The sequence below is a fragment of the Oryx dammah genome, unplaced genomic scaffold (genome assembly GCF_014754425.2).
Source record: "Oryx dammah isolate SB20612 unplaced genomic scaffold, SCBI_Odam_1.1 HiC_scaffold_29, whole genome shotgun sequence".
In the NCBI taxonomy this organism is placed as follows: Eukaryota; Metazoa; Chordata; class Mammalia; order Artiodactyla; family Bovidae; genus Oryx; species Oryx dammah.
The window spans coordinates 89,274,446-89,384,798 of record NW_024070213.1 but is presented as its reverse complement, the minus strand read 5'-3'; the positions used below and the strand labels follow the sequence as shown (position 1 = coordinate 89,384,798).

The 110,353-nt window shown below is 50.6% G+C and overlaps 3 protein-coding genes and 1 long non-coding RNA gene across 6 annotated transcripts; 1 reads left to right on the top strand and 3 right to left on the bottom strand.

The window, feature by feature from the left end:
• Positions 1–17,467: 17,467 nt before the first annotated feature.
• TAMALIN (trafficking regulator and scaffold protein tamalin) lies at positions 17,468–25,195 on the bottom strand. Its single transcript, XM_040234180.1, has 8 exons — positions 24,892–25,195; positions 22,772–22,821; positions 21,123–21,177; positions 20,916–21,018; positions 19,699–19,792; positions 19,534–19,600; positions 19,118–19,184; positions 17,468–18,676 (listed from the first exon to the last, which is right to left on the bottom strand). Exons 1-8 carry the CDS (start codon positions 25,141–25,143, stop codon positions 18,183–18,185), a joined length of 1,182 nt encoding a protein of 393 aa, XP_040090114.1. The 5' UTR covers positions 25,144–25,195; the 3' UTR covers positions 17,468–18,182.
• Positions 25,196–33,574: 8,379 nt separating this feature from the next.
• Positions 33,575–67,576, bottom strand: ACVR1B (activin A receptor type 1B). Its single transcript, XM_040234179.1, has 9 exons — positions 67,402–67,576; positions 50,280–50,519; positions 49,277–49,525; positions 46,270–46,500; positions 43,556–43,723; positions 42,207–42,363; positions 41,091–41,215; positions 38,059–38,189; positions 33,575–36,658 (listed from the first exon to the last, which is right to left on the bottom strand). Exons 1-9 carry the CDS (start codon positions 67,490–67,492, stop codon positions 36,533–36,535), a joined length of 1,518 nt encoding a protein of 505 aa, XP_040090113.1. The 5' UTR covers positions 67,493–67,576; the 3' UTR covers positions 33,575–36,532.
• A 25,646-nt stretch (positions 67,577–93,222) lies between these two features.
• On the bottom strand, positions 93,223–108,817 carry ACVRL1 (activin A receptor like type 1). Of its 3 annotated transcripts, XM_040234177.1 has the most exons (10): positions 108,432–108,807; positions 103,659–103,727; positions 102,881–103,129; positions 102,484–102,695; positions 102,135–102,234; positions 101,630–101,776; positions 101,081–101,356; positions 100,139–100,336; positions 97,264–97,394; positions 93,223–95,920 (listed from the first exon to the last, which is right to left on the bottom strand). In XM_040234177.1, exons 2-10 carry the CDS (start codon positions 103,720–103,722, stop codon positions 95,786–95,788), a joined length of 1,512 nt encoding a protein of 503 aa, XP_040090111.1. In that variant the 5' UTR covers positions 103,723–103,727; positions 108,432–108,807; the 3' UTR covers positions 93,223–95,785. The 3 variants fall into 3 exon arrangements, 2 of the variants coding, with proteins under 2 accessions (XP_040090111.1, XP_040090110.1); XR_005719815.1 differs by having other exon boundaries at positions 100,139–101,356; positions 108,432–108,817; XM_040234176.1 differs by lacking the exon at positions 108,432–108,807 and having other exon boundaries at positions 103,659–104,065.
• Positions 93,273–103,652, top strand: LOC120858242. Its single transcript, XR_005719816.1, has 3 exons — positions 93,273–93,283; positions 103,245–103,250; positions 103,532–103,652. It is a non-coding gene; the product is annotated as an uncharacterized LOC120858242 (long non-coding RNA).
• Positions 108,818–110,353: the final 1,536 nt, after the last annotated feature.

Below are 110,353 nucleotides of genomic sequence, written 5' to 3'. Positions count from 1 at the left end.
GCCCCATTGATGAGGCTGCGTCGTCGGGGCGGCCCGGGCCCCGCAGTTCCGGCCGCAGCCGCGCCCCCCGCCCCCGCAGCCCGCGGCCGCCCGCGCCGCAGTCCCAGCCCTGGGCGCGCCTCCCCCGGCGGGCGGGCAGGCGGGGGACCGTGACGCGCGCCCATTGACGTCTCCGGAATCCCGGCGGCGCGGCCGACGCAGCCTCATCAATGGGGCTAAAAATAGCGGCGCCCGGAATAGCCGCGAGCGCCCCGCCCCGCGGGCCCCCCTCCCCAACCCTCGCTGCACACCCCGTTACATAATCCGCCCGGCTGTGGCCGGGGTGGGGGAGCTGTTTTTCAGGTGAAGCGTCTGTGGCCTTGCTAACACCTTCCGACAGAGGCTGCAAACCTAGAGCTGACTTCTAAGTAAATTTACCCGGGGCTTCCCCGAGGAAGAGGTGGAAAAAATGAGGCCCAGAGAGGCTCGGCAGTGGTCCAAAGTCACACAGCAATTAGACTGCTTCGATAGGACAGGACCCCGGCCCTCTGAACCGCGGACACCGCCACCAGCCTCGTTTGGCCTACATGCCACCACAAGGGCAAGCGGCCCGGCCAGCAGGGTGTCCAGCATTCACACAAGAAAGGCGGCTTAGAGAAAGAGCACTTGCTGGAAAGATGAAATTTCTCTTGGAGAGAAGCATTTCCGGAGGCAGCTCCTCCCATACTGCTGTGTGACCTAGGGCAGGTCACTTCACCTCTCAGCCTGTTTCTTTACCTATAAAACGAGGATGATACTATTATCATCCTTTTCTGGGTGTCAGGAGGACTGAACAACTGTGGGACTGCCTTGTACACAGCAGGTTCTTATAGTGACTTTCTCCTTGCTTTCCTCTAGGAACTTGACTTTCCCATTCCACAGAATTGCTTAGTGCAAGAGGTGCTTAGCGCAAGAGATACTTATGCAGAGGCCCCTGCAGTGGCCAGGAGGCCCTGAGTGGCCCACTCTCTTCTGCCCAGTAAGAACCTTCCTGGGGATGAGAGTCTTGGAAGGTTTCTCTTTCCCACGTGACCGGTACACTCTTTGGAAACGGGAGAACTATACTTGTCTGGAGCAAATCAGTCCTTGTCTCCCAACAGCAGCACACTTCGGAGGGGCTGGTTCAGGGAGACAGGTCAAGGCCGATGCAGTGGGGCTGGGGTTATGGTGTCTGCTCCAGTGCTGCTAGGCAGGCAAGGCCCTGGGAGACACTTATCAGGCAGAACCAGTCCTGGGCTCGGTGGTCACAGCCACCAGCCCATACTCATGTTTGGAGCCCACTTAAATTATCAGCATGCTAATCAACCCAGCATCCAGGCCGGCCCCACGCAGCAAAGAATCTCTTCTGCATTCAAAACTCTCCAGAAGAGGCCCCACGCGCCCCCCACCTCCCCCCGCCCTCATTCCGGGGCCACATTCCTCTCCCCACCTCCTGCCCACCCCCAGAAATCCTTTCCTGGACCTGTCCTAAACTCCTGCTGCAACTCACAAGTCTCTTTCTCTCCTTTTGAAAATGATCCCAAGGATCTCTGGTTTGTCGCAAAATCACTTTCTCAGAACCTTTATGTTTCTTTCCCAGATTCAAATACTAGGCCAAGATGGAGATAAAGAAACCAATTCTTCAAAAATGCAAGGTCGGGGTGGGGGGGCTATCAGTCTATTTTTTTCCTTCCCCCTTCCACCCTCCTCTCCTTCCTACCCCAGGAGTTCCTTCCAAATGGGCTTTTTAAAGAAGCCACTACCCCCCACCTCCTCTTTTTCTTTTTCCAGAATTCTAACTTTTGAAATACATTTTAAAAATATTTGCCTGTGTAGGAGAAATACATTTATTTGGACAGGAAGAATAAAATTTTTTAAAAGTCTGAGTTACCACTTTTTCCATGAAGAATTCCAGCCCACAGAGGTCTCTCCCTTCTATAAATACTTTAGCACAACTTGGCTTTATTATATACTCTCCTGTTTTATAATGAAATAAAAATATATTAAAATATGTAATGCTAAAACACACATGCCCATGTCGCTTGTGGTGGCTGACTGAGGTGGCCGAAGGAACATAGGTTCAAGAGGCCTGGGACTGACCCTGGTCCCCACTATTACCAACTATGTGACTTCAGGGCAATTACTTACCTTCTCTGGCCTTCCGTTTCTTCATTGGAAACACAAGGATGACAACATACCAATCTCACAGAGTTGTCATGAACAGTGCATCTTTAATAGTACAGATAGAAAAATGCAGCAACAAGTCTGGGACTCAGTAGCAAACCTGCCATTTCCACACAAAAGAACTTGGGTTAAGGCAGGGTAGGGGACTTCATCTTCAAGCTGCACATCCAAAGTACTCACCCTGACTTTTCCAGATAGTATGTTTATCTGGAGGCTTGAGCTGCACAGATGAGGGTGATGTCACCTCATGATGTCACGACAGATGTCCAGCAAATTTCAATCCTCTTGTCTCCTTGACCCAGTTAGCCAGTGGCCAAGCCAGGGCGACAGCCCCCATCTTCCATCTCCCAGACCAGTACTCGAATTTGTATGCACCATCTTGTTCCTTTTCTTCGTAACTTAGGCTCTCCTCTTTCTACATAAGTTTCAGGAACTACCACAGACCATGCACTGCAGACGGGAAAACTGAGGGGAGAGAAGGGCAATTCCTTGCACGGCTCAGGAGATAGGACTAGAGGGGAGAACAGACCCCATCCAGTGCTGTCCCACATTATGGGAAATTCCTAAGAGAGAAGGACAAGCTCTTGCCACAGAGAGCTGGGGAGGCAGGACACAAGACTCCTCCCTGCAAGAAGAGAATATGGGCACAGCGTGAAGGGTCAGACAGGACCAGGTAAGGTAGAGAGAAGGAAGAGTATTCCACGGAGGACAAAGATTGATCACAAAGTTCACAGGTATGGGTGGGGATAGGGTAGAGATTTGGGGGGCATAAAGCCCCAGGACTCAGGACAGTCAAACCCTTAGTGGTGTTCCCCATATGCCCTTCCATCTCAAAGTAGCAGAACCCGATAACCCAACTCTGCCCAGTCAGAGAGACACCATTCCACTTTACCTCCACCTTGACCCACTGGGGACGGGGGTAAAAGGATGTCCAGGGGCTGCCCCAGACCATTTGGGCCCTGAAGGGGCTCCCCTGTCCAGGTCCCAGCCCTCAATGAGGAGAGGGGCTGTGGAGGGGATTCCCTTTGTGGTTCCCTTCCTCACTCTGAGGATGGAGAAATACCAGGCTGGGGTCCCCCCACCCCTTCCCCACGTTTAGGAGCAATTAAAGGGCAAAAAATGGGGACACAAAGACCAGGCCTTTCAGGGTCTGTCCCAGGGATCATGGCTTTCCACGGGTGACCTAGATGGGAGTACATGCTCTGACTGACATAAGGAGGAGGAGGTGCCCTGCTGGGTGCTTTTAAAAGTGTCTCCACATTTGCTCTTCCCTAGTTGCCATGGAAGGCCGTCAGGGCCAACAGGAAACAGTGGCCAAAGTCACCAGGCTGGAAGTGACAGAGCTGGAATTAATACCAAGATTTCCCCTAAATCCAAGCCAGGCTCTTTATTATTAAAAACAAACAGAAATCCTCTGTAACTTATTTTTTAAATTACAAAATCAAACAAGCTCGTTGTAAACAAATGCAAAACGTTACAAAACTGCGTGATGATTTACGAACTGAGAGACCGGTAATCTATTCCCAGAGGAGTCGAGTTTGGTAATCCTCTGCTGTCTGCTTCCAGATTTCTCTCCGCGTTGCCAGAGATCAGATCTGGCCCAGCGGGCCCTCCCAGAGGGGCCGGGACCCGAACGCCGGGCCGGGACCGGAACGCCAGGCCCGAAGGATAGGGCCGGGCTCCGCTGCAGCGTTGCGGCCTCGGCTGTGCCCCACGCCGTGTTCCCGGGGGCGGCCGTAATGCCCCGCGCCAGGCCGGGTTGGGTCGGGTGGGGCCCGGGGAAGCCGCTACGTCACCAAGCGGACCGGAGGGAGTCCGCGCGGGGTCCAGCCAGGATTCCATTACATCACCCGGCAGCGCGGACCCGCCGCTGGGTAAACACCGCTGCAAACCATTGGCTACCGTGCCGCCTTCCAACCAATAGCACGAGCGCATGCAAATCAGCCATTGGGCGTTCACTGCCTTTGGGTCTGATGTATGCAAATAGACTTCTTTGCCAGGATGGCACAGGGCGGCGGGCGTTGGGGGCGGGTGCCTCCAGGCTGAGAAAAAAGAGTGGCCCCGAAATCCGAAGTCCGTAGCGGAACTGGTTGGGGACTTTCCATCTCAAATATGGTCCGGCCATTCCTGTGGGGACTAGAGGGTAATTAAGGATAAACGCCTATAATTCTTGAGCTATCTTTCCAGTTAGTCCGTGCTTCTCGGAGATCAGTGAACCTAAGCAATGATGCAAACGTTAGTTAGGTCAAGTTGGAAAGAGAGGGAAGAAATAAATACAGAGATACACAGAAAGCTGAACCGTACTTTGGTGAACATCGGGGACAACTCTCCCGCTGGGGACACAAAGCAAAGAACAAAACAGACACAGTCCCTTTCTCTGCGCCTTCTTACAATCTAGGCTGCCATTAAAGCATCTTGCCAATAAGTAATAAGCGCCCTAAAGAGAAAACGAGCTGCAGGATGTCAATGACACATTTAATGAAAAGCTGCAATTTAGAAGTGGGATGGTGGATAAGGAAAGTAATTTTTTTCCTTCCTCAGGAAGTTAAGTTTTCAGCTGAGGAGTATTTATGAGGTGAAGAGGCAGGGGAAGGGCCAAGTGTTCCACGGAGAGGAAACAGTACGTGGTAAAGCTCGGAGGTGTGAGCAAAAGCATTGTGGAGGGCCACGTGCCAAACACTTTCCTTGTTTTGTCTCTTCCTGCCGTTCAACAGCACTCTTAGTTGGGTCCTGTTTAGTATTGAGGGAACTGAGGCTCCAAGAAGCTAAATAACTTGCCTAATGGCACACAGCTGAGAAATCACAGAACATGGTTTGTATCCAGGTTGGTGTGGCCTAAAGTCTCTGCAGTGAACCGCTGATTGTGCCCTCCTGGTTTAGAATCTGAAAGTTCAGGGAGGTGAAGTGATTTGGTCTGCACTTCATGGCTGACAACAGAGCTACGATCCCCAGAGAGGTCTGCAGATTTTTCACTGTGCTGTGAAGGAAGATGGGGTTCCAGAATGAGGAGTTGGGTGGGAGGGAGGGAGGGAGGGTGGGGAGAGAAAAGATCTTCCCTGCCCAGACCTTGGCCTAGAACTTCTAGTTTGCTGAAGTGGAAATAGGTAGAAGTTTTAAAGCATCTTCCTCTGCAAGGGAGGGGAACAGGGTCTGCTGCTAGCCAGCAGGCAGCTGCCCTGGCGACGGAGGGGTCTGCCAGAGCAGCCCAGATTAGCTGGATCTTGTGTGCTCTCCGGGTTGCCAAGCGACGCTGCTCCTCCAGCTCTCACCAGATGATCCAGCTCTGGTTACCAGTGACAACTCCCGGGGGAGGGCCTGGAGACACAGGGAGGCCGGCAGGAGAACAGTGGAGGCCAAGCCTTCCCTACACAGGTTTACCTGGCAGTGGGGTGGGTGTCCCTTAGCTCTCTGGTGGTCTTTGGGCCTGTCTCCCATATTCCTCTGCCATGAGCTCAGAGATCCAGGCACACAGGAGGCCCTTCTATAGAGTGCTACCATAGGAGTTTGGGGAGGGGGTCCTGCCCCCACGCCTGAGCACTGAGAAGAGCAGCTCTGTGTGTGTGTGTGTGTGTGTGTGTGTGTGTGTGTGTGTGGTATGTGTGTATCTGATCATGGAGCAGCCAATCTGTCATCAAGAAAGTAAAGCAACTCACCAGCGCTCCACTGCTCCTTTGTAAAATTTCCCACCCTTCTCTAGTTGGAGGGTTCCTATCCGTCAGAAGGGCTACTCTGGTGGGTTAGAAGGTAAAGAATCTGTCTGTAATGTAGGAGACCTGGGTTCGATCCCTGGGTTGGGAAGATCCCCTGGAGAAGGGAATGGCTACCCACTCCAGTATTCTTGCCTGGAAAATTCCATGGACAGAGGAGCCTGGTGGGTTATAGTCCATGGGGTCACACTAACACTTTCACTTTTCACTCTCTGTCAGGGAGTTCTGAGATCATGAAATAAAGAAGTCCTAATTCCCTAAGAATGCCTGTTCCACTGAAGGATGTGTGCGGGGAGCGACGGGGGGGAAATAATTAGGCGATTTAACTGTTAGGTAATTTAAAGCATTTTCCTATTTTTAGGGAGAGGATTTTGTTTTTAGAGGAGTAGGTGTCTTAAAGGCACAGAATTGGAATAGCCACACGAATAAGTCTTACCCCATGATCACCCTACCCTGGGAGAACACCCTGGGGGATCTTCAAAATTCTACCCAAGGTGCTCTGAGGAGTAGGAGCGTGTGTGCCTTGTCTCTGGAGGGGGCATGTGACTCTGTCCTTTCTCGCGGGCACCCGAGTGTGTGGACATCTCCTTGGGCCCAGGGGCCATGAGTGTGGTGACAGAGTGAGCGTGACATAGAGGTGTGGGGATGGGAGTGAAGCATAGCCCTGGAATAATGGAGCCTGCAGCCACAGCATCCTCTTTCCCACCGCCAATTTCTCTGACTCCTCTTGCTCTCCTCTTGGGGCCCGGAGCGGAAGACCCCAAGGGGCAGAGATCGCAGCCCTCCTTGGAGTTGGCGGCTGAAATCCCCAAACACTTACTCTGAGTGAGGCTCTGGCCCCCAACACCTAGGGAGGCCCCAGTGGGCGCGGTGTATCTGTGAGCTGCCTCAGCCACTCAGGCTTGAGAGTGGGACGATCCCTCAGACACACCATAAATGTCCAGACACGGAGTCACGGAGGACAGGCAGGGCCTCCTCTAGGGAGGGCAGGGTAACATGAGCCACCCACAGTCCCTCAGGTCACTTCAGGAGAGGTCAGCTGATGTTCCTGAAGACCATTCATCATGCCCCCAGCCCAGCCTGGGCCCTGCCATGGCTATTTCCAGCCCCTGGGTATGTAGCAGCTTATGTAACAGGCTAGAAGCCAGGGGCTGGGCTGGGGGCACTTGTGGCAAGGGATAGGGCTGCTCCCTCCTCCCACAGCCAGGCCAGCCCCTCAGAGCCCCTGTTCCCCGTGTGGATGTGTGGGGCGAGGCTCACAGGCCCAGGTGGAATCGCTGTGGATAGCCTGATGGATCCTAGCACACTTTCACTTCCTCCCTCCCGTCCTGGCCCATAAAATGACCCAGCCTCCTTCCTCCTGTGGACTTGAGGCCACCGAGCAGCCTCTCCTCCAGCTCTCTGCCCTGCACGACCTCTGTTCTCTCACCCTCCCTGATGCTCAGAGCCAGAGCTAGGTGTGTCTGCTGCTGGCCCCTCTAACAGAAGTCTGTACCCATCCCTGAAGCCCCTTCCCTGACTCCAGTGAGGACTGGGAAATATCACTTGGAGGTTAAGCAGGGTTCAAATACGCATATTCACATCATGACTTTGGGCAGGATTTGTCAGCTTTCTGAGCCTCAGGTTCCTGTATGGACAATGCAAAGATCTTATCTCCTTTTCCGTGTGGTTGTGACCATGAGGACTTAAGAACCCATTCTGCCAGAAGGCAGATTGTTCAGGTTTGAATCCTACATTGTCTGTGTGACCTTGGGCAGTTTACTTAAGCTCTCCATGCCTCCGTGTCCTCTTATAGAGTGTGATACAACCCAGCTCCCTGAATTGTAAAGATCTCAGGAGTTTCTACACATAAAGCATTTAGTGCCTGGCACAGGGTAGCCCTATCTAAGTGTTGGCTATAATTAGACAATGTTTGGAGATCACTTTCCTAAGCCTTGGCTCCTAATAAGCTCTTGGTGAAAGGTAGTTGTTATTTTTAACTTCTTTCTCCTTCACTATTTTAATCCCCTTCATAAACCCACCTTCACTTAGCCTTGCAAGTGCCCTTTAATCTCTCCTCTTTTGTTGCTAATTTGCTGCCACTACCAATAAAGGCGTGTGTAAATTATATTCCCCTGGTGTTTACATTCACAAAACATTTCACACACATTCCTGTCTGGTCTTCACAGCAAAGCCAGGAGCCAGCCGCCCAACTCCTGTCATTGCCCTCATTTTGCAGAGCTTGGGACAGGGTGTGATCTGTCCCGAAGCCTCAGCTGCTAAGGGGTGTGTCCAGGACAGCGGTCAAGTCAGGGTATTCCGACCTCGGGCACCAGAGCCCGCCGGATGAAGCGGCCAGTGCATGCCAGCTCCCCGCTGCCAGGGTAGATTAGCACAGGGGGCCCTCCTGCTTCCGGTTCCAGCCCGACCGAGCGGCCCACAGAGTGGGAGGAGAGAGACTTTCAGGCTTTATAAATATCTCCATTCCTAGCACTAACTCCTAGAGACCCCAAAATGCTATGTAGTGGTGCCCTCTACTGGACAGAAGTGGCTTCTACTGGCCTGCTGCCTCCGAAGGGAAGGCAAGTGGTAGATTTATTCATATTCACACAAAAATCTGTCCAGGGCCTACTATGTGCCAGACAGTTTCCTAGGAGTCACAGAGGTGGAGGAAAAGCTCAAAAAGTCCCTATGTTCCAAGGAGATACATTGGGTGGGAAGATACAGATAAAAAACACATGCAAACTTACAAGCTTTTACACAGCAGCTGCTGCTGCTGCTGCTGCTGCTCCCTAAGTCACTTCAATGTGTCCGACTCTGTGCGATCCCATAGAAGGCAACCCACCAGGCTCCCCCGTCCCTGGGATTCTCCAGGCAAGAACACTGGAATGGGTCGCCATTTCCTTCTTCAATGCATGAAAGTGAAAAGTGAAAGTGAAGTCGCTCAGAGGAAACCATAAACAAACAAAAAGACAACCTACAGAATTGGAGGGGGGGGCGGGGGGGATATTTGCAAATGATACAACCAACAAGGGGTTAATTTTCAAAAGTATATAAACATCTCATATAACTCAATAGCAAAAAAGCAAACAACTCATTTGAAAAATGGGCAGAAGACATAAACAGACGTTTCTCCAAAGAAGACCTACCGAGGGACAACAGACACATGGAAAGATGCTCAACCTCAGTAATTATTAGAGAAACTCAAATTAAAGCTACAATGAGGGACCACCTCACACCAGTCAGAATGGCCATCATGAAGAAGTCTACAAATAGAGAGATTATCCTTCAATTAAAAATAAAAAAAAAATTTTCCAAGTCTACAAATAACAAATGCTGGAAAGGCTATGGAGAGAAGGGACCCTTCCTACACAGTTGGTGGGAATGTAAATTGGTTCAGCCATTATGAAGGACAGTATGGAGGTTCCTTAAAAAACTAAAAATAGAGTTTCCATGTAATCCAGCACTCCTAGGAATATATCCAGGCAAAAGTATAATTCAAAAAGATACATGAACTCCTATGTTCATAGCAGCACTATTCACAATAGCCAAGATGTGAAAGCAACCTTAATGTCCATCAACAGATGAGTCGATAAGGAAGAAGTGATGCATACATACAATGGAATACTATTCAGCCATAAAAATGAAGCAGTGCCATTTGCAGCAACATGGACGGACCTGGAGATTATCATACTAAGTGAAGTAAGTCAGAAAGAGAAAGACAGATACTACCTGACATCACTTATATGTGGGATCGAAATCATTGCACAAGTGAACTTATCTATGAAACAGACTCACACACACAGAGAGCAGACTTTCGGTTGCCAGGAAAGGAGATAGGGAGGGATGTAACGGGAGTGTGGGATTAGCAGATGCTATTATTAAGCTTCTCCTTCCAGATGCTATTATATGCAGAATGGATAAGCAACAATAGAATGGGAATGACTAGAGATCTCGTCAAGAAAATTAGAGATTCCAAGGGAAGATTTTATGCAAAGATGGGCTCAATAAAGGACAGAAATGGTAAGGACCTAATAGAAGCAGAAGATATTAAGAAGAGGTGGCAAGAATACACAGAAGAACTGTACAAAAAAGATCTTCACGACCCAGATAATCACGATGGTGTGATCACTCACCTAGAGCCAGACATCCTGGAATGTGAAGTCAAGTGGGCCTTAGGAAGTATCACTATGAACAAAGCTAGTGGAGGTGATGGAATTCCAGCTGAGCTATTTCAAATCCTGAAAGATGATGCCATGAAAGTGCTGCACTCAATATGCCGGCAAATTTGGAAAACTCAGCAGTGGCCACAGGACTGGAAAAGGTCAGTTTTCATCCCAATCCCAAAGAAAGGCAATGTCAAAGAATGCTCACACTACCACACAATTGCACTCATCTCACATGCTAGTAAAGTAATGTTCAAAATTCTCCAAGCCAGGTTTCAGCAATACATGAACCGTGAACTTCCAGATGTTCAAGCTGGTTTAGAAAAGGCAGAGGAACCAGAGATCAAATTGCCAACATCCACTGGATCATGGAAAAAGCAAGAGAGTTCCAGAAAAACATCTATTTCTGCTTTACTGACTATGCCAAAGCCTTTGACTGTGTGGATCACAATAAGCTGTGGAAAATTCTGAAAGAGATGGGAATACCAGACCACCTGACCTGCCTCTTGAGAAATCTGTGTGCAGGTCAGGAAGCAACAGTTAGAACTGGACATGGAACAACAGACTGGTTCCAAATAGGAAAAGGAGTATGTCAAGGCTGTATATTGTCACCCTGCTTATTGAACTTATATGCAGAGTACATCATGAGAAACACTGGGCTGGAGGAAGCACAAGCTGGAATCAAGATTGCCGGGAGAAATATCAATCACCTCAGATATGCAGATGACACCACCCTTATGGCAGAAAGTGAAGAAGAACTAAAGAGCCTCTTGATGAAAGTGAAAAAGGAGAGTGAAAAAGTTGGCTTAAAGCTCAACATTCAGAAAACTAAGATCATGGCATCCGGTCCCATCACTTATGGGAAACAGATGAGGAAAAAGTGGAAACAGTGGCTGACTTTATTTTTCTGGGCTCCAAAATCACTGCAGATGGTGACTGCAGCCATGAAATTAAAAGACGCTTACTCCTTGGAAGGAAAGTTATGACCAACCTGGATAGCATATTCAAAAGCAGAGACATTATTTTGCCAACAAAGGTCCGTCTAGTCAAAGCCATGGTTTTTCCAGTGGTCATGAATGGATGTGAGAGTTGGACTGTGAAGAAAGCTGAGCGCCGAAGAATTGATGCTTTTGAACTGTGGTGTTGGAGAAGACTCTTGAGAGTCCCTTGGACTGCAAGGAGATCCAACCAGTCCATCCTAAAGGAGATCAGTCCTAGATGTTCATTAGAAGGACTGATGTTGAAGCTGAAACTCCAATACTTTGGCCACCTGATGCGAAGAATTGACTCATTGGAACAGACCCTGATGCTGGGAAAGACTGAGGAAAGGAGAAGAACGGGACGACAGAGGATGAGATGGTTAGATGGCATCACCAACTAGATGGACGTGAGTCTGAGTGAACTCCGGGAGTTGGTGATGGACAGGGAGGCCTGGAGTGCTGCAATTCATGGGGTCGCAAAGAGTCGGACATGACTGAGCAACTGAACTGAACTGAACTATTTGTTATGTACAGTATGCGTGCATGCATGCTAAGTCACTTCAGTCGTATTTGACTCTTTGTGACCCTGTGGACTGCAGCCCTCCAGGCTCCTCTGTCCATGGAATTTTCCAGGCAAGAGTACTGGAGTGGGTTGCCATGACTTGCTCCAGGGAATCTTCCCCACCCAGAGAGCCAACCTTCATCTCCTGCGGCTACTGCATTGCAGACGGATTCTTTCCCCCTGAGCCACCAGGGAAGTCCAAAATATACAATATATAATAAATATATTTAATGCAAATGTGACCATATATATATCATTTTTTGAAAAGACTGAAAAGCAATGCATCAAAATTTGGTGACCCCAAGGGATGAACTAAGCCTTCCTTCCAGAAGGCGGGAGAGGACACCCTTAGCTTTAACAACAACCACACCTCATCTTCAGATGCTCGCTTTCAGTTTACAAAGTGTCTTCTTTCACAGTCCCACGTTTGGACTTCACGACTGCTATTTCACAGGGAAGGAAGCCAAGTCCCAGGGAGGCCGCGACTCTGCCTCAGACAGAATGTAACAGAGCTGGATCCAGGACCGACATCTGCATAGTCGGAGTCCTGCAAGGGTCAGGTCAAGGAAAGGAGAGAGATGGCAGAGAAGTCAAGGAAGGTCCAAAACCAGGTGGGCTAACGGGCAATGGAAGGACGCGGCGACGGAGGCGAAGCAATTCCCGGATCTGCCCAGCAGAGGGCAACGCCGCCCCAAACTCCCCAAACCTCCCAGGCCACGCCCCCTCCCGGACAGCCCCTCCCCAGATCCAGGGAGCCGGGAGGTGCGCATGGGGCGCCTTCCCTCGATTCTAAAGGGTCCGCGGGCCTTGGGGTTGGAGAGGCGGCGGGTGCCAGTGGGGCAAGGAATGAGGGGAGGACACGCAGGAGAGGTTGTCGGGGAGAGGGGGATGGTGTGGGCGTCCGCGATGAGGTCAAAGGTGCTGGGGAGCCACGCGCCGCGGCGGAGCGAGGGTGGGCGTGGGCGGGTGACAGGGTGCAGCGTGTCTGTGGGACTTCCTGAGGCGGCAAGGTTTGCTGCTCCGGGGAGGCGGTTACTCACTCAGGCTTGGCCACCTGCTTCCCTCCCAGCTCCCAGCCAAACGCAAACCAGAATCCCCATCTCCACCCCCACTTCAGCTAATGGCGGCTGCACCCCCAAGGCTGGGACCTGCCTCCGCAACTCAGCCCTCAGCCTCTCAGCTTCAGGGTGGAAGTGCTCGGCTGACTCCAGTTCGGCACCGAAAGTGGCACTCCAGCCCCACCCATTGCAACCAAGGCCAGAACTTGAAGGTCGGCTTTCCTGTGCTCCCCAGCACCACCGCTAATCTCACCTCCCGCTACTGACCCCGTATTCTGGTCTAGACATGAACCCCAGCTCGGTCCCCCACCTCCTGTCCGCTCCCCTGCCCCCAGAGCATTAGCTACACCCAGTCAGCCAGCAGGTCCTGGATACCTGTGTTGTGTCCCTATGCCCCACTCCAGCCAAGGTGGGGACATAGATGTGTCCAACGGGTTCCCCTTGCTCTCCAAGCAAGGGGAGCAGCTACCTTACACCCCCAAACTTACACCATGAAGTGGAAGGTGGGAGGCCCAGGTCCTCAGCTCCCGGAGGATGGATGACACAGATGACAGGACCTCAGGGGGGCCTGAGTTCAGTGTTTGGAGTGCCCTGCAGAGAGGGTAAATTGGTTGAAATCAGTGGAGTTGGATGACATAGATTCTGAATTCATCGTTCATTCGTTCAGACATACCTGCCTCCAGTGTTTGAATGCCTGCTCAGTGCTAGGCCCAGCAAGGGTGTCGGAGAGCTTCAAATGGTTTGTAAGGTTCAAGGAGGATCCTCTTTGTAAGCGCATGAGGGCAAAGCTGAGCAGGTGGGCTCTAAGGTGGAGAGCTGCCTTCAGGGCATCCTAACTGGGAGGAGAACCCTACCTCTGCCCCATTGCCTTTGGGGAGCTCTGGGCTGAGAGGTGCAGTGTTCTGAGGTCACCACCAGGGGTCAGGCACACTTGCTCTGTTCTCCAGCATCTGTCTCATCTATTTTCTTCTATGAGGAACCTTCCTGGTCCCTTGTCTTTTCTCTCTCACTTCTCTTGATCCATCACTCCCTCCTTTAGGTCATCCCCTCCAGCCTTCAGTGCAGGACCAGGCAGCCTCCCAGCGTGACAGCCTGACATTTTTCTCAACACTCGAAGAGTCCCACAGCCTCTCTCACTTCCCCAGGTTCATGAGTGAGTAATGAACTGGTGAGAAGGTGTCATCTACTGTCTCACCTTTCCCCTCCTGCTCAAGTTCTCTGGTTTTGTCCAGAAAACAGGAGTGTTTATGGGTTCCCTCCTTCTGACAGTTTTTCTTATGTCTGTCCACAAAGCTCTTCTCTAAGCCCCAGTTCCTTTTGTGACTCCTAGAACCCAGTCCCTAGAGCCCCTCTGCCCCCCTTACTCTAGGACAGCACCCAAATCCACGGAACCTTGATCCTGTGGTCCTGATCTCCTCTGCCCTCTGCTGTCTGGCACACCTCAGCTCCTGCTCTCTCGGATTCCACCTTTCGTTTGCCCTCCATGTTCCCACCTTGCTCCCCACAAGTGAGTCCCACAGCTCTGGAGGTTCAAGTCCTCAAAACGGTTCCTTGCCACCTTGACCCCGCCCTCACACTCCTTCCTCCAGAAAACATCCCTCTCCCCAGTCTAGACTCGAGAGACAGATGGATTTGAGAGAATGCCGGCTCAGGCAGGTACCAGCTGGGCTATGTTACCCTTTCTAATCCTCAGTTTTCTTCATCTGGAGAATGGGCTGTCACATATGCTGTGAGGCCTGAGTAAGGTGATGGATGTGGACATGTTTAGCATCCCTAGGCGATGCTCTGGGAGACAGAGTCCTGGCCTTTCCTTCAGGACCGCTGACACCCCCACTGTCCCCAGCTCCAGCCTGTTGGCAGGGACCTGCCCTTGTCTCTGTGCACTGGATGCTTCTGCTCCCCCTACCACCCCTGGGCAGAGCTCCAGCCTGGGAAGAAGGGGATGAACCAGGAGACTTGGGGCACACAGCCCCCATACTGAGGGGGTGGGGCAGATGAAGGCTCTATGAGGACCTCAGATCAGAACTCCATCTGCAAGGCTGTGTCCTCAGGCTACCATGCAGGAGGCCTGGAGTGGCATCCACTCTCTTCTTCCTTGGAATTATTAGGGGCCCTCCTGGCCTGGGGAGGAGGGGCTCCTGCAGAGTCCCCTGAGGCTTTGAGAGGACCAGAAGGCTGGTGGGAGGTAAAGGAGGGGAGGCAGGGCAGGGGGGATACCGGCCACACAGTATTCCTAGTCTCTTCTCCTTTCCCATCCACCCCCACCCCTCCACCAAACACGATCCCTGGGTTAATTTTTAGCATCGCAGCTCGCACATTAGTCACTCCCTGTCACCCACCTACACGGCAGGAGGCTGCTGTGCTGGCGCCGTCATGCCATCAGCTGAGAGGTGGGATCCAGCCCCGCCCTGGGCACCTCCTCAGCCTCCTCCGGGTACACACGGCCAGCCAGGAGCCCCCTTTGGCCTGAGTGAGGGGGACTGACATCACTGCCAACACTAGCTGCCGGGTGGGGCAGGGGGGAGCAGGCTGGTAGGAGAGGGGCTGGGAATCTGTTCTGGGAGGAGAAAGTCAGGGAGGCCCTGGCAGCCCCCCAACACCAGGAAGGTGCTAGGCGATGCCCAGGCAGCTGGGCTCCTGGCAGCCTGGGGCTCTGGGAACAAAGGTGTGAGAGGGCCCCTCCCCTAGACCCGAGCCCCTGGGAGCGGCTGTTTGTCATCACAGCAGAGCAGCTGTTCAAACAGGGAGCTTGGGGAAGCTCCATTTTCTTAATCAAATGTCCTCCCTCCCCAGGACCAGGGAGAGCAGGGTGGCCAGGAGCAGGTGCCCCTGGCTGGAGCCAACACCCAGCCCCAAAAGGATTTGGTTAAAGGGGTCCAGAGATGCCAGCTACAGATGGAGTAGGGGAGTGGCCTCCCCACCCCACCCTCCAGGACTGACAGGTGCAGAGGTGGTGGTCACCCCTGTGCAGGGTTGGTCCCGAGGGGACGTTCTCGTGTACTGAGCAGCTGCTGTGTGCCAGGCTGTGTTAGGCCCTGAAGGTACAGTGTAACACAGTTGAGTTTTCCTGCCTTAGAAAGTCAAAAGGCAGATACAATGGACGTCAGTATAATTACCAATTGAGAGTAGGTGCTATAAAGAAAAAAAATAGAGGTCTCAAGATAAATAATAATGGGGACAGGGAACTACTTTCGATCAGATCAGGGAAATCTCTTCTCCTCAAGGAGGTGATATTTAAGAGATCTGAAGTTGGAGGCATCAATCCTGCAAAGACTCTTCCAGGCAGAGGGAATAGTATGGGCAAAGGCCAGAGGCAGGAAAGAGCTTGGCATATTTGAGAATAGAACCAGAAAGAGCAGTGTGGCTTAAATATGATAAGTGACATAGAGGGAGAAACAATTTGAGCTTGAAAAGGGCCCAGTTCCAAGACAGCCTCATGCAGGGCATCCCAGTACAGTTGCAGAGGTTGTGCACTGCACAGAGGCTCACAGTTGCCAAACTGTTTGGCCTGTGTGGCTGCTGTCAACCCACAGGAAGGGATGCCTTTTCCTAATTTGTCTTCCCAGAGGGACAACATGTTATGGAGTTTGGGTTTTGGACAACATGATAAAGAGTTTGGATTTTTTTTTTTTTTAATTCCAGGGAAAGCCATAACGGGTTTTAAGCAGAGAAGGGTTGTGACCCAATTTCCTTTTGGAAAGATCACCCCAACTGCTGTGTAAAGCAATGGTCCAAGGGTGAGAGGGGAAGCAGGGAGCCCCTTCAGGAAGCAAGTGCCACAGTGCAGGAAGGAGAGTCTAGGAGGTGGCCTGCTGGGGGAGGGTGCCACTCAGACCTCTCAAGGGCACCCCTTGTATGATAGTTGCTGCCAGGGAGGAACACTAGCACAGGAGCCGCGAGTCTTGGGCCCTACTCTGCCACTTACTTGTGACCCCTAGACAGCTCACTTGTTCGGGGTCACCTCAAAGAAGGTGGTGACCACCTTTTGCAGACGCTTTGAGCACACACTGTGTTTACTGAGGTTCTATTATGTGCTCGTGTTGTTCATGAAATAAAGCAGTGAGTAAGACAGGAGAGGCCCGAGTCCTGCTCTCAAGAGTGTTCATCCCGTGGGAAAGGGAGCCAGGCAAAAAGCCAACCCATCCAAGTCAAGACAGTTTCAGAAGGGGATGAGTAATATGATGCAAATCAAACAAGGCTCGGCCATATTTTAGACCTGGGGAGGCCATGCTGAATACCAAAAGGAGCCAACTGTGGACAGAGCAAGTGCAGAAACACTGAGGGCAGGACACCTGAAGTGCACCATGGGCAAGGTGGCGAGAGCAGGGAGCAAGAGGGAAGGAAGAAGAGGAGGCAGCCAGGGGCTAGATGCGCCTGCGGAGGGATTAGACTCTTATCCTGGGAGTGACGGGACACCTTTGAGGAGTTCTAGAACGAGTGACCCGTGATTTGGCCTGTCACAGGCTGGGTGGATGATGGCTAGGGACTCCTATGCAGGAGGCCCCAGATTCCTAGGAGAGAGCATGCCAAAAAGTTGTTTACGCAAGGCTAGGTTTAGAGGAACCTCGACCCCACTTGCTGTGGAATTTGGGGAGGGGGGGTTCCAGGTGCATTAAACAAGAGGCCCAAGTTCTGAAGCAGTGTGGGTACTCTAGTTCAGGCCCATACATGTAAGTCAGAATCCCCTAGTCTATTTCCCTGGCCGCAGGCTCCAAGCAAATAAGATGTAAAATATAGTGTGTGTGTCTGTGTGTGTGTTGAGGGGCGGAGTGGTGGAGTCAGAGCTTGCCGGAGCCCAATCCTCCCCCTCAGGCAGTCACCACACTGACACAGATGCAAAAAACCGTCCATTTTATACAGTTTGTGGTTCAGAAGCAACAATATGCAAAACGGCGGAAGAGGCTGCACTACCCTCACCCCACCCGGGGGGGTGCCCATTCCTATCTCCCAAGGGCAGAGGACCCAAGACCCCTGCCCAGTAGGACCCCACTTAGTTAAGGGCCCCTAGGGGGCCAAGCCCTTAAGGGTCAAGGCTGAGAGGGAGGGAGACCAGCACCTTGGGCCCCCTCAGGCGCCCACTGGATAACTGGAACTGTGTCTGTGTGGGGTGGGTAGGGGAATGACCCGGCGGAGGCCACTTCTCCCCATGGCCAAGGGTGGGGAGCAAGTAAAGCTGAGGAGAGGGCTTCGTGGGACAGGGTCCCCCCACCTAGAGGAGGAGTTTTCCTGGACACCCCACAAGGCACTGCTGACCCAGATGCAGGATGGCACGTCCCATTTTTGGCCCCCGAACCTCTCCCAACCCCAAACTCTCTGGTTCTCCTGTGCCCATCTCCCACTGTGATTTGGGGGAGCACGAGTCAAGAGGCCTAGGGCTGGGTTCACCACTCTGCAGAGACTAGCCAGGACCAGCTGGGGTTGCCAAGGACCCTCTCCTGCTACTCCGGGCTCTTGGGGTCCCCGTGGCGGCCGAGCGACCGCCCCCGCCCCCTTTTTGCACTGCTGGAAAGAATAAATAAATAAATACGTTCCCCCGCCCGCCCCCGCCCCTACAGCTGGCTCTCCTCCTCCTCCAGGGAGCGATTGAGTCCGGGGATGAACTTGAGCAGCCGCCGGCGGAAGCTGCGGTACTTGGTTTTGCGCAGGCCGGGGCCGCACAGGGTCTGCTCGCGAGCCTCAGTCCAGAGCGCGCCCGGCGCGCCGCCGCCGCCGCCCCCGGGGCCCGCGCACCGCACGCTGGCGCTGCGGCTCAGCATCGCCCGGGACCCCGGGGCCGGAGCGTCGGCCGCGCCCGGTCCCGGCAGGCGCGCGAGTGGCGGCGGCGGCGGCGGGGGCGCAGGCGGCTCAGCGCCCCCGAAGAAGCACGTGTGGTACACCGCATCTTCCGAGTCGCCCCCGGTGCGCCGCGCTCCCCCGCGGGAGCCTCCCGGGGCGGCCAGCAGAGGCCCGAAGGGCAGCGAGCCCGGGAGCAGGCCCGCGCCGTACAGGCAGGAGCGCACCGACTCCAGCGTGTCATAGATACTCGGGTCCTTCACCACGAGACCTGGGGGCAGAAGACACGGGGCGGGCGGGCAGGCGTCAGAAGGCACGGGTAGGGGACCTTTGCTCCTTCCTGATGACCATCAGTGTGGCCCTTGGGCAAGTCAAAACTTTGAACCCTACTTCCCCAGTATGTAAAACACAAACTATACACTCGGATCCTTCTGGTGGTCCTTATGACACAAGAATCACAAAAGGGGCCGGAAACAAGCTCTTGGAGCCTTGGTGTTCCCACCTGTAAAGTGGAGATGGTTCTGTGTACTGCTTTCCTTCAGGGCACTACTGTGAGAATGAAAATTTGTGGGCATCAGCCCAGGGCCCCACTGTACCCAGAGGAGTAGTTCAGCAAAACTTGAAGGGGGAAGTAAGTAGTTCCTAGGGGGAAGCAGGTGTGGGGGTATAGGTAGGGGGCACAAGAGACCCTTCCCAACACTGATCTACTCACCATGCACCAGCCGCTGCTCCTGCACCATCAGGGACCTGTATTCTCCCCACTTCTCATACAGGGTTTGCTGCAAGAGACACACCCACCTCACTGTCAGGAATCAGCAAGAAACTAACCAGGGTGGCTACAGACTGAGGGATCGGGGAGTACAGAAGAAACCTTAAGGTTAAAAGGAGGTTCAGGCAGATAAACGACCCCCAAAAAAGAGTAGGAGGACTTCTCTGGTGGCTCAGTGATTAAGACTTTGTGTTCTCAGAGAGGGAACTAAGCCTCCCATGCTGTAACTAAAGATCCTGCATGCCACAGTGAATATCCCACGTGCCACAACTAAGACCCAGCACAACCCCCCCCCAAAAAAAAACCAGTGGGGCCTGCAGGGGCAGGGGTTTGGCTGGACGGTTTCCAGGCTGCTTTACCTTCAGGTACTGCAGACGAGCCTCCAGTTCCGCCTTCCTAATTGATGTCCCGTACAGAGTTTCCAGTCTGAGGAGATAGGGGAATCAAAGGATGAGTGGGCCCACAGGGTAGGGAAGAAAGGCTGTGCTCAGGAATCTCCTAGGGACCACAGCACCTGGATGTACCTGAGAACGTTGCCAGATGCCTTAATGATGTCGACAATCTCCCGATGTCGGATGCCTTCCACGTTCAGGCCGTTGACGCTGGCAATGGTATCCCCTGCCAGGCAGAGAGGGAATCAGCGTTTGCTCCACGGGGCATGCAGAAGAATTTCAGTCCCCTACCTTCACCACAAAGGGCAGGGGTAATAACCCCACAGAACTCTCCTGAGCTCCCTACCCCCACTCATGGTTCTGGGGCGATCTTGTGCAGACCTGGCACCCTAGCATAGGGGTCAGGGCCCTCAAACATCCACATCCTCGTCCTCATCTCACTCTCAGGAAGCTCTGTCCCCAAAGGCTGAGCCCTCCCAGCAAGCCTGGGCTTCCCCCAGAGCTGGTTATTTTGGTCCGGTCCACAGGCTGTCACCAGCGAACCCCAGCTGAGACAGGAAGGCAGGAGGGTGAGGAGTACCACACGGCGAACTTTATAACACTGGCCCCCAAGCTTGAGGCCTCAGCCTCTGACACCCTAGGCTGCTGCAGAGCCTCCTGACCTCCAGCAGAGCAGACCACCCTCTCTTAGGACCCACTGCCCAACTGGAAAAGGAGATGTGGACCCCTGTGGTGGCTACCATGGGGATGTGAAACTACCCTGCAAAGTTGCAGTATACCACTTAGCTACCAGAGGCTGCTGGTGAATGGGCAAGGAGATGAGGACTTCAGGAAGAAAACAGGGATAGAACTGGGGGGTCCAGTTCGTGCAGTCTCAGGCTACCCCTTCCTGGGACTTGGGGCTCTAGATTTGGCCAGTCCCAAAGGTCTCCTGGCAGCACCATGTCCTTGTTAGAGGAAGTATCACAGGTACCCCAGTATTGGGCCAGGTTGGGAACACGATGGACTTGCTCTCTCGCCGACTCCTGCCCATGCTGGGTTGCCAGATCGCCAGGAGGAGGCAGAATAACCATGGCAACATCTGCCACTTACCAGGCAGGCCCTGGCTCTGTGCCCAGGAAAGCCCCTCACCACACTGATATGAGGACATGTTACTGCCCCCAGTATGCAGATGGGAATATTCAAGATCATATAGTAAATGGTAAATTTGCCTTGATCCAACTCATTCTTCTTTCTGGCCTTCTCAAAATAGGAGGAGGAAGGGGAACTGATTGGATTTCTTGCCCCCTCTGCTTGGGAGGAAGGTCATACTCCCTTCCCAGAGCCCGTGTCCTGGGCTCAGGCCCCACCTGGTGTGAGCCCCGCGAGCTGGGCAGGGCTGGATTCATGAACCCGGCAGACAAAGGTCACCATCTCCACGCGCTGTTCCTCTCGGTGGTGAAGGCCATAAGTCTGTAACAGGCAAGGGGACCCTCAGCCCAGGAGTGGAGCAGGATCCATCCGTCCCTCAGACCGCCTCCCAACCCTTCCCTCCCTCTGCACCCGGCTTCTCCCACCTGGAGCTCAAAGCCAAAGGTCTGGTTCTCCTCCTTCTCCAAAGTCACCACTTTCCTGCAGGAGACACAGGGGCCATCTCATCAAGTCCGTCAGGATTAAAGAGGAGCCTGGCGGGCCCATAGTGTGGCCCTCTGCTAATGCCGGAGTCTGCTCTGGAACATCCAGGCAGGGCTCACTGTCTCCAGTGGCAAGCCATACTCATCCCCCGGCTGTCGGAATGTCCTTCCCCATACTGAAATCAGCTTCATCAAGCCACACAAAATCAATCCCCTCGAGTGGGGGACACACTGCAATGGCTAGCCCCCAGAGCCAGTTGAACTAGCTGAGTTTTTCGGCCACACTCCCAGCTTCCTAGTGAGCCCCAGAATACTACTGACTGACTAGCTGAGGCCCCCAGTTCGGCCCCAGCCTGGAGCGCTGTCTGCTCCAGAGCCTTGGGGAGAGGGCTGGCCCCACCCCCAGAGGCCAGTCACGAGGCTCAGCCCGGACCCCAGCCGCCCCTCCCAGCTGCGGTGAGGCCAGCCCACCAGATGTGAGGGCTGGGGGGAGGGGAGACTCGAGGCCGCCCCTTCCCGCACTGAAGGCCTGCCCACTGGACACAATGGTCTGGAGCTGCTCCAGATCTTCGCCTGCTGGGGGAGCCCAGAGTTTCCTCTGCCCACTCCCACCCCCTTCCTTCCCGCTCGCTCCGCCAGAAGCCGAGCTGAAGCAGCCTCAAAGTCCCCTTCAAGCCTCTCGGCCTCAGCAAGGCCCTGGAGACCCAGGCCTCTCAGTGCCCAGCCTTACCCACATACCACCCCGCCAAATGCTGATCGGCAACTCCCTACCCCAGTGCGAGCTCCTCCCTGCTTTGCAGGCTGGCCTTTCCCCCTCTGTGTGTATTTGGGCCGGAGAGGGGGTGGGGGCAGGGTGACTATGATTACTCCAGTACTCTCTGGTTTTCTACAAGGGTTGGCAAAGTTTTTCTGCAAAGGGTCAGATGGTAAATATTTCAGCCTTTCTTTTCGAGACCCGAATTATTTGACAGTCTCTGTCTTATATTGTTCTTTGTCTTTATTTTTACAACCCTTGAGAAATATCAAAACAACTCTCAGCTCAAGGCCAGTCTGGCCAGCAGGCCATAGTCTGCTGATCCATTTTAGAAACCAGGCTCACATCAGGATGGGACACAGGCAGAGTAGGGCTAGTCCTTCTGCCCTCACCCAAGGCCCTTCCTTAGAGGGCACCACCGATGGGGCTAGCAGAGCACTGAGGTTTTGGGTGCAGGGCCAGACAATTGAGTAGCCGGATGCAGCTTGCCATGGTTTGGGCCTTCAAGGTTTGCTGGGCTGGGAAAGCCCAGGGGCCCTCCCCAAACTCCTCCTGCTTCCCCCTTCCCAGATCCAGATTTCTCCAGGGAGGGGTAACTGGCAGGGACTGGGGGTGGTTTAAGGAGCACCTGATGACTCAAAAGTCCCTCCCTCCTTCCTCTGCCACCCCCTTCACACAGCCCACACCCCCACCTGCCCCTCATTCCTGGTGAGGGCACCGTGCTGAAAGGGTAGGAGCACAACTCCCCCTGGGTGGGCTGAGATGCTGTGTCGTGCTGCCCCCTCCCCAGCACCTCATCCTTTGGACCAGGGCAGAGGCGGGGGTAATGGTGACTCACCGCTGCTGTTCAGGACTCTGGCTGAGGTTCTTCCAGCGGAATCCTGAGCCCTGGGTGGGAAGGAGAGTCAGGAAGAAGCAGGTGAGAGGGAGGTATCCTGGAGCAGATGCTGAGAGCCCTCCTTTGGGGGGTTCCTCACCTGGGCTCAAGTCCTAGACCCAGCATCTAACTTCCTGTTGCCTATCTGTGCGGTTCCAGCTCCACACCTGCTCCTCTGATGCTGGGGTAACTAACCCTAGAGTGCCGCCATCAGTATCCCTCCACTGCTTTCTCCCTAAGCTTTATCCCCACAACTGGGACCTCGGGAACACAATTTCCTGGGCTCCAGATGCATGAACCTGTAAGTCCTGTCCTGGTTCCTAGTCTGGAGGGGGTGGGGGTTTTTATGACTCTAGGTAGAATAGCCTCTGTCCCCAGGGTGCATGTTTGAAGGGGCTCGGCACCCTAGACCCTAAAAGGGGAAGCAGGGGCTCTTCCTAGATATTATTCAGAGAAGGGCAGGGGCCCCTGGGCTTGCCTATCAAGACATTTCAGAGCCCCCAAGGCCAGTCACATCTCTCCTAATTTCTCAGTCACAGAGAGTGGCTTGCAGGAGCTGGAGTCAGGGGCCCTGGTCAAGAGGGCTGGAATATCAGCTTAAGCATGGAAAGGCAGGGGATAGAGGGGCCAAGCCCCCTCCCTCAAACTATGGAGCCCCGCTGCAGGTGGCCAGCTGTGCCCAGCTCCACCTGGGTCTCAGCATTGGGATACATGTTGCTGCTTTCTGGGACAAAACAAAAACTTAGATCTCAGACTTGTTAAGTCTCATACACTAAAGGAGAGAGATGGGGAGGTTTTGTTATTGTTGTTTGGTTGATTTCATTTGCTTTTTGGTACGAGGGATGACAGAGCTGAGGGACCCCTTACCTCTTTTGGGTCCTTGAGAAACTAAAGCAGTGTCTCTCCCTCCCTAAATGACTGATGCTTGGAAGAAGCCCAGTTCCAGACCAGCCCTTGTCCCGTGTGCCCCAAACAACCCAGGAGCTTCCTGGTCAGTGCGCTAGTTAACTCTCTCCCCAGGCTACACCGAGGACAGGAAGAGAAGGAAGTCCTCCTTCTCTAGAACCTTACAGACGGGCCTCAAGAGTGGGGACAGTTCCCAAACCGGCCAGGGAGGAAAGACTGGGCAGCATAGAGAGACCCCTTTGTCTTTCCAACCGATTTTCATAAAATGCAAATTCTCAACAAGCTGTTCATTGTGTTGGGGGGGAGCCAGGGGGCAGAGGAAGAGGAGGTGGGGGGTTGAGCTGGGAAAGGCCACCAGTCCCCTCTCCTTAACCTAGGTCTTAAGTTTCCTTTCTGAGCGCTTGGGTCCCCCTCGGGCCAGAGGAAAAGCCCGGCGGAGGGGGAGACTCCGAGGGCGGGCGCGGCCCGCATCCTTCCTGCCCAGCGGGCGCCCTGCGACGCCTCCCACCGCGTCCGGTCGCGGCTGACGTCCAGGGAGCCGTGGCCTCGCGCCCCGCACCTCAGACGCAGGGTGAGGCGGCCGAACCCAGGAATCCCGGCGCCCCCTCGGAAGGGTGAGCTCTCGGAGTCCGCGGCGCCGCAGGCACTTCCTCGGCGAGAGTCCCACCCCGGGCCCGCCGACTCTCAACTTGACTGGACTAGCGGCCGGACCCCAGCTCGAGGCCTCTTGCTCCCACGGGAGAAGCCGGGGCGGGGGGATCCTGGGGACCTCAGTACTCCTGGACCCGGGGAGGCGGGGCTGGGGCGGGGTGCCGATGGCCAGTTGGGGCGAGGGGAAGGGAACTTGGGGAAGCAGCAGGAAGGAGAGCAGCGACACGGGGCAGCGGCGCGTGGGGAGTGGAGAGCCGCCCAGCTCGCGAGCGGCGTGGAGCCGGGGATGGGGGAATTTGCGCCTTCTGAGCAAAGGGTCGAGGGGACCCAGCAGGATCTGAAGGTGTCCGTGGGGGTCAGAGGGCGGGAGAGGAACTGGGGGACTCGGGGACCCCAGGAGTATGGTGTGGGTGGGGGTCGGCAGGCATCCATGGGGACCGTGGCGGGTAGCGCGGGTCTTGAGGAAGGGACACCACAGGGTACCGGCGGCCGAAGGGGTCCGCGGGAGTTGGGGAGGTACGCACCTTTCGGCGGGGTAGGGTGCCCCCGGACACCGCGAGCGCGCGATACAGCTCGGCGGGGTGGTAGTCCTCCAGGGCTGCGTACAGCTCGTCCCCGGGGGTCCCAGGGCCGGCGGCTGCAGCAGGGGGGCCCGAGGCCGGGGTCGGGGTCGGAGCGGCGGGAGCGGCTTCCGAGTCAGGAGCCCGAGCGGCGGGGTCTGGGGCGGCCGCCGCCTCCTCTTTCTGCTGCAGCTTCCTGAGTCGGCGAAGGGTCATGGCTCCGGCGCCCCTCTCTGGCAGCGCTTTCTCCGCGCGGCGGGGCTGGCGGTGGCTCTAGGATGCCAGCCTGGAGGGTGGTGGGTCGCCTCCCTTTATAGGCTCGGGAAGAGGGGCGGGCTGAAGGGGCGGTCGGGGAGCGGCCTCGCAGGGCCTCGCCCCCTGCGCGGTTGGCTCCGCCTCTGGGGCGGAGCCCGCTGCTCCGGAGCTCCGCCCACTACTCCTGAGACTTGCCTAGACCAGGGAAACACTTGGGGACCTCGAGCGCCTGGCCTGTAGGGGGAAAAGCTAGCCGCGGAAAGAAGCGGGGGTGGGGGGTGGGGGCGTGCAGGGCATCCCGGGGCAGAGTATGGGTCTCTATGATACCTGAGGGACGGGGAGTCTGTGAAGGGGCTTGTGCACGAGATTTAGCAGTGGAGTAACAGTAAGGAGTCTTTAGAAGGAGTTTTGGAGGCCCAGAGTAAGATTTGAGGAGATCCAGGGCGCTGCAGGAGACTTTAGGCTAGGAGAAGGAGGGGTGAGGTCTCCGGGGGGAGGAAAAAGATGGCCCTGAAGTAACTGTGCAGAAGCCACTAGGGGGTGAAAGGGTCCAGAGTCTCCTCTTTACGGAGCTCCCGGAACAGTTGAAAAGAGCTGCCTCTGCTCCCCAGGTCAAGAGAAAAGGGAAGAGAGGGAAACCCAGAAAGTAGTAGACTTAATTCTGGCCGGTCAGCCTCACCTCCTGATGTTGGGGCTCAGGTAACCTTTCTCCAGCAGACAGATGCTTACTGTAGGGCTGACTCATGGCAGGGCATATGGTGCGCTGAGGGGGTGCTCAGGATTGGGGGTTGGTGTGCAACAATTCTCTGACCCTTCTTGGGGACACCCCCCTACCCTCGGCTTCGTTGTCTGTGGCAGCCAGCCTATGATAGAGGTGGGAATGGCCCAGCCAAAGTCTCTGTCGTCAGTGGTACCTGAATAAGAAGTGAGAGGAGGAAGTGGTAGGTCAGGCCTGGCGTCTGAAGAGTGGCCAGCCACCACTCGGCGTCAGCACCGCGAGCTGAGGGCTCCACGTCTCGTCTGCCACTAAACAGAAGCCAGGAATGCACTGTCCTCATCTGTCCCCTCCTCCAGTGTTCCCGAGTCTGTGTTATGCCTTTATATTAATAGCTGACATTTATGAGCCATTTACCATGTGCTCTGCACACTGTTCTGTGTGTTACATCCATGAATGAACTTGTTTGGTCTTCATAACAACCCTATGAAACAGATACCATTATCATCTCTTATGGAGAAGGAAACTGAGGCCCAGAGAGGTTAAGTAACTTGCTCTAGGCCACTCTGTGGCAGAGCTGGTTCGAACCTGGGCAGCCTGCAGAGCCTGCCATCTGCCCACTGTGTGATGCAGCCTTCTGCTGTTCTTCATTCACCTTGGGTTGAAGCCCTGCTCCGGGCCAGGTTACAGAGGCTCTTGGTCAGGTAGGGAGTGATGCCCGCGCCAGTGCTGGGTTAGACGCATGGCGTGCGGAGCACAGAGGGGCTAGTGACCCAGCAACCCGGGAAGGTTAGGACAGGCTTTCTGTCTCCTGTGCCTCTCAGTCCATGGGTCTGTCTCCGTCTTCTTGCTTCCTAGTCTCCTGACTCTGTTTGTTCCCCCCACCCCCAGGCCCCTGGGGCCCCAGCCCCTATAAGAGGTGTGGGTGGGAGGGGGTGTTTCTCCACCCTGCAGTGATTACACAAGTCCAGATGGCAGGGTGCTTGTTGGGTGGGGGGCAGGGGTGGATTGGGGACGGCCAGGAGCCAAGTATAAGCTCCCTTAGAGCCTTCCTCTGCCTCCTCCCACCTTCCCCGTTGGCACCACCAAGTGGCCATCAGCTGAGGGACCGAGGGGGAGTTGGTGGGGAAACACGGGACTCTATTGTGAAGCAGTAGGACAGATGGACCCCTGGACCGTCTGCTGCCTGCTCCCAACAGACAGCATCTGTGGTGGGGGTGGGGACGGAGAGCCAAGCGAAGGCAAGAGAGGCGATGCTTTCTATTCTCTGCACTCCTTGCCTATCTGAAGGGACTCTCAAAAGGGCGTCTTATGAGCGCTTCTGAACCACCACCCCACCGATCCCACAGTGGTACCTAAGGGACACCTCCTTCCCTAAAACCCGGGGGAGCAGATGCCATGGTATCCGTGTCTGCAAGCCCTGTTGAGACAGTCCTTCTTCAGACTGACGTGGAGACAGAGCCTTCCCATCGGCATCCAGGCCAGTCTGCCTCTCCGCGACCAAGTGAGAGAACAGCCCCAGAGAGGTGAAACTCAAGTTTCTGCCTCTTGCCAGGCAGGGCACTCTGGAGAATCCCAGAGTAAAGGTGGGCCCAGAAGATGCAATTTCTGTCACATTCATTGCATGATTTCCTCAAATCCTAGAAGTTCAGAGCTGAAAAGGGCCTTGTGATCCGGAGTGGACACCAAGTGAACCAAGCCCTCATTCCATGGAGGTGGCAACCTGAAGCAGGGAGGGAAAGATGGTGGCAGAACAAGCATTCGAACCCACAAGAGCCCAGCCCCCCTGGCTCTGGAGACTATTTAATTCAGCTGCTGGTATCTCCGCCTGAGATCTCAGAGATCCATGCCCGCCTCCTCCTCCCAATATTCCCAATTCCTCCAGGGAGGCAATGGGGAGCCCGGGATGCCATATCGTGGGGTGGTGGTGCCCTCTGCTGGCCATGAACCTCTTGGAGAATCTTCAAATCAATCTGGGAAGGGCTGTCCAGCAGGCGCTAGAGCCCCACTTTAAGGACCCCAGCCCAGAGGTCCTCTTCCACCTGAGGACTGTGTTCAGCTGAGACGCCAAGCTCTGCTTTGGTCACGAAGTTCTGGAGTTTCACACCTGTTAGGAAGCTGTATTTGTGATCTAAGCCTGGCTGCAGGTGACATTCCTCAGGGAGAAGGCAGACAGCCGGTGGGCTTCTTCTGTGCAGGAATCTGCACGCGCCAGACAGTACACCGGGCCCACAAAACTTTGCCTTTTCCAATCCTCCACCACTTCCTTCTGAGCCTGAGTCTCTAGTGTAGCATCTGCTCGCCTCATCCCATCTTCGGCAGCTCCTTAAGGCTGGGGATGGGGGTGGGGGACACACTGCACTCTGTCTGCAGCTCATACTACGACACCTCCCCACTCCACTCTCCTCCCCAAGGAAGCCTCCTGGTAAAAGCAAAGCCCTGTTGCTCTGGCTCCGCAGACATCTGCACTCAATCTGTACCTTATTCCCGAGCAAGTCCCAGGCTTTCAGAAGAATTTCCCAGGCTTTGCATCCTTTTGTTCCAGCTGTCCTGGCTCCTAGCGCTCAGGGTACACAGGACTTGGTCTGTGTTGGGGGCACAGATGCGGGGGCTTGGCTAATGGACGAGGCCTAGGTGAGACCCCTTCTTTGAGACAAGCCCTTTCCCAGACACCTAACCATCAACGGTCCCGAGTCCTGTCCTCACCCACCTGCTTAAGCTCTCGGCTGCCATTAGCAGATCCAGGCACTCAGGGCAAGAGCTGCAGAAGCCCAGCCCTCTGGTGTCCGAGTCAATGTCAGGGCTCTCTCATGGTCGTTTCATCCCAGGACTGGGGGCCCTCTCTGGGTGTTGCCACTGCTTCTGAGTGGGAGGTGGGAGGGCGAGGGCTGGGGACTCAGCTGGCTGTCTGGGAAGGAATGGGGCTGGGCCCCGGGTGCAGGACGCTGAGGGAGGCCTGGGCAGCTGGTGGGCAGCTGACTGGGCAGGGAGCGGTTGTTTTCCTTAATGGCTCCTATTTCCCAACTGTTTCCACAGGCTAGTGTCTGTGTGTGGCACTGGGGTTCAGGGAGGCCCAGCAGCAGGGGCGGGGGGTTGGGGGCAGGTCTGGGAACTGGAGCAAGGCGGATATGGCAGTTTGTTTGTGTTGGATACAGTGGCCTCTGAGTCTAGTCCCAGTCAGAGGCCAGGAACCATCTTGCCTCCTAGGTGGGATGGCAAGATATTAGTATCTCAGGCTTAGACAGGTTAGACTGGCAGAAGGGAGAAAGGGTCAGCTCTCTAGTTTTCTTTACAGCATCCACTTACCACTTTTAGGACAGAGGGCATGTATTATTTTATCCTGCCTCATTTCAGACAGGTACAGATAGCTAGGAAAGAAAATGACACCTTTCAGGGCCCCAGACTCCCCACATCTCCTCCCTCTTGGTAAACACAGCTGCTCTGGTGGTCCACCCCTGGCTCCTTCTCCCGGGGACAGCGCTGTACACAAGGCTAAGATTCGCCTGTCTCCGAACTAAAGTTGGCTCCTCCTCACTGTCCGCATCTGACCATGCTCCGAGCCTGTGCGTCCTACCCACTGTCCCTGTCCTCCAGCGTTTCTTGCCCTACCACTCCAGTAATTGCCTTCTCAAGTCAGCACCACCTTCTTCCGCAAACACATCACGTGATTCCACTGCTCAGAACGCACCGAGGGCTTGGTCCTACATGCAGAACAACAAAGAGGTGTTCACTTATGGGACAACTCCACATAAATATGCTACTGAAAAGAATTTGGAGACCTTGTCGGGACTCAAGAGGGAAAGTGATGGAGACTAGCAGTCTGAGGTGGCTGTCACAGGGAGATGGCGGCATTGGTGGCCCTCGGGATGCAGTCCTGACTTCTTAGCATATGATAGCTCTAAGAGATTTCCTCTGTGCACCCTGGCTCCCTTGCTCTAGGATATTGAACATTGTTTTTTTTTTTTTTTTAATGAATTACTTTTGGCTGTGCTGGGTTTTCCTTGCTCTGCCTGGCCTTTCTCTAGTTGCAGCCAGCAGGGGTTACTCTTCCTTGAGGTGTGCAGGCTTCTCTTGGTGGGCTTTGTTGCAGAGCACAGGGGCTAGAGCATGGGTTCAGTAGTTGTGGCACATAGGCTTAGATGCCCCATGGCATGTGGAATCTTCTTGGACTAGGGATTGAACCTGTGTCCCCTGGACTGGCAGGTGGATTCTTAACCGCTGGAGCACCAGGGAGGTCCCACCTATAGTTCTTGAATGGTGGTGACACACTCTTTTTGACCAAATCTCCTGTCCCCAGTCAGTAGGTCAATGCCAAACCCAAAAGAGATAAGACATCACCTCTCTTGACCTCATCTTCCTGTGTTCCCAGAGTATTATGTGTCTGCCCTTATCATAGCACTTACCTCGCTCCATTGTAATTACCTATTAACTAGTCCATCCCATCTGGTGGGGAGCCCCTGGAAAGCTGACTTTCCGTAGGCACCTCACCTGTGCTTCCATGACACGTTATACACGGCTCTGTAATGGGACTTGCTAAAACCTGCCCTCCTGTTCTCTGTGTAGATCCTCTCCATCTCGAAGGGCAGGGCCCACAGGTTGTTCGCCCTTCTGTTCTGCCTACTGCTTTACACACTAAGGTTGTTGGACAAATGCTTTTACTTAGTAATAATGAATTTAGAGCCCAGTCCATCCTGTTGTCCCTTAAACTATCCCATTATCCTCCACCCTTGACCTCCAAGGACCATTCCCAGGTGGATCCAGAGCTATCTGCCATATTCCTTAAATCTGATCCTGTCTGGCCATGGGATGCCCAACTCCTCTTGGGATGTGATGCCAGGGGTTTGGTCAAAGACCAGTCTGGATGTTACTCTGAAGTTATGTTTTAGGTGTGACTGACTCATTGGAAAAGACTTTGATGCTGGGAGGGATCGGGGGCAGGAGGAGAAGGGGACGACAGAGGATGAGATGGCTGGATGGCATCACTGACTCGATGGACATGAATCTGAGTGAACTCCTGGAGTTGGTGATGGACAGGGAGGCCTGGCATGCTGCGATTCATGGGGTCGCAAAGAGTCGGACATGACTGAGCGACTGAACTGAACTGAACATTTAAATTAATAGACTTGCAATAAAGCAGGTAACCCTCCATAGGGTGGATGGGCTTTACCTAATCAGTCGAAGGGCTTAAAAGATTGCGGTCCCTTGAGGAAGAAGAAATTTTGCCCCCGACTGTCTTCTTTCCTGGCTCTCTAGCCTGTCACCCTGCCCTGTAGATTTCAGACTTGCCAGCCCCACAATTGTGTGAATCAATTCCTTTAAATATCTATCCATCCATGCTATTAGTTTCATTTCTCTGTTTAACCCTAACAAACCATTCCTGTCTTGATCCAAAGCTTTCCCCAGGCCTTCATTACATGTCCCTCACATGCTCCTGTGTGTCTCTTAAACTTTTCCTATTCTATACCTCATTTTGTTTTGGTTGTATTTAGCATTTTCTCCAGACTGTAGATCAGAAGACATGGTCTGGTGGGAGGATGGCAGGAACAGAAATTTTAAATGTGGGCCACAAAACCCCCAGTCATACACCATTCAAATGAATTCCGGTCTCCTGTGTCATGGGCCTTACAAAGGTGAAATGTTAGTAACCTTCAAGGGCACATGAAGAGGTCCCAGCGTGGTTGCGTTTCTGATTTTCAACATGATGCAAGTTGAACCTGCAGTTCTTAGCCTAGTGGATTTGGTGTCCATAGTTGGCAAGATGACTCACTGCTGATTAGCTTTTGAACTGGGATGAGGTCCACTATAGGCCACTTCACCTTTCCTTTCGACAAACACAAGAATACCTTGCTACTTCCACAAGGCGCTTGTGCCTTTGCTGTTATTTTGTCCATTAAATTCTGGCCGGGATGCAAGGAAAATTTAGTTAGTGGCTGATTTGGGTTACTGGGATGCATGCCAAACTTAAAAGCCAACTTCTATAGGATAGTTGCTTGATTTTCTCCAGCCCAACAGTCTCAGATGACAGGACAATAGAAAACTCTGGGTAACCAATCAGAATTTTAAAATATTTAGAGGCTGGAGCTATCGGCAGATTCTATGGTAAAATTTATGGGGTATACACATAACATCCTGCACTTGAGTTCAAAAATACCTATTTCTCACATACAGGATGGAGGAAAGGGGCTGGATTTTACTCAATCCGCGACATGAGGTGCAGTCCTGGGATGTGACCTGAAGGTGTCAGGCAGTCTGGGATTCTCATCCCAGTCTGTGCTGTCAGTCAATGTCCGGGTGGAGTGCTACGTGCCCTCCACGGCCCCAGGCTCCAGCCAGGTTCTCAGCAAGCAGCCAGCGTGGGGGAAGGACGTGGCGTCATGGAGACAGGATGTGCTGAGGCTGAGGGCCTGCAGGCTCTGGCCAGACACCGTGGACCTGAGGTCTTTTCCACCCCTATGAGCTACGTGCATGGGCAATTAGTCTTCTCTAACCATCAGTTCCCTAATCCACAGAGGATAATAACGGCCACCTCATGCTGTTTGAGGATGAAAGCAGTTCATGTATGTAAGGCCAATTTTGGCACACTGCCTAGCACACAGTAACTTTTAAATAAGTATTTGCTGAATACTAATGGGAGAAGCTCTAAGCTTTGCAAGATTCATGATAACATAACAGCTGCCTTCAAGTATTTTAAGGGACCTTAAACGGAAAGAATTAGTGCTCTGAACCATCTGTGGAGGGAACTCACAGGGAGGCTGCCCAGTCCTAAGGAAGGAAGAGCTGTCCACTGAGCAGATGGCCAGCAGGTGGAGGCTGCGGTCCTGAATGTCACGGCATGAGGCTACGGCCACTTGGCAGGGATGCTGTGCGGGAGTCAAGCACGCAATGGGTGGTGGACCTCTGGAGTCCCGTCTAAACTTGAGATTCTATGATTCTAGACTTTTTCTCTTGGGTGCCTTGGCCTAGAGATTTTTAAAGACATTCACAGCCACCCACACACTGAAGATCCCAGAGTAACCACTGTACATTCCCATTTCAAGTCCCCTAACCCATCCCCAAATTCACATTTCTACTCCAAGTCAGGAGTTCAGTTCAGTTCAGTCGCTCAGTCGTGTCCGACTCTTTGCGACCCCATGAATTGCAGCACGCCAGGCCTCTCTGTCCATCACCAACTCCTGGAGTTCACTCAGGCTCACATCCATCGAGTCGGTCATGCCATCCAGCCATCTCATTTTCTGTCATCCCCTTTCCCTCCTGCCCCCAATCCCTCCCAGCATCAGAGTCTTTTCCAATGAGTGAAGTGGGGAAGCGAAAACTGAGGAGGGCTGAGGCTGCTGTTGAGACTAGGTGGCTTGTGACTTACCAGGATCAAGACCCTCTTTTATATAAAGAGAAAACTGCTAAAAGACAAATACAGACAAAGCCCAAGAGGTGTTGAGTTTGTCCTCCACTCCCTCTCCAGGCCAGGCCCTCCCTCTGTGAAATGCAGAGCAACAGCCTCAGGAAGACCCTCTGATGCTCCAATCAGGTCCTCTTCTGACGTGCGCTGCTGTAGCAGATGTTAATGAACATCATACCCTGGCAAGTGGGAGGGGATGCCTGAAACATCTGCCCAACTCTCCTGACAAAGGTTGGGCAGCCAGTCGGTCTACAGATGTAAAACAGATGGCACCAGAGAGGCTCTGTGAATAAAACTTTAATAATGTACAGCAGAAATTGGACAGGCTCATTCTTATATTAAAACAAAAGATTTCCTATATTACAACTTATTTACATTTGCATACTGAAGAGGTAAAGTGTCTAAGTGGCTATTTTACAGTCCATTCTAATAAAATGTACAAAAACAAACAGAAGTACCGAGAATGCCGTTCGGGGGCCTTGATGGCAACGTAAGAACGGGCTTGGACTTGGTCTGTGAATCCAAAATCCAGAGGTGCAGGTAGCCCTATGGATCAGGGTTAGCCTCAGGGAGCCAAAACCACAGCTTTAGTTTCTCCCCAACTCTCTAACTCCTAACTCTTGGGTTAAGAGTGGCGGCAGTGGGGCTGGGAGCGTCCCCCCAGAACTGCTCAGTCTTCCCCGGAGATGGAGGAGGAGTGTGTGGTGAGGACAGCTGGGCCACCTGGGGAGTGGGCTAGTGGCTTAGGAGTCCCTGGGTCGAGGAGTGTCGGCAGATCCCAGAGGCTGGTTGAGGCAGGGAGTGAGGAGTCTGAGTTCCATCAGCTCCCATAACCCGCCAAGCTCTGCCAGAGGGCAGACAACAAGGGGGAAGTGCATCAGCAGGGGTAGGGAGAGAAGACCCCCCTAATGACACAATTGGTATTTAAGGGAAATTAGTCAGTAGCCAGTAAATTGGCCCAAAGGGTGAGGGGAAGATCTCCTTTAACACAAGGAAAGCACTACACCAGGAAAATAAATAGGAAGGCCAGGGCACTGGGGAGACGGATGGAAGTGGGGGGAGGGCTCCCCCCCTCCTCCACAAGCTTTGGCAGAGAATCGCTGGGCTAGAGGCAGGGATGCGCTGAGGCTGCACACACACTGTGCCTCCCCTGGGGGGCAGGAAGGGGGCTCTGGATGAATGCAGTGAAGGGGGTTTCACTGCCCACCACCGGCCTCTTTGGTGGAGGACAGGGGGGCATCCTCGCCTCCTTAGTGGTCTTGTATAAGAGCAGTCGCTCCAGGCTCAAAAGGCTCAGAACCAACTATGGAAACTTCTGGTCTCAAGATAGGCACCCCCTGACTTGACTGAGTCCCACTGTCAGTGCTCCAAGAGCAGGACCCAAGCCTATCTTGTTCACAGCTGCATTTCCCAGCACCCAGCATGGGGCCTGGCACCCAGCTGGCACTCAGCGAGTGTCTGCTGAGTGAGTGCCTGGATGAGAAGGTGCAACCTGTGGGCGACGCACAAAAAGCTAGAGTCCCAGTGCAAAACCCACTTTGGGTGGGACTGGGCAGGGAGGCAGGATGCCAGCGAGACCAACCCCCAGGGCAGAGGAACTCTCGCAGCTGAGTCGGAGGGGGCGGGGAGCAGGCTCAGGTACAAGAACAGAGATTTCCAGTGTGATTGAGCTGTGTGCGTCTGATTGAAGCATTTTTTGTGTGTGTGGTTGTTTTTATATGGATTTCCTTAAAAACAAATGGATTGAGAGGTAATTATCACATAGAGATGGTTTTCCTTTTATAAAAACTTAAACAGTATTTAAAAAAAGTTAAAATCCAGACCCTCCCAATAAAATTAAAAAAAAAAAAAAAGAAAGAAAGAAAACCAAACCACTCCAGTTAAGTTATGGCTTCAAAGTTATTATATACCTAAGATATGCTGACCGAACCACCACCCACAACCGTGCTTCTAGACGTCGTTAAATACTACACTCAGGTTAAATAACAGGTTCAGCTCAGGCTGTTCCCTTTAGTAAAGCCCCTGAAGTGGATGCAAGTCTCACATCTTCCCTCCACCATGATCGGATAACCCAGTAAAAGACCCATGCAGATGCCTCCCGCCCCCCCAGCCTCCCCCAACAGGCCTCATCCCCACTTCCCTTCCCCGCCCTAAACCCACCACCACCGAAAATACACACTGCTGTCTCCAGAATCTGGGATATGAAAGACAGATGTGACATTCCAGTCTGAGTCTCCCCAGGTCTGGGCTGCAAATTCCTCGGCCCCTCCTTGACGCCGCCGAGGATGATGCCCTTAGGCTGGCTCATTTCCCACGGTGGCCGCTGACCACAACACCCCAGGTTTCCGCCGAGATTCCTGCCCTGCCCATCCCACCCTCTTCCCTCACATTTGGACCCAAAAGCCTCGCCTGCCACGGACAACTGGGCCAGCTTTGGTTCCACAGTCTGAAGTGGAGAAGGAGGGCAGGCGACACAGGCAGGCGGCACAGCCTGCTGGGGAGGGGGTACCACTGTGGACTGGGGGCTCTGGAAGGAGGGTTGGGGAGGGAGCCCCCTGGGAGAGGCGCCAGGGAAACTAGACACGGCTCACTACTGAACAGAGGCGCCGGCACGCAGAGACGGCATGACGACCACAGCCCCGACCTGCACATGCACGAGAAGCTCAAGCAGGCAAGTGCGCACCCACAGACACACACGTACACACACACGTGTAAGGGCGTGGCACAGACCAGGCACAACAGGGACGCGCCTCGGCACATGCACACACGGCTGGACAGACAGGCACCAGCAGTCCCTCCACCTGGAGCTGCCAGGAGGGGCCATCCTTCTGGTTCCCGGGGCCGCTCGCTGCACTGGGTTGGTCCCGGGGTAAAGCCCTCAGTGCTGCTCAGCACGGGGCCACGCTCAGCTCCTCCCGGGCCGCTTGTCGCCACACCAGGCTCCTCGCCGGGGGCACCGGGCTTTGTGGGACATCCCATGACAGCCGGTCCAGGTCGCGGCATTGAGTTCTCCATGCCATTCGCTCTCAGAGGCTTCATGCCACTAGGAGGTAAATATCAAAGGTGTCTGTGTCTCAAACCCATCGTGGGAGTGAGTGAGTCTCCCGGGCTCTGTCCCTCTGTGGGCCAAACTCTTGGCCACAGAGGGCTGGGCAGAAACGAGAGGTAGGCCTCCATCTGATGCTCGACACGGCCGCTCGGCTGTAGGTCCCGTGGCCTGGCGGCTGTGGGAGGGGCAGCTAGATCTTCACGTCCTCCTGCACACTGAGCTGGGAGAGGGTCTTCTTGATGCGCAGCGCAGTCAGGCGGGCTGCGCCGTTGGCGTACCAGCACTCCCGCATCATCTTCCCCATCACCCGTAGCGCCTGCACAGAAACGGTGTCACTGGGGCCTGGCCCGCTGTTGCCCGCCTGGTCCCCCACCTGCCCTCCTTCTGACCCTGCGAGCCCCACTCCCCCTAGGGCTCGCCAGTCCTTGAGGGAGTCTGGGGAGGGGCCTTCTCCGCAAGCACGGTCCGCCATTCCCCCAAGTCCGGGTGATCTTGCGAGCAAGACTGGCCACAGCCTGTGATCTGAAAACCACTCCTGGAAGGTCCGGGTATCCATGCTTACGATTGTTTACTGATGGCTTTCTCAAAGTAGCACGTGAACCAGGCACAGCAGGGACACCCCCAGCAGGTGCACACGTGCAGCGGTGACCCCACGTTCACCCGCAGAGACACAGCGGAGGAGGAAGGGGAGGAGGCAGCCCCTGAAAGATGGTCTTGACTGTCAGAGGCAGCAGTTTGCAGCCAGGGCCTGGATGACACAGGCAGCCACGGCGGACAGCTGAGGGGTGGATCTGGAGAGTCACCGGTGGAGGCTACAGAGCTCCCTGACTGCTACCCCAGGCCAGTGTTTTTGATTCCTTTCAGCAGTGGGACCTGTTTTCCCATGCGGAGTCCCAACCCACTAAGAGCCCTGACTGAAGACGGAGTGTGGGGGGCAGCTAGAGACTGGCTCTCTGCTTCCCTCACCCTCTGAAGTGAACAGGCCCTGAGGTTCCAAGGAATACTTTGGAAAATGCTGCTCTGTCATGCAAAGAGGAGGCACCACTGAAATGCGCACCGACTCTGGTCCTCAGTGCAGAGCTGCCCTCTAGTGGTGACACGCCTTAAAGCAGCGCCACCAGTGACAAGGGGGCCCAGGAGCACTAGCTAAGCAAATCCCACGCCCCCAAAGACTCTAGCACCCCACAACTCCAGGTTTATTAGCAATCTAGATCATAAATTTGTCCTCGCATCTATCATTTCCACCGAATGTCATCCCCTTCCCACTTCATCCACCACTAACCCTAAATCCAAACCCTCTGCACCCTCCTCGCTTCTGAGTTTTCAGAAAGCGACCTTCCTCAGACCTGTTTTCTCATTGGGTCCACCTCTCATTTGCTGACCCTCTGTGGATGATACTTCTGAACTCTCCCATAGAGCTCAGCTCACCCACTATGGCTCCAAAGCCGTTTTTCTAGTTGGACAGGTCTGACAGCCCCACTCAGACTTTGCTTTGTCTCTGATCTGTGTCTTGGGACCAAGCCTTCTTCTAGGTTCCAAAGGGGACCCTACAGTGTCCAGGACAACGGCTTAGTATATACCAGCATGTCACAGTAATATAATAACTATGATTACACAGGGAGTAGCCCTGGGGTTGGCCCCATTTCTGGGAAACCCTTCTCTAAGGTAGAGAAATAGGGCAGACAGAAAAGCACAGGAGACAGGGCAGCTTCCTACCTCGTAACTCTGCCACCAATTGGGGATGTTGGGACGGAGCTTCTGGTCACATACAACCTTCCGCATCTCCTCAATGGAAGGGTCAGAGGGCACTAGGTCATAATATGGCAGCTGATATTCTTCATGGACTCCTAGGAGAAAAGAAAATATCCACCAGAGTTATCAAAAGAAGGAAGGGCTTACTCAAAAGCCAGTGACAATACTCATGCCATGATCAGTAAACCCGGCCTCCCACTAAGAGGAACTAGCACTCCTTGGAGAGCTTGGTCAACGCTAGGTATGGGACAAGAGACACACAGGATTAGCCAGGAACATCTTTTCCATAACAAAAAGCAAGGAAACTATCAAAGACTACTAAGGTCATGTCAAAAAGTACCACCTTGAAAAGCTCCCAACTGGCCAAAGATGAGAATATTTAAGCAATAGTAAGACTTATAACATCAATGGAAACAAATATTTTAGATCATCAGTTCATGAGGACACTAAGAAGAAACAAACCAAAACTTCAGTCACCTTTGTGGGATGATAGAGAATAAATTCATTATTTTGAAAAATGGTAAATAAATGGGAAGAATCAAGTGTTTTTCCTGCCTTTCCTTTTCAAATTAAACATCTTTGTAACCAAAGAGACAATAAGGGGAAGTTTCTCTTTAATTAAAAATCTAGCTAATATGAGAAGTTTGACAGAACTGGAATGCTGGCACTTCTCAACCTCTAATAAATCTGGATTTGGACAATGATCAACAATGGCTGTTATCACAAAAAGAGAAATAACCACCATTATATGTGCCTTTAATGGGAGAATTTTGGGGGGGAAATGATTCTAGTCTTTAGATGTAATTCCCATAGGAAATTCACAGAAACGATACAATGTGTAAACTCCATGAAGAAGCAATCAGGAAAATCTACATAGGAAAATCTTACAGGATAAAGGACCTGGATTCTCCAACTTTTAAAACTGCAGAAGAAAAAAAAAACAAATGGAGTGGTAAGCTGTACATCGTAAGAGACTTAAGAGGTATACCAATCAATTGCAGTGGATAGACATCACGTAGAAGGCAATGGCACCCCACTCCAGTACTCTTGCCTGGAAAATCCCATGGATGGAGGCGCCTGGTGGGCTGCAGTCTATGGGGTCGCTAAGAGTCGGACACGACTGAGCGACTTCACTTTCCCTTTTCACTTTCATGCACTGGAGAAGGAAATGGCAACCCACTTCCGTGTTCTTGCCTGGAGAATCCCAGGGATGGGGGAGCCTGGTGGGCTGCTGTCTATGGGGTTGCACAGAGTCGGCCAGGACTGAAGCGACTTAGCAGCAGCAGCAGACATTTATCAAGCTACTTTTAAAACAATTAGGAGACAACTGAGGAAATCTCAACACTAATGTTAAATGATATTAAGAACTACTGGGACTTCCCCTGTGGTCCAGTGGTTAAGAATCTGTCCTGCAATGCAGGGGATTTGGGTTTGATCCCTGGTGAGGGAACTAAGATCCCAGATGCCTCGAAGTAACTAAGCCCGTGAGCCACAATTAGAGAGTCTGAGCACAAGGAAAGACCCCCGCATGACACAATGAAGACCCTGGGTGCCACGACTGAGACCTGACACAGCCCAATTAATTAACTGACTGAAAGAGAAATAGCCAGTAAACGCACCAAAATAGCTAAAAAATTTTTTAAAAAGAATTACTGTTGATTTTTACAGTGTAATAACAGTTTTGAAGTTTACCTTCTACAGCTACAAATGGAAATATTTTCCATAATAAGTAGTTATTAGTATTTTAAAAAATCAAATGTAACTTTCTCATCCCTTTTTTCCAGAAAAATTCTACTGTCCTGAGCTGATGGGACAGATTTTTAAATGGAGTCTGACTTGGTAATTAGCTAAGATGCAGTTAGCTTCATCTCTGGCCTCAGTCTGCCAAGGTCTGAATCCTAGTTTATTAGCAGTGTGACTCTGGACAAATTACCTAACCTGTGACTCATATTCTTCATCTGCAAAATGGTGACAAGTAACAGTACCCACTTTATAGGTTTGCAGTAAAGACTAAGTGAGTTTATACATAGCAAGTGGTGAACAAATCTTAGTACAATTATTATATACTTAACCCCAATTTCTGGATGGTATGGAGAAAGAAAAATTTAACTTGTTCACAGTTTAAAATCTGTGTGGCTAGATATATCCTGATCTGTTTTATTTGTACATCACAATCAAAATTTAAGATGTACAATACCTAGATGCCTCCCTATGATTCGGACCTTACCAAACATATCATAGAAGGAAAAAGGCAGTACAACACAGAAAAGGGCTCTGCTGGAACACCCACCAGTTCTTTTTCATTAATTTAATTCACTTCTACTGATCTGGAATCTCTTACATCAAAGATAAATGGCTGAGGGCAGGCTTCTAGTGGCGCTTGAACTTGATCACGTGACAGAATACTTGAAAGTCACCGTAAAATTCTAACATACTAAGTTGATGATAAAAAGTGTTTTCTGCCAAATCCGATACTCCTTTTCACTGGGTTCTGACATGGTTGAGCAGTTGCAAATGCCAAAAGATTTAAGAAAATATTGCAGAAGAAAAAGTTTTATGTGTTAGTAAGCTTTCTCCTATGAATTGAGAAATCACCATTGTCAATAAAGCCTCACGTTCCCCAGGTACGTGGCCGGAGAGGCAGCGCGTCAGAACACCCTGCCTTCTGTGTGCAGGAGACCCTACATTAGTCCTGCGCTATTCCTGCCCAGGGCTTTCCCCACCTCAACAGACCACAGTGTGCTTAAAAAAAAAAAGCCAAACGCGCCTCCGGGATGGTCACCACAACATAAAACAAGAGTAAACACACTCTTAGCAACTGCTGCTCCCAGGTCCCCTCCCTCCTCCTGGATGAGAATCCTACGTGTGACGCGTGCTAACATGAGGCATCTGACAAGCTGTGTAAAGAAAGGAGGCTGCAGTCAAAACCCAGGCTCTCAGGTGGCCCAGCACTCTGGACTGGGAGGTAGGAGCAGGGAAGGCAGGAAGAAAGGTACCTCCAGAGTTGCACCTTCGAGCAATCTCCCAGTACACAAGCCCGAGGGCATAGATATCAGCACATTTAAAGGAGTCGAAGTGCTTCATGTTGATGGTTTCATCAAGTACTTCAGGGGCCATGTATCTGCAACAGCAAAGGAAATGTGGTCATGCATGGAAAACAATGACTTCTTTTCCGACTCAAAGCACTGGTTCAAGGGCCCCCTGAAGGTGGGAACGCCACCACCCAAGACTGCCCCTTGGGGAGGAGGAAGTGATGGATTCTTCTCACTGCAAACTCCCATGTTTTGCATTCATTCATTGCCTTTTTTTTTTTTTGCCAAGCTGCATGGCATGTGGGGTCTTAGTTCCCCGATCAGGGATCAAACCTGTGCCACCTGCAATGAAGGGCAGATTCCCTGGACCAGTAGGGGAGTCCCTGTCCCTTAGTTCTTTCTCTAAATAGCTAGTTACTTATTAGGTTGTGCTGGGTCTTGGTTGAGGCACGCGGGATCTCTGAGCTTGTTGTGGCATGCAAACTCTTAGTTGCAGCATGTAGGATCTAGCTCCCCGAACAGGGATCAAACCTGGGCCCCCTGCAGGGAACGTGGAGTCTTAGCCCCAGGACCACCAGGAAGTCCCTGTCCCTTACTTCTTACTTTCCTTTTCTATGAAGCAGGAGGGAGGCCCACAGCCCTGACAAAGGGCCCCTTATTTTCTATGCTGGAGCACCTCTGTTCTTGCCAGATGAAACTGCTCTCTACACCCCAAGCAAAACATGCGCTCTGCCTCCTCAGGGGTCCTGCACAGGCCACCCCTTCAGATTGCACTCTCCCTTCCCACTAGCCAAGCCTGGCGCCTGGTCCCCTTCCAAACCTTGCTCCAAGCTCCCTTTCTCCGCTGCCTCGCCTGCCCAATGCGCCGGTGCCTGTGGGCATATGGTCCTATGGAGGTATGCTGCTGGCACTTGCAACTGCTCCATGCAACCTGTGTGGCTTTCCAGTGTGGGGGCAGGAGGTCAGTGCAACCGCCAGCTGTCTGAGACCACACTCCTTCTCTCGCGCACATGGGCAAGGGCACACATGGGCTACTCAGTACAAGTGTTGGGCAAGGGCACAGGCCCTGGGCCTTCCTACCGTTTAGTTCCCACCCTCTGGTTAGGGGCAATGTCAATGGTGTCTGTGACTGCATCGTGACGGACAGCCAGACCCAGGTCTGCGATGGCGCACATGCCATTTTTCTTCACCAGGATGTTCTTTGACTTTAAGTCTCGGTGAGCAATTCCAGGTTTCCCTGGCGGAGGAGAAAAACAGGGGTCTTTGGAGAAAGACAGCATAAGCATTTAAAGCATAGCCTCTGCAGCTGGATATGTGGGTTCCCCTCACTAACCCAATAACCCTGTAAATGCAACTTAATCTGTCTATACATTGGTCGTCTCATCCATAAAATGAGAGTAAACGCCAGTGTGTGCATGCATGCCGAGTTGCTTCAGTTGTGTCTGACTTTGGGACACTATGGACTGCAGCCCACCAGGCTCCTCTATCCATGGGATTCTCCAGGCAAGCATACTAGAGTGGGTGGCCATGCCTTCCTCCATGCCGACCCAGGGATTGAACCCACGTCTCTGATGTCTCCTGCATTGGCAGGCAGGTTCTTTACCACTGGCACCACCTGGGAAGCCCAAACACCAGTACTTCACGGGAATGTTGTGAAAATTACATATATTAATGTAGGTGAGTCAAGCGCTTAAAAGGGCGTGAGGATTAGCTAATATTACTTTATGAATGCTACTGCTGCTCACCTTCCCTGAACTCATATATTCCTGTACAGAATAGTCAAGGACTTGAGAAAAAGCTGCTGCACTGGCTAGGTTCTCAGAACCAAACAGGGGCAGTAAGAACCACTACTTTCTCTGCAGAGTCTAGGGATAGTGTCAAACTCTCAAGGCTGGTTTCTGATCATAGAAAGAGCTCCTGCCCAACTGACCATGCACCAGGAAGCAATGTGCCACCTGCCGAGACCTGGGAGCTCCCAAAAGGCTGATGCCAGTCAACAAGCAGGGACTCCCGAGGCAGTGTTCCTCCAGGAGAACCCTCCCAGATAGTAGAGCCCAGTGTCCAACCATCCAGCTGACCCAACGATGAGCGCATGCACTCACTAAACTGAATCTCGGCACACTGGTTCAACCCGTCTTCTCAGTCATTTACCTGTGAACTGCGGGCGTCTGAGACGATCTCTCAGTTAACACCAGCTCCCCAACCGACAACCACACCAGGACACGAGGAACAAACACCCAGCATTTCCCACAGGACTCCCTCAGGAAGCGCTCAAGGCAGAGGCACCTCTCGTTCTTGCTCAAGTGAAGCTCAAACCCCCCTCCCTTAGACCAGACCCCCGTTCCTGAGGCCCAGCTCCAGCCTGCTCCGTGCACAGGAGTTCCAGGGGCTCGACGGGCACGGGGCGGTCGCCCAGCAGGCCCACTCACCTTGGGTGCCCACGATCTCCATGTGCAGGTGTGCTAGCCCGCTGGCGGCAGACAAGGCCAGCTTGATCATCCCCTCGATGGTCACCGTGTACCGGTTCAGATAGTCAAACAGGGAGCCGTGCTCGTGATAGTCCGACACGAGCCACAGCTGTGTCCAGGTGCCATTATCTGGGGAGGACCACAGAGGAGTTCCAGAAAAGGCACAACTACCAGCAAAAAGGGCAAGGGTGGCGAGGAAGAGTGTATGTGCCATGCAAACCCCCCGTGACCCCCAAATCCCTGCTCCTCGACCCCACTCCCCCTGAGGCCCCTCGGTGCCCTTGTCATCTACAGCCGCCCACAGCTTTGGGCTCCAGGAAGATAAGAGGAACAGCTCTTCTTACTTAGACCTGCTCCCTTCCGGCAGGGGGCTGTAGGATTCTGAACCACACCTCTCCTATTCCAGATGTGAAATGTGAGGCCTTCAGAAGAAGAGGGAGCACGTGCTTAGGGGGAGTAACAGGGGCATCTGTTTCTTTTGCTTCTGATCCTGACAAGACCCGCTCATCAAAACCATGACTGGCTGTGTCCTTGCCATCAAGGAGGAAGGCTTCGCAGGCCCTCCACTGCGCTCCAAGACCCTTCGAGCACAGCCCAGCCCCAGCGCCGGGCCCATCTGCAGCGCTTCCCTAAAGCCCACTGCTCTTACCAGGCTATGAGCTCTCCATGAGAGGAGGAAAGAGCTCCTTTGTGCATTACTGTGTTCCGGGCCAGAAATGCTTTTCAATACATGAAGAGGACACTTTCCAAGGATTCCAGAGAGGAATCGAATCTTATCATCTTAGCCTCGGAAGAGCAATGGGAGGCAGTGAGCACACACTTTCATCCAAGGGGCTGGGGGTGTGCAGTGTACAGGGGGAAGGAGGGAGGGAGGGAGGGAGAGAAGGAAAACCAAAGCTGGTAATCTAATGAGCATGTGCTACTGTCAATATGAAGACTGGAAATTGGATTGAGCTCTCCCAAATTCCAGGCTGGCCCTACTTTTAGGGCCTTACACTATACATATCATGCTAAAAAGACAAGAACAAAGGAGTCTGCTCTTTCTCCTCCCCTGGCCTTGATGTGGGTTTCAACAGCCAGATCCTACTCACATGAGCTGCCAGAATCAATACAGGGAGTGGTTCCTGGGAAGGCACCAACCTTTGCTTCTCTGATTACGAGCAAGGGGTCCATCAAACACACCCCTGAGGTCCAGAGGACCCTGCTTATAAGTTAAAAGGGAAGACGTCTTTTTGAGCCTTTAAAATACATGTCAGATTTAAACTAATCATCAAAAAGTAAATCTGTTTTAAAAAGCACCAAGCTTATTCAGAAGGAGCAAGGAATTCTCCCTTCCCTTACGTGAGAGGTCAAGGCTCTTCAGTCTGGGGGCAGCTGAGGCCTCTACAACCCCCACAGCAATGTGAGAAACAAGCAGCCTGCTGTTGATTTAGGACAGAAAAACAAACTCTTAGCATCTTCCGTAGCCTCTGCCAGCAGCGACTTCTAAAATTGCTGGACCACGGAGCGAACCGTGTCCTGACTGCCAGAGACACTCTTCTAAAATGCAGACACCACCACCCACGGTCTTTCTGTCTTAAGTGCGCTGCCTGCCCAGGTGCCAGCTGTCCTCTCCTCCTGGGCACTGTACAGGCAGGAACTGTGCCTTGGTCTTATGTGTGATGACCCAAGGACCAGACAGTAGCCAATGAATATTACCGAGTCAACGAGTGAAATGTCAATTACTACCCTCTCTCTAAAATAAAATACAATCCTCTCAAAATGGCTCTCCATAACCTGGCCTCCGCCACCTTTCCACCCATGTCTCTGGCTGGAATGTTCTGAGTCACCTGCAGCTTCCCAAAGACATTACCCCTCTGCACATGTTTGGACTTCTCTTTTCACTGGTTTTTCTTTCTGACCAACTCCCTGCCACCTCTGCCTCAATCAAGCCCAGGTATGATCTCCGTGACCCCCATCTCACCCCCATTTTGCGCTCACCAGAATACCTGTTGTTTGATTACTTCCTATAATCAACCATTAGTTCAATTTTCTCTTTTGCTGGTCACTGAGGCTCTTACAAATGAGTCCATGCCTGGGCACATGAGAGAGACTCAGGGAACCAGAGCAAAACCAGCGAAGGAGGGAGGAGGCGACAAGGAACCTCAGATATAAGCGGATCAAAAGCGGAGCCTGACGGCCGCGGCGGGGCAGCGTGGAGAGGCAGGCTGTGCCTCTGGGGCGCCCGCTCCACTGCAACAATGCGCGTGATACTGCTCTGCCAAGGAGTGTGGGCCACAGGCTTTCCTGGGGCTGTCCTTTCCTTGCAGGGGTTGAAGCTTCCCTTCTTCCTTCCAGTTGTTTTCAACGTTAAGTTTACTGAAGCTCCTCTAGGGATTACCCTGGAGGTGGGTTTGGGGGTATCACAGAAGGGAGAGTGAGCAGGTAGGATGAGGGCTTATTTACCTGTTTAATAACTGCTTGTTTACTGGCTTAATAACCTGGATTTCAGTACAAGCTTTTCGTAGAAGCAAAGTTTGAAAACCACTGCCTTACTCTTATTCTCATTCTACGGGGAGCAACTGCGAAGGCAAACAGAACTGTGCTGTCTCGTGGCTGTTCAGGCTCCCCAGTCATCCCTCCACCGCGCCTGTGGTGGGCTCTGGGACACCTTGTCTATAAGCCCAGCCCTTTACCTTTATTGTCAGCGGCGATGAACCCAAGGATGTTTTCATGGCGAAGCATGACTGTCTGGTATATCTCTGCTTCCCGGAACCAAGACCGTTCCTCCCGAGAAGAGAATATTTTCACAGCCACATCACCACCCCGCCAGCGGCCGCGCCACACTTCTCCAAACCGGCCCTTGCCAATAATCTCCTGTAAGACAATGGTCCGGGCCACCGTGCGCTGGACGAAAAGGGGTAACCCTGGGGACCAGAGAAGGGAAAGAAAGCCGACGTTGTATACATTTGCTGACCTTTGCAACTCCCACTCTCACTGCCACACTGGAGAAGCCCTTCCTTCCCACAGTGCCTCCGTGCTACAGTGGTCCACTGACCACGGAGAGCTCGGGAGCCCAGATGGGGAAAGGCATATGATTAGCTGTTCCTCATCTACGCGGGTTCTCCTCCCAGCTAGTATGGACGACAGATCTAACTGCCTAACCGGATTTACTAACTCTTCAGCCAGCCTCCCGTGGGCCAGGCCACCACAGCCGCTTCATGTGGAAGAGCAAAGTCAAGGGGTTGAGTGAGCAGAGCGCTGCTCAGTGGCCACTAGAGGGCAGTGCTGCATGGCCCATGAAAGCCAACCTGCGCTCAGGGCACACCAAGTTCCCACCGCTCTCCTAAGGGATCACAGTTCTGCTCACAAGAGCTCCAGATGCAGCAGGACTGGCGGGGGGACGACTGCCCAGGATGGTTCTCAGATTAATTTCACTGTCTTAACAGGACTCAGTTATCACCTCATTTGATCCATGCAAGGAGTGTCTCCCTCCCTCTCCAGTCAGCTCCACCTTCGTGACTGACTCTAACTCTCTCCCTCTCCTTGACTGAACAAATAAATCCAAGTGTTATCAACCCCAAGCTGTTCACTGAATGTTTACTAGGCATGAGGGGCTTGCATAAATGACCTCATTTCCTCACAACCACCCATGAGGTAGGTATTATTATTATGCCCATTTTACAAATGAGAAAACTAAGCCTCAAAGGGGAAGGTTAATTTATTTACTGGAATTCTCACAAGCTGTAAATGGCAAAGCACATAAGACTGACTCTGAAGTTTATGCCTGTAACTCCCACAGCACAGAGCCGCCAAATGCTTCTCAATTTGGCCCCCTCCTCTCCCGGCCCTCCTGACCTGTTCTGACCTCCTCTGGAAGACTTCCAGCAGTCTCTCTGCCTCCCCTCTGACCTGGCTCGCCCCACACACCCCGCACAGCCAGCCTCGCCCTGCCCTCCCTCACAGGGGGTTGCTAGATGGATGAATTCACCCTTCACACCGCTGCCAGAATTCTTTCCGCAGGAAAACATGAGCACACGCTTTCTCACACGACAGCCTTCGGTAGCTGCCTCTCCCCTCACCAGACAAAGCACAGCCCAAGTATTTTCCCACCAGGGCCTGGACAACAAGCCGGCCTCTGGATCATTCCCTAAACACTCAGTGAACATCTGTGTCTTTTTGTCCTCTCGCGCAAAGGTTTTCCGGTGGCCTGGAATGTTTCCTGCCCTCGTCCCACTCTTGAAACTTCCAACGCAGGACCCCTTCAAATACGACCTCCTCTGTGAGACCCTTCCCACAATCTCTTCTATCCAGTCCCGGCCTGGCCTCTTGCTCATCTTGTTTACTCTGTATCACCCACAGGATGCTCAACACACACTTGTCAGTGTGAACCGAAGGTTACACAAGCAGCAAAAGGACTTATTACTTTAAGGCCACAGGATTAAAACCCCAGCACCTTGGAAGCTTTGCATATTCTGAATTAAGAGTGGACGAAACCAACCAGAGAGAAACAGTTACTCATCATTTCAGTCCAGATGATAGAGTAACCACCCTAGGCCTACCCTCGCCTCAGTTAATCTTGAGTCTTAAAAAAAAAAAAAAAAAGACTCCAGAAAACCCGAGCGACCCTCCTCCAGCAGCAAATCAACTCACAGAGCCAGTCAGTTCTAACCACTGCCCTACCCTCTTTCAGCAAAGAACAAGCCATGTATTTTCTCTCTTCCTAAAAATATGCAGCTTTTAAATATATCCATCATCTTGGCACTCTCTACTGCAGAGCTTAATAAAGGCAAAACCACGGAAATTCAGAAGATGTCAGAGCTCAAAGTATTCCTGTGCTCAAGAAGGGATGTCTGGCCATGACTGATGGCATAATTTCCCCACAGAAGAGTCTGTCATGGGCTGAAAAAACATACATCAACACACGTGGAAGTCTCACGGACATGAGCCTGTAAGTTAGAGCTAGAATGGCAACAGTGGCCTTTGTATCCACATTTTCCCCCATAGGAACAGAATACCACTGTCACTAAAATAATTATTTATCTTCCTAAAAAGACTGCTTTGTACTCACAGCCACATCTACTAGCTGGCTCAGCTCCACTCTGAGACCGGAACCACCCAATGGCCCTTACCCTAAGTTCTAGTCTCACGTCAAGGTCCATCTAAGAAAGGCTCGATCACCGACAGGCAGCTCCGGAAGTGGTGCTGACGCCATGCCGGAAACCCTGGCTGCTTTTATTTCAACTGCCACCATAAACCCTTGGGCAACTGCTACGAGTCAATGATTTACCCAAGCCCAGCTCTCTGGCCTTACTCGGTGTCCTTAAACTCCCCTTGCGGTTGCTCACAGATCAATGATTAGCTGCCACCACCTCGCAGGAACCCGGCACACTCCAGTTTCTCCAAAGGGGCCCTGACACTGAGCACTCCGCTGCTCAGGCGGAACCAGGTGAATTTTAATAGCTGCATGGTTACAAGACTTGAAGAAAGGCAGGGACTCTGGGAGGGAGAGTTTTGTGGCTGATCCTTGGAATTCCAGAGAATGAGAGATTTTCTGTGAACCCCATCATCTTATTACATGTCAAGACTCCCAAAGAAGGGGAATTCTGAAAGCAAATGGCCAGGCTTCTCCCTGAACATTCCATCGTGCTGGGAGGCAGTGAGGAAGGCTAACGGCTGGCATGAGGCCTGAAGAGGTGGTACCTGAGCCAGACCCTGACGTGGAGAGGTCATAGACCAGGTCCTGGAGCGTCTTGTCCTTGGAGAGACACATCTCACACGAGGGGTCCTCCATGTCCAGCCTCTGGCGGTTGTGATAGACACGCTGATGATAGTTAATGACAAGGAAAACGATGATGATGATGAGAAACAGGAGGAACACTGGGCCGGCAATGATGCCAACCAGCTCCACGGGGCCCCACATGGAGGGGTGTTCAGGCTCCTTGAGATGACCTGGGGCAGGTGGGAGAGGAGAGGGAAAGCAGAGAGTGAAACCGCGGGCCGCCAAGGCCTCCTCCCCTGGCTCCTCCAGCCAGGTGGAGACGCCCCCTCCTCTCAGCGCTCTTTGGCCTCACTGGGCTGGTGGACCTGTCTGGACGCTCTCACATGCCAGCCTCTCTCGTTACGGCACCCGCTGCGGCGGTCAGAGCCACGGCCCGCTCGGCCATTCCACGGCGTTTCACGGTGTCTTCCCACCCCCATGCCCCAGGCACACACCAGGTTCTGCTCCTAAGTTCGTGACGGCCTCCTGAAGCTCGACTCGGTCTCTCCCCGCCTCCTCAGACCTCCCGTCACGCCTCTTAAGTGGCCGGCCTGTGAGGGCTGGTGGCTACCACTCCCCAGCGCTGAGCGCCATCCTCCCGGCCCGAGTCCCTCTTCCCATTTGCCATCACCGTCACAGGGCTTACAGGATCACCCCAGACCCTCCCATGGGCATCTCTGGCTGGCTCTCCCACTCCCCACCAGCTGCCGATGGCTCCTCAGCGGCTTTCACCTCTGTGGCGCGCTCGACACATCTGTCTCCCTTTCCTGGGATCTACAGACCAGAATTGGGAGGAATGCCTTCCCATGTCACCTCAGGGGGCACCCAAAAGGCGCCTTCACCTAGCCTCCAGCAAAGGGGCGGGGGCACAGTAGAGAAGGATGACATGACAGGGGTGCCCTACCTCCACGACGAGCCAACAGTCCAACAAGGGTGTCCACTCACCGCTGGGCACCCTCAGGTCGATCTTGTTGCAGAAGTCAGTGTAGCAGCAGTGTGTGTTGCGCAAGTCCTCAGAGCTCAGGCAGTAGAAGGGCTTCCCAGCGGGGACCAGCTCCACTTTCGGGATGCAGGTCCGCACGTGGTGCTCCATTCCGTCCAGGTTGAAAATGGAGACCATGCAGGCCCCATCCGTCTCACAGGTGTAGTTGGCTTGGAGGCAGCTGGTGCACGCACACAGCAGAGCTGTGGGGAATTTGGGAGCGGACACTGATGTCAGTGTGAGGTCTTAGCCTAGGTCCTTCTCTGGAGTTAGAGTACAATCCTCTAGCACACTCATGGTTCCAAAACAACGTGCTTTTTACAGGGATGGGGCCAGAGATGATGTCGTCAGGGGAAGCCCAACCTTTTCACCTGTCTATTCAGATCACAGACAAGGCTTTCTGCTCCGCAACTGGCCCCCCACCCCGCCGTTTTCCTCTAACTGCTCTAGTTTATGTCTTCAAGAAACAAAGAAACTACCTTTTAAACTCTGCTTTAGACTGTTGTATGTTGTTGTTGTTTAGTAGCTAGGTTGTGTCTGACTCTGTGACCCCATGCACTGTAGTCTGCCAGACTCCTCTGTCTGGGATTTCCCAGGCAAGAATGTTAGGGGGTTGCCATTTCCTTCTCCAGGGGATCTTCCCGACCCAGGGATTGAACCCGTGTCTCTTTCACTGGCAGGTGGATTCTTTACCACTGCACCACTGGGAGGAGTGGGGCTGCTCTAGACTTAGACTTACTTTAAAAAACTGTCTTGTGGCTAGGAAAAGGGTTTTCCTTTGAATTTAGACGCCTAAAGATGACAGCAAAGCACGGTCCCCTGGGAGACAAGAGCGCCCCTCCCCCACATACTCCTTCCACCACCACCGCTTCTTAGAGCCATCTTCAACCCCATCTCCTATCTCTGCACCAGAAACGCCTACAGTTTCCTGAATGCAGTGTGTGTGCGCTCTCACACAGGGTTTTGCTGCAATGGTTTTTTCCTGGCTAATTCTTACAAGTACTTTAAAATTCAGCTTAAACGTCACTTCCTTTGACAAGCTTCCCCTGACTGGTCCAACAACCTCCTCCTCCCTTTAGTTCCCAGCAGGTACCCCTTTCAAGAGGGGCAAAAAGACACCCTCCAAAGAGGGCAATATTAGTGCCTACTTCATACAGTCACTGTGAGGATTAAATAAGCTAATGCACAGAATGGGTGCATGCTATGTCGCTTACTAGTGTCTGACTCTTTGCAACCCTGTGGATTGTAGCCCGCCAGGCTCCCCTGTCCATGGGATTTCCCAGGCAAGAATACTGGAGTGGGCTGCCACGCCCTTCTCCAGATCTTCCCAACCCAGGGACGGAACCCGCGTCTCTTAAGCCTTCTGTGCTGGCAAGCAGGTTCTTTACTACTAGCACCACATGGGAAGCCCACGTACAGAAAGTACTCAATAAATCTAACCCACTCTGAAAGGGCCTTGATATCATCACTTTAAAAGTACTATATATATATATATATATATATATATATCCCCACCCCCAAATAGATAGTATATGCAATCATCTCTGGGGCTAACAAGTTTGGCTGGGTGTGTGTTATCCCTAAGTGTGCACTGTTGACAGGAAATTACTGTAAATGAATTTGGTGCCTCTGAAAGTCAGTTCGGCAGCCCTGGAATCTGAAATCCTTTATTTATCCATCTAACAGGAATAGCACAGACAGCAGCAGCTGGCTCTCCCCAGCACTGCCTCCCAGGAGCCTAACCCAGCCCTGACCTCTGGGGACGGGTAGGAGAGCGGCTCGGCCCACCGGGGTCCTGAGGCTGGGGCTCATGGGGCTGCACACAGCACTCACCCATCAGGGCTGCAAATGCAGGGGGACCCGAGTCCCCGGCTGGACACTACGCGCATACTATCTGGATACCAAGAGGGAACATATTCAAACCACGGCCCCTGGAGAAGAGACATTTATGACCAGTCCCGTGAAAAACTATCCTGTTGTAACTCACCCCTTTCAGCTGTAAACAGTCTATCTTTGTCTCTTCCTCTAAAACACTGAAAGGCATCTCTTGGCCTTTCAAATCCAAAGACAGAATAGAAATATCTCTGCGTCCAACTCCACACTCCGGCAGGCTTTCTGTAAACGACAGGATCCTCGCCATCCCCACCAAGGAAACAAAGGAGAGCGACCTCGGACAGATACTCCGACAGCGTGGATCTTCACCGCACGGCCTGTGGGATTTTTTTTTTTTCCCCACAGCATTTGATCAGAGCCTTTTCTTCTGGGAGAAATTCCAAGACATGCAGCTATCTGCTGAAGGGCTTGGGGAGTGTTGTATTTTAAAGGCAGGAAGTTTAAAGCAGGTACCCTTTATACTAGGATCCCAAACACAAAAGGAATTTTAAAAGTAAATTCCTTCTAAATGTCATTCTTCTTGCTGACTGAAATTTACTTCTGCAACTCTCAGAACACTCAGCCCAAACTCCTTTGACTCACGCTGGAGTCCTGCCTACTCATCAGCAAGCGCGAACGCCCATTCCTCTCTCCATCAATGGGGACATTCAGGCACAAAAGGGGTCCCCATGGCATGCACACCTCTCAACACACGCGCCCCGACGGCTGGCTGGGGATGAGCACAGTCTCGGGGCTATTTTCGGAAGCCAGGAGGGAAAGCGAACGACTCCCAGAGGGCTATTCTGAGCACAGTGGGACACGCGGGCCAGACCCGCGGCCGCCTCTGAAAAAGCAGCTCCCTTCGGAGTCCGTCAATTGGCAGCCGGGGAAGCAGAGCCCCTGCTCCCAGACGTGCACTCCCCTTTCCCTGGTTCATAGCCTCTCTCACAGTGATTCATCCTGGAGGACGCGCACACCCACACGTGGCTCATTATTTTTGGGAAGTACTTAAACAATCTTGGTGTAAGACAGGAAAGAACAAAAGTGGTGAAATCTATGCTAGACGGGACGGAGAACGGAACTGGGAGCGGGGCCATGCGGCTTTGTGATAAGGGATTGGGCAAGTCCCTGGCTCTATCTGGGCCTCAGCAGCCCAGCCAGAAAATGCCGTTTACATGACAGAGGCGGTTTGAAGATCAGCCCGCATCTGCAGAGTGCTGCTGGTCCCCCCCAGAAGGCGGCCTGCATCTGTGTGCAGGTCTGCTCTTTAACAAGGGAGTGAGAAATCTGAAAAGGGCATTTCTGAGACAGCCATCACCACTGCCCACGCCCCTGCGAGGTTTCTGTTACTCTCCCTAGAGCCACAGCAGGGCAGCGTGGCAGGAGCAGGTCACACAGACCCAGGGCGCAAACACCAGCTCTATCAGTCACATGACCTTGAACGAGTCAGTAACCTTTCTGCACCCCAGCTGCCTAATCTGAAAAGTGGGGCTGTTAATTACCTCACAGGACTATGTAAGAATTACATGAAATAAGAGATTTACGAGCCAACTCCGTGGAAAAGCTCCTGAGGCTGGGAAAGATTGAGGACAGGAGGAGAAGGGGGTGACAGAGGATGAGAGGGCTGGATGGCATCACCGACTCAATGGACATGACTTTGAGCAAACTCTGGGAGACGGTGAAGGACAGGGAGGCTGCAGTTCACGGGGGTTGCAAAGAGTAGGATATAGCAACTGAACAACAACAACGAGACTTTAAAAATGTGAAGTAAAGAGATAGTCAATAAATTTTAATCTCTCCCTTCAGTGTAAAACTCAAGTAAACACACTCACGTACGACATGTCTCTCTAACCACTAATTAGGAAGTGCCAGGTTACAGCAAGACCACAGCAAGGAACTGCTGTTTGAGTCTCAGCTCTGCCAGTAACTAGTTGCGTGGTTTTGGGCAACTCATTTTAACCTTCCTGAACATCATTTTCCTCATCATTAACCAGAAAGAAGGGGCTGAACCAGATGAGCTCCAAAATCCTCCAGCTGAAATCTGAATCTAGTTTGTTTTTAAATTCACATTGCTTGGATCACTGATTCAACACTGGGAAGTTCTGCTTTAATTCCATATACCTTTTTCTGAACTTTAAAGACTAGTCCTAATTATTAAAAAAAAAATTTTTTTTTATTTACTGGTGGGCTGAGTTGCTCCGCGGCATGTGCAATCTTAGTTCCCCAACCAGGGATTGAACCAACATCCCCTGTATTGCAAGGCAGACTCTTAACCACTGGACCATCAGGGAAGACCCAAGAAAGACTGGTCTCTAAACTGTCTTCTGTTAATATTTTTCATTGAAACGAAGTGATCATAAAAGTATAAAAATATCTGAATTATTGGATTCTCTGGCAATCCAGTGGCTAGGACTCTGTACTTCACTGCCATGGGCCCAGGTTTAATCCCTGGCAAGGGAACTAAGCTCCAGCAAGCCACGAGGCATGGCCACAAAAAAAAAAAAACCCTGAATTTACTAAAACTTTTCTAGTACACTAAATCACAAATTTAGCTTTTGATTTCTTTCAAAAACTAAATCTGGACTACTGATAACAGCCATTTATAATCTGTTTCATAGTGACTCATCAGGTGAAATCAGCCTACACACATGTACATAAGCAATACATACCTAACACTCTCCGTGTTCCTGACTTTAGAGTTAGAAATAACACAATTAGGAAAGCCAGTTACAGAGGAGTCACAAAAGCAGGTTAAAAGTGGTCAGAGTGAAATTCTCACTAGCATAGCGTTTGGATATGAACAAGCTAGTCAAACCTGAACTAAAGACATTATGGCAGGATTTGAACGTGTTTTCAAAGTATGATGAGAAGGTGGTCTGTGGTAGAATATCAAAGCAAATTTAATTTGGGAGAGAGGCTGTGTTTGGAGGAAGGCTGACAAGTCCCGACTTGGGTAGACTCTGTCTCGCTGCATATTATGGAGCTGCTAACACGCTGGGTCTGAGCAAAGAGCCCCATGCAGGCCCCTCTCTCCTGCCCACGGCATACTCTGGAGGACACTCAGTCAAGGCTGTTGTCCCAACAACTAGAAATTCCCAAGAACCAATTGGCTAAACTTACTGCCCTTCAGCCCACATCACCAGCGGACAGGCTGTGGGAGGGGCAAGGTAGAGGCACCAACCTCAGAAGGTAAAAGGCAGCCCAGAACACCCATATTTGTCCTGGTACATGAAGGTTCACGATATTTTAAAGCTACAGTATCTATGGTTTTTGGCTTATATGTGTGTGTATACACACACACACATATACTCCTTGGGGATGGTAAGTTTCATCAGTTTAGGTTGGCACATTGTCCTGTTTAGGGATACTAAACCTGCCTCTTCCAAACTTCACTGGGCAACCTTCTAGTTCCACAAGAATTAAGATCTGGCGCCCAATACAGCCTGTGCCCCCTCCCCCCTTACTCTTCATGACTTTTACAACTTGATCATAGCTGCGTCTGAGCCCTCCTCTTTCCAGATGACAGCATCCATCACACAGCCCAAACTGATGAGAACAGCCTATTACAACCTGTGATCATTTTAATTATTCTTCCTTGGACCATATCCAAACTCCCTACAGGTTTCTTGGGACAGAACAAAGACCACAATTCTACACAACTCTGTGACCCTGAAAAGCCAATATGATCTTGGGAGAGGGAAAAGAAAGAGAACAAAGTTGGAGGACTCACATTACCTGATTCAAACTTACTACAAAGCTACAGCTATCAAAACGGAATGAAACTGGCCTAAGTACAGACTATAAATCAATAAAACAGAATTGAGAGTCCCGAAACAGATCTATATATCATCAACTGATTTTTCATTTCTAAAACATTTTGGGGGTGGGAAGACTAGTCTTCAACAAACAGAAATCCACATGCAAAAGAATGAACTCAGACCCTTCACACCACACACCAAGATTAATTAATGTAAGTTATTACATAATGTAAGTAATGTAATTAATTCAATGTAAGTCAAAGACCAAAATATAAGAGCTAAAGTTTATATTCTAAAAATTTTTTAATGAAAATAAGGGTAATCTTTATGACCTTGGATTTGGCAATGGGCTCCTAGATATGACATCTAAAACACAAGCAACAAAAGAAAAATAGATGAATTGGCCTTCACCAAATTAAAAAAACTTTTGTGTCTCAAAGAATATCAAGACAGTGTGAAGAGAACCTACAGAATGAGAGAAAGTATTCAAAAATCATGCATTTAATAACAGTCTTGCATCCAGAATGTGTAAAGAACTCACTCTTAAAAATTGATGACAAAAAATAATTTTAAAATGAGCAAATGATTTGAATGGACATTTCTCCAAAAAAGATATACAAATGACCAAAAAGTACATGAAAAGCTGGTTAAAATCGTATCAAATGCAAATGAATTTCAAATTCAAATGTAAACCAAAAGCACATATAACCAAATGTGGTGTTTTAGTGACTTTCTGATAATGTACAGTTTTTTGGTGAATTTATATTTCTTTCTATATTTTTAGGACCAATCTCATTTTTAATAAGGTAAAAAAAGAAGGGGAAAAAAACTAGAGAAAAAACTTCTGTTTTTGCCATGTGATGTCCCAAGAGTGCATCTGTAGAAAAGAGCTTGTCAGCTAAATAAAAATCACATTTGATAGAAAAACAAAAACAAACAGAAACCAAACCACAATGAGATACCACTTTACACCCACTAGGAAGGCCATAAGAAAATGTTGGTGCAGATTCAGAGGAAACTGGAACTCTATACACTGATAGTAGGATCGCAAACCAGTACAGCTCCTGTATATAGAAAACAGCTTGATGACTCCTCAGTAAGTTAAACATTGAATTACCATATAACCTGGCAATTCCACTCCCAGTGCAATATGTCCAAAAGAATGAAAGCAAGTGTTTAAACAAAAACTTGTACACAAACGTTCCTAAGAGCACCATTCACAACTATCAAAAGGTGGAAACCCAAATGTCCACTGAACAAAGAGTGGATAAACAAAATGTGGTACCCTCATCAGATGGAGTATTAGTCAGCTATAAAAAGGAATAAACTACTGATATTTACTACAGTGTGGATGAACTTTGAAAACATTATGTTAATTGAAAGAAGCCACATATTATACGAGTCCATTTATATTAAGCATCCAGAAAGCATATGAGTGGTTATCAGGGGCTGCAGAGGGGAGAAGATGGGGAATGCTGGCTTTATGGGTTACTAGGTTGGTTTTCTTCAGGGTAAAGAAAAAGTCCTGGAACTAGAGAGGTGATGGTCTGCCTAACATTGTGAAGGTACTTCATTGAATTATACACTTTAAAATGCTTAAAAATTGTTATATGTGTTTTACCACAGTTTAAAAAATACCATAAATCTCTAAAAAGCAGTATGTATAATACAGTCTCAACTACAGAACAAAACCAGCAAAAACCCAACACATGCAGACGCCCCAAAATGAAGGTACAGGGTTGTTCTGTGTCCTTCCCAAGTCCGAAGGCTCTCATATCCCCCAAGAACCCATGAACTCCTAGAGGAGGGAACCAGAGTCCTTCTTGTCTTCATTTTCTCACTGGTATCCAGCACAGTGCCCACACACAGCACTGTGCTTAATAAATCTCATTCAGCAGCTCTCAGCCTAGCAATCTGAGAGGGCAGGGGGCTCTGCCAGAGAGGACATGCTTTTATCTGTTTTATATGCGTTTCCACATTTTCATTTTTGAAAGGTTTTTACTGCTTGAAGAAGACAGAAAAAAAAAAAAAAAAAGAAAAAGTTGTTCAGTAACTACTGATCTAGACAACTGTCAAAATGTTTACGAAAATCCTGAATTGGGCTTAAAAATGAAGGTGTCTGGCACTCCACTATCACAAAGTAGAGGTAATGTCTGTTTCTCCAGAAAGGCTGGGGAGCTGACAACAGCACCAGGCAGGAAAGCCCTGCTGCAAGGAAATAAAGTAATCAGGTGCTATTGGTGACAAAGATTCGAGGTGCATTTTCAGTTTTCACAATCATCAAAATTAGATTGTAAAAATACACTAAAATAAAACAAAACAAAAACTCTCAAGTACCAAAGAGCCATAATGAAGTCCAATTTTACAATGTGTAGCTAGATGGTGGTACCCAAAAAGTGTACTGGTAAAAAGCACTTCCAGCTGACTTAATAAAGGAAGCTATTTGTATGAGAGAGAGAAAAAAAAAGCACAGATTTAACAATAAGACATTTGATAAGCTTGGTATTTAATTTCAATCTGGGGAAAGGTCTCAGAGTGGGGTTTGCATAAGAGAAAGGTGTTTGAAAAGCCAGCTCCACACTGTATCTATTCTACAAACTGCCTTTCTGACATTCTACTTGGAGACAAACCCAACCCCAGAGAGCTGTTTAAACAAGTTCACCCTTAAGCCTCAGGTCTAGAGAATGAAAGCTTTGTTCTCACTCAAAAGAGACGTTTGATGTTTATGCTAAGGAGACCTGTCATTGCGACTTAATTTATGGCTGGCTGTAAATGCCTGAACATCCAGCAAGGGCCCACCTGCTGCCCAGGGGAATGTCAAGGTAAAGCTGGAAGGAGAGGCATCACTATGGCAGAGCATGTCCTGGGTTCCTGCGACCTAAGTGTACAAACTCAGCCGTCACATTCAGACTGTCTGCTAGTCACCTGGTATTTCTCCTTTACCCACAAGTTTATATTGACATGTACAACCTTCTGTTTTCTTTCTTTGTTGTACTTAAACAGACACACTCCTGGCTCATTAGAGCGGGGGAGAGTATTTATCAGTGGTATTTTGTATTTGCTTCCTGACCTACTTACTACACTACGACGTGTGGAGAGGTGACAGTGTACATCACAGTTTCGAGAAGAGGGATAGGAATGGTTGTTTCAGACAACTAGGACAATGAAGGGGGAAAAAATCAGCAAGGATGGAGAATAAAACTAACGAGGTTGAGGACTTCCCTGGTGGTCTGGTGGTTAACATGCCATGCTTCCTGTGCCTCTACTGCAGAGGGCACGGGTTTGATCCCTGGCTGGGGAACTAAAATCCCACGTACTGCGCGTGGCACAGCTGAAAAAAAGAAAACACCAAAAAACAACTAATGAGGTTGAGATCAAATTTATCTCAAGTAAAATGGGCAGGTAGTGGATTCAACAGAGATGAAAGAGGTGAGGTACAGATTATGCCGTTCCCAGTAACGCACAAATGTCTGTGGCACTTTTAAGCGACTAGGATGAAAACTGTATATATAGGAGATAATGAAATTACAGCAGGACAGAACTGGAATTATTTACCTAGGATTTTGCTGAGAGGATGGAAAAGAAATGAATGAATTCAATTAAACCATTAAGTACCTAAAATACACAAGGCTCTGTGATAGAACAAAGACATATAAAGAAAATACAAGGCAGTTCCTAGGATCAACTTTCAGGGCGTAGAGGGTGGGAGAGTGGGAGAAGCAGAAAACTCTAAGCCAGTGTGAACCTCTTTGTTACTGATAACGGACCAAAAAGAAACGCAGAGAGGATGGAGTTACTGGCTGGGGGACAGTAGGCAGACAAAGCGGGTCCCACACTTGGAGGATGTTGGATGTGGCTGAGAAGGCCAAGACCAAGAAAAGCACAAGGCATGTGAGGTCTAAAGTCAGTGGGCAACAGGACGACAATGCCAGGATTCTAGCCAAGATAAGGGCAATAAGCGAGACTAGACCGGACTGCATGGGCCGTGGTGGTAGGCGAGGAGGTCTGGAGTCAATCCTTGAGGCTATACAAAGGTGGCAGAGCCGGCGCACTTTCAGGGTTGAATCCAGTGGTAGGATGGAAAGGCAGGGACTGGAAAGCTACTTCAATAGTCACCGCAGCACACAGCACAGTACAGGATTCTGAGCGTGTGCTGTGGAGTCAGACTTTAGGCCCACTGCTTAACCTCTATGCCCCCGTTTTCTCACCTGTAAAATGGGGATGAGAGTGGCTCACAGAATGGCTGTACAGAGTAAGCAATGCAGCGCAAATGCCCAGGATAACACCTGAGTAGGTGGTACACATTCAGGAAATCTGATGGTTTTATTACTGCTGTCATCCCAGTGAATGAGAAGGGGCTGCGCTCTTGTGTGGTTTTATGGTTGTTCTAACAAGCAGAAGTCAGTCTGTGGGCAAACTTCTTAACGGCAAGGACAGATTCTTTCCTCAGTATCCCCCTCAACACTGAGCTTGAGGAGCTTGAGGTGTGCTCCCTAACATCTAGGGAGATGTTAAGAAAGAACACCGATTGGATCTGAATTTATCTACTGCAAGTGTAGAAAGTAATGTACAAATGTACACCAAGACAATACATGACAATCTGGGGACAGGGGCGCTCAACACAATACTTTTTTTTTAATTTCTATTTTTTAAAAAATAGAAATCCCTCAAGTCACAGATTCCTCAACACATCAAAATCATTGAAAGCATCCACAATCTTCTCTCTCCTCCAAACCTCACAATGTCTAGGAAAAGGTAACAGGCAGCAGCTGAAAGCCACATGTGGTCTCAGGACTTTCCACATGTAAGTCCATCCATGGGATGGCAGGGTGACCCGGTCTCAAGGAGCCTCAAGCCTATCTTGGGGAGTGTGCTTATCCCTCAATCCTGTTTTCCTTCTCCTCATATAACCATCTGACTCACTCCACATGCATTTTAAAAAACAATACCTATTTACTATTTCAGTTTCTGTAGGTCAGAAGTCCAGGCATAGCATGACTGATACTGGCTGGGGCTTTCTCATCTAGGCCTGGGACCTCTTTCAATCTCACTCATTGCTGGCAAACTTCAAAGCCCTGTGGATGAAGGACTAAGGGCCCCCAACTGCCCTACTCGCTGACGGCCAGGGACCACTCAGCTCCTAAAGTTGGCCTGCAATTCCTGGTCACGCGGCTCCCATGGGCAGTTCACACCTGAATGTTTACTTTCTCCCAGGCTAGCTGGGGCATCCCTGCCTTGCTCTTCTGCAATCAGCTGAGAAAATGCTCTGCTTTCAAAGGGCCAGCTTGGTTAGGTCAGGTCCACCATGACAGCGTGCCCATCTGAAGGTCAACTGATTTAAACCCTTCACGATACAGTTGACCCTTGAACGACTCAGGGGTTAGGGGCACTGACCGCTACAGAGTCAAAAACCCACGGATAACTTAACAATCACCCCACTAGACCTGAAGTTCCACATCCATGAATTCTACCAACCTTGTACTGCATAGTACTGCACTCTGCTATTTACTGGGGGGGGGGGGACCCACCCATGTATAAGTGGACCCATGCAGTTCAAACCACGCTGCTCAAGGGTCAACTGCACCACCTTCATTCATGTCTGAGTAACTGAGAACAGGTGTGTATATACCTAAGGCTGGAAATCATGGGGAGAAGGAAGCAGTGGGAAGGACGCTGCGGTAGACATAATCACCTGGTACTTTGTTTCTTTATCATCTATTTCACCTGCCAGAAGGTAAGCTTCATGAAGTCAAGCATTTCATCTCCTTTTGTTTACTGGTGTATCTCTGCACCTACAACAGTGCCTGGTATATAGTAAGTGCTCAGGACATCTGTGTTACAGGAATCTTTAGATCACCACAGCAGTTCTCAATATATGTATATATAGACACCTGTTTATTCACAGGCTAGAAACAGGACTTATAAGTGTATACATTACACTGGTACAGTGAAACCATCGAGGAGTCCTGGGAATTCCACAGGATATGATTTTCTCTCTGCCACAATCATTGCACTGCTTGAACAAAATACAGTCAATTTTCATTATTCATGGATCCATATCTGTGAATCTGTCCACTTGCTAAAATTTACTTGTAACCCCAAAATCAATACTCTCAGTGTTCACGGTCACTCAGGTGAGCACAGAGGGGTGACAAATTTGAGTCACCCAGCACACACGTTCCCATGGAGGTTGAGTAAGAACGCTCTGGCTTGTTTCAGCTCTCATACTGTTAATATGTGTTCTTCTCATGGTATGTTCAGTGCCAAGCTTTCTGTCTTTTTGTGGTTTATGCTGGCGATTTCACTTCCAAATGGCCCCAATGGTAGGGCGGAAACGCTGTCTAGTGTCCCCAAGTTCAAGAAGACAGTGACATGCCTTAGAGAGAAAATACATATACTGAATAAGCTTCATTCAGGCAGGCATTATAGTGCTGTTGGCCCTGAGCTCAACTTTAATGAATCAACAATATATATTAAATCATTTGTCTTTAAACAGAAAGACAGACAATGTAAGGTTACGTGCTGAGCAGCTGATGACAGCACTGGAGCCAGCAGGAGCAGCGGTCCAGTATCTGCTAACCCAGCGTTCAGCTGGGCCTCACAGAACAGTCACCAAAAGTAAGGCCACCTGACTGTGTCAGCCCCATTTTACAGGTCAAACAGTGAAGTGGACGGGGCTGTGACGTGGCAGCCCCCAGCGCACTCCAGCACGCCATCCTGTTTTATTTCCTTCACAGCACTCATGACTGATAACTGTGTTTACTCACTTATTTTCAGTCTGAGCCTCTGCAATCATAAGTTCCATGAGGAGTTAGGGAATTTTGTCCCTCTTGTTCCCTGTTACCTCCTCGTGCCAAGAAGCATTCCAGGCACACACCCAACCAAATGAATAAAGAAACCTCCTATATGTAATTGTGTAAATATTAGGGTGATTGATACTTTAAAGGGAAAGGCAGTTACTTTCATTATGTTAAATTCAAAATATTTAGCAAGACAAATGAGGCCTCAGACTAAATGGAGAGAGAAAAAAAACAAAAAAGAGCACCACAGCTGCCTGAGGTGGCACCGTGAGATGCCCTGCAAGCAGGTAAGACTGCCAGGGAGGCTGGTGGACCAAGACTACAGAGGAAGAAGAAAGGAATGGTATTCACCCATTCCTACACTAGGAATGGTATTTACCCACGACGGAGAAGCTGGAGGGCAGAGAGAACAGGCGAGACCAGGGATGCTGCCTCCAGGCCACCATGCATGAGGCAGAGAAGCTGAGGAGAGCAAAACCCGAGAGGCGGGACATGGGACTCCAGCGGAACATGAGGCCCCCTGCAGAGTGACAGCCTGCAGGGGACTGCCCACTCTGATCCTTTCCAAGATCTGGGCACTCCCAGGCCAGGTGGAACTGATGAGCTCCAGAGGCCCTCAGCACTTCCAGCATCGGAGGGGGCTGATGAGCAAGAGGACTCCAGGATTTTCTTCTCGTGAACACAGAGAGGAGAATGAGGTAAGACCCCTCTTACATCAACTCCTGCTGTAACAGACAAATAGCACAAGGGCTCGAGACAAAGAGGCGGGATTCCAGAATTAATGTTCACCGCAGCTCTGAGCAAAGACTGAACCGTAAACAATAAGGATTTCAAAATTAAAACAAAAGAGCCACTTCAGTATTCTAATTTAACCTTCCAAAATAAAGAAGCTCTCAGGCACCACGGACTGAGAATTCCATTCCACCTCAACACCCTGTGCTCCTGAGTTATTATGAGAACAGGCTGAGGCTGCAACGCAATTCAACTCCTGTTCCAAAATGCAACAAGCAGCTTCAACAGGCCATGCTGGAAGAAGCAGCACGCCTCATCGTCTCCTTGCCTCCTGATTCATATTTTGGTAGCAAGGTTACAATTAGCTCACCGGTGGCGAATAAACCTATTTATAACCCAGCAGTCCACCCGAAAGACACAATCATCTAAAAAGGTTTTTAGAGGAAAACGAAGCGCAGCTGCTTCTTCTACTGACTGCAGATTTCCAAGGTCCTTTCGGATGAAGTCCTCAGTCTAACCTTCCTGTGCTCACAGGCACCATTCCGGCCACCTCTCTGCCTCCATGTTCTTATGTAACATTTACATAGTGCCATAAACATACCCAGAGTTGCGTAAGAATGGAAACGTTGCCAAACCAATAAAGCCTAAAGCAGGTCACTCCCTCCAGACCGTCTTTGATTAGCACAGGTATGCTGCCAGGCCTAGGATGTGAGGGCTTGTCAAGAGACAGAAATTAACTTGAGGAAGTCTGAAAGGGGTCCACAAAAAATGCAACAGAGAACAAATTAACCACATGGTGACATGTGTTGCTTCTCTCAATCCCAGGAGCTACTCTCTGCCCCATCAGATAAAAAGTAACCCAACATTGCCTGTTCACTGAAGTCAGAAACTGTGTCTAAAAATACCACCCAGCCAACTGGCTGTCAGTCAGTCAGTCTCACAAATGTCCCAATAAGAGAGACACAGACCAGTTCCTTACTTCACGGAGGCAAAACTGAGGCAGTCGCAGAAAAGTGAAGTGCCTTTCTCAAGGACAACCTGTCAGGGAGCAAAGTTCTGGGGCTGGAGAGCAGCCTCCTCCCCCCACCTGGCTCTAACCTTTAACCAGAGTAGCCATTTTATTGTGTTAACCACATCTGTTCCAGGGGCTCTTAACAAAACTAATCCGAGATTCTCTTTTTCTCTACAAGAGTTCACTTCTGCTATATTTCAAACTCATGTCCACTCAACAAAAGTATCCGACTTGGCCTGAGATTAAATTTTTGGTTTAATCACAGAAATTCAAAATCCATCAGAACCTCAAATGTCTCCCTTGCAGCTTTTGTCTTAAGAAAATGAATGTCATGTTCTCCTGCTACTAATTCAGCTTTACATTTTTAAATACTACAGTGAAAATGCCAAAGGTAGGCCTTAGAATGTGGTCCACCTATTAAATGGATGCAGTTTATAACCTGGAACTCGCGCTCTGTACCACTGGCCTTTTACTAAGTCACTACTAGTTCACTATTTAACACAGACACCTATCCCTTGCTGTCCTCACATCCTGTCTTCAGAGGCATCGGGGCTGCCTGGCCCTGCTGCTCCTCCCGGCCCACCTAGGGGAGCATGACAGAGGAAGCGTGGGGAGGACAGTAATCCACTTCTAGTTATCTCACAGCCTCTATGTTCCCAGAACTGATGCTTCACTTTAAGCCTTTTGCAACAGTGGTCTCTGTAGCATGCACTATTGGCAACGAGATGTGTCCCGGAAAAAACTGTAGTGTCTGGCCAAGTTTGAAGGCCTTCGAGAATGTTTGCTGGATACACAACCTAATTTCCAATTAACCAAAAAAAGAAACCAACTCCCTACTATGCCCACCCATCCTCATCCCAACAAACATCCATTTCAGGAAGGTTACAAAAAAAATGAACCTGCCCCATTCAGAACCAGATGGATCATCAATTAAACATTCTTAACTAGGCTCATGACAACAGGAAATATCCCACCAGACACTACACCAAACCAAGAGGGAAATGGCTGTTAAGAATCTCAGATATATTAGCAACAGGATAAAAATTCCTAAGGAAGGAATTTACAGATTTAGTCATACACATGTAAAATGACAAACCTGAAGGCTGAATCTCCTTATTTACTACCCTACTAGTGAAATAACATCATGATACACACTCCAAAAACATGGCCCCGAAATAAGGCCCAGCATACATTATTCATGAAAACCATTAACTTACCACGAACGTCAGGCTGTGTTCACATACCTTCACCACATCTATCAGACCCCACAGCGCGATACCTCTGCCACAGAGCAGCGAGATCCAGGAACACACACGACAGCCTTAGCAGAAGCATTAACCAGTGAACAAAGACCCCACCACACAGGCTGCACCACTGGAGACAAACATCAAGGCTGGAGGGAATGAACTTGTTTGTGAGACGCCAAAATGGGATCACGTCTTTGGTTGATTGTCTCATTTCTGAAAGAGATCTGAACCCACCTGAGAACCATTATGTTTTGGTGGAGAGAAGAGAACCAAGGAACACACACTTGATCTCCCACTGCTAGAAGGTTAGGGGCTGCTGAGAAGTCAGAGCAGCAGGCTTTGTACATCGGGAGCAAACACAGTCCTGACTGTCTCTCCCAGACCCAACTGCAGGTCAATAATCACTCCAATATAAAGGCCAAATATAACCTTCATCTGCTACCCCAGTGCCAGCACAGGGCTGAGACGACTCCCTTAAATATTTTAGGGTTTCATCTGCATTCCTCAAGCCCGTAAAGCCTCATAAACGAGACACCCAACTGAGTGTCCCAGAGAAAGGCACCACTTTGGTAGTGAGAAGGATGGGGGTGCTGCCAGGGAGCAGAAGTCTGTGGGAGTTGGAAGGTGAGGGGTGTGCAAGGGTGGGGGAGGACGTAGGGGGAAGGGCTGGGAAGAGGGCTGGTGTGGGAAGGTAAATAAATCCTGACCAAGGGCCAACAGCTGGTCTGGTGGTGGGGTCTTTAAATAATCTTGGGGATGGGAGGTAGGTTCGAGGATGTCACCTGAAAGGCATCCACAAAGTGACCAACAGAATGGACCCCCTGAGGTGGGGTGGGAGTGGCGAGGGAGAAAGCAAATACACCTAGATGCAGATTAACCGTTCTGGAACTAGGTCTCCTAGGGTTAGAGAGATGCCAAAGCCAAGCTCCAGATAGGGGCCTGTTCGTCCCATTTCCTCCACGGAGCTTCCCCGGGGCACGTGGACTGGAGGAGGGGGGTTGGCCCCATTGAACTCAAGGGACTGCCCGAGAGGGCAATGTGACTCGCTTTCCCAGAACGTCAGAGAGGAAGGAGAGGGAGGGGAAGAAGCACTCCAACTGCAGGAGGGAGCTGACGGAAACGTTGAAGACCCCCTTCCCCTTTTATCTATGGTGCGCAAGGGCTCTCAACGTCAGGATACCTCGGAGAAGCAAAGACCCCATCGCCGAAGCCCCATAATCTTGGCGGGAGAAAAGGCGCCCCCCCCCCCCGCAACTCCCCGCTGGAGCATCTGGAGGGAGGGAATGAAGACCCCCCGCCCCTGGACATGCTGAGCGGCAGAAACGTGGATCTCCAAACCTCGGGGAAGGAAGCCTGCACTCCCTTCTATGGAACATGGGGGTGCTGGGAGCGCGACCCTCGAGAGCTCCCCAAATCCAGTCCCTCCTGGGAAAGGGCTCGGGTCCCCAGGGGCCCGGCGTGAGCTCGGTCCCGGCGGGGCGGCCGCGCCTCGGGGATCGGGGGAAGCCGACCCAGGTGAGGGGTCCCCGCGACTCCCCCGCGCCCCCCGCCCGGCCATATTGTGCGCGTGGGGAGGGGGCGCGCTGTAGCCAGGGGCCGCGGCGCGAGGCCTCGCCCTCGCCCGGCCCGCTCCATCCCGGCCCCCGCCCCGCCCCGGGACTCACCCTGGATCCCCCGGGGCCCGGACCCGCCGCTGCCGGCAAGCAGGAGGACAACAAGGGGGAAGAAGGAGGAGGCTCCGGCCGACTCCGCCATAGTAACCGCCACCGCCGCCGCCGCCGCAGCCCAGCAGCGCCCAGCGCGCGCGCGCGCGCCCCCGGCGCCTCCCCTCCTCCCGCGGCCCGGCTCCCGCCTCCCTCTCCTCCACCCGGCGCCGGCACGTGCGCTCCCGGCGGAGCCGGCGCCGCGGCCGCCGCGCGCGCCCCCGAAGGGCGGGGCCGGGTGCGCGCGGGCGCCCGCCTTAAAGGGGAGTGTCCCCTTAAAGGGGTGGGAGGGGCTCGCGCCTCGGCCAACCTCACCCGTGAATGCCAAGCACGGCGCGGAGGCCGAGCCCCACACACGCGGCCTCCGCCCAGTTCTGCACCCCCAGCAGCGCGGGGTGATCTTATCAGCACCGACCCCCATCCCTCGCATAGAACGTTCTACAAGTCCCGTGCGCTTGTTCCCTTTTCCTTCATGCCTACTGCTTAGCCTCAAGCACCCATCACATCCCACTGGATCGTCGCCACCATCTCCTAATTAGTCTCCCATTCCCACTGGCCCCCTGCGAACCGCAGGACGCACAGCCACCTGTGTGATCGAACCATGGGATGCCCCTTCTCAGAACGTACAGGGCTTTTTAATGACAATATTCAGTCTTGGTGAGGGTGCTGCGTGAAGCACTCTCATGCTGTTGGTAGGTAGAAATCTTTTGGTAAACAACTTGGCATTGTGTATCAAATGTCTTAAAATGTTCATACCCCAGCCTCCCATCTTCAAACAATAATAGAGATGAGGACAGGTTTTTGTGAGAAATGTTAACTATTGCTTATCACTGTAAAAGCTGGAAACAAATAGTATAGGAAACAAGTTATGTCCCATCCATACGATGAAACATTATTTACTAATTAAAAATTATGTTTGTAAAAATAATGATGTGAGGAGATGTTCATGAGATGATGCTAAATGAGAAAGCAAAATACAAAATACTTACAGTATTGTTCTGATTTTGTTGAGACTATATAACTGCAAGGAAAAGACTGGTAGGAACTTAGTCAATGTTATCTGTAGTTATCACCAGAATAATTTTTTTTTCTTTAAACATTTCAGTATTTTCTAAATATTTTGCAAATAAGCTACTGTTACTTTCAATTTTAGGGGAAAATGCTTATTAATGGTAAACTGAGTCGCTCATATCTTTTTGAAAATATTCACTTTTCTTATCTTGAAAAAGAGTTTGAAATCATGAAAAGGACAGGGTTTTGGACCCAGAGTTCTGGATCTGAGTTCTCGTTTTCTTACTAACTGGCATGAAAACTTGGGCAGACTTTTTAACCCCCGTTAGCAGAGTCTCATCAAATGAGATTTAGAAGTGGAGAGGATGACCAAAGGTGGGAGTGGGAGAGTGGAGCTTCTCAAATGGAATCCTCACCTTCAAAGCTGTTACCAACCTGAAGAATACCCCTCCTAATATAAAGAAAAATCTAGACTGCAGACACCCCAGACACCACTCACACACAAACACACACATGCAAAGTTTTACAGAGGCACTATCTACACATTGGTCAGTAACTGAATGATCAAACACCTTATTTTTATAGTGTTCTGCCTCTATATATTCTTATAAGTGCTCATCCCCCAAAATGGGCACCCTCTCCCCTCTATTTTATCTAACTGATCTCCCAAACTCTGTTCCACCTGCCCTTTAGGATTCCCAGCTGTGGTGGGCCCAGTGTAAGACTGTGTGCTTGCGTGCTCATCACCCAGTCTTGTGGGACTCTTTGCAACCCCATGGACTGCAGTCCACCAGGCTCCTCTGTCCATGGAATTTTCCAGGCAAGAATATTGGAGAAGGTTTCCATTTCCTCCTGCAGCGGATCTTCCCAATCCAGGAACTGAATCTGCATCTCCTGCACTGGCAGGTGGATTCTTTACCACGGTGCTACCTGGGAAGCCCTACTGTGTACGGTTACTTTCTAGGACTGTCTCAAAGTATTATACCATGAACTGAGTGGCTTAAAGAACAGAAATCTATTCTCTCAGTACCAAGGTGTCAGAATCCTATCCTCTCTCTGAAGGCTCTACAGAAAAGTCCTTTCTTGTCTCTAATTTCTGGCAGTTCCCTGAATTCTTAGTGTTCCCTGGATTGGGGAAGCATAGCTTCAATCTCTGCTTCCATCTCCACATGCCTGTCTTCCCTCTGGGTCTGCATCTGTGTCCAAATTTCTCTCTTATAAAGACACCAATTAATCCAGTTTGAGTTAAAATCATTGTAACTTCATTGCATCTGCAAAAGTTCCTATTTTCAAATAAGATCACATTCATGGGTTCTGAAAAATGGGGACACACTACACCACATGACATTCACCAACCCTTGTGGTTGGGAAGGAAAAGCTGACCCCCTCAGGAGCACATCACCAGGCCAAGGCGGGAGGAACTGTCCTCCCCTATACCTTGCTAAGTGCTGTCTTATGGCTGTAAGACCAGGAGTCCCAGAAGGGACCTGTGGTTGCTTTACCCCTGGTTTACAAGGGCAGTCCTTAGCTGAAGGCACAGCCCAGGGAATCATCAGACTGGGTCCACAGACCGAATGCTAGCTCACTTGAGAGAATTTAACTTGGGCAAGATATTTTACCTCCCTAAACCTTGATTCCCTCATCTGTAAGATGGAGCTGATGTTAGTTCTGCTTCATAGAGATATTGTGAGGGTGGATGAAGATACTGTCTATAAGCACTTGGCACAGTCTCTGACACATAGGAAGTGATATAAAAACAACAGCTATTGTGATGATGGTGATTTGACCTTGACTATAATCCTGTGAAGTGGTTGAGGCATGTCAGGGTGTGTGCAATTTACCAATGAAGCAACTGAGACCGAGGGAAGGTAAGCCACTTGCCCAAGCTCACATCTAATTAAGTTTTGAACTCTAGCTTACTGATCCTGTGCTTCTTCAACATCATAGCATCTCATGCTTTTCCAGGGACTAGTCTTCAAGAGCCAGCTGATGGTGAGAAATTAGACTTGATGGGGATGGGGAGCAGTGAGTTATATTCTTCACACCCTATTCCTGAGAGTTTGCAGCATCTCAAGTCAAAACTTTACCAGAAGATGCATATACCTTCCCTTTTACATCCCAAGCTGTATAGAGAGAGACCGCCAACTCTCCCCGTGCTCCCTCCCACAGCTTGGCTCTGCTCCCGTCCTTGAAGGTCTCAGCAAAGTGTCCATTTCTGTAAGCCTCCTGAATCCTAGAGCTGGACCCATATCACATTCTGTGAACTACTCATCTGCCTTGCTCTGTCCCTTTGTCATGGAATTCCCCAGAGTTCCCAGGATTTACTTCTCTAGGAAAAAGTCTTACTCCCCAGGCTCCACTGATTAGACCACCCAGTGTCACAGCTGCTGACTTGGTCACGACAGACCAAGACGCGCCACCTCTTAGGGGATTCAGCACAGTTTGCCTTGGTGAGCAGCAGGGTCATTCATTCCAAGGAGGCAATAGCTCAGCTTCAACCATTCTGCAAGTGCGTATTGAGCACCTACATATATGGACTAACTTATAAACATGGATAAGTTATCGTCCTTGTCCTCATGGAATTTACAGTCTAATAAAGATGAGCATGAGGGAAAAGGCACAACGTGCTGTATGTGCTGTACCACACACACGTGAAGGTTCAGCAGGGGCACTCCAGAGGGCTTGAATGAGGCAGCTCTGCAGGGTTAAGGAGGTGGGAAAGACCTCACAAAGAGACCATGCTCCAGCTGACTCCTGGACGATCTAAGGGTGTTCCTTGGCTAATCAGGCCTATGTGGGGCAGAGGGAGGCAGAAATTATCCCTGGCAGAGGAAGCAGTATGAGTAAGACACCGAGGTGAAATTGCTTGATGTTTAGGCATGGCAGCACACCAGAGGGTACAAGGTGAAGAGGGGCCGGTCGGGGAGCTGAAAGGTAATAATGGAGAGAGAGACAGACATAGAAGTCCACTTGGAAGTATCCTTTTCTCTGGTACTCCTGGAAGGGTTCTAAGCAGGGGGTGGGGGTAAATTGATCTTATGTGTGTTATAGGAAGACCACTTTGTTGAAGTAAATAAACTTAAACTTTGTGCAGATGGTTGGAGGAAGGCAAGACTGGTGGTAAGGAAACCAAAGAGGAGGCAATTCCAGTAGCTCAGACAGAGAGAGGAGGAAGACCTAACCCTGGGCAGCAGCAATAGAGATGGGGAAAAAAATTAATTCAAGACATTTTAAAGAAGTAGAAGCTACAAGATTGATTGGATGTGAGAAGCTGGGAAGAAATGGAGGTGCCCGTCATGTTTCCAGCATAATCTGACTTGGGTGACTGGCTACTTGGTGACTTCATTCAGCAGATTAGCAAGAGCAAGCTTGGAACACACTGAGTTTGTTTTCTGTTTATTTATTTGGCTGTGTCAGGTCTTGCTTTGGGTCTTAGTTGTAGCACTTGTGATCGTTTGTTGCAATGCATGGACTCTAGCTGTGGCTTGCAGGCTTAGTTGCTCCAAGGCATGTGGGATCTTAGTTCCCTGACCAGGAATCGAGCCAGAGTTCTTTGCATTGCAAGGTGGATTCTTAACCCACTGGACCACTAGGGAAGTCCCTGTACATACTGAGCTTGAAGGGCCTCCTGTAGGTAGGAGCAATGGTGATATGGATTAGAAATCAGCAGCATATCATAGTTGTTCAAACAGCTGAAGGGTATGCAATAATTCTGAAAGTACAGCAACACAGACAGGAAAGAGGAGACAGAAAGGTAACAGAGAAATGGGAAAAGACGTGGGGAAAAAAGCAGGATCATGGAAACCAAGGCAGGAGAGAGTTTCAAGAGATCAGTAGTTTCCAACATTGAGAAGGAATCCAGTGACTTGAGGACCAAAGAATGTGTAGGATTTGGTAACCTGAAGTCCTGCTGTGCCGTTTACTTGAACAGGTTCAGTGGAAGGTGGAGTGGAGGCCTAACTTCAGGAGGCTACAGGTGACTGGGAAGTGAAAGCTTAGAAAGACTGAGTGTCATCTGTTTTTTAAAAGAACTTGGCAGTGATGGGAGAAAGAGATTTGGATTTCCTTCAGAAAGATAGACCAAAAAAAAAAAAAAAGATAGACCAGGTTCCCTAAGCAAAACTTCTGCTAAAGAAACAACTCAAAAAGCTCAGTAAACTAGCAAGAAAGTGAAAAATAAAGTGAAAACTAAGGAACAAAGTGAGGAAAGCAGAGAACCAAAGCTGGCTTTCACCTTGAGAGAATTTGTTTGCTAGGTGAATTTGAATTTTCGTGTTCTGAAGGTGAGCAGGATTCAGGAGACAGAAAACAAAGCCCAGGCCTGCCCAAGGTAGAAAAGTCTAACAAATCACCCTCTGCTTAAATCTGAGACTCACAGGGATAATAACACACTTGGTCAAGGAATAAACTAGATATTATTCACTCCTCTAGAAGGCTGCCAGGAAAATTGCCTGACTTGAACCTTGGCTCTGAATGAGAAAGGGGGGAAATTTTTCCCGGGAATTCAGAACCACAGGTTGGCCTGCATGATTTAATTTCATTCCAAATTAACCCTACCTGGGTGGTCTGAAAAACTATACACTATTTAGATTCCAGTGGGGCTGGTAGGAACCCTTAGTAGTACCTGGAAAAAAAAAAGAGCAAATAATCTCTAGAGGAATCCATATTTAACTCAGGTTGCAAGGAATTCTCACAGACAAAGTTCCAAGAAATATAATCTATGTAGTAAAAAATCCAAAAATAACTAAATAGGGTCAAGGGAAAAATAACAACCTAGAATTATATACTCATAGAAAATATCTTTCAAAAATGAGGGTTAAATTTTTTAAATGTATGAGTTATATATGAATTCATGCCTACTTTGTTAATTGTCAGATGTTCACTAATAGAAAAGAAACAGAGTATATAACTTCCAGGTTAAGAGAAGGAAAAAAACAGAATAAAAACATATAAGCAATCCAAAAGGAGACAAGAAAAGGGGAGGGGAAAGTTGTATTAAGGTGGGATAAATAGAAAACACAAAATAAGATGGTGAAAGTAAATTCAAATACATCTGTGATTATAATAAACATGAGTGGGCTAAATAATCCAAACTAAAAATACAGATTTCTGGACTAGAGAAGAGAAAGAGAGAAAAAGGAATTTTCAGAGGATATACAAGGTCAAGGAGCATTTGCTGTGTGTTTTGCTGCTTTAGGAAGAAGGGAGAGATTGCAACCTAGAGTATAATAAAGGAGCCAGGAAGAGTTCAAAGGTATAGGAAGAAGAAAAAGTGATGTAGCTGGAAGTTGGAGGAAGGGCATGAAACAAAGTTTATAGGCATGAGAAGGTCGCCTAGATGTCCTCAGTTAATGTAATCAGGGGGCAGGACAGCATAGATGGAGGACATGCTTGAAAAGAGTAGTGAGAATTTGCAAAATCCACTGTGGGAATAGGATGGTGTCCAGACACATAAGACTGCTGCTGCTGCTGCTAAGTCGCTTCAGTCGTGTCCGACTCTGTGCGACCCCATAGATGGCAGCCCACCAGGCTCCCCCATCCCTGGGATTCTCCAGGCAAGAACACTGGAGTGGGTTGCCATTTCCTTCTCCAGACACATAAGACAGCAGAAGACAATTGCCAGAGGAGCAGTGGGGCCCAGCAAGAGTTGCCAAACATCGTGCTGAGGCCATAACGAGCCTCTGTGAAGCTAGTTTCCTCTAGAAATGCTCAGCATCCTAGGATGGAAGCCAGAGCTGGGATGTTGGGAGGCTGAAGGGGTGGAGGAAGCGATATAGGGTCTAGTGGGAGAACGGGTTGGCCAGGGAGTTAAGGGAAGCAGAGGAAGGGCAGCTAAGGCGGTGGAAGGCACTTGAATGTGACGTGGCTGACATCTGAGGATGAGAGGCTGGCTAGAGGCACTGTTGTGGGCCTGAGGATTCCGAAGGCCCCAGTTAGCGTTTAGGACCTGAGAGAGCCAGTGGCTACAGTCTGTGCTCAGGGGCCCCCATGGGATGCTGCTGAACTCTGCTGTTCTTGAAGAAAACCCTCCCAGGATATCCCCCGTCACTTTCTGCTCCAGAGGCACTGCATGACTGTAGATTACTATAAGCCTCACATTGACCTCGTTCCACCCCAGTGCCTCCTGGGTAAACAGGCCCAGTGCCCTCGGCCTTGATGATTCATATTTCAGTTCTATCTGGGCATGCCCAGCGGGCAAACAGGGTGGCTCTCCGGGTCATTCCTTTGCCGCGGGCCTCTGAGCTGTTGTCTATTTGTGCCCCTTTCTTTTCCATGCCCCGATTAGGCCCATGCAGAGCTTCATGTCACACACGCTGCTCCTGTTGTCACCTCCCTGCCTCCTGGTCACCCTTTCTGCAGTCGCCAGGTATCCCGTGCAAACCTGTATTCCCTCTCACTTTGTCATCTGCCTTACCGAGAGCACACAGGCTCCCTATTGCCCACAACACCAAGCCAAAACCATGGCATGCTAAATCTGGAGGGGATTTTTAGAAATTATTTAGTGTGACCCCATTGTTGTACAGATGGAAAAACTGAGGTCCGTTTATCTCAATGACTTTTTCAGGACAAAACCAGAACTGGCAGTCAAGACCTCTGCGTACCAAGCACTTAATATTCATCCAGACTTACTTCCCCTACACAGAAAAAGAGTTTACGGAGACAGACCATGTACTCTCCTAAGATCTCTTTGTGGATTATTTATCTTCACAAACTCAGTGGGCGTGGTACTACTGTTTACCCTATTGCAGAGATAGGGAACTGAGGTACAGAGAGATCAGATAATTCACCCAAGATCACCCAGTTCTGACAGCTCCCCTCTCATCCTGGCTCCCGCCCCTCCTCAATCCCTCCCTCTCTTACACACTTTCAAGCACACCTGCTAAGTCCTAACTCATTGTCCTCCCGTTGCTTACACAGCCCCTGCCCTCTTTTTCTCCACCTGGATCACAAGGGTGTATCACTCTCACCTGCCTATGCCCCCTTCTGGATGAGTACACGGTCTGCTGTCTGGCCACAGATGATTGTATCAGTGTTGGACATCTGAACCAAGAGAAAGTGGTGAATAGACTGGCTGAGCTATTTAGCTGTTCTTTCCTGAGCATTTGAACCAAGGAGGCATAGAGACTGAGTTACTTGGATGGTGGCAGAAGCTACAGAGTGATACTCGGAAGCCGTGTGGTATCAGGATGTACTGGGAGAAGAGAGTGGAGTGGAGCCGAGGCAGGGAGAAGGAGGGGGATGGTCAGCAAGGTGTGCTTGTGCACACACATCCTCTAGCCGCAGCCACTCTCAACAGTCAAGTTGTCCTCCACACATGCTCGGTCCAGGTCCCATGAGATCTGCCATATTTCCCACTTCAGTTTCTCTGAGATTCCCACGTATCTTTCCAGGAAATCCTCTTTTCTCACTTCCACCGTTTTGAGTGTTGTTGGTTCTCTTAGCCTAGGAGCACTGGCTAGAACACCAGCTCAAGGAATTCTACCCATCCTTCAGACGGAGCTCAAAGCCCTGCTCCTCCAGGAAGCCTTTCCCCTTCCCGGGTGTGCTGCCCCTGCTTCCCCAGACAGACCATAAACCCCGCCTCTTCCACTGCCCTCCCCGTGTTCAGAATGTACTAACGTTGGGGCACCCAGCTCTGATTTTGCCATCTGAAGCTGGATTATCTTTATTCCTATCATTTTATATTCTGGCAAATCCATGGGTCCAGCCATCATTTATTCATCCTGGAACATGTTTTGAATGTGTTTGTGCCAGGCACCAGGCTAGACTTTGGGAATGGTTCAGATGCAGTTCTTAGTTCTTTGCCCAACCGGAGTTCACAGGCCAGGGGGGAAGTCCATGTTCTGCTTGCCAAACTAGTCACACCAACACCGCCTCCGGTTTCACGATTCCAGACACGCGCGCGTGCGCACACACACACACACACACACACACACATTCCCCAAATGAGACTATGAGACTGTTAGATTGTCACACGTAAACCCAGACCTGAGCTCTGTCTTGTCTTCTCCTCCTGGTTCACCCATCCCCTTCTCAGGCCGAGTGCCCACCCTTCCGGGGCCTGAGCTCACACTTGCCATGCCCTCTGCTCAGGAAGGTGTCCTGGAGCTCCCGCTCCTCTCTCCTCCCCTTTTGATCACTCTATGGTACGGGAATTGACACTATAGTCTGAGTGCGTATGTGCCTTCCTGCTATTTTAAGACCCCAGCACTTTTCAAAAACCTGGTGGAGATTATAGCCAAAGCTAGAGGCGGGGGAGGGGAAGATAAGCAACCTGAGCCCCAGGCGGCTGGGTGTCTGCGAGCCCGCTTAGCCTGGAGCCAGCTGCAGAGGCTCCGCTGTGGACTGCTGGCTGCCGGATCCGGCCCAGCCTGACCTGTCCTCTTCCTTCTCTCTGTTAGGTCGAGTCCTCTTCCATCCCCAGGAGTTGCTTTGGAGTTTGCACACCAGGCAGCATGTAAAATTGTTTGTGCTTCTGGAAACACACTCACACACACACACACAGAAGCCTTGAAATTCTTCTTGGAACAGTTCCAGGGATTTATTTATGAAATTCCCAGGGGGTGGGAGAGACAGAAGTCTGGACTTTGCAGACTGAGTGCTGTGCCTGTCATCTCATCAACATAACCAGCGGCTCTGGTGTGCTCTTACTAAGTGCCCGCTGCGAGCCCGGGCCAGGCTGGGTGGGGGCGGGGAGCATGCACAGGTGCCCCGTTCTCAAGGCAGCAGGGGTGCCCTGCCCACCATTCCCTCAAGAGGGAAAAACAAGCTTGATATTGACATATTTTGGCCGTGGTCCCTGCCCCCGCTCTCTCTTCCACCACCCCCTGTTTCCTCACTTTCTGGCTCTCTTTCTCCCTGAGCCTGCAGCCTCTCTCCCCCTTGCCCACTCCCCTATGGAGCCCGTGCTGCCCTGTGGTTGGATATCTGAGTCTTCTAAAGACAGGCTTCATGGCTGGTTTCTCCACAGGTGAGAAGCTGGGAGCTGCCTGTCGAGTGTTCCCATCCCCACATCATTCTTCTCTGATCCCTGACAGTTTGGCAGGGTCTAGGCACATGCATGGCAGGGTCTACCAGCTGCTGGAGAAAGGTGGGGTGTCCAGGCCTCCTAGGATGGCTTCCAAGTTGTTCCCCCTGGACATGCCATGGGAGTTTCAGAGAGAAACTGGATGGAGGCAGGTGGTCAGGCTGATAGAGCTGGGGAGAGAGCCTTAATTCTGCTTCTAGTAGAAAAGGCTGCAGAAACTTCCTGCTCCAAACAGGCTTCGGTAGGTCTTCCAGCCCCAGTCAAACCTTCTGATGACTGAAGCCCCAATCAGTATTATAGCTGCAACCTCATGAAAAACCCTGGGCCAGAACCACCAGGAAGCCACTCCCAAATTCTAGAGTAACAGACATTATGTGAGATAATAAGTGTTTATTACCGTTGAAAGCTGCTACAGTGTGGGGTGAACAGCAGTTGATAACTAATATATGACATACAAGTTTGCATGACCCTCTTTGACCTTAGACCCCATCTCCTACAACTCTCTCCCTTGTTCATTCAGCGCCAGCTACAATTTTTACCTAGTTGGCTTTACCGAGTGATCTCTAAAACCACTTATAAGCCTGAGGGTTTAGAATACAGATGATAGAGAATAAACTAAGAAAGAAATCATCTATGTTTAAGAAATAGACTCACAGACAAAGAAAACAAACTTATGGTATAGTTTGTTTGTATAGTATATATACAAACACTGTATAGTGCAGGGAACTATATTTAATATCCTGTAATAACTTCTAATGAAAAAGAACCTGAAAAGGAAAATGTATAATTGAATCACTTTGCCATACACCTGAAATATGTATCAATGATACTTCAATTTTAAAAGTTTTTTTAAATAATAAAAAAAGATAGGTTTGAAGTCTCTGCCGCTTAGCTGGCCCACCACCTGAGAGGAACTTGACGGAATGTGATGTTCTCTTGCCACCCACCCTTAACTCTGTAGAGATGGGAACAAGTGGGTCTAAATGTGTCTTTAGTTTTTGGTGCAAACTCTGCCTTTTGGGGGAAAGTTATAGGATCAATATCTGTGCAATGACTGATCTAATGCAAATGTTGTGGTTTTACTTCAAGATCTTAAAGGTAATCTCCCAGGTAAAACTATGGGATGGTCTTTCAGAGATGAGACAGAAGGCCACCACACTTACTGCGGGGATTGCAGGACTTTTAAAAATCAAAGCCCACTACCCAGAAAATAATTAAATCAGGGGAGAAGTAATTAAATATATTAAGTAAAAAAGGGACACTGGAAGAACAACAGGAATGATGTCGTTTAGGGATAACAGAACCTCCCCTTTAAGGAGCCCAGACTCCGAGCTCTGAAGTTTAGGCTCCCCACTCTCTTTAAGAGAAAAAAAAAAAATCCCCAAAAGTCCCAGCAGCCTCACAGACTTCCGGAAGTTTCTCCCTCCATTGGGAAGCCCCAGCCTGGTTATGCAGCATGAGCTAGGGTGGAGAGACGTGCCTTCCAGCAGCCTCTCCCAGCTGAGGCAAGCAGGTGTGGGCAGGCTCACTCCTGGGAAGACTGTTGTGAGTGGGAGGAGGGCAGCGTCATCAGCCTGCCAGGGCCTGTGTGCCTGTGTGTATATGTGTGTATGCATGTGTGTGTGCGTGTTGACACAGTGCTAAAGGCACAGAAACACACCCCCCACACACGCCAACCACACACTCCCCTAAAGCTATAGTAAGCAACCATAACCTGTCTCTCCAGGCTTATGGACAAATGGACCCAGGTGAAGATGTGAAGGTCCAGACTGATTTCCTTAAGAGTAAAAATGTCCATGGGCTCTGGGTTCAGACAGATCTGAGTTCAAATCCCAGCTCTGCTACTTATTAGATGTGTGATTTGGGGCCCATCATTTAACCTCTCTGACCTTTGGGTTCTTCATCTGTATTATGGGAATAATGAGTTTTATCTTAAAAAATTTGGTGAGGATAGAATGAAGCTATCCTTTATCACTTGCCAAAGGCTGAAGACAGGAGAGTTATGACTTCCAAGAGGTCTTTGATACAGACACTGAAGTCAGACTGCCAGTTTTTAAACCTCACCATGCTAGTCTCTTAAAAGATGGGCTTGTTCCTTGGAAGAAAAGCTATGACAAACCTAGACAGCATATTAGAAAGCAGAGACATTACTTTGCCATTTGCCAACAAAGGTCTGTCTAGTCAAAAATATGGTCTTTCCAGTAGTCATGTACGGATTTGAGAGCTGGACCAGAAAGGAGGCTGAGCACCGAAGAATTGATGCTTTTGAACTGTGGTGTTGGAGAAGACTTGAGAGTCCCTTGGACTGCAAGGAGATCAAACCAGTCAATATTAAAGGAAATCAACCCTGAATATTCATTGGAAGGACTGATGCTGAAGCTGAAACTCCAACACTTTGGCCACCTGATGTGAAGAACCAACTCATTAGAAAAGACCCAGATACTGGGAAAGATTGAAGGCAGGAGGAGAAGGGGATAACAGAGGATAAGATGGTTGGATAGCATCACCAACTCAATGGACATGAGTTTGAGCAAGCTCTGGGAGATAATGAAGGGCAGGGAAGCCTGGCGTGCTGCAATTCACGAGGTTGCAAAGAGTCAGACACGGCTGAGTGATTGAACAACAATGCTGGTCTCCTCACCTGTAAAACAGGTAAAAGAATGGCCCTACCCCGCAGGTTTGTCCTGAGGATCAGAGCGGTCAGTACATATACAGCACACATTTAGTGGTGTCCAGCCGCGAGAAGTACTCCAAACATGTCAGATATTGTTCCGTAGACTGCCTAGCACTGAGCCTGTGCTCACACCTCTGTGGTCTTTGTCGCAGGACCTGGCCTCACCACAGAGCCCCTGTCCCAGCTTGCCTTGCCTGTGGCTTCTGATCAGGTTTTCTTACAGTAAAAGCTGGTTTTTCCTCAAACTGGTCCTTCCCAGGCGTGCCGTTGTCATGGGAACCTACAGGGGCTGCCTGGGTTTGGGGGAGGAAAGGGTTGTGGATAAAAGCCAAAGAATCCCACCGCTGCTGTTGCAGCCACCACGGCAGTAGGCTGACCACCATTCTAGCCCCCCAAAATAGATCCTGACAGTGCCAGAGGGTAAAGTTTATAGGGGCTTACTCCCGCCCTGACTTGCCACAGGTCACATGGGTGAAATCCCATGATTCAACATGCTCCACCATCACATCTCCATCCCATTGTCAGGAGTGGATTCTGATACCAAACACAAGTGTTTCTTTCTGAGGCTGAACAAATGCACAGCTTAGAATAGGGATTTATAATTGATATATTACTACTCCACCTTCAAGACAAATTACAGGACTCCAGAGTAGGTATAATTAACCTTACTTTACAGATGAGACAACTGGTGAGTCCTCAGAACATCTAAGTAATTTGCCTGAATCGTTTAGCCAGTAAAAATTTGGAACTCGCAGCTGGAACCCAAGTCTTTTGAGCTTTGCCATTGCCCGGAAGTGACCGGGACTGGAGGGGAGTTTGCCCCAGAGAGAGCAGGGGAGGAGGGAGGAAGACCAAGAGCTGGTCCCACAGCCCAGTGCTTGCTGCCTGCCTCTCTTCTGGGAGGTGATTCAGAGAGGACAAAACCCCTCTCTCCTGTCCCACTAAAATTCCACTCAACAATTTTCTTTTTTCTTTTTTTTTGTCCTAAGAATTTCTATATTTGGACCTTATAATTCCACTCCTGGGAATTATCTCAAGCATATTCATACACTTTTTGACCCTACACTTCCATTTGTAGGAATTCATCCTAATGAAATATTGTATTCAGATACCTGCATAATGATTTGAAAATCAGGAATGTCATCACAACTTCAGCTGGAATAGTAAAATATTGGTAACAAATGAAAGCTATGACAAACCTAGATAGCTCATTAAAAAGCATCACTTTGCCAACAAAGGACCCTATAGTCAAAGCTATGGTTTTTCCAGTAGTCATGTACAGATGTAAGAGTTGGGCCATAAAGAAGGCTGAGTGCTGAAAAATTAATGCTTTCAAATTGTAGTGCTGGAGAAGATGCTTGAGAGTCCCTTGAACTGCAAGATCAAACCAGACAATCCTAAAGGAAATCATCCCTGAATATTCATTGGAAGGACTGTTTTTGAAGCTGAAGCTCCAATACTTTGGCCACCTGATGTGAAGAGCTGACTCACTGGAAAAGACCCTGAGGCTGGGAAAGACTGAGGACAAAAGAAGAAGACAGGAGTGGAAGATGAGCTAGTTAGATAGCATCACCTACTCAATGGACATGAATTTGAGCAAACTTCAGGAATAGTGGATGACAAAGGAGCCTGGCCTGCTACAATCTATGAGGTTGCAGAGTCGGACATGACTTAGTGACTAAACAGCAACAACAATAAACGTTCAGAAAGAGAACTGTTCGTGTAAGGTACATCTATATAAAGGATTGCAGAAAATGTAAAGATGTTTATGATCTACAGTTAAAGTGGTGAAAAGAAGGTTATAAAATATGCAGTATAGTATAATCTAATACTTACTTTTTAATTATTATAAAAAAGATCTGGAAGGATATTTAGCAAAATGTTTACAAGAGTTATCTGTGGGTGGTTAAAATACAAATATTTTCCTCTTGACTATATTATCAACATGTTCAAAGATGACTATATATTACTTTTATAACTAAAACAATCATTTTATAACTTTAAATGAAATAAAACCTATAAAAATATCAAATCATGATGTACACCTGAAATTAGTATAACATGGTAAATCAATTATGTTTCAACTAAAAAAAATCAATGTAAGCTGATTTGAAGTAGCATTTCCACAAAGATACATATTGCAACATGATTTATGACAGAAAAAAACAGGAAATATATATATTTTTGGAATGCCTTAATAATTACATTATTTTGGAATGGCTTAATAAATTAATTGCCTAATAAATTACTTAAGACCACCACTGTTCTTATATAAATAAATTACTTAATAAAGTAGCATTTCCATAAAGATACATATTGCAGCTTGATTTACGACAGAAAAAAACAGAAAAAATATATATTTTTGGAATGGCTTAATAAATAAATATATACATTTTGGGAATGTTATTAAACATTATATGATTATTAAAATGATTATGGATTCTATATAGAATTATTTAAATGTTTATGATAAAAGTGAATAATACTGGCCACAAAATAGGATATGCCCCATGATTATAATCATTTAAAGTATGTATGCAAATATTTGCTTCAGTTTGGGAGGATGAGATAAGGTGTAGTTTTTTTCTTTTTTTTTCAGAAATACAAAAATATGATACTTTGCCTTTTCAATTAAAAAGAAAATACCCATGGGATGATACAGTGCTAAGCACTAGGCTCTATTTCTGAGACTGTTCTAGAGAAATGGGTGCAGAGAGTTCTGACATCCCTTCCTCAGTGATTTATCCTTTGAATGTAAAAATAATATTATCATTATTATTTCTTGTTTACCTACCGTACGTGTACATACCTCATTTCTAACTTTCACAATAACTCTGTAAGATAGATAGATTACTTCGGACTTCGTTGATTCTAAATAATAGAAATGCAAGCTATTTAAAAAAAAAGAATTTTTTTCCTTTAGTTTCTCCCAGACTCAGTGCAGCTGGTCTCAAGCTGTGCTTGGAAGCGGAGTCAAATGGACAAGACTCTCCATTTCTACCCTCTTCCCCTCCCGCTTTTGCTTCATCTGTGCCTATGCTTCCATCTTCCCTGATGTGGACCAGCGTTCTTTGCGTCCCATCCACAAGGAACATATGACTTCAAGAGAAGTCATCAGGTCTATATTCTCAGGGAAGATTCTGGTATGACGCTGTACGGGTCCCAACTCCTCATTTAGGAGGTAGGGACTGATGATCCAGGTTGGGTCAGGTGTCAACCTCTGGTCCAAAAATCTGTGGGGAGGGGATTTGGTCATGTTGTACAAACCTGGCTGCAAGGGACCACCACTGTTCCTATAGAAATAGGGAAGAAAGGGTGGTACCTGAAAAAGTTGGTGAAAGTGGAGAGGTGGAGTGAGCCAGGTAGTTGACAAGAAAAATCTATTTATGCTAGGTATCCTTCTTTATACAGATGAGGACACATAGGCTCAGAGAGGTTAGTCGACAGGCTCAAGGTCATACATAAAGATTGAAAACAACAGAGCTGGAATTTGAAACCCAGGTCTGCCTCTCTCTGAAGTCCACTTCATCACACCACCATACCCATTTGCAGACAAATTCAAGTAGTCAGACTAAGAGTGTCTTAGACAGAGGGGAGAGCATGTACAAAGGCCCACAGACAAAGGGAATTATGGGTCTAAGGAGTTGAAATCCAGTGTTACTGGAATGTGAAGTTGGAGGAAAGCTGTGGAAAGAGACATGGCCAGAATTGTGTGCTTGGTCAGATCAAGCAATAGGGGCCTGTTAATAAGGAGCTTAGACTTTAACCTGAGGGCAGCGACATTCAGCAGAGAGCATGATGGAGTGTCCATTTGTATTTTAGAGAAAGTTCTCCAGTTTAGGTGTGAAGTATGAGCTGGAGAAGCTAGATGGATGCAGGAGAGCAGGTGGACGTCCCACTAAACTAGAGGAGAAAAGGGGACAGAAAGAGGTGGATGGAACTGGTAAGATAATTGAGAGGTAGGATGGACAAGAATTTGTGTTTCATTGATGAGAAGGGTGATAGGGAGATGGTGGTGGTGATGGGAGAAGGTGGCCATGAGTGAATCTCCTGTGTTTGCTTGGATTGTAATACCATTCTCTGAACATCAGGGGCAAAGCAGGTTTGGGGTGACAGATAAGGAGTTATGTTTTGAACATGATGAATTTGAGATGTCTGGGAGACATCCAAGGAGATGTTTGAAAACAGCTGGATCTTGAGGTCTAGAGCACAGGGTGGAGGTGGGGGCTGGAGACACAGATTTGAAAGTCATCACTGGAGAGCCTTAGAGGTGTCATGAGCTCACACAGGGGGCTTGTGTTCAAGAAGAAGAGGACCTCAGACAGAATGCTGGGAACAACAGCATTTCCAAGAGAGGTAAAGAAACATCTTCAAAGACATCTGAAAAGGAGCCATCAGAGAAGCTGGAGAGAGATCAGCACCTTGTGGCAGGAAAAGCCAAGAGGCGGGAGCAGTCAGTGGTCAAATGCTGCCGAGAGGTTGAGTTAAAAAAGGAAAGACTGATAAGGGTGCACGGGATTTTGCAACAAGGAGGCCAGTGGTGACCTCCAGGAGCTGTTTCCATGACGGAGCCAGAAGGTGGTGGGCTGAGGAGTGAGTGGGAGCTGTGGAAGCAGAGACTTCACCAACAAATGTGACCATGAAGGGAAGGGAGAGTGGTTGGGGTGATTGAAAGGGAGGTGGGGGTGAGAGTATTTTGTTTGCAGCAAGTTCACACCCCGGTGGGAAGGACTCCATAGAGAAGGGCAAGTCAAGGATTCATTTTGAAAAGTAAGAGTGAGGACCTGAGAGGGGATAAGGAGGGAGAAATTCGGATGCAACAAGTTTATGGGTTTGGTGTCTGCAGTTGAGAGCATCCTGGCGCTTCCATTTTCTATGAAAGAAAAGGCAAAATCGATGGAGATCTGAGAGTTGCAACCCTTTCATTTACACAACTGTGATAAGTCCATTTTTGTGTTTTTACCTCAATACCATTAAATCAAATTCTCAAATTCAAAAAAAAAAAAATCAAAATTTTATTGAAATGGTAGAAAAGTGCAAATCCAGTAGAATTGTGGAAAGGCCAGTTTGAATGAGTGAATATTGGCTGAAAAAAAAAAGAAAGAATTTTATTCATTTCAGGTACATACAGTAACACAAAATATTACCTAGTAGTTGGAAAAGAATCATTTGCAATTAGCATAGAAATTGTTTGGAATGTAAATTAGTTTTTCTGAAGTACTTGACTGTGCTTAAAAACAGTACTTTAGTATTTTAAGAATTCCCCTTGTGGGGTGAAACCACTTTATATCTATTTTAAAACCTTGTTAAGTCTGCTTAAATGTAGTTTTGTTTTTTTTTTTTTTTTTCTGGAAAAGATACCAGCTACATCAGAAAACAGTTTCTGGCAAAGGTAAGATTGTGCAACTGTGCGCCGCACAGCACTTTCCAAAGGCCATTTCCACCAGAGAGCAGATCTGATTGCCGGAGATTGTTACTAAGGGAACAGTGGGCGTGAAGATAAATTTCATTTCACAAAAGACCTAACCAAAGTATTGATCCAAAAGGAGCAGCCAGTAAGTACAGGATGAAGAATCTTCTTCTCATTGAAATAAGCACACATAAATATCCATACACATGTACCTATATATGTATATGGCTTATACACGTATATCTGCAATCACATTTCAAATCTCCCTGGAAGTCTCTCCTCTAGCTGCTTGCCACATGAGGAGGCTGGGGAGATTTGAGAGCCAGCCAGGGCCTGGGGAGAGGGACTGCCTTTGATCTTAGTTCTCTGACTAGGGATTGATCCCATGCCCCCTGCAGTGGAAGCAAGGAGTCCTAACCACTGGACCACCAGGGAGGTCCCAGCAAGAGGTATTGACCCCAGGCTAGCCTGTAGCTCTGCAGAACCAGAGCCAGGAACACTACTGGTGAGGGCAGAGCACTCTCAATGCTATTATTATTAATTATTGACCAACAGTTTTGGCCAGGCCCCTTATCCAACATGATCGCGATTCCTCAGAGTATTTCCATTTCAAGATGAGGAAACCTAGTATTATGTGCTGTTTCATGTCCAAGTCGCGAACTCCTGAACTGCTGAGTCAAGACTCAGACTCTGTGGTTTCGTCTTCTCCCCGTATATGTGTGGGCCTCAGGTTAATCACACAGCAGCTTGTTATTATCACTGGCCTGTGCAAGGCAGCCAGTCTTCTCTCAGATTTTTTCCCAATCCCCTTTGCAATCTCCGTCCACCTTGCTCCCTCTCTGCACAAGCATTCTAGTGAGCTTGTGTCCTTAAGTACATGCATATCCTTGTTAAGAACGCAGTACTGTTTTGAATATGTATGAATTCTATTATTATTGTGTGTGTGTTAAGAACACTTGACATAAGCTCTCCCCTCTCAGTGTATTTTTAAGATTACAATACTGTATTGTTAACTAGAGGCTCTCTGCTGTACAGTAGATCTCTAGGTCTTGTTCTTCTTGCATAAATGAAACGTTGTACCCTTCCAACGACTGCCACCCCGATTCTACCTCAGCCCCGCGCTGGGAACCACCATTCTACACGCCTATTTTTCTTTCATTTTGCTGCGCTGGGTCTTAGTTGCAGCATGTGGGATCTTTAGTGTGGCATGTGGGATCTAGTTCTCTAACCAGGAATTGAACCCGGGCCCCCTGCATAGGGAGCATGGAGTCTTAGCCACTGGACCACCTGGGAAGTCCTGAGTCTAACTATTTTAGGGTCCTCATGTAAGTGGTGTCCTGTAGTATTTGTCCTTCCGTGTCTGGCTTATTTCACTTAGCATGCAGTCCTCTGGGTTCACCTACATTGTTGCACATGGCAGGATTTCCTTCTTTTTAAATATTAACATTAAAATGAATTAATGGCTAGATAATATTCCTTTGTATGTATATACTACGTTTTCTTTGTTCGTTTATCTGTCAACAGACATTTAGTCTGCTTCATGCCTTGGCTATTGTGAGCAATGCTGCAATGAACACAGAAGTGCAGAGGCCTCTTTGGAATTCTGATTTCAATTCCTTTGGATATATACCTAGAAGTGAGACTGCAGGATCACAGGATAGTTCTATTATGCATTCTAAATTTATATAAAAGGCACTGTGATCTAGCTCTCATTCTCTTCCGCCAATCAGTTCTATATTTTAAAGATCTATCCATATTGCTGTATGTATATCTGGTTCCATCTGATGAATGACATAATACCCTGAACTATTTGATCCCTGCATTGGGAAGATCCCTTGGAGGAGAGCATGGCAACCCACTCCGGTATTCTTGCCTGGAGAATCCCATGGACGGAGGAGCCTGGCGGGCTACAGTCCATAGGGTTGCACAGAGTTGGACCCGACTGAAGCGACTTAGCACGCACGCATTCATCCACAACATTTTACTTATCTGTTCCTCCAGCAGTGGACACCGAGGTTGGCTCCAGCTCCCCGCTACCACAAGCACCACAGTGTTAAACATCCTGTGCACATCCCCTGTGGGCTTGGATGAGAATTTCTCTGAGATATGGACCCAAAGATGGTATCACGAGATCAAATCGCATGGGCACACCCACTTTCACTAAGCAATGCTGAAAAGGCTACACCAGTTTAGACGTCTACAAGAAGTGAATAAGAATTCTCATTTCCTTGTTTCCTTATTTCCTTATCTCCTTGCTAATACTTGATATTACTCACTTTTCTAATTTTGCCATTTTGGTAGATATTAGTTTCATGTCATTTGAATATGCATTTCTCTGATCACTAGTGAGTTTTAGCATTTTTTTTTTAAATTTGGGTTTCCTTTTCTGTGAATAAACTCTTCATGTCTTTTGCCCATTTTTTAAATTGACTTTTGTTGATTTGCAGAAGTTTCTCATATACTGTAGATATCATTCTCATATCTTATAGAGTTTGTCAGGGATTGTAAATATCTCTTTTGGTCTGCCACTTATTTATTAGTTTTATTAATTCATTGATGTTAAATTTATGGTGTATCTCTGAAAATGTACTGATGTCATCATATCCGTATAGTTCTTCATTTTGTAGTTTGTCTTTTAAGAGCCTTGTTTAAATCTTTCCCCATACCTGAGTTATAAGGATGTCCTCTTACATTTTCTTTTATTAGCCTCACGGTTTTGCCTTTCACATTTTGGCCCTTGATCCATTTGGAGTCCATCTTTGTCTTCACTAATATTTCAACAGCTTTATTGAGATATAACTCATATACCATATAATTCACCCATTTAAAGTGGCTTTTAGTATATTCTCAGAATTGCATAACAGTTATCATAATTAATTTAGAAGATTTTCATCACTCCCCCTGGAAAAAAATCCACTATACCCTTTAGTTATCGTCTTCACCAAATTTTGATGACATCTTTATCACATATCAGTTCTCAAGTGTATATGGATCTTTTCTGAGCCCTTAATTATGTTCCACTTGTCCATTTGTCTGTGTGTCCATCGTCTGGTACTATACTATATCTATTACTATGGCTTGTCATGTTTTATTATCTGCTACAGCAAGTCTCCACTCTTCACACTATTTTAAAACTGGCTTGGCCAAATTCATATATCATTTGACCTAGGCACTTCACTCTTTAGAATTTATCCTATGGATATGTTTGAATGAAGCGAAATGATACACAAACAAGTTTAGTCATTGTGGCTTTGTTTGCTGTAGCCCTAAATTGGAAACAACCAAAACTTCTAATATGGGGGACTGGTTTAATTATGGCACATTCAAACAGCAGAATACCACGCTGTTTTTAAAAAGAAGAAGATGAAGGCAAAGAGAAAAGAAGGAGAAGAAGGAGAAAAATGAAGAAAGAATCTTAAAGCTCTCTGCTGGATATGGAAAGATCTCCAAGGCATATTATTAACTTAAAAAAAAAAAAAAGGAGTTTCATAGTGTATATAATGTTACTTTTGTATAAAGATGGGAAAGGACAAGAATCCATATTCAAATTCACTTAAATCCATATAAAGAAACTTTGGAGAGACGGAAGCATAAGAAACTAAAACCAGTCATTTCTTTGGGGTTCAAGGAACTTGGGCAGATGGGCAACAAGGATGAGAAGGAGACATTTCACTGTCTGCCTTTTGACAATTTTGTTTCCTAACAATGTGAATATATAACTTATGCAAAAAGTAACCTAAAATAAGGGAATACTGACTTAGCTCTTCATGAGTTTATATTTTTCCATATACAATTTAGAATACATTTATTGAATTACAAAAAAAAAAAATTCCAACTAGAATCTGGACTTGGATAAAACCCTTGGCACCACACTGCTCCTCCCCTCACGGGTCAGAATTACACTGACAGCTTTGAGGGCCTGAAGCCAAGAGAAAGCCCTGGTCAGGTGTAACCAGGACTGGAAACAATTCCGAATTCAGGAGAAAGACCTCAAGTTGTAGATGGCTGTTGGTTTTCTTTTAAACACTGGCCATTCAGAGCCATGTGTTTCACGCCTTTACTTTGGCCTAACTGTTCTATCAAGAAACGATCTCTCTGGGGGGAAAGGAAGAAGTATGGAGTACAAATCTTTAAAACACCCTTGTCCATGACCCATGACTACTTGCATTAGTGAGGACAAAGCCTGCTCAACCGCCTGGTGGCAGGTCATCTTAACTGCAGGCTGAGTGCTTGAGAAAAGGGCCTTTGTTGAGCTGAGCTTACAAAGCCAAACCCAGGAAGGGCAGTCGGACCCACTTTGCAAACTTATTTGTTTTCTTTTTCTAAACATCAGTCCAGCTTCTTGTCCCGAAGGATTCCAAATGAGAAGAGTCAAAATTAATGAGATTTTCCAGTAATGAGCCCGAGACTAAAATGATGGAAAATCCACTAATTATAGACTATGCAGCCACCTAAGCACGACTTGGATCCAGGCCTCTGGGGGGAGGAGGAGAAGGGAAGAGTGAAGGTCGTAGATGCAACCTGTGCCTGACAGTCCTTCCTTCCTGCTGCCACTGCCCTTTTCCCTGGACTTGGGGGCCTTGCAGCACCCAGAGCTTCCTGCCTCTGAGCTCCTACCGCCTCCCCACAATCCACGCCCCCCCAGGTCAAACGAGGCCCTGCTTCTAAGGGCTCTGTGAGGCTAAATTCCTGGAAACTGCAAATCAGGGCCCATAGTGGAGGTGGGGGGCCTGTTTTCGCCTCAGTTCTGGGAAGCGGTGGGGGAGGAGTGCTGGAAGAAGGAGGAAGGGTAGAAAAGGCAGACAAAAATGCCCATTATACCCAAGCCCTGTCAATTTCCTTTTTTCATCTCTTTATCAGTGTTTGTTGACTGAGCTTCTTATCAACAGGAAACGCCTGCCTAAGGGGACGAGGCAGGTCCAGGGGGACTGGGCGCCAGGGGTCAGGAACTCTGGGTGGTATGGTGCTGCTGTCCAGCCTGCCTGACTGAGCGACCTCATGACTCCCAGGACCCAGCAAATCTCCCAGGCTCCTTGCCTTGGCATCTGGTGAATCCTTAGGTGTCCACAGTAAGACAGTACAGCAGATAGGCCCTGATCATAGCCTAGGTGAGGCTTCAGCCCTAGCCCTCTGTGACATGAAAACTGCCCTTGCACTTAAAACCCACCAACCCCCCTCTTTCCTAGTTGAGAGGCCAAGGGACCTGCCAAGGTCAATAGACGTCTTAGTAAGTCACCCCAACTGGCCCTTCTATTCTGTTTGCCTTGCACCCTCAGAGAATGGTGCCTGTTCTGGGCATGTAGGCCTGGGACAGTTAGGTGCTTGGCACAGACTTCTAGAGGAAGGGGACTCTGGCACTGAGTGACCTCCTACTGTGTGCCAGGTGTTTTGTAAACACTGATCATCAGACTAGCTTACTGGTCTCCAAGATGGGGTTCCCAGGAGAGGGACAGAATGAGGGTCAGATTTCACAGGAGGCTAAGATCAAATCTTACTGATGAAAATAAATGTCCAAGAGGGATAGCTGGGCCAAGCCAAGCTTTACGGTGGCTGAGAGGAACAGGTTTATCTAGATGTCTTCCTTCAAACTGGCAGAAGACTAAATCGAGGGTATGGGAACTGGCTGTTCTGGTAGAAGAGGTGGGAGCAGTTTGTGCAGAACAGAGCGTGAAGCCAGCCACCTTGCTTCCCGTTCCTTGCCTCTGCCTATCGGCTGCCCTTGAAAAGCTCCACACTGCTTTGGGTGGTGGTGGTAACAAAGGAAATGCCAGTGTGCCTTTTGCCCTGCCCCTGTGTCTCCCCGGACAACCCGTCTGCCCCCCACCCTGCCACTGGCTCCTGCAGTCGGGGATCTAGGTCAGTAAGAGTGGGTGGGTGAGAAAGAACAGAGAAGAGACTCATCCAGACGTGACACCCCGCACGGGCAGCAGTGGCAACACTTTAACCTGAAAGCTGCCTGAAAATAGACTGTGTGTCTATGACATTATGCAAATCGTATGCAAAGTCAAGGAGCCCTCTGTCTCTATTTCTAGCAAACTGAATGTGGTCCTGGTGGAAGCAGCTCATTCCAAGAGTCGCCCACCCACAGTGACGGCTGCACAGTCAGCGTCCGTCTCCTCTCTGGACATGCGCCCCTCCACACCACCCCCAGGGCTGAAGAGACATGGAGATTTGCTCCCTCTTGGTCTGTTAATCTTGATGTGAGCGAAGCTCTGGATCAAGAAGAGCCACCCTCTGTGAGGGCAGATGTAGGCAGGACTGAGGGAGAATGGTGACTTCGAGAGTAGGGAGAGCTGGGTACCACAAGGGCTTGGCAAAGGAAGCCAAGCACATGCTCCAGGAAACAAACTTCACTCTCATTTGGTCATGTTATAGACACTATCACCCCTGAGGGAGCATCCTTACCACTTAAGATGATCCCCTCCCTCTTTATATAGGTAAGGAAATTTGAGCCTGGGGTCCCCCCAGGAAAGCAGGACAAAACTGAGAAAAAGTGGATGGATTTTCTTCTTTCAAAAGCAGGCAGGTTCTCTGAGGCTCTACATGGAGGCAGGGGCTTGGATGCCATGACCTTCTAACCCTGGAGGGCAATGGGCCAGTTCTTCTTTCCCAGATCGCAGCCTGTCTTGAGATTTCTTTTCCGCAACGTACTCACTGCATTTCTGCCCATAGTCAAAGGTTATGTGGACATCAAGGTGGGATGTAAGGATCAGGGTCTGGCAGGGACAGGAGGGGAAAAGAACGCTCTCATTTTCTCCTTTTCCCAAAGCTGGTTTAAAATGTCCCCTGGGAAAGAGCACACTGTCCGTTGTGGGGGTCCATGGACAAAGGCTTCTGTAGTCAGCAGCAGGCTCCAGGCATGAGCCACCTTGCGGGCTGCTAGGAGGAGGGGAGGTCCTCCGTGGTAAAAGAGAGGTCATCCTTTGGTAAGGGTACCCCAGTTCTGTGATTCCCTCAGGGAGCCTCTACTGCAAAGGCACAGATTTCCTAGGCTGGGCACTCAAATGGAAGAGTCACCTCTTGGCTTCTTCCAGCACCTGCCTCCCCTATGGCATGTCCCCACCCTCAATTTCGGGGGTGGGGGGAGGTGCTTTCTGAGGCCTCCCTGGACGCCAAGGTGGGTCCGGAGGATGGCGGTCACTTTCCCATCCTGGGGATGAGGAGCGACTCCTGGGAAGGGAGGGGTGGGCATTTAAAGGGAATTGAGAACAACGAATTCGGGCGGGCATGTCCAAGCTGCCTCTGAGTGAAGACGCAGCTCCTTTCTAGATGTGGTTTTCGGGGGACAGTCCCTAGAGAACAGAAGCATGGGTAAGCGCACGCACACTGCCGCCTGGGCGCGGCGTTCAGAAGATCCCGGGCAGGGAAGGGCTCGCGGCCCCGAGCGCGGGGCGGGGCGGGAGGCGGCTGCTGGGTCGCCCTTTGGCCAGCAGAGGGCGTGCGGAGGCACCGCGAGAGGGCTGTTCCCAGCCGGCGGTGGGAATAGAGATTTGGGCGGCAGCTTGGCGTCCAGGCAGCCTCCTCCAACTGTGACTTCTCTCTGCAGGGGAGAGCCCAGGCAGGATACCCTGGGACCATCTCCTTCTGCATCCCCTGTTGTTCCCTCGGCGAATCAGAGGAAACCAGAGGCACCGACCTGGGAAGACTTAGCCAGAGCTACGGACTCAACCATGCTTTATTGAGGACCTACTATGTGCTAAGCGGCTTCCCTGATAGCTCAGTTGGTAAATCTGCCTGCAACGCAGGAGACCCCAGTTCGGTTCCTGGGTCGGGAAGATCTGCTGGAGAAGGGACAGGCTACCCACTCCAGTATTCTTGGGCTTCAGCTGGTAAAGAATCTGCCTGCAATGCGGGAGACCTGGTTCCATTCCTGGGTTGGTAAGATCTCCTGGAGAAGGGAATGGCTACCCACTCCAGTATTCTGGCCTGGAGAATTCCATGGACTGTAGAGTCCATGGGGTCGCAAACAGTAGGACATGACTGAGCGACTTTCACTCACTCATGTCCTAAGCAGGAGTTAAGTGCTCCCACAAACAGTACCTCCAGGCTAAGAGACTGTAATATTGAGCCTGGAACACCATCCTGAACTCAGCAGCATGATGCCGACTTCTTTCACCAATGTCTCCAACTCTGGCCATAGCTGTTCTCCCAACTCTGGCCCCTTCTCTCAACCCTCCCCCATCACTTGGCCTCCTGCCTCAGGCTTTCTCTTCTTAGGGATTTTCCAGCCTTTGGTCAGTCTCTGGCTTGGAGCCTAAGGAGACTTTTTGCCCCCCAAAGTCCAGTAGAGAGAAAATCCTTCAGGGGGATTGCTGGTCTAGGTGGGTTTCAGTGACCCAGAAGGCATGACTCTGCCAGGAAGCAAAGTGCCCTGCGATGTTGTGGGAGCCTGGCAGGTTCGTGCAGCTTTCTGTTTCACCCAGTTTCACTTCCTGCTTCTCCTCTGGGCCTTGCACAATGCTGGGAGGCAGCCTGGGAAAGTGCTGCTCTGATGGTGGAAGAACACTCGAGAAGCTGACCAGGGAGGCTGTGCTGGGGCGTTTCCAGCAGGAGGGGAGGAGGCTGTTTCCTTCACCTCCTGTGGAGAACGGAGGGTCCTTCTCCATGCCATCCCAGGGCCGAGGGATGCGAGACCAGGTCTTCCCAAGTTTGGGGCTGTCGTGTTCCCTAACCTGAGCCCCGAGCCTCACCCCCCAACCCTCAGGCCCTACCTCCAACCCAACTGCCCTCCACCCATCCACCCACTGAGGGCTCAGGAAACCTCCTCAGCGCATGGACATACACTCTGGAACACCAAAAATCTGTCATTTCCAAATGCTGAACTTTCCATGTGTTTCTCTACAGCCATCAGGTTCTTCTTAGACACATATACTCTGGGGTCTGGCCAAACATGTGGGACTAGGAAGGCCACACAGGGGCCCGTGGGGGAAGAATCTGGGTGCTGGAGGTTTGTTGGTTAGAGCCAGATTTCTTCTGAGCCTTGGATGCCCTGCAGGAAGCTCCCTTGGACCCTCTCAGCCCTGGGGGGAGAGAAGGTGAAGCCACAGAGCAGGTGAGTGGCTGATTCACCTGCCGGACGACCCAGGGTTGTCTGAGCCCAAGGATGGCCAGAGGCATGGGTTAAAACAGGAACTGGAGCTTGCAGAATTAGACTAGGAAACATTTCAGATACTCTTGGCCTCAGATAAAGTTATTTTCAAATTTCCATCTTGAGGCAAATTGCCAGGGGCTGGGGCATAACGAGTACAAGGCACTGATGAACAGAGTTCTGACACAGGCTGAAATTTCAAAGAACTTTAGAGCTGAAAAAACTTCTAAGGACATCAGGACGAAACCTTTCGATATAGAGATGAAGAAACAAAGGTCCTGGTACAGGGAGGACCTCCTTTTTGTCGCATAGAGCAAGCACCTGGACCAGACTCTGGGTCTCCTGACTCCCAGATGGGCCTTTCCCCGGCCACGCTTGGCCCCAACATCCTCTCATTTATTCTGGAAGTCCTGGGCCTTGCCCATCTGACCTGCTACTTCTCCACTGGCCACACCCACAGTAAGACTCCTTGGGTTTCATGTCACAATAATTCAGCTAGGAAGGGGTAGGGGAGGGGCCAAGGATCAGGCTCCACCTCTGTGGGACAGAGGCAGCGGGGGTGTGGGGGGTCACGTCTAAGAGACAGGGGCCCAAGGTGGCCTAGAGCTGAAATACAAACCCACAGAGAAAAGCTGATGGGCCCTGGGTGTCTGGGGCTTGGGCCAGAGGCTGAAGCCTGGCAGGGCAGGGTGTCTGCTGAAGGCTGGACAGGGCTCTGAGCCACCCTGGCAGCTCCAGTGGGGCAGTGGGGTTGACAGAGGGCAGGGGGTAAAGTGCAGGTCCAGGCTCGGGGCCCAGGACGGTTCCCTGGCTTGACCACTGTGGCTCTGGGATCTCTTGCATCCTGTCCTGAGGGTGGTAGGGGGTGCGTCCAGGGCATGGCGGGGAGGGAGGGAGCCAGGCGGCAGAGAGCCTGCTGCCTGGAGCAGGCCAGACAGTGGGGGGTCGGGTTTCAGCCCAGCTGTATTTCTGGCTGGATGGGCTGGGGGCCGAGTTGGTCAGGCACAGCTGCCCACAGAGGGGCACCCCCTCTCCGGCACACACACTCACAGAACGTCTACTCAGGCAGGCTGCCATCCACCAGCCACCCCACAGACTCTGCAGGCAGAGGGGAGTCAGGCTTCAGCCCCATGGCTAGGGAATAGCTTTGGGCTTCTGGAGACCATTGCTGAGTTTCTGTAGTGTCTTCTTGATCCGCAGCGCAGTGAGGCGGGCAGAAGGGTTGGGGTACCAGCACTCCCGCATCATCTGAGCCAGGCCTGAGAGGACCTGGGGGGAGGGAGAGTGAAGAAGAGGAGAGGAAGCAGAGACATGGGTCAGGGACCGTGGAAAGGAAGAGGCAAGGAGGATGCCCAAGCGGACAGAAAAGTCGAGAAGAGGGAAACGAGAGTGTCGAAAATGAGAGGAGAGACAGCAGTGGTGAAAGGGAGATAGCAGGAACAGGGCAAGGATGAGAAAAGAAAGACAAAAATGGAAGAGGAAGGGAGTGGAGTGGGAAGGGGATGGAGAAAGGTAGGCAGGATGGAAAGAGAGATGAACTCAGGCCTTCACGGACACCCTCCGGTGAGTAACCCCACTCTCACTCCACCCAGACCCAACAGAGGGGAGACCTGCAGGCCTTGGGGCTCTCAAATCCCCCCTCTGAGGCCAGACCCCACTGCAGAAGGCAGTGGCTCCCAGTACCTCCACCAACCCTGGCCTGGTCCAGTGGACACTGGGAGATTGGGTGGTAGGTGCTGCCCTCAAAATGCATGTGTCCAAGAAGCTCAGTGGTCGCAGAGTGAGCCAGCCTCACCTCTGCCTTGGAACTCAAACCAGTTCCTGGCAGGGACTATATGTGTGTGTGCATAGGAGTAGCTTTTTGTGGCTCTGTAATGTTTTGCAGGAATGTACTTGGGTCTGTGTATATATACATGTATACACATGTCAGTATTCAGTCATTCATTCCATAAACATTGGTTGAGTACCTAGTGTGTGCCAGGCACTGTGATAGGGAACAAGGAGAAAAGCGCCAAGAGAGACAAAAGGTCTTTTTCTCTGTCTTCATGGGGCCAACAGTCTGGTATATATATGCATGTGTGTGTACCTGTGTGTACATGTGTGTGTACCTGTGAGTGTGTGCATGTGTGTGTACTGTGAGTGTGTGCATGTGTGTCCCTGTGAGTGTGTACATGTGTGTGTATGTGTGTGTACATGTGTGTGTACCTGTGAGTGTGTGCATGTGCGTGTCCCTGTGAGTATGTACATGTGTGTGTGTGTTTATACAGAAGTGTGTATATGCCTATATTTGCCTATATATACGTATGTGTGCATTCTATACAAAGTATGTGGAGTGCTTTGAGAAAAAAGAACAACTAGCTTCACAGCAAAAAATAGCAGAGAACCTCTGTCTTTGCAGGCAAGGTGAAACATTCTAAAAAAATCCCAGAATAACGAGGGTCTCTGGAGGTCCACAGGCAGGAATGTGGGAGGGAGTACCCAGAGAGGTCCCCTGGGATCTCTCCCCTAGAGCCTACCTAGGGGAAGCAGAGGCCAGACAGGAGTTCCTCAGCCCAGAAACCCCAGTGCTGAGCCACCACCCCACACCATCCCAGCACCCCCAGGGGCCTCACCGGGTCTGCAGCCAGCCGGTTGGGGATGGTCGGGGTCTGCTGGTCAACACACACCACCTTCTTCATGTCCTCAAAGCTGGGGTCATTGGGCACCACATCATAGAAGGGTGGCCGGTAGTCCTCCACGATGCCTAGGGATGTGGGACAATGGGACAGTCACTTGGGACAACAAACACGTCCCATACCACCCAGAAGTGAGCCTTGCCCACACTCAGTCCCAGGGTCCAGGAAACCAGCTGCCTGCCCATGCTACCTCTGAGAGGGACACCATAATATAATAAATATATTTATAAACAATAATTACTGCCATTTATCTTACACTTACCAAATATGCCAGGCATTGTGCTATAAATGCAACCTGACCACCCATTTTACAGATGAAGAAACTGATGCTCAGAGAAGTTGAGCCCAAGGTTACACAGCTTGTAATGGCAGAGTCAAGACTTAAACACATTGCATTCATAGGACAGATCTTGTTCCAGTCTTTCCACAGCTGCCTCTCACCCAGGGTCTGGGTACTGCTTCCAGGCCCCAGCTATCAGAGATGCCCCCAAATATCTAATGTTTACCAAGCAATTACTATGTGGCAGGCACTGTCCTAACCGTATGGCATTAGATCCTCACAAAACAACCCTATCAGATGAGGAAGACTATTAGCTCCACTTTATAAGCAATGAGGGGGCTCCCAAGTCACACTAGTGGTAAAGAACACATCTGCCAATGCAGGAGACATAAGAGACTCGGGTTCTATCCCTGGGTCAGGATGGTCTCCTGGAGAAGGGCATGGCAACCACTCCAGTATTCTTGCCTGGAGAATCCCATGGACAGAGGAGCTCGGCAGGCTACAGTCCATGGAGTCGCAAAGAGTCGGACAGGACTGAAGCAACTTAGCACACCCACACACACACTGAAATTCAGGCCAGATTCAGGCCGGAGAGGTTAAGAAGCTTGTCTAAAATCACACAGATAGTACGTGACAGAGCTAGGAGTTAAGCCCAGGAAGTCTTACCAAAGCCCATGCTCTTGACCTCCAAGCTACACTTGAGGGAGGGAGGCAGACTGCTGGGTAAGGATGTAGAATGAGGAGAAGGGGAAGAAAACACATCTTCGAAGGGAAGGAGATTTACCCAGGTCCAGATCACATCCACTCATTCTCAGGGGTGGCACAGGCCTCTGCTGACCCCCTCAGCCAGCAGTACCCCCTCCCCTCATCATCCCAAATGTGCCATCCTGAGCAGGATCTTTCTGAAGATGATGCTGGTGGAGCGGCAGTCACTGAGGCAGAAGAGGCCAGACCTCAGAAAAGCACCTTAGGCCCCACCCTTCTTCCAGCCCGAGGCTGGGGGCTGCAGCCACACAGAACAGCCACAGCCTCAGGAGAGCCCGAGCCAGCTGTGCTCCCCGTGGCGGGTGTCCAGGCCGGCCCCTGTGCTGCTTGAGCCCTAATCAGTGCTGCGCAGAGGCCTGAGCGTGTCTAATGGGCCTTTAATCAGCGCCGGGGCTGACACCAGATTACAGTGTTTATAATGCGCCGCGAATCTGTGTGGAGCTGACAGAGCTTCCCTCCTCCCCAGGAGTCTGCAATCAGCCTCCTCTTCAGCCCAGGCTGGTCCAGCCTTCCTTTCCTGCCTGTGGCTGGGTCCAAGGGGCCTCGGTTGCTTCCAGGTGCCCCCTTTACCAGCCCCAGCCTCTGGAGTTTGTGTCTGAAGTTGAGCCCAGCAAGAGGGTGGTCCCCAACCTGTCAAGACTCCTGGCAGCCCCTCTCCATGGACAGCCTCCACAAAGACTGACCAGCCTCCCTACCTGGTCCAGGCCACCACCCAGCACCCATCCACCCCAAGACTGGGAGGGCACCAGCCACAGGGCAGGCCCTCTATATGGGACCATGAATGAGGTCCTTGTGCCTGCTCCTCTCCAAACTTCAGTTCTCTGTAGCACCCATGGTAATAATGAGGCAGTAGGGACTTCCTTGGTGGTCCAATGGTTAAGACTCCACTCCCAGTGCAGGGGGCACTGGTTTGATCTCTGATCAGGGAACTAAGATACTGCATGCCGCAAGGTGCAGCCAAAAAAATAATAATAATGATAGTAAGGCATCACTAAGCAGGAAGTGCAGGCACTATTACATCCTGCATTTCTGTGGGAACAAGGACCAAAGAGGTGAAAGTAGCACAGTAATAAAGAGCATTGGTCCTGGGCGTCGAAGTGCCTGGTTTCAGACCCCAGTGCTGCCTCTAGCCAGCTGTGATTCTGTGCCTCAGTCCCCTCACCTGTAAAATGGGGGTGCTGCTCTGTCAAGTATTTGTCATTACAACAATTGCCACCAATATTTACTGAACTCCACAACAGTTCCAGATACTACCCTGATTACCTTATTTGGATTATCTCAACAACTGGAAATTATTTTTCTTCTCGTTTTACAAATGAGGAAACTGAGGCACAGAAAAGTAAAGTACGTTGCACATGGCAAAAATCAGGAACTGAACTTAGTCTGATTTCCCTCCCTTGCTCTTAACCACTAAAGCATACCACCTCCCTGCCAACACAGGACAGTTCAATAAGATAATACATGTATACAGCATGACATCTGGCACATACTGAAACTCAATAAATGTTAGCTGCTATTAATATTTCTGTTGTTAGCAATTACCCGAGATTTCACAGCCAGAATCAGACTCAGATGAACCTGCAAAGGTCGCTCAGCTGAACCAGCTGGTGAGTGACAGTAAAGGGAATTTGGAAGGTCTGACCACAAGCCCCTCAGGCCACGGGCGCCTGCCGCAGACAGGAAGCCCCGTCTCCCACCTGTCTGCCTGGGTATCCACCTGCCCTGTTCCCCTGTCCCACCCTGTGCAGGGGGGTGCCGGAGGCTCACCATTGACAATGGTCCGGCGGGTGATCTCCCACAGCACCAGGCCAAAGGCCCAGATGTCCGTCCACTTGTAGGACTCGAAGCAGTCGGTTCGGATCTGCTCTTCCAGCACCTCGGGGGCCATGTACCGCTTGGTGCCCACTCGCGTGTTGTTGCCAATGTCCAGGTAATCGCTACCCTGGGAGTGCATCACAGCCAGGCCTGTGGGCACCGGGCCTGTCACTGCTGCTGCTCACCCGGGCCCACAGACAGGGCGGCCCTGGGGAGGCTGGAATCCCGGCGTGAGGTGAGAGGGCGACAGACGGCAGGACACAGGGGGCCGGCAACTGGAGCCCGCCCTGAGCTGGGCTGGGATCCAGCAGCCACAGGGAGAATAACTGTCCCTGTCATCCTTGGCCTGCGTGGCGCTCTCTAGGCGCAGGAATCCGGTGAGATGCGAGTAGGCAAAGCAGGCATATATTTCAGAACTGAATCCCAACGCACAGTGACAGTGAGCGATGTGCTCAGCAAAGCCGGGATGAGAACCCAGGTTGCTGGCTCCCTGCCCCTTTCTCCCCACACCTGGAGCCTGGCTGAAGTGGTGGAAGGAGTCTGGGCTTGAAAATACTGTTAAGGCCGCTGGTGGGGTGTGGGGTTCTTGTGGAGGTGAGATGAGAACACACACAAACACGCACACACACACGTTAAAGTGCCAATCAGTGTACACACACACACATACACACAGGAGGTGAGATGAGAACATACACACGTCTGTAAGTTTTAAAGCGCCAGTGTGTATACACACACCCCCGCACCCCTCCACACACCCACACACAGCCCTGTGAGTTTTAATTCCGCCAGTCAGGCCACTGAAGCCAGGCATCCAAACAGGCGAAGGCAGAACCCCGCGGAGAGGGAGGGCGCACGGACTCCACCCCTGTCGAAGGCCCGTCCCTCCGCGCTCACCCAGGTCAGCGATGCAGCACTGCAGGTTGCTCTTGACCAGCACGTTGCGGCTCTTGAGGTCGCGGTGGGCGATGGCCGGTTTGCCCTGCGTGCCGAAGATCTCCACGTGCAGGTGCGCCAGGCCGCAGGCCGCGGACACGGCCAGCTTCAGGGCCAGCTGAGGCTCCAGCGTCTGCCTCTGCAGAAAGTCGTAGAGCGAGCCGTGCTCGTGGTAGTGCGTGATGAGCCACAGCTGCGTGCTCGAGTTGCGGGAAGTCATGTCCGAGGCAATAAAGCCTGTGGGCGGAGATCAGATGGCTCACCGCGGGGCTAGGGATGAAGGAGGCTGGACCGGTCAGGGTCGGGGCTGGGGAGACAGGATGGAGAGGTCAGGGCAAAGCTGGGAATGGGGTGGAGGCTGGTCTGGCTTAGGGCAGAGAGGAAGCTGGAGTCAGAAGCTGGGGCCCAGCGCCGCTGGGAGGTTAGGTCAGTGTCCAGAGGCCGGGTGATGGGGCAGGGCAATGAGAACCCCGGGTCTGGCCCAGCGCTCCCTGCCCCATCCCCACTTGCCTAGGATGTTGTCGTGTCTGAGCAGCACTGTGTTGTATATCTCAGTCTCCCGGAACCAGGACTGTTCATCTCTGGAGGAGAAGATCTTGACGGCTACGCTCTCACCATGCCACAGGCCCCGCCACACCTCGCCGTAGCGGCCCTTTCCTGATCCAGCAACCAGAGAGGAGGGAGGGGGGTCACATACTGGACACACAGAGCCCTTGGGCACAGTCACCCTCAGAAGAGGTCCCCCTCACATTGCTGCCCTGGCTCTGACTGCAGAATCTCTGAAGATTCTGTTTAACTGAATTCAGACCCACGCGCCTCTGGCAGGCCACCTCCATTTGCCTCTTGTTCCACCCCAGCTCCTGGCCAAGGATCAGGCACTGCCCCGTCTCCAACCCCCTCCCTGACTGGCAGAATTCCTGTTCTGACCCAGGCCTGGGCCACCTATGACTCCCTCACCCCTCCAAGCTCAGTGGGAGCGCTTGGTCCCCATCCCCTGAGCTCACCCACTGCTCACCCACACACTCCACCAGGGCGACCTGTCGAGCCACTGTCCTCTGCACCAGGAACGGGAGCCCTGAGCCACTGCCCGTGGTACAGTCACTGTCCAGGAGGTCCTGGGAGTACCGAGAGGCCACTGAGGGGCAGGCCCCACCCACCAAACCCATTTCTCTGTCCTCAACCTGGGCCCCACTGCCTCATCTCGCCACACTTCTCACTCACAAACCCCTCCCTCCCAGTGCCAACCAAATCTGAGTGCCCGCCACATGCCTTTCTCAGCCACCTGCCACTCTGTGCCCACTCTGACTCTGTGGCTCCTGTCCACCCCCCACCACCCAGTGTCCCAGGTTCCCCCAGGCCCGCACCCCCAACATGCTGTCCCCCTGCTCAGATGGCTTCAGGATGAGGCTGGACTCGCCCAGCTCACTGTTCGCGCCCCGCTGCTTCTCCTTCCTCCGCCGGACATGCCACAGGCCCAGGGCACCCAGGGCTACAAGCACTAGCAAGGCCAGCACGGGGCCCAGGATCAGAGGCAGCTGGCCGTCTCCTTGCGGTTGCTCCGGAGGAGTCTGGGTGGCTGGTGGAAGAGGGATACTGAGGCCCAGCTTCCACCAGGCCGGATGCCCCCCACCTTCCGCTCTGCCAGTCAGACCCCGGGGACCTGCCTTCCCCACCCCCCAGGCCAGAGCCTGAGAGGCAAGCAGGGCAGGGAGGGCAGAGTCAGAGAAGCCTGGGGGGGGTTTCCGGGGCAGCCGGACGTACCTTCTAGCACCAGGGACACGTTGTGGTTGCAGAGGGGGCTGTAGCAGCAGTAGTGGTTGACGAACTCCGTGGGGCGCGCCCTACAGACCTCTGGGTGCATGTTCCCGCAGCCCCAGTATTCCCGGAGGTGTCCGTCCTCCCTCACCAGCACGACTGTACACCAGGACCCCTGGCAGGTAGGCCCCTTGCAATGTGGGTTCTCACATGTGCAGGTCACCAGTGGGCCCCGAGAGGGTTTCAAGGGGTCACCTGAGGGACACACTAGAAGCTAAGCCACTCTGGGCCCAGCTCTCCAGGAGGAGCCTAACCCCTAAGTCTGCCCAACTGGCCCCTCCGTTCTGAGCTCTCAAACCAGCCCTTTGAGGTCCCAGTCCTTTAGTTCCATCCTCAGCCTTCCCTCTAGTGACTTATCCCCACCAGGGGCAGTTGCCACCGTGAGAACCAGGCTTCTCTCCCTTCCCTGATCCTTGGACCTCTCCTCCAAGTTCCAGGCGCAGCAGGCCCCCGGCCCCAATGCTGAGAGCTCTCCCAGGCCCCTCTGCCAACAGCCCCACTGTCTGAATCCTCGTACACATGTTCCCACCCTGGAGTCTGAAAGAGCTCCAGCCTATTGGTTTGGATCAAGAAGCTAGCACAGGAGGGTTAGGGTAGCTGAGCCCTGTCTCCCCAGTCCCTCTCCTCCCAGCTCCTCAGACTCAGCCCAACAAGAGCTGAGCCCAGACAGCCCTTTCTTTATCCCCTCAGGCCCCTGTTCCCTACCTGCTTCCCTAGTACTCACCCTGGGTCAGGCCCAAGGCCATCAGTAGCATCAGAAGCCTTCTCCTGGGAAGGTTCAAGGTCATGATCCCTGGAGAGGAGAAGGGGTGCAATAACATCTATGAAATGTGATTACCCTCAGTGTTTTCAGCCACTGACTGTGGGTCCCTCCCACCCAGAGGAAATTGCTGGGAGATTTTTTTTTTTTTTTTTTGTGGGGGGGGAGGCAGGGAGGCCTCCTCCCTGCGTCTGGCTTTGGGGCGGGGCCTGCAGGGGAAGTCCTGGTTCACTTCCCCATGGAAACCATCCTGCTAGGGGTAAAGGGTGGGGAGCCATGTTTAAGTGAGTGAGAGCTTGGGGGACTCCCAGCTGTCCTGCCACTGAGTGCAGACTGGAGGGCTCAGAGAGCGTGGGGCTGGGATGGAAGGAGCATCTCTTCAGCAGTCCCCAGCCCGTCTGTCCCTGTCCCTTGCCCACCCCTTCCCAGCCTCCACCCCTGCCCACCCCTTTCCCAGTGCGCACCCCCCCACCCCTGGCCTGGCTGGCTCAAACATAAACAGGCTCCTGTCTTCACTTCCTGCCATTCAGGGTCCCGCCAAGCTGGGAACAGGAATCAAGATTGTTTAGATTGGGGTCTGGATAGAACAGGCAGGGAGCTCAGGACATGGTCTCAGGGCAGGCTGCAGTCGCTACAGGGTCTGCAGGACCCACCTGGGGCTGGGACACCCCCATGACGGAATCCTCATACACCCTGTGAATCACAGAGCCCAGTTCCTTATTTCAGGGAAGATGGGGGTCAAGGCTCAGCCAGGAGAGGAGGCTTGTCCAAGGTCAAATGGGGTTCAGTGGCAGCGCTAGGGGTACAACCCAGGGGTCCAGACGCCCAGTCCAGTGCTGCTTCTACTCATCTCAACCTGGGGTGCCAGCCCATGTCTGAGCCTGTGGGGTTCTATCAGCCACCCCAAGCCTGGACAGTGTCAGGCCGCACTGTCTCTAAGGAACCTCCCTGCACCCTTATTAGACTATACGATGTCCTCTCTGAGCCACTCCCCTGCTTCTCTCTGTCCCTGAGGTCCTGGGAAAGAGTGGGGGTAGGGCCAGTGATGTGGAAGGGAAGTGAAACATACTTAGACATTGAATGTTTGACCTTCTGTCGTTGGTTAAGATTGAATTTTTCCAAAAGTTTGGTGGGGATTATTAGAGGAGTAATTCTGGTCTATGATAGTCCCATCTCAAGTCCCAGACCAGCTAGTGCTTCAGAAGTGACCTCCATCTTCATCTCTCAAAGGCTTAGAATGAAAAGATTAGGGCTGAGGCTACAGCAAGAAGGACTGAGATCAGACAGCAAGAAGAACTTTCTGAATGGTGGAGAGTAGCAGGTGTGTGCCTGGGGACAGAATGCCCAGGTAGGGGTAGCAGACATGAGGAAAGAGAACTGTCTTCTGGCATAACATGGTAAGGCTGGAGGGCTGGGCATAGGGCCATATAGGCTGCAGAAGGCCCCTAGTCTAAGAATGATGCCAAATGAAGATCCATGATGCTGAGACTCTGAGGGCAGGATGACTGGGGGGTGGGGGGTGCTTCGTGGGCCTCGCTGGCTGGTGGCAGCTCTGGTCTTCCTGCCTGGGCTTCCTCTGCCCCAGAGGCCCAGGGCTGGGGGAGGAAACGGAGCCCTGGTCTGCTGCAGCTGTGTCCCCAGCCTCTGCCTGACCTTCTGTCTCATGCCCCTCCTGCAATACAGTGGGGACTCTGGCAAGCACTCTGCAGTGGGACTGGTGGCCGGAGAAGGAACCCCAGACAAGCTGGCTTTGCCCACTGGGGTAAGGGCGGAAATCCATCCTTGGCAGTCTTTGCTCAGAAAGCAGCTAAAGGAGAGGGGATGAAGCAAGTAGGAAAAAGTGGGTAACAATAAGGATGATAGCCCGCATCCTTCTAGAATCCTCTCTCCATGCTTTCCCTTCTCTGTACTCCGGTGCACCCTCTCACTACACTATTAAGCAGCAGAATCATCTCAAGTGCCTCATTAAAAATGCACTCTTTTTGGTCTCACTCCTGCTCCAGTTCAGTCCTGGTTCAGTCCACTGGGACCAGTAAGAAATATGCATTTTAAAAAATTTCCCCAGGGAATTCAGATCAGTTTGTGTGGGTACCACACTTTGAACTGGGTCCTATTCAACTCCATGCTGGAGTGGAGTACAGAGGGCAGGGATTCTAATTCCCATTCCCCCACCTGCTTCCACTGGAGAAGGGACAGAAAAGGCTAAACACTGGAGCCAAGGACTTGGAGATGCTGCAGAGAGAGGGTGGGGTATGGGCTTTGTTCAGGCCATCTCCAGCCTCTGGGGCGCAATAACAGTGCAGGGAGGGCTTGGCAGCATTTGCAGAATCTGCTTCTGGTCTAAAACTGGGAATGCAGTGAAGGAAAGCTGTGACTGTCCGATTTTTTACTGGGCTCAGAGTAAGATTCAGTACAGGAGGGTGCTGAGTCCAGATCAGTCCCAACTCAGAGCTGACCCGGCATAATGTGCCCTGACACCTGACTCTAGCCCAAATAGACTCCTGGGGACTGGTGGACTCCTTTCCCACCTAACAAGACTTCCTGAATGATCTCCTGCTGACAGAAGCATCACAGTTTTTAGCCAGAAATCACAAATGCTAGACTAACTTCAAACATTAACTTAACCACTGTGAAATTCTTAGTAATGAGTTAGCCTTCTCTGAGTACTGCTTACGTGCTAAGCAGTGAACTTTGATGGATGATCTCATTTAATCCTCACGACAAGCTAATAGGGAAACGGAAGCTGGGGGATGTTAGGTTTCTTGCCCAGAATCACCATGTGTGTCTTGATCGACTTAAATTGCTGGTAATACATCCTCACTTGGTCATTTAATTTCTGCAGTTGCTTGGTGTTAGATACGTCCCTCAAAGGAGGAAAAAGAGCAAGTGGAGGTTGTATTAACAGACTACAACTGTCATCGCCTGGCACCCAATATGCGTTTGTCTAGAAATCATCTATGTGCTATAGCCTTAGTCTTAGGTGGGGAGAACCAGAGTAAGGGTGTGCTCAGAAAGTGGAGGTCAGTTTCCTTCTTCCCAGCACACCTGAGGGATTGATTTAATGAGCTCCCATGAGTAGCAGTTTCTCAGCACAGCAGTACTGTCCTGGGACTGCAAGTGCCTTTCTCTGTACATCATCAACAGGTCTTACCCACACAGCAGAGGACCAGACTGAACTGCTCATGCTGGGTGGCCCCTTACCATCACAAAGCACTTTCCTCTGCATCACTTCATTAACCCTTCACAGTACTGGACTGGGATGTAGCATCAGGTAGGGAGTTTAGGATCTCAGACGGAATGCAAAGGCAGCACAGTGTAGGACAGGGGTCAGGTTGTCGTCTCTGGATCATATAGACCCAGGTTCAAATCCTGCTTCTACCACTTAGGGCTGTGAGAGTTAGGGCAAGTTCCTTAAACTTTCCGAAGCTTAAGATCCCCTATAAAAAATGAGAATAAAAACAGTGCTCATTTCAAGACTTTCCTGGTGGTCCAGCGTTTAAGAATCTGCCTTGCAATGGAGGGGACACAGATTCAATCCCTGGTCTGGGAACTAAGATCCCACATGCCTCTGAACAACTAAGACCACTCACCACAGCTACTGAGCCCACTGGCTCTAGAGCCCACCACAACGAGTTCACGTGCCTCAATGAAAAGATCCCACGTGCCACAATTAAGACCCAACATAGGCAAATAAATAACATAAAAAAATTATAATAGTGCTCATTTCATAGGTATAAGTGTACTAAGTGGTACACCATAAGCACTTAACAAAAGTTACTAAAAACCCAACTATCCATGGAGCTTTGGACAAATGACCCACATCTGAATCTCTTTCCTCTTCTATAGGGGGGACATAATACATAATAACACCTCTTGTCCTAGGTTGCGGCCAGGATTACTTGACAAAAATGTATTATACCTAAGTGTCCACATAGTAAGTACTCAATAAATAGAGGCTGTTTTTAACCACCTGATAGGATGAAAGGACAAATAAACAGTCAGAGGTCAGGGATGTCAGACAGACATTGACTTAGCCAGAAGCTGCCCAAATAGAGAGGGTGAGAGCTACTGTCCACTATCCCCCTGTCCTTAGAAAAGAAAAGAGAGGGTGGGTGACCAGTTCACAGATGGTCATAACAGCACTGGCCTCCGGGGCAGACCGAAAATCTGGGGCCCCAAACTGGAGGAAGAGTGGGATCCCCTTTGACTTGGATCCTGAAAGAAGTCCATGGCATGGGGGCTATGTGACCATACAGGACTGGAAGTGAGGTTTGGGAGAAGGGGCCAGAGTGTCAGATTCCTGTAGCAAGACTGGCAAGGGCTACTCTGGGAAAGATGGGCCTCATGCAGGGGCTCAACAGCGCTGGAAGTGGACACCCACCCCCAGGTCAAGCAGGAGCCTGGAAGGACATGTGACCCCCTTCTCCATAAGTGAAGCAGGGTGGGTATCCTTTTGCCCATTTTATGGATGAGGATGGGAAAACAGCGAAGCTAAGCGGCCCCAGGAACAAAGTTTTTTGAATCCCAGTTCAGGTTCAATCCAATCCGCTGCAGTCTTAGGTGGGGTGATGGGCAGATGTTCGCGGAGGGCGAGGGGCAGCTTGCCCTACGAGGAGCTGGGACTGACCCTACGGCCACCTCTCTGAGGGTCTCTCTGAGAGTCTCTCTGCGATCTGCCATGGCAAAGGGCCCATTGGGGTGGGGGTCAGCTGCCCCCCTCACCGGACTTCGACTCACCTCTGGGCCTGCCTTGTGGTCGGCGGGGCGCGGACGTGCAGCGGGCGGCCTCCTCCCCTCCCCGGCGGCGGCCGCGGTCACACGACGGGCGCTGGACAGCGGGCCGGGGTCCGAGGTCCGGGCGCGGCCCCAGGCGAGGCTGGGGCCGGGGAGGGGCCGGATCGGCACGGCTGGCGCAGCGGACTCCGGGGACTGGGAAAGGGGCCGGAGCAAAAATGTTTCTTATTCCAGCGTCTTCCTGCCTGGCCCGGCTCCACCACTCCCTCCTAATAAACCGTTTCCTATTGCCCAGCTAGCCGACGGCCGCCCGCTCGCCCCTAGCCAGGGCTCAGAGACGGACCCTCCCTTGCGCGCAGCAGCAGACCCCTAGGGCGGCCTCCCCCTCTGCTGCCCCTGCCCGGGGATCAAGGCCGCGCCCCCGCCTCCAGCCTCCCACATCCGCCTCCCCGAGGGGGCGGGCCTTGGCCTTGGGCTGCAGGGGGTCTCGTAGGGTCCAGGCCCAGAGCCATCGGGGCCACAGCCCGGATGCGAGGCACCCTCCGTCGACCGGCCTGGGGAGGGGTGGAGTTGGAGGCTCCCCTCCCGCCTGGAGCCGCTGAGGGATGCCGGGGAACCCCTGACGAGAAGGAGGCACCGAGGGAAGGACAGGCGGGGAGGGCAGATGGAGAGAAGTTACCTGTCTTCCCACCCACAACTCCGGATCCTCTGCGTGCCTACGAGGCTCAGCAGCAAGGGCAGACTTTGGGGCTAGCAGCCTGAAATATTTTGGCTCCGCCCTCTGTCCCCCTCCCTCCGAGATTCCCTACATCGTCCAACTCCTTCAGCCTCCTCCCCGGGGCCCCTTCACCCCCTCTTATTCCCTCCCCTCTTCCGCAGCCTCTATCTGCGCAGCGCTCAGCACGGCAAACAGGCCCAGAAGCGGCAGCTGTGGGTCAGTGGTGACGGGTCTGAGTCCTTTCGGCGGCGGCAGCGCAGCTCAGTGACAGGGACGCCTCTTCCCAACAGGGGCGGCCAGAATGGAGTGAGAGGCCTTGGACTGCCCCCTTCTAGGCTGGCCCTTCATCCCACCAAATGGACCTCTAGAAGTGGGGAGCCCCAGCTCCCTGGGGACAATGCTGGGACAAGGTGGAAAAGATGCGTTGGGGAGGGGAGTAGAATGGTTTCTCCCAGAGAGAGAAGCAAACCCTTCCTCCTAATGGCCTTCCCAGGGATCAGAACAACCACTGTGAGCACCTTGAAGGCAGCACTCCACCTTATCCCTGTGCTGTGCTTAGTTGCTCAGTCATGTCTGATTCTTTGCCACCCCCTAGACTGCAGCCTCCTCTGTCCATGGGGATTCTCCAGGCAAAGAATAATGGAGTGGGCTGCCATGCCCTCCTCCAGGGAATCTTCCCAACCCAGGGATGGAAGCCAGGTCTCCAGTATTGCAGGCAGATTTTTTAGTGTCTGAGCTACCAGGGAAGCCCACTTTATCCCTAGCCTCTAGATTATCCACAAAGACTCTGAAATCTGAATCCGGACTAGTTGTGTAACCTAGATACGTGACACCTCTCCTAATTCTAACCCTCAGTCTCCCATCTGCTAAATGGGCATAATAAACAGTTCTGGTTTCATATGGTTGCTGGGAGAATGAAGGGACGTGATGCTTATCTTGGCTCATAGCAAAGACACTAGCTGACTGAGACTGACACAAGCTGGCTAAGCCCTCCATCAGAGAGTATAATTAAGTTAATGAATGAAAAGGCTGGGGAGAAGATGGCCTCAGAGCTAGGTGGAAAGACATGGGTGTTAGAAGCAGAACAGACTTCTAAGGTGTCTTGCTCTAATATGGGGATTCTGTAAGATGGGCCAGGACATCTCCAGCCACCCCCTCCACACACATACCCTTTGACAGGAATAGAGGCTGGGGGAGACAATGACTA

Coding starts and splice junctions, on each gene's coding strand:
- TAMALIN (XM_040234180.1), bottom strand. CDS start 25,143: ATGACCCTTCGCCGACTCAGGAAGCTGCAGCAGAAAGAGGAGGCGGCG. Junction 22,822..24,891: donor GCACCCTACCCCGCCGAAAG/GTGCGTACCTCC, acceptor CTTCCCACCCAG/GGCTCAGGATTCCGCTGGAA. Junction 18,677..19,117: donor GGAGCAGCGGCTGGTGCATG/GTGAGTAGATCA, acceptor TTCTGCCCCCAG/GTCTCGTGGTGAAGGACCCG.
- ACVR1B (XM_040234179.1), bottom strand. CDS start 67,492: ATGGCGGAGTCGGCCGGAGCCTCCTCCTTCTTCCCCCTTGTTGTCCTC. Junction 50,520..67,401: donor CGGGCCCCGGGGGATCCAGG/GTGAGTCCCGGG, acceptor AATTCCCCACAG/CTCTGCTGTGTGCGTGCACC. Junction 43,724..46,269: donor CATCGCCGCTGACAATAAAG/GTAAAGGGCTGG, acceptor GGTCCTCCCCAG/ATAATGGCACCTGGACACAG.
- ACVRL1 (XM_040234176.1), bottom strand. CDS start 103,755: ATGTTATTGCACCCCTTCTCCTCTCCAGGGATCATGACCTTGAACCTT. Junction 102,696..102,880: donor CGTGTCCCTGGTGCTAGAAG/GTACGTCCGGCT, acceptor CTCTTCCACCAG/CCACCCAGACTCCTCCGGAG. Junction 95,921..97,263: donor ACCGGCTGGCTGCAGACCCG/GTGAGGCCCCTG, acceptor CCCTCCCCCCAG/GTCCTCTCAGGCCTGGCTCA.